Source organism: Pollachius pollachius (assembly GCF_949987615.1).
Source record: "Pollachius pollachius genome assembly, chromosome: 8".
Taxonomy (NCBI): domain Eukaryota; kingdom Metazoa; phylum Chordata; class Actinopteri; order Gadiformes; family Gadidae; genus Pollachius; species Pollachius pollachius.
In genome coordinates, this window is record NC_136941.1 from 19,698,915 (window position 1) to 19,813,914 (window position 115,000).

The 115,000-nt window shown below is 45.7% G+C and overlaps 8 protein-coding genes across 15 annotated transcripts; 4 read left to right on the forward strand and 4 right to left on the reverse strand.

Annotated features, from left to right (window-relative positions):
* Window positions 1-7,961: 7,961 nt before the first annotated feature.
* Window positions 7,962-45,007, forward strand: LOC307079508 (neuron navigator 1-like). Of its 4 annotated transcripts, none has more exons than XM_079741879.1 (26): window positions 7,962-8,212; window positions 22,304-22,442; window positions 24,724-25,039; window positions 29,139-29,967; window positions 30,108-30,620; window positions 31,379-31,423; window positions 31,825-31,973; window positions 32,167-32,358; window positions 32,464-32,516; window positions 33,102-33,179; window positions 34,911-34,997; window positions 35,921-36,026; window positions 36,391-36,512; window positions 37,143-37,321; window positions 37,839-38,007; window positions 38,119-38,317; window positions 38,439-38,524; window positions 38,738-38,833; window positions 39,054-39,225; window positions 39,672-39,943; window positions 40,109-40,260; window positions 40,370-40,441; window positions 40,548-40,756; window positions 41,325-41,443; window positions 41,646-41,834; window positions 42,121-45,007. In XM_079741879.1, exons 1-26 carry the CDS (start codon window positions 8,130-8,132, stop codon window positions 42,214-42,216), a joined length of 4,722 nt encoding a protein of 1,573 aa, XP_079598005.1. In that variant the 5' UTR covers window positions 7,962-8,129; the 3' UTR covers window positions 42,217-45,007. The 4 variants fall into 4 exon arrangements, with proteins under 4 accessions (XP_079598005.1, XP_079598006.1, XP_079598007.1 ...); XM_079741880.1 differs by having other exon boundaries at window positions 34,914-34,997; XM_079741881.1 differs by having other exon boundaries at window positions 33,105-33,179.
* A 305-nt stretch (window positions 45,008-45,312) lies between these two features.
* Window positions 45,313-61,129, forward strand: LOC307079958 (myosin-binding protein H-like; the record flags this gene model as incomplete). Its single annotated transcript, XM_079742496.1, has 14 exons — window positions 45,313-45,538; window positions 47,319-47,450; window positions 47,794-47,901; window positions 48,109-48,243; window positions 48,830-48,997; window positions 52,282-52,370; window positions 52,769-52,964; window positions 53,337-53,476; window positions 53,895-54,054; window positions 54,973-55,109; window positions 58,830-59,016; window positions 59,651-59,710; window positions 60,848-60,887; window positions 61,032-61,129. 12 exons carry the CDS (start codon window positions 45,313-45,315, stop codon window positions 59,686-59,688), a joined length of 1,716 nt encoding a protein of 571 aa, XP_079598622.1. The 3' UTR covers window positions 59,689-59,710; window positions 60,848-60,887; window positions 61,032-61,129.
* A 2,957-nt stretch (window positions 61,130-64,086) lies between these two features.
* Window positions 64,087-92,726, forward strand: LOC307078820 (hemicentin-1-like). Of its 3 annotated transcripts, none has more exons than XM_079740813.1 (18): window positions 64,087-64,198; window positions 76,985-77,020; window positions 79,726-80,013; window positions 80,336-80,632; window positions 81,444-81,737; window positions 82,549-82,842; window positions 83,654-83,950; window positions 84,762-85,055; window positions 85,867-86,160; window positions 88,074-88,373; window positions 89,868-90,140; window positions 90,224-90,338; window positions 90,777-90,931; window positions 91,200-91,301; window positions 91,511-91,579; window positions 91,739-91,798; window positions 92,018-92,083; window positions 92,191-92,726. In XM_079740813.1, the coding sequence occupies exons 1-18, from the start codon at window positions 64,168-64,170 to the stop codon at window positions 92,235-92,237; spliced, it is 3,312 nt and encodes a 1,103-aa protein (XP_079596939.1). In that variant the 5' UTR covers window positions 64,087-64,167; the 3' UTR covers window positions 92,238-92,726. The 3 variants fall into 3 exon arrangements, with proteins under 3 accessions (XP_079596939.1, XP_079596941.1, XP_079596940.1); XM_079740814.1 differs by lacking the exon at window positions 64,087-64,198 and adding an exon at window positions 74,675-76,897; XM_079740815.1 differs by lacking the exon at window positions 80,336-80,632.
* Window positions 92,727-93,047: 321 nt separating this feature from the next.
* On the reverse strand, window positions 93,048-94,907 carry apobec2b (apolipoprotein B mRNA editing enzyme, catalytic polypeptide-like 2b; the record flags this gene model as incomplete). The annotated part of the gene is made up of 3 exons (XM_079741016.1): window positions 93,048-93,400; window positions 93,648-93,828; window positions 94,609-94,907. 3 exons carry the CDS (start codon window positions 94,905-94,907, stop codon window positions 93,053-93,055), a joined length of 828 nt encoding a protein of 275 aa, XP_079597142.1. The 3' UTR covers window positions 93,048-93,052.
* A 2,220-nt stretch (window positions 94,908-97,127) lies between these two features.
* Window positions 97,128-102,023, reverse strand: LOC307079085 (zinc finger BED domain-containing protein 4). The gene is made up of 5 exons (XM_079741178.1): window positions 101,503-102,023; window positions 101,002-101,226; window positions 100,633-100,892; window positions 98,787-99,378; window positions 97,128-98,437 (listed from the first exon to the last, which is right to left on the reverse strand). The coding sequence occupies exons 1-5, from the start codon at window positions 101,650-101,652 to the stop codon at window positions 97,604-97,606; spliced, it is 2,061 nt and encodes a 686-aa protein (XP_079597304.1). The 5' UTR covers window positions 101,653-102,023; the 3' UTR covers window positions 97,128-97,603.
* A 606-nt stretch (window positions 102,024-102,629) lies between these two features.
* vma22 (vacuolar ATPase assembly factor VMA22) lies at window positions 102,630-107,018 on the reverse strand. Its single transcript, XM_079742574.1, has 5 exons — window positions 106,790-107,018; window positions 106,090-106,193; window positions 103,767-103,879; window positions 103,453-103,665; window positions 102,630-103,011 (listed from the first exon to the last, which is right to left on the reverse strand). Exons 1-5 carry the CDS (start codon window positions 106,907-106,909, stop codon window positions 102,920-102,922), a joined length of 642 nt encoding a protein of 213 aa, XP_079598700.1. The 5' UTR covers window positions 106,910-107,018; the 3' UTR covers window positions 102,630-102,919.
* A 1,286-nt stretch (window positions 107,019-108,304) lies between these two features.
* On the forward strand, window positions 108,305-109,968 carry ebp (EBP cholestenol delta-isomerase). Of its 2 annotated transcripts, none has more exons than XM_079740771.1 (5): window positions 108,305-108,459; window positions 108,547-108,862; window positions 108,959-108,995; window positions 109,170-109,300; window positions 109,466-109,968. In XM_079740771.1, the coding sequence occupies exons 2-5, from the start codon at window positions 108,553-108,555 to the stop codon at window positions 109,684-109,686; spliced, it is 699 nt and encodes a 232-aa protein (XP_079596897.1). In that variant the 5' UTR covers window positions 108,305-108,459; window positions 108,547-108,552; the 3' UTR covers window positions 109,687-109,968. The 2 variants fall into 2 exon arrangements, with proteins under 2 accessions (XP_079596897.1, XP_079596898.1); XM_079740772.1 differs by having other exon boundaries at window positions 108,550-108,862.
* Window positions 109,969-112,013: 2,045 nt separating this feature from the next.
* fkbpl (FKBP prolyl isomerase like) lies at window positions 112,014-114,553 on the reverse strand. Of its 2 annotated transcripts, none has more exons than XM_079742452.1 (4): window positions 114,417-114,553; window positions 113,863-114,030; window positions 113,360-113,619; window positions 112,014-113,034 (listed from the first exon to the last, which is right to left on the reverse strand). In XM_079742452.1, the coding sequence occupies exons 2-4, from the start codon at window positions 114,026-114,028 to the stop codon at window positions 112,369-112,371; spliced, it is 1,092 nt and encodes a 363-aa protein (XP_079598578.1). In that variant the 5' UTR covers window positions 114,029-114,030; window positions 114,417-114,553; the 3' UTR covers window positions 112,014-112,368. The 2 variants fall into 2 exon arrangements, with proteins under 2 accessions (XP_079598578.1, XP_079598577.1); XM_079742451.1 differs by having other exon boundaries at window positions 113,360-113,622.
* Between the last annotated feature and the right edge of the window lie 447 nt (window positions 114,554-115,000).

Consider the following 115,000-nt stretch of genomic DNA (forward strand, 5'->3'; position numbering starts at 1 on the left):
CCCCCCCCCCCCACCCCCACCCCTCTCTCATCCTGGAGACCGTTGGCAGAGGTCAATGACGGCCCACAATGATGACCTCACAAACAGGAAGGGCAGGCGGGTGGAAGGAGGGAAGATGAGATAAGGAGTGAAGACAGTGCTCCTTTCCTGTGACACAGAGACACACAAACGCACACAGCGATAGACAGACACATAGACACACGCGCACACACCGACACACACACACACAGACACACAGACAGACATGCATATGTGCGTACACCCCCGCCAATGCTATGCTGACACTGACACACACTCGATGAAACTATCTCTGCAACACCTGGGAATACCGACAGGCCCTATTAAAAGTTGACAAGGGGGAGTTAGATTGAGCCATACATCCATGTGACAAGGCCTATATTGCTCCTGTCATCTCCCTCCTGCCCCTCTCTCTCTCTCTCTCTCTCTCTCTCTGTCTCTCTCTCTCACTCTCTCTCGCTCCTCTTTGCCTCAGTCTGCTCATCACTGCGTGAAATCAATTACTTTTCCTGTCGTTTGAGGCGACGTCCCAGTACGGAGGGCAGCGTGTTGTCCTTTGTTTTTTACGGCGCGTGCAGAACACAAAGGGGAACCCCCACAGAGAGCTCACTGCCTGTGCTAGGCCAGGCACCCTATTGGCTGGAGGGGACATAACACTGCAACGCCCGAGGAAACAAAAATTGCAGCATTGCTAGTTGCTGTTACTCTTCCTTTCTTCATCAATAGACCTCGTCCCCGTTCAGTCCTTAAGGAAAGCCCTCTGACACCTAATGGAAGATTAGTATTAGACTCTGCAGCGACATAAGCTGTATACATTGATTATTCATCATCGTGATGTAACTCATTTAATCTGTAACAGCCGGAGGGGCAACAATAACACACACATACATAGACACACACACACACACACACACACACACACACACACAAACACATATTGGAAGACTTAGCATGAGCTGAACATATGGGGGATTCTGGGGGATTTGCACCCCCCGAGAACCCCAGGCCCCCCCTGCTTAGTCAACTACAATGGTTCCTAAAGTACACATTAGCTTATATTAATGTGGACAGTAATCGTCTGTCAAACTGTTCCTAAAGTATGTATACATAAATATCAATCTGTACGGTAATGGTCTATTGAAGTGTTCCTAAAGTACTTATTAACTAATGTTGATGAATACGGTTATAGTCTGTTGAACCGCATTCATTTTGACCTACTTAATGTGAGGTGTATACAAAAGGGAAATTACCTGGACTTAATGCAATGAACCTTACAGTAATTGTTTGTTTATTTAACGATAAAAGATCATTTTTAACAATTATGCTGGCACACAGAGCAACACACGTTTCATTCCAAGTTCATTTGTTATTGTAGAATTTTTCCCATTGCTCCATCGGGTCGTTTAAGTTTGAGGAGGTCATTTCCGCATTGTGAAATTCAGCAACAAACACATGTTCTGGATTGGAGATTGGGAAATATCATTTTGTGGAAGATTTTCCCACACTTTTCGACTGCTTCGAAGTGAGTTTGTGAGTGGTTGCCCTGTGCTCACGATATGGGAACATGCTGCATTTTTTACACCCTTTCTATAAATCGCACCATCACATGACAAACAGACATATGAATAAGGCTATTTTGAGTTTTTCATAAACTTCTCTTGACACTTTCTCTCATTTTATTACTATTGCAATCTGAGCTGTATTTAGAGTTCTTTCAATAAATAATAAATATATATATATATATAATATTTGTTTTTGAGGGGCGCTGAGCATGAGCGTCGCTAGCAATTGAAAACATTCAGGGCTAAAGCCCAGAAGTTAGAGTCCTTTTAAAAGGAGGATTCGGGGGTTTCTCCCCCGAGAAAATTTGATGATGAAATATGATGAAATATGCAATTGTAACGTAGTTTGAGAAGGAAAGGAAAGACCAATCGTCATGTTTGACTCACGTCGGGGCAGGCCTACCTACCACCTACTTACCAGGCAACCTAGGTTACTAATATTCATACTGGTTTGAATAATAAATTTGATAGTATTTCCCATCTTTGCTGAGCAAGAATTTTGTTCGAAAGTTCAGTGATTCAAAACAAATAAAAGCCCCGGCTATTGAAGTTTACGGTACCACTGTCATGCACCTACCCGATGTCAAGTGTGGACCGGGTTGAATTCTCTGCGGGTCTCTCTTCTTATATCCATCCTACAAAAGGTATTTTATTGATGTCCTTCTCAACACTCTGATCTCACTAAAAGGCTAGCAGCACGAAACAGCATTATCCACGAGATGCGCTATGCATAGAGTAGAAAGAATACCTACGTTAAATTTGCATCATTTTGCATCAAATTATTCTAAATCTGCCCATATATGGACACGTCAGAATTTTTGCGGTTTTCACTGGCTACAATGTTGCATCTATGGCTGCTGGTTATGCAACCACAAAGAAGTATACTCTACGGGGCTATTTTCATCATTATTATCCAGGGCTATTCCCAAAAGATCCGGGGCTATAGCCTCGAATGCCCAGGTCTAACGACGCGCCTGGGGATGAGGATTGAGGTCTGCCAACAAGTGGAGAGTACACTTTAGATAGAGTGAGATCAGAGATGGTTCAGAGAGTTTTTGGGGACCGGCGGTCATTTGGATAATCAGAACCAAGATATCTTTTTGGCCTGATTTTGAGGAATAACTCATTTACTGTTGACACAATATCACGGTTAATTAACTTAATGTTAGGTTACTAGTTGCTAGAGTAAGTTGAAGTGTGTCGTGATAAATCCTTGCTAACAATACCCCACACAATCTTTCCCAACCTTAATTGGAAGCCTCCTCGCTTGTAAGCAGGTCAGGTTAACTAGCTGGCTAACATTAATTACAGTGAATTAGAACATTAGAGTTCAGAATCAGAATAATTTCTATATACTTGTTTTTTGCCGGATGTTAATGCCTTTCCCTCTATTTGCTTCTCAGAGTGAACCAGGATGCTTTAGTCACATGTTAATATCTCCCAAAAATACTTCATACCCTCCCTTTCAAGGGTTTTGGTTTGCAAAAAAGTATTTTTACATCCCTTACCAGTTTGCAAGTCTTAATAAAAATACTATCAATATATCCCCCCCCCCCATCAAAATGAGGGCCGAATGCGTTGTCATGGAGGCTGTTCTTAGATGTCCCCCTGCAGCGAGGTAGAGGGTCTCTATGGAGATGCTGGCCGTAATCTCTGCTAATCCCTGGCTTCCTCTTATGGCGAGCATCGAAAAAGGAAGGGGAGGACTTGGGTGAAACGGTCAGCAGACAAGGAGATGTGGGGTGGTTGGGTTGATGGTGGCTGTACGTGTGTGTGTGTGTGTGTGTGTGTGTGTGTGTGTGCGCACACAGGACTCCCACATAGTTCAGAGAGATGTGTTACCATGTCAACAACAGGGAGTGCGTTGGTAAAATAAACTCTGTTTGTTTGTGTGTGTGTGTGTGTGTGTGTGTGTGTGTGTGTGTGTGTGTGTGTGTGTGTGTGTGTGTGTGTGTGTGTATGTGTGCCTGTGAGGGAATTTGCCTTCCTCTCTCTACAGAGGTCAAGATGCAATGGCTTTTGCCCGATTTCCAATTTCACCTCATTTCCTTGAAGGAAATCGAGAGATCCCACTCTTCCTGAATTCCATTTTCTCTATTTTCTTTTTCTTATGACATAATCTCATCCTGAAGAGAACGAACAGATGAAACAATGGAATGGTTTAAATTGAATAACTGATGAACTTAATGAATTGAATAACTGATGAACGTGATACTGACCTTAGAAAAATAGAACATATACCATACACAAACACAAACACATTCCAGTCCACTGACACTTAAATCAATATATATATAATTTTATGTTTATGTCTTGAGGTATTATTTGAGTTTATATTATATTTTTGAAATTTACTGCATGTAACTGTTTTGTGTGTGTGTGTTTGAACCTTGTCCTTAAAGTAAGGAGTAGGGAAATGTCCAGGTACATTCCTTAGAAGATTGGTTCCCACAGAAGAGGAAGACACACACACACACACACACACACACACACACACACACACACACACACACACACACACACACACACACACAGACACGCACACACACACACACTCACGTTCCCCCTCACTAGTACCTTACTATATAGTCCCCCTTCACTATACAGCCTCTTAAGAGTGCTCAGCTACTCTTTAGGGGGTAAATTAATTTGCAGGCTTAAGAGCAAAATACTTGGAGGCTCTCGTGAGCATTTAATGCGCTGCCTCCAAATCTTTACTTCAAAACACACACACACACACACACACACATACACACACACACACACACACACACATATGCACACACACACACTCACACACACACACACACACACACACACACATATGCACACACACACACACACACACACACACCCCCACACACACACAGACACTGACCCACCAAGATTGAGCTATGGGAGTTTCACAGCAGGGTGCGATGGTGGGTTTGTAATGCGCATAAGAATGAACCGTGCCCTCCCCCCCCATCCACTGACCCCTACGGAGGCTTTCTCCACTGCGCTGCTTCAGCGTTAGTCACACACTTTGTCCGGCCCTCCCTCCAACCTCCTCCTTTCTCTCTGCCTCTCCTGATCCCAGAGCCTCTTATTCTGATCCCTTCCTCCCTGGAGCCCCTGCTTCCTGCCCCTTCCACACGTCCAAAACCCCCGCCCCCCGCCCCCCGCCCCCAAACCCCGGAACACAACCCCAATGAGCCAGGTTGTGAGTTTGAATCGCCCTGCGTTGCATGCAGAGCCCTCGAGCACAGAGTCCTGCCAAGGGCAAATGCCTAATTGGGTTCCTTTGATGGCGGAGGGTCCCTGAACTTAAAGCACGAGAGCGACTTCCCTGTCTGGGTCCTACGCTCTAATCTACAGGTCTCACAACCCAACTGGGAGGTTTTGTCCGCGGCCTGCCTTATTGTTGGGACTCAAACTGTTGTTCCTGTGCCTGCGGGCCGAGCCTGTGTACTTTCCTTAGAGCGTTTACAAACCTCTGCTAACCCTGTAAACTACTTTGGTGTGTATTTCTTTGTGTGTGTGTGTGTTTGTGTGTGAGTACCTGTGTGTGTGTGTGTGTGTGTGTGGTTAGTGTAAAGATTAAGGTGTGTCTCTCTGTGCTCTGTGGACCACAGTGGATTTGGCGGTTGGAAGTATGTAGACATTTAAATACTACTACCACCCTGTCCTTCCAGTTCTCAGGTTTACCCAACTTGTTCAGTAGTTTAACTATCAGTTACTTATAATAATACATAACACATGGGTTATATGTGTATATATGTATGCATGTGTTGTATGTGTTATACTTGCTCATGTTTTTTTGACATTGAAAACTCTAGCAAGATATATTTGAACACGTTTTAGACCTTGTACTTATAGGGATAGTTTATATGTACTATTTGAAATATAAGATTATGTTGAGTAAGGGTTTATGTTTTTCCGGGTGTGTGCGTTTCAGTGTGCGTGGGTGGGTGGTTGAAGTTCCATACAGTCTTCTTGTGAAGTACGAAGGCTGTTAGAGCAATGACAGAAACGGGGAGGTTGATGATAGACCCCACAGAAAAAGATATGTTTGTGTATGTGCGAGCGTGCTTGTGTGTGATAGTGTCGGTATGTTTTTTGCATGCGTGTGTGTGTGTCGATGTATGTGTGTGTGTGTGTGTGTGTGTGTGTGTTTTCGTGTGTGTGTGTGTGCTTGTGTGCATGCATGCCTGTGAGTAGCGAGTGTGTGCGTGCGTGTGAGTTCTCTGAGAAGGGGGCGGTGAGTTTTCCCAGGTCTGTTGTCTCTTTCATCAGTACGGGAGCGACAGGTTCCCAGGGTCACAGGGACGACCCTGCCTCCACATAGGCAGGGTCGTTAAACTGTTACCTCACTGTGTGACTGCACTGATCACAGACACACACACACTGGAAACACACCTAGTGTTTCCAGTGTGTGCAAATGCAGGGGAGGGAAGTTTCCTGACATACAATACAAACAAATGGATGAAAAGCGAAAAGCTAGAGGTTGTGTTGGTCTGGATTGAGTGGATAAACAACATGCAGGGAGAGCAGAAGGAGGGTGGGGGGCTGTCTGGACATGAGTCACTGGTCAGTCTGAAGCAGACCAGACACAGTGAGGGGCCAACTATCTGGGGGCCGACTATCTGACCAGGGGCCAACCATCTGATCCGAGAACTTGGATGAGTGTGGACTTAAATAAAAGCAACGTCGCCCTCTGACTTACACAGGATTTTGTGAGTAATTTTGTGTGTCTGTGTGTGTGTGTGTGTGTGTGTGTGTGTGTGTGTGTGTGTTATGTGTGTGTGTGTGCCTGCTTGCCCGTCAAAACACTGTCTTTTTATTTAGTAACTCTGGGCAACAGTGGTGGCAGCAGCTCTGAGCACCTGCAAATCACCATGCCAAGGTGTCAATCAGGCCAATACACACACACACACACACACACACACACACACACACACACACACACACACACACACACACACACACATGCACACGCACGTGCACACACTCAGAAACAGTGGTTCCACCTGGGTGTTTTGCATGGTACGGTTGAGCAACAGCCTGAAGAATCCTCTCTTTGTTCCTTCTTCACTTGAGAAGAGAGTGTTAAGACCCCTTCCTGTCCCTCTACCTCTCTCTCTCTCTCTTTATTATTTCTCTTTCACCCACTCCCTCTCCTCGTTCATCTATGTCACTCTGTGTTACTCTCTTTTTCTCTCCTTGTCGCACCTCTCTGTCTCTATGTCTCTCTCTCTTTGTCTCTCTTTTTTAAAGACGTATTCAACAATTCATTTCTGAAACTGCTGGTCACACTGCTCTCCATCGAAGCATCTCTACTCTCCCCCTTCTCTCTCCCTTCTTGCTCTCGCTCTCCCTCTCTTTATCTCTCTACTCTCCCCCTTCTCTTTCCCTTTCTATCTCTCTCTCTCACTGACTCTCTCCCTGTATGTATGTATGTATGAATGTATGGTGGCCACAACAGACGGACAGAGCTGTTCACTAGGCCACTTTGTGTTGAACAGGACTAAATGGTGTACAGAGCTCTGAGATGGTGGACACTTGATACTCACTCTGATCCACTGCCTCCCTGTTAGCCAACACACACTCGTTTACTAAAGAAACACTAGGAGCGTTAAGTAAGTGAAATAATAACCCAGCAATTACAGCCACAGCGCCGATGTAGTTTCTGGTGTAAGTTGACCATTTACACCCTACCCTATTATCGTCAATGTGTAAGACTATTCAATAGTATGTGTTTAACTAATCAACATCATATAGAATATATGTACAGGGTGCGATTTGTGAAAAAACCAGAGGGGGGGATAATTTTGAGAAACATTTTAAAATGTTTCAAAATGAAGACGGACCCAGTGTATTTTGGTTGTTAATTATTACGATGTAATGGTGAAAATACTTTGGGTGGGGGGGATAATTTTTATCCCCACCAAGGATAAAAATAGTTCAGCAGAGGGTAGGACGTGTAAACCAGAGGGGGGGATAATCCCCACCATCCCCACCGGCAAATCGCACCCTGTATATATATATATATAGGCCAATAGTCCTACGCTATTGTTTAAAAATAAATGGAATATACCCCGCTCTGGCGATTAGAAATAAGATATTGAAATTGATAATGTACTTGACGTCTCCTAATCAAATGGGATGAGCGTTGTTCTGGGGGTCGGCGCAGCTGGTTACGATCAGTGAACGGGGAGCCGAGGAGGAGGAGGAGGAGGAGGAGGAGGAGGAGGAAGAGGAATTTGGGGGTGTTGCCCTTTTTTTAATGCTTCCATGCTTCCCTCCTAGTGTACTCCCCTCCCGCAGCCCCTCCCTCCCGCCCTGTGAAGTGTTTGAGAGTGGAGGAGGCACTGCGGGAGTGTGTCAGTTCCGCTGCTGACTCGTACAGGCGGTTCCCCCCCGTTACCCGGCGGAGGATAGCACCCGGTGGTGGATTCTTTCGGGCAGCGCCGTAACGTTTTAGCTGAAGCAGTATCCGCAGCAGCAGTAGTAGTAGGATTAGTAGTATGCCCGAGTAGAACAAAGCGGCGTGAAACGGACGTAAACACGATGAGCGGCCGAGTGCTGAACGGCAAAATGCTGCAGCTGCCGGCGTCGCAGCGCACCGGGAGGACCATGCACTTTGTGTCAAGGTAAACCGGCCACACTGGAGGAAGCACGGTTTATGGACGCATCGGGAGCGTTTCATTGATCTGAGTTAGCATGACACACAGCTCAGCGTTGTTACGATTTAAACTTGAAGCGTAGACCCTGCGTAAAATGTAGCAAAGCAGCGTGTCTCATTTATGTATATATCTTAAAAACACCGCAGTTGTCTGGTGACATTGTTCACTTTGCAAGGGACTTCCTTTGATATCATAAGATGTTGAATGGATTTCCATGCGGCTGTATGGGAGATGGACGTTACAGTCGCTATTGTCCTAAATGCGCAGAACCACGTTGAGGCGGCACTTGCAGTGATGCATGGATGAGATGGAGCCGGCGGATCACCGGCATTGTTGTTAAAATGAGGAGGACATGATTCAGAGGAGATCCGGTTCGAGGTCATTAAATGCACGGACTGATGAGTGACGAATCTAATAGTTAAGCCAATGAATGTTCACAGTTTGTGAGAAACGCGCGTACTCCAACACATTCCTCCTTGAGCTGAAGCATTTTATATGGTCGACTGACGTCTCCATTGTCTTGGGGAAACGCAACAGTGACAACTGTTGGCTGATGTCCGGTGGGCTTTGAGCGGCAGGTATGCGGTGGGCGTGTGCGCATTGATCCGCTGCGGGGAGCTGCCGCGTCCGCGTCCTCCTGCGCGTGACCTACATTGTGAACGTCTTTCCTCCCGTTCGTCTGCAGCGATTGGATGAAAAGAGCAAGCCTTCTCGGTTTGCATTCACCCACGCCGCGTAGGCGAAGCGTTGTTTAAGATAACGTGTAAAAATACCTTGCAGTTACAACCCAAGGCTCCCTGGGAACGCGGAGGCTAATATGCAATTATGCAATTATAGTCGTTCTCACATGTGTGCACACCCCGCCGCATTTGCATTTTCCAACAGCACACGGAAAGGATGAGGTGCATTAAAATCTGACACACACACACACACACACACACACACACACACACACACACACACACACACACACACACACACACACTCGTCATTCATATGGGTTACTAAGTGCCGGTTGGTGGGGGTTGCTCCAACTCTTTTGGAGAGCTGACCTGCACCACCTATCGACCCTTTATGTAAACCCATTAGAGCAGAGGAGCCAGATCAGGCCATTATTCTCTCCCTCTCTCTATCTGTCTGTGTCTCTCGCTCTTTCTCTACCTGCCACCCACACACACACACACATACACATTGACATACACGTACACACAAATCATTTTAACTTCAGGCCTCGGGCTGCTTGGCAACATAGGTTTGTGTTGCTGTATGTTAGTGTTGGAAATGCTTGCCGTTTTCTGTCAAAATAATTGTCCACACACACACACACACACACACACACACACACACACACACACACACACACACACACAGTGAGGTATAGAGTTAAAAATAATCAAACGTATGATTGATGCCAGTGGTGTTGGTATCGTTGAGTGTGTGGATATCTATACGCAGTCCTGAGGTGTTTGTGCGTGTGTGTGTGTGTGTGTGAGTGTGTGTAATCAAACTGAAAACACACTTCACACAGAGGGGCCGCCAACCCAATGAAGACTCGATGTACTGTGACCTCATAGCTGTTGGTGCAGAGAGCCAACATCAACCCGTGTGGGGGCCTAGCGTGGCCCTGGGTGAGGGCCCCGGGGAGGATGGGAGGAGGTGGAACCCAACCGGACACAGCGCGGGGGCAAGAGCCTGCATGCAGAGAGCTGGCCTGGTATGCACCAGGACAACAGAGAGACAGATACCTTACGCATGAGACCCTTTCTCAGCCAGTGTTGTTCACCTCTCAGTTATTTCCATGTAGGAATTGATTGATTCCCTTATGTGTCTTTCGGGTGTATGCAACATATTTGCTTTACCGCATCCCCATAGCAACTGTTTCAACAGAGACCCACAGCTGTCAATAAAGCAGGTTTCACCACACACACACACGCATGCACGCACGCACGCACGCACGCACACACACACACACAGGGCATGCTCCACTGACCAGAACGGTGACCATAACATGTAGGGCTTAGGTCAAAACGGCCAGGGCTGATTAGAAGGATGATTTGGTTGTTTTGGCAACAGGCGACGGTGCTGACTCTGAAGAGTGAAGCAGTTAACAGCCACCTCCTGTGTGAAGCCTAATCAAAGGGAAAAGCTTGTTAGAGTTAACTGGACACAATGGCTTCTTTGGTCGTTCTGTGGAGTCGCTGTTATTTAAATAGTAATAGAGGAAAGCTGTATACACTTTGTAACTAGAAAATTCTCTATTTCAAAACAGCCAGTCCCGTCAAAAGGTTACATAGAAAATGCAACACGTATGGAAACAGTGTGTTCCTTTGGAGGCATGCAACCATTGGTCCTTCATGCTAATGAGAGTTACATGGCCAACTTTGGGCATACATTGCCCTGGAAGCGGAATGTCTGTGGAAATGACGTACCGAGCGGGTCCGATAGCGCTGGTCCTGCAGGCCGTCAGCGTCAGACAGGGTGTTAAGCCCGCCATGATAAAATAGAAACCTTATCATCACCGCAATGCCAACACCTCCAACTCCTCTGTATCCTGACACTCTCCATAACCGAGTCCTTCCAAACATCTATCCACAGCTTTTATCGGTGGACATGGATAACGCTTGGGCTCAGTGTGGCTAATTAGCACCCTAGGTTGCATCGAGGCAAGTGGAAGCCACCCTCTGAGAGGCTGAACCAGAGAAGTGCGCTCTGGTTAATTGAGTCAGACTCCGGTTGTTTCACACCGAAGTGAACAAGTTGACCCTCGAGGGGTCAACCGAGTGACTGAAGCAACCAGAGAACAGATGCTCGTAATCTGCACTTGTAAGACGCGTGCACACCTGCGCACTCGCGCACACAGGCAGGCACGCAGGCATACTCACACACACTCACAGACCCACAAAAGCACCCACACACATCCACTAGGTTTTTATTGTACACCCAGGAGCGAGTGTTCACAAGCAGGGCTCATATTTTCAGGAGGTGGTACCGCCTGTGGTTTAGTGAGTTCCTCTGTTACATCAAAGTCTGAGAGTGACCCACAGCCAGACTGTACCCCTTAACAGCCAGACGACTCTGAACCTCATAATAACCAGACAACCCTTTACCAGAACAACAACACCACCGGGTACCTGCAATGCTGGGTTGTTTGTGCGATGGTGTAAAATAGTTCAGTCTAGACTCCCATGTTAATAATCGGTTGGAGATAGCTTTTAGGGGCAACAAGTCCTTGATTTGGTTTTGCTGATGTGAACCGTCAGCACTTGAGAAAAGAAAGGCTTCTCTTCACAATGGTGAAAAGTGTTTCTAGGAGTAAGGTATTACCATTGAGATATTAGTGATAGAAGTGATTTTGGCTTGATGAAAAACACATGGGCTGTCGCCAGGTACAAAAGACCGGAACCCTGACTTGTGTTGAATCTCTCAGTGCTTTCTCTGTCTGGGCAGATTGCAGAGACAAGTGTTCCTCTCCAGAGAGTGAAGAGGGACTGCTCATTCAGCTTGTGTTGGAACCAGGAAGTTCATGCTGAGGACTTGTCTTTGAACATTTGTGGGCGGGGTGGTGGGTGTACATTTGAACGTCTGTCAAAAATGCTTTCATCCATGTGTCACGCATATACATCCCCGATATGTCTGTACTTGCGTATTTTTAAACGTACAATGCCAACAATTCCGACCATGCCCGGGTATGTGTGTGCATGTGTCGGGGGTGCGTTCAGGGAGTGGGTCCCTGGGAACTGTTTGCTCGGAATGCAACGTGCAGGGTTCTGCGCAGCCCTGGGGGGGGGGGGGGGGGGGGGGGGCGGGGCGGTTGGGAATGTGTACTAAACACACGATGAGAGCTTAAAGTGGCATGACCGCAAGCAGTGTTGAGTGACAGCAGGTGAGGTGCACTCGCACGCCTCATAACCCGCGCCGCAGGCCTGTCCTTCTCCGAGTCTCTGGTGCGTGTGCACACGCATGCAGCCCTCCACCTATGCGTTTCCTCACAGGGGGAGCGATTGCGTGTCTTTGTGTGAAAGCTCTCAACGTGTCGGCCTCATCTAAAAAATGCTGAAGGAACTGCGCTCAATGGTCCTTTTTGTTCAGGCAATGTTTGGACAACCCTTAGCAGGTGATCAGTGGTGCTCTAGTAGGCTCTAAGGTCCCTTTGTTCAAGCGGGTTCATACGGGAAATACCTGTACGGTCACATTTAGCTTCCTCCTTGGCTCAATTGTCTGGACTTGATTGGTTCTTTGGCTCTGTCTCTGGTTGTTTTTTTCCGTCTCTGATTCGATTTTGCTCTCTCTATTCTAACACTCTCTCTCTCGCCCTCTTTCACTGTCATGTTGGGCTGTCTCTCTTTGCATCATCTCCATCACCTTCACACAGTTTGAACAGCATAATAAGGTAATTGTACCTGTTCAGAATCTCACATTTGGAGCCTGGTGCTTGTGATCAGCACCAGTCTCTTAACAACAATGCTGGCTCTTTTAGTCTTTATCGTTCATCGCGGAGCTTCTTCCCTCCTTCACACAGAGAGGGAGATGGTGTCCTGGAGATTGTTGGTGCGCCAGTTTAACAGTTGAGCGGTTGTTCTGCCGGAGGTACGGCGGCAATGCCAAGCTCCTGCCCTTTCACCCATGGACCACAGCTAGCGTCATAAGGACACAGAGGCTGCCCCATCTGCCTGTTGGTTTACCGTCTGCGGGTCTCTTTGTCTGTCTGTTTGTCCGCCTGTCCATGTAAATACGTGTTGTGTTGAGTGTGTGTGTATGCGCCGGTGTGTGTGTGTGTGTGTGTGTGGCTGATGTTCTCCTGTGTGTGCAGCTGTTTGCAGATACTGATAATGCATTCTAACGAGTGGTCGCCACACGTCAGCGACCTTTCAGGGAACCGACTTGGCAGTCAGTCAACCGTTATTCTTGCACTCGCTCAAGCAGACAGAATAGTCTGGTATTATGGTATGCTTCTAATAGGGTGGGTGTTAGACAGCTAGTTCCTTGTTTCCAGAGTCGTACTTCTCAGTTCTCAGATCAGTACTTCTCAGTTCTCTGCTTTGTTGCCCTTTTTTTATATGTGATACACAGCTGAGCAACACACAGCTTAACAGTCACCACTGTGTGTGTCGTTAGTGTGTGTCAGATCGTATGTGTATGTGTGTGTGTGTGTCAGTGTGTGTTTGTGTGTGTGTGTGTGTGTGTGGGTGTTTGTGTGCCGCGTGCGGTACCTTCTCTTTCACAGCTGCTTCAAGTTAACAGCGACCTGGTCGGAGCGTGCATTATTTAAAAGTAGCACCTCCTTTTCTCTCTCTCTCTCCGCCTCCCTCTTCCGTTCCTCCACTCCCTCCCTTCGCTCTCGTATTTTTTTCTCCCTTTCAAACCAAAACATCCCCAGTGCGCCGTCTATTCTCCCAGCCGTTGAGTCAGCTGACAGTCCCGGCTTGGCCGGGGTCCAGAGGGGGAAACTCTATCCCAGGTCTTAGCCCCAGTCCGGGCCTCTCCTCTCTCCGGGGTTCCCCCCTCGTCCGTCCCTCCCCTGGTCCCTCAGACTCGTGTTTTCTCCATATTTCACACCAGGCAGACCTACCAATAGTGTAGTGGGGACGTCCATTCCGTCTCTTTCTCCCCCTATCTCCTGGTGCTAGTGTGTTCTGTGGAGGGCCGCGGGGTGGGACTATCACTGCAGTGCTTTATCAAGGTCAAGGGTGACTGGGTGACATGGCTGTGTCTCTAGGGTTAGGGTTAACCATGTGGAAGTCGAGAAAGAAATCCCCAAAGGTTTTAATTGTTATGAAGGAATGACATTTTTAAAATGATCAGAATAGGAGCGATTGGATAAGATCTGAACGATTGAGACTATTAAACTATTAAAACTGGTGTTCCTAGCCTTTTATCACAAACCAAGAGCTCAGAAGTTCAAACTAAATAATTGTTTGTGGTTTCACCCTATTCTCAGATCTGGATTATTCAGATCCTCTTACCCTCATGAGTGAACTTTAACCCCACCTGGACTAGAGAAAAAGATTATTAATCCATGACTGTCTTCTCAAAGTTCTCTCTCTCTCTCTCTCTCTCTCTCTCTCTCTCTCTCTCTCTCTCTCTCAGTCTCAGTTGTTCTCTATGGGGAGGTGTCTCTCTCACTCTAAGGGAATCTGGAACCTATCTGAAGCATGTCTCTTTTCTTTGTCTCTACCTCTCTCTCCTTCAGTCCCCCTGATTCCCCTTGTAGGGGCTACGGTATGAGAGGAGTTGGAGGTGGACTTCTCCCAGTGTCACCGTGCCCTGCACAGCGTCCTGCACTGTTCCTACCATAGTCCTCCACACGGTTCCATATAAGAACCTTGTGGTGTTTGAATTCCCCTCAGCCTGTCTCAGCTCACGTAGTGGAGTTGCTTGATGGCCAACCTGGCCCTCTGATATGGCGTGGTGAACTCCACTTCAACTTCATCCTTCCCGCCAGGAGCCGGCAGGAGAGGAGATCATTAGAGATAAAATGTCCCTGTGTTTAAGAAGAACTGTTGCAAGACTTACTCTACTACCACCGCCTGATCTTTAACCATTTACTTGCTTTGTGTGTGTGTGTGTGTGTGTGTGTGTGTGTGTGTGAGAGAGTGTGTTTGAGGTGGGGAACCTACGTGTTTGAATTACTTTATGGCTTTTTTACCTTCATTCACAACTCGAGAATCATTACCTAGAACGTGTCAATGTGAAATGTGGAGTGATGGGGAATTGCACACAGACAAACCCCCAACCCCCCCCACACACACACACACACACACACACACACACACACACACACACACACACACGCACACGCACACGCACACACACACACAGTGTGAACATGTTTGTCTTGTCTGTGTGTGTGTCTGTGTGCTAAACCCTGAGGTTTTTGCTGTCATGGTTATGCCTATCATAAATGCAATTGGGTTACTAAACTAAGATGGCCATTTAGGGCTGTGACCCCAACACCGCTTTTTCTCTATACACACACACACACACACACACACACACACACACACACACACACACACACACACACACACACACACACACACACACACACACACACACACACACACGCTCGCTCGCTCGCTCGGACCCCTTGCATCCTTTAATCCTGGCGACAGATGGAATTAGTTGTAATTATGTGCTCATTAACCCCCGCCTATCCTGTAATCCCCCTTAAAGCAAACATACGGCTGCGTTAAGAGTCCATACATCATTGTCTCCTTTGTGCGTGTAACTGTTTACCGTATGGCTGCACGGTGCCATGTGTCGCCACGGAGCAGGAAGTAAGACTTAATATCCTGACAAACGGTAGCTGAGGAAGTGAACAGCTCCTAGTATATGGTTAACCCGCTGAGCCGAGGCGGTTGGAGGGACATTGTTGCCTGTCAATGTTTCACTCCTGTGTGTTACTAAGTCTCTTTCAACACCAACGGGAGAATCCCCCCCCCCCCCCCCAACACTGACAGTAGCTCACCCAACAGTGACGTGAAAAAATGGGGAGAAAGATAGCAGAGCAGCACTATCTTAATTACAACCATTCTCATAGCCATGTTCCATACATTGACAAAATATGCTCTCAAAATTAATAATAATAATTATTAATTTCTACCCGATACGCATGCTGTTAAAACAGGGAGGCGTTTACTGTCGGTGGTGTCTCAGCAATGTCATCATTGGGGATGGACTCTGGTTGGATATGCATTATCTTATCACTTCACAAAAGGTATTTTAATATATGACAATTTGACATGAACCCTTTTAAACATTTATGCATTTATAACATTGTGCATTGGTAATGTAACTTACATTACAAATACAAAAAATTCTAAGCCATCCAGTTATCCAGACAGTAAGCAAATACTTAACTAACCTGTAGTTTACTCATCCAATACAATATCTTATTTGAAACAGATTGTTTTAGTAGCAATCTGATATGCTCTTAGAAGACCACTCTAAGACAAAGTGTGTGTGTGTGTGTCTGTGTGTCTGTGTGTGTGTGTGTGTGTGTGTGTGTGTGTGTGTGTGTGTGTGTGTGTGTGTGTGTGTGTGTGTGTGTGTGTGTGTGTGTGTCCTGCTGCCAGGGAAGGGTTCCAGGTACCCGTATTGTTGACCATCTGTGCTTTCACCAACCACATGTCGCCCCCCTTTTTAACCCTTCGAAATTTCTTACAGATTGGCACATTAAACCTTGAATCCTCTATTTTATTTGATGATAATTGAATCGTAAACATATCAGGTGTTACTCCGGGGACATTTAGACGGGACTGTGTGTGTGTTGTGTATGGCCGGTCCGCAGAAGAGGTCTCTGCCAGGTCAGACCTTGGCTGTGCTCGGGAGCGTGAAAGCCTTGGGTTTCCAACAGGCCCGCGGGTGTGGTTGCTCGTGCTGCTCTCCATGGAAACCCGGTCGTTACGTGTGTGTGCGAACGTACTCCTGCGCGTGGTTGGCGGGGTGACTTGTCGTGCATGTCAGAAACTGGACGTTAATCTATTTAAGACAGGGCCCATTCCTCATTCCTTTTCTTTTTATTGGCCGAAGATGACCATAGGATGGGTTCCTAATTATATGGGAAGGCAGCTTTGCAGGGCTTTTGGTGAGGTTATAAACCTTTTATTTTTAATGTAGTTGTGGTGGATAAGTAAAGAAACTTAACTTGACTGTAAGGTCACCAGGCATTAATGGATTGTGGCTCTTGGCTAGCTCTCCTTCCAAGCACGGCTTTCCTCTTATCTCAATCTGGATCCTATCTACCGGACTTGATTGATGTCGCACCGAGATTGCATTTGCGTAACCCCAGTCCTGATTCTTGGACTGAATCCGTTGCTGGGTCTTCTTGGCAGAACGTGGCAGATCGAGCTTTAGATAACATCCCCCATCCTGGAGCGCTGAAGCGGCGCTGGCTGCTGCTCCTGGCTGACCTTGACCTTTCGGGGGGTCACACTCCATTTACATTGAGGGGATTTTGCTGACACTTTTATCCAAAGTGACTTACAACCATTGATTCACCGATCACACACCTACAGCGGAGTCAACCTCGCAGAGCGACAGCCAGCTCGTCAGGCACAGTCAGGGTGAGGTGTCTCGCTCAGGGACACCTCCACACTAAGCTTGGAGGAGCCGGAGATCGAACTAGCAACCTTCCGGTTAACAGTCAACCCGCTCTACTTCCTGGGCTAATGCCGCTCCCTGACTTCCACTTCCCTCAGCCGGCCCGCTGAGCTGGACGCGCCCGCAGCAAGGCACGCTGAGCCTCTCTTAACTCGTCATTTTGTCCGACGCAGCCTCACTTATGTTGTATCCCTTGGTGTATAATCAAGGGGATTTATGATCCTCTTTTGCCCCCCTGGTTTCTCTGAGCCAGACGGGCACTGCCCTGTTTTCCATTCTCCTGAATGTCATCAGCCGACGCACGCATCAGCGGACACCATCTGATTTAGCCATTCCGGATCCTACCATGCGATGGGGTGGATTTTAATAGGAATGGAAATTTCCTGTCCACTCGTGGCAGCAGAAACACTTTCCATCCACATTGGGTCGTAGTCATGTGAAAATAGAACTCTCCCCCCCGACCACGTATGTGGCGACACGTGGTAGATTGAGCCTCATGCTTAGAAGGATTCCTTTGCTCTGTTTTTATATTTTTATTATTTTTATCAAACTGTTCATCCGTTGACACATGACTTGTGCCCCTCACAAACCCCTCAATCAGTCGTCTCTGCAAGAGACACGGTACTCCTGGTTTTGTTTCCTGCGAGCTCCTCATTAGTGAGAATGCATTGTTCACCGGCACGAGGTCCCCACACGATGCTCCGATCCCCCCACAGCCTAGAGGGGAATTCATTTAGTTGCTAATTATGCATCTACTTAGTTGAAATGGGATATCTCCATTGATTGCGTGGTTGATTGTCATTGTATCGTCTCTCTGATTGAGTGATTGGCAGCTTATGCCACCTCCTTCTCTCTGCATAAGTGCATTGCCTCCTCAGTGGTCTCCTGGGACTATGGATCAGGTGATTAGTTAATTGGTTATCCAGCCTTTATGTCACTCCGGTGAGAAGGAAACAGTAAACATGCCCTCTTCTTTCACCAGCCATCACCTTGTTGTAAATCCTCAACCAAGGTCATGTTGTCAACCGAAGGCTATCAGCGTAAAGCTCATTCAGGAAGTCCCGACTGGCTTCCCCTCCCCCCCCTCTTTTCCTCCCCACTGTAGCAAAAAGCATGGTTTATTGTTTTGGCCTCCGCACTGTTTGCTGATGTTAGCTCAGGGAATAGGTTATCAACCAATCAAAGTCTGTTTTCTAGAGCTGGCAGGACTCCAGCTCCCAGCAAGCTCTGCCACAATGCAGCCCACAGGCTCAGCTCCTCTGTCTCCTGGGTGGCTTTCTCTGACCTTTTTGTGATGTGACCACATCATCACTCACACCCCTCCCAGAGGCAGCAAACACACTGCAGGTGAACACAGAAGAAACACGAAACCCTGAGAGGAATCGGAAGATGCGTTTATGGCTGCCGAAATATAACCGAGGTTCAGAACTGAAAAAAGGAAGAGAGAGAGAGGAACTGAGATAAGAGCAGAAACAATAAGAAGGAGGAACTCTTTATATCATGTGAGAAAATACAACAACTGTGGGCAAGAAAACAGAAATAAGTGTGTGCAAGTAGAATAGATGGAGACCTCCCTACAAGAGCGCTCTGTGCGCAGCAGAGAGGAGCATTCATGGAGATATCAGAGCAATTAGAGCCGTGGTCTGAATAGCAGGGGAGACAGAGGGCCATTAACCACACTGGGCTACTTAGCTCACTGGGCGCTATTGAACCACTCTCTGACTAGCTTATTAGGCTGTGTGTGTGTGTGTGTGGGTGTGTGTGTGTGTGTGTGTGTGTGTGTGTGTGTGTGTGTGTGTGTGTGTGTGTGTGTGTGTGTGTGTGTGTGTGTGTGTGTGTGTGTGTTGTGGATGTTCCCCTTTCCTGCACATCAGACAAAGAGATGACATCTCTGTGTGTTTCCTGTGTTTCTGTTCATGCCTCTGGTATCTCTTGAAGACTGGATACTCAGCTGCTTTGTTTCAATGCCATTCTTCTCCCCTGGCACATGTGTGGTTTTATGAGGGATGACAGTGGGGGGGGATTTTTCTTAAATTAACCATAACCAACGTGGAACTTCAATCCACCGTGACTTCAGAGTCTACGTTGCATTTGGTTGGTTGGCAAGGAGGAAATGAAGTCTGTTTTGAACAATGAGTTTAATCAAACACACCTCAACCCAACCGACATTAAGTGCCGCCCAAAATCAAATCATCATTGATTTTCATTTTACTGATTAAGTTAGTGCGACAGGAGAGCGTTTTTCAATGTCAAGATTGTACCCTACGGCTGTTTGCGTTCACTTGGTAGCCATTTGCCAAATGCTGATGGGGTTAACATTCATGGGAATATTCAGCAGCTGTTTGTTTGACCCCTTATAATAGCTTTACTACACAGACATTATATACATTTTATTTTGCTAATACATTTTAGATTTCTAATTTCAGATAATAACTATTTTGAAATGGAATTTGAAGTGTGTCTGTGTGTGTGTGTGTGTGTGTGTGTGTGTGTGTGTGTGTGTGTGTGTGTGTGTGTGTGTGTGTGTGTGTGTGTGTGGGAGCGAAGATAGGCCAGAGCAAATTAAGGTGAATCAAGACGTGACGTGTAAGCTGTGTGATTGAGATTCATTAACGCCCTGGGAGTCGGACACTAGCTAATCTGAGCCAACGTGAGACAAATGGACTCGCTAATATTAGCCTCCAGTTTCTGCAGCTGCTGAGAGAGAGAGAGAGAGAGAGAGAGAGAGAGAGAGAGAGAGAGAGAGAGAGAGAGAGAGAGAGAGAGAGAGAGAGAGAGAGAGAGAGAGAGAGAGAGAGAGAGAGAGAGAGAGAGAGAGAGAGAGAGATGTCTGCAGCTGGTGTCGAAGGAAGGAAGGAAGGAGGGGAGACGAGGAGAAAGGATGGGAGAAGGGTTGGGTTGTCGGGCTGCAGGAACAGCACAGGAAAGAACCAGAGATGGATCTTCTGGAGGGCTGATGAATCACGTCAGCAGAACGCTTCTTCATGTGTCATCCTCTCTTAAGCTCTCCTCCATCCTTTCCCTTCCTCTCTCTCTTCCCTCCCTCTCTTTTCCCCCCTTTCCCCCCTTTCTCTCTTTCTTCCCTTCCTCTCTCTCTTCCCTCCCTCTCTCTTTTCCCTCCCTCTCCCTCTCTACCTTACCTCCCTCTCTCTTCCCTTACAATTGCTTGTTTTCCTTTGTTCCCGGTTCTTCCTCACAAAACTCTTCCTACTTGACATACAGAGTCTTGGCCCTCTTTCTCACTAACAGGCTGTATTAGTCCTCTGCAGTGTCAATGGGGAAACCATCAAACAAAGAGCTGTGGAGAGGTGTGGAACGCTGTGTAGCCGTGCTACACAGTGGTTGTTCTATCCAGCTCAGATCAGACTCATCGAATCAGATGTTGTTGTTTTGGCTGTTCCATAGGGCTAACTGGGGCCACTCAATTGTCTTGGTAATATTGGTTATGAAATGACCGTGGTGATTTTGCTTTTAAAGGGCTGATTATTATCGTCCGTTCCAGGGGATGCTGGGATAAACAGCAGGTCACATCAGCTGATCTAGACAAGGCTATCGAGCTGTTGAATGTGAACTCTGACCTGTAGAACTCCTTTTGTTTCTGTCTGTTGTCTGTGTGTGGTAACAGTCACCAGGGCGATACAGTGGTTTCATTAATGTTGTTTTCTTTCCGGTCGTGTGAATAATTCAGGAGAGAGAGAGAATTATCGTTCACAAAGGCGCGGATGGGCGGGCAGACAGCGCCAGGCACGCTGAATAGCAGCAGGTTGTGAGACAAAGAGGATTCTGGAGAGAGCGGGACGTTATTAGTGACGCACAATCCAACTGCAACATTAAGTCAATTCTTCTAATACCGATAATTAGGAATGAAGCATGAAGGATCAGAATTAATGATCTCTAATCGTTGTTTGGCCGCATCTTTTATGGACAATATAATAAAGATAGAAACCCAAAGCCCGATGCAGCCGGACTGGGATCCGGGGCACTGGAACCTGACCGACCAGGTCCGGTGGGGCGTCTGGGCATGTCCGCCCTGCCACCGGGACTTAACCTTAATCTTATTTTGACATACAGGCGCGGCAGCTTGACAGTCAGCCATTACAAACAATCTCATCATATCTAGTGTTTCAAAAACCCACGGGCTACGGGGGAGGTGGGGAGGGGGGCTATCGTGCTCCCCTCTCCCTCCCCCATCCAGTGTCAACCCCAGGGCACAATGTGACCCATAGATGCGCCCATCCGGAAGGAAGGGCACCCCCCACCCCCCCAAACACGCCCTGAATCCCCCCACCCCATCCCCCTCTAGTCCTAAACAGCATCAGTCCTCGCTTCCTTTATGGACTGATATACCTATATGACCCTAATGAGGATCAGAGCCTAACCTTTACTTCCTTACCATGACCTACATAGTGTACACACACACATGGACGTGCCCCCACACACATTTCCACAGCACATACACGTACACACACAAACACACAGACCGTGTTACACATTGCTGATGACACTCCCCCTCTTTGTTCTACTTTATTTTCCGATATCAGACGACAGATGTGTTCCACTTACTTTGTATTAATTGAACTTAATATGTCGAGGCGTTTCATGTCGGCTGGAACCCAGACAGCAACTGGTTCCAACGAGATGTTCACCAGCACACACTTTTGGGTTTCTAAGTTTGGCAGCTTATTACGAACTAAACAATGAATCATAACTGGATATGTTTTTCCGCTTTTTAAGAACACTTTTACATTGGTTGTCATGTACATCTCTTTGCCCATCAGTTCATAAATCAGTTAAAACAGGAAGAGATGTATTGCATTGTTGTGTTTTGTTGATATATTGCAGTGTTTATTGCAGTCTGAATAAAGTGTCTGTTCACCTTTCCGTACTTGTTACTGATGGTTGATTGTTGCTTATGATCAGGAGGATTGATGTGTATATTCTCGTTTGTCTTTACAGTTGGGACGAGAGCAGCTCCATCAGCAGTGGTTTGAGTGACGGCTCGGACAACCTCAGCTCAGAGGAGTTCAACACGAGCCCTGTCCTCAACTCCCTCCCAACGACTCCTATTGGCTCCCGCAGGAACTCAGGTGTTGTGGTAAGTAACTTCAACCTATCCTATAGATACTGCCTGCTGCATGAAGTCATATTGGAAGCGTGTACTGGGAAACAAACCGATTCTGAGAACCGAAATGAGGAACTGGAAACTATATGAACATGGACAAAAAATGAAATCCAAGCTTCTCTGAGAATTATATTATTGCATTCCACTTCCAGGTTGAAATCTATTTCAGAACGTTTATTTGGGTACATCAATTATGGAGAAAACATCACCAACGAAATCAGAGCAGAATCAGCCCTTCCCTCACACCAGAGCTACATCAGAGTTGCTTGTGTAGCTTGTAGCTTTGTGCACTGCAGCACACCCAGTGTAGCCTCGACGTACACACCAGACAGTATGAGACAGCGTGGGATGGAGTGGGATACTGTGTGTGGTGGGTGGGTTGGAGGGGGGGGGGGGGGGGGGCTTTCCTAGAGTGTGTGATGTAGGTCACACCTCCGCGCTATGGCTTATCTGACTGGTGTGGTGGGAGTGAAGGCAGACGGTATAATAGGAAGAGGAAGAGAAGAGATGGAGCAAATCGACGTAACCATGGCAACCCTAGCACAGAGAAGGCGAGAGTGCGCCACAAACCTTTGTCTGTATCAGTTGTCGCACAGACAGATCCAGGACTCAAAAAGCTGCACAAAGACACACACATGTGTATGCATGTGCGAGTATACACATGCACACACACACACACACACACACACACAAGCACACACACAAACACACACTGCACATTCACACACACAGACAACTATCGTCTCAGACACAGAATAAGATCACCTACATAGAGCTACTGACACACACATGAAAACACACACACACACACAGATACTCATGCACACACACACACACACACACACACACACAAAGCCATCTGCAGTCCTGTATCCCGGCCAACCAGCCGGAAGACCCTCAGCACCATCCTCCACGCCTTGATGCAGTACCCATAGCAACCATTACCCCGCAATGGCATCATTGCCATGATAACCAACCCTCTTCCCTTCCTGTCCATGCTAGCACATGTATGTGTGTGTGTGTTTTTGGACCTTAAGTGTATATCTCTATGTCTGTGTCGTTATTAATGTTTGCGTCAGATCTAGCAGAGCATGCATGTGTGACGCATTCTACCTTTTACAGCGTGTGTCTGACAAAACAGCAGTGTTTTATCAACATCGGGTGTACGGACAGCACCCACGCACACACTTAAACACACACACACTCTCCTATGCATTCCTGGTGGGATGCAAACCTGTCCAAGGGGTCTGTTGGTTTTAATAAAAGAGGAATCCATGGTGACATGAGCCTTGAGGAGCAGCTGCTGGGTGCAGCGACCTGTCCCGCGCCGACGCAGCTCAACGTTCACACGCTCTTTGACTCGCTGCCGGACCTGGGAGGAGGAGAACACCTGCCTCAACTCACACATACAGCCTACCGCTCCCTACGACTCACACACTCTGAAGCACCAATCAGAACAGGAACAATTACATTCCTACTTGTTTTTGAGTGTTGGACATTGGATTCATTTTTTATTTAATAAATGACGGTAAATGAAATGCATTTGTACAGCGCTTTTCTAACCAGCGGCCACTAAAAGCGCTTTACAATATTGCCAACATTCACCCATTCATGCACATTCACACGCACTGTGTCAACACGATGTCAACCATGCAACGTGACAGCCAGCTCATCAGGAGCAGCTAGGGTTAGGCGTCTCGCTCAGGGACACCGCGACACTCAGCTAGGAGGAGCTGGGCATGAACGAGCAACCTTCAGGTGACTAGCTGACCTGCTCTACCTCCTGAGCCACATGCCGCCCAGTACTTTTACTTAACTTTATTTTACTTTCGTCCATGAACCGGTAATGAGGACGCACCGGTTCATCCTGAGTGGGTGTGTGTCCTGGGACGTCTCTGAGCTGCTGTCTGTGCTCAGCGTCTCGTCGTGTTGAGTAGAGGAGCAGATAGGATGTAGAGCGGGGAGGCGAGGCAGACAGGAAGGCCAGACAGGGATGGTCTGAGTGCTCTCAGGCTCCAGAGGAACCAGTCAGACGAGACAGTCCCATGTGTCTGTTTTACTTATTTCATTTGAACATTTCAACCTGGTCCTGGAAAGAGTTTTTGAAAACAATTCTATGATTCACTGGATCTGTATCCAATGAAACAAGTATCCATGTGTTATTGGATGGAGAATTGTATCCGACGCATCGGCCTCTTAACAGGAGCCTCTCTCTCTGTATCCCCCTGTGTCGTCGTGTTCTCCTCCCCTCCAGCTCCGTACAGACGCAGAGAAGAGGTCCCTGCTGGTGGAGAGCGAGCTGTCCTGGGACGGCGAGGACCCCAAGCAGGGCCAGCGCCAGAGTCTGGGGGGCGGGGGGCTCTACGACACGGGCAGCCTCAAGTCTGAGTCGGCCAACAAGTGGAAGAAGGCGCGGCCAGCGGGGGAGGGCCCCGAGGTGGGGCGGGGAGAGCTGCGCAAGCCCCAGACCCTGGGCCAGTCCAACATGCTGAAGAGGCCCGGGCGCAACCCCCCGGTGGGGGTCACCGCCCCCATCACGCACACCGCGCCGAGCGGCCTCAAGGGGGCAGGTGAGCGGCGGGACACACAGACGCATGGACATCCGGCTGGGAGGGAGAGCAGGGATGACCTGCATAGAAACACACAGACTGCAGAGCAAGACGCCTTTATGTAGAATCTTAGCCCACAAACACGTTTGCTAGGTTTTCACACTGGTTTTTCCTCTCTATTAGCTTCCTTCTTCTCCCTCTCTCAACGTCTCTCTCTTCCTTCCATTAGCTCTCACTCTCTCCCTCTCATTCTCTTGTTCTCTTGCTCTCTCTCTTCCTTCCTTTTCTCTCACTTTCTCTCTCTTTCTCAACGTCTCTCTTTCTCTCTACGTCTCTAAATGACTCTCCCTTTCTATCTCTCTCCCTCTCTCTCTCTTTTTCTCTCTACACCGCTCTCTCTCCATCCATCTCTGTACATCACTTTTATCTCTGCCCCTTTCTCTCTCTCTCTCACTCTCTCTCTCTCTGTCCCTCCTTCTCTCTCTTGATTTTCCTCACCCTCTTTCCTGCCTTTGTCCCCAACACACAGTCACACAGTCAGCTCTCTGGCTCTTTGTGGCTCTCACACACACATTCATCCCCAGCTGCAGCTCTCCCTCCTGGGGCTTTACAGAGTGCTGCCATGTATCAAACGCCCATCGCCTCCACCCACACTCCCTTCCTGCCAACCCCAACTGACACACTCACCCCCACACACACACACACACCCACACACACATGTTATTTTTACCATTGAGCCCCGGCCCATCAAAGCTCTGGGAGAGAGGGGGAGAGTTTCTAGTCCTTGAATAAAGGACTTGTACCCAAAACAACTGGACAAGAGACACTGTGTAGAGTCTCTGTCTGTGTTTCAATGGTGTAGAGAGAGAGTGTTTCTAGGAAAGAACATAAAGCACACATTTCTTTATTTGTGGCAGCCAAAATGGCTGCCACCCATCCCACTAGGTGTTAAGTAAACACACACGCACGCGTGCACCCAACCACACACACATCCACACATATACTGTACACACACACACACACACACACACACACACACACACACACACACACACACACACACACACACACACACACACACACACACACACACACACACACACACAGTCAATAAAAGCACAATGATGGTGATAATATGCTTTGTGTGCATTTTGAGCTCACTATTTGTTAGGTTGATACAATCCAAAAACACGTTCACCCACTCACACACATTAATTCACACACACTGGTATTGACAGGAACTGAAACAGGCAGATAGTGGTCGTGATGTTTTGAGGTGTTGGTAGGCGCCGCCCGCGGCTGGGTAAACAGGTTCTCTCTGTCAGGCCAGCTGTTGAAATGACAGATAAGTGAACACATTCAGGTTGAGGTGAGAGCCTGTTTTAACACGCACTGTGTCTCTGTTATTAATGACAGTTGAATCGACACTATGCCGGTCTGGTCGTTGATCTGTCTCTCTTGTATCATATTTAGTTGTATACCATTTATAGACCAGTGGAAAGATGATTTAATAGAGTTGGAGCCACTGTGGACTCGACACACACTCCATAGTGTTGGTGGCCCCATAAAACCACGTCTCAAATCTGTGGGTCTTTCCTGTGGCGTGGGTGTGGGTGGGGGTGGGGGTGTGGGTGTGTGTCTGTGTCTGTGTGTTTGTGTGCTTGTGTGCTTGTGCGTGTGTAATAGGGGCTTTGGCAGTGTTGAGACAGAGAGTGTGAGACCCATGAGGAGTAATATTTTCCTGACAGGGCAAGGTGTTCATCATTCTGTCCCCACAGCGCAGCTCCCTTTTTTGGGCTTTTTACTGCGGTTCTGGTCATCAGCCTACATGTCTCTGCATGGACATGTAGGATATGTATACAGTACTTACACAGACATGCGTACCGTGCTACGATACACAGGGACAGTGTTAGGCTCCGGTCAATGGAGAAGAGGCTGTAAGCAGAATTCTGGAGTCTGAGGTGCAGACTCTAAGGGAGAACTACTGTTGTGAATTTACTGGAAATGACCGCATATGAGGCTGTGTGTGTGTGTTTGTTTATACAAAGACAAAGTAGTTGTGAAGGCATAATATTTGTATTCAGATTGAAAGCAGAACTGGGGGAAGCTTGTCTGGGAATATTTCTGATTCATCAATGTGTTTACTTGTAACTAAAACGGAATGATACTCTCAGAAGTCCACCTCTCTCTAGAGTACAGAACGGATATATGAATATGCCTCCTGACCTTGCAGAATCTTTATCTTAATAATATGATACGTTATTTGGTTTTAGGTTCATTCCTTACGCATGTGTATATGTATGGGTAGGTGTATGTGTGAGTGCATGCCCATAAGTTAATGCATTGGGAAATGCGTGGAAAACTATGTAAGAGGATTCCCATCCCATGCTCTTTCCATGTCCTCCATCCAGCACAGAAATCTGCCTTAGATGTGAAAACCCTTCCCAGACGATCCACTCTTACCTGACACCAACGGCGTCCCTCAGGGGAATCTGCTCTCCTTATGTCTGTCTGCTGATCTTTACCTCTGATTGTAGAACAGGGTACAAAGGGCCCACATAGTTGCACTGTTTCTAGCTTCTCGTAGTGTTACATTCACACCACCTGTTTCCAGGTCAGTGGTGGATAAGCTTTAAGATGTTGTCACATATCTTCTTGAGTCACCAGAACTGTGAGTCTAAAGTACTACCGATGTGCTTCAGAGTCCGGAGTCAACTGCCCTCTGAGTGCAGTACCACACATAGTACAGGTCTGTCCTTGTGGATACAACTGTTTATCTATGCGTCTCAAAGCCCTGTCAGATGTGGTTTAGACATGAGTGAAGGGATCACAGTCACTTTCTGTCTCTGTTTTTCTTCCTGTGGTCTCATTACTATCAGCGCATGGTAATATAAGTGTGATTTAACACTCTTTAAAAACCCTCTCAACTAGCCCTCCCCTCTGCCAGCACATCGGTTGTGTGTGTGGGTGTGTGTGTATGTTTATGTGTGATATCTCCCAGTGCCAAAGCATGGCTAAGTACCACCAATAATAAGATTGGGTTTTATGATTCGACATGTAAAAACAATTTTCAAATTTACATAGGCTTTCCAAGTGTATGGTGTCGCTGGCAAACTTTTTAAGAACCAGATAATGCTGGTTGTGTGTGTGTGTGTATGTGCGTGTGTGTGTGTGTGTGTGTGTGTGTGTTTGGTACATCTAACTGGGTGTGTTAGCATGCATGCACATGCGCGTGCGTGTGTGTGTGTGTGTGTGTGTGTTGGTTAGGCATGTGCACGTGTGTATATTTGCCATTCGTGGCTTTATAAATACCCTTTAAGTGGCTCCAGATGTATTAGGCTGGTGGGTCTCTTTTACTGCAGCAGTTGTACAACTGTGTTAATGCCTTGTATATAAACCTTGTATAACGACCCCCTTCACATACACTTTAAGGCGGGCTGCCCGCGTGCGAGCGCTCACAGTAACTGCCCTGTAATGACTCATTTCCAAACTAGCGTAATGCCTTTCAGGTGGGCTTCCCATCGTCGCCTGTCGACGCTCAACGCACAAGGTGGCTCCGGTCGGAGTCTGAACAGCCCTGCGATTCAGAGGGCAGAATCTGGGTCTCATTGTGCGTGGCATGCAATTGTGAGCCCGCAGACACACTACGGGACTTTGAACGTGTCTTTTCCAGACCGCCTCTGCCCGAGTTAATCTCAGCCACGACACACAGACACACAGAATTACTTGGAATAAAAAAACGAGTGCTATTTCAGCTCATGGGGATGGAAAAGAAGAGTAAGCGAAAGATAACAGTGAGGGTACGACTCTGTGCTGCTGTCTGTGTGATGTCTGCTCACTGACTCCGCAGCTGTTTGTGTGATGTCAAGGAAAGATATATTATCAGCCCTTCCTCATATTGTCGCGTTGGTTTCATGTCGGTCAACAGAGAGCCACCTGTGTGTGTGTGTGTGTGTGTGTGTGTGTGTGTGTGTGTGAGAGAGATGATGAAATAACATGTGTTCCTTCTTCCCTTTCTTTGTTTCTCTCCTTCTTTCCATCCACCGAATTCTCTCTCTCTCTCTCTCTTTCTCTTTCCCCTCTCCCTCTCTCTCCCTCTCCCTCTCTCCGGTCCCTCCAGGCACGGTGAAGTCAGAGGGGAAGCCGGTGGATAAGTCTCGGTTAGCGGTGAAGACGGCGGGGCTCCAGCGCTCCTCCTCAGACGCTGGAAAAGACCAAAGGACCCATCACCCTGGCAACGGCGAGCAGAGGAAACCCCCGTCGGGCCTGGTCCGGCCCTCCACCGGTGGAAACTTCGGCTTCAAGAAGCCCGCCGCCGCCGCCGCCGCCCACAACGGCGCACATCATCCCGCAGGAACCAACGGGACGAGCACAGGTGGGGGCCCCGCGGCCGGGCCTTGCGTGGCGAAGACCCCCAAGACGTCTGGTATTCCCGTCAAGCCGGTGACCGGCAGCAGCCGGAAGACCAGCCTGGACGTCCTGAGCGGAGACCCGAGCGGCTTCCTGTCCCCCAGCGCCCGGGGCTCCCTTCAGTACCGCTCCCTGCCCCGCCCCGCCAAGACCGGCACCCTCACCCTCACGCGGCCCAGCTCCGCCCGGCCCATCAGCACCACCGTGGACCCCGGCTCGGGGCTGGTGAAGCCGTCCCCTGGGGCCCCCCAGGGCTCCCGGCTCAAAGAGCCCGCCTCGGGCATCGGCTCCGGGGGGACGGGGCTAGGGAGGCCCGGGGCACGGGGGACCCACAGCCCGGTCAACCAGACGGACCGAGAGAAGGAGAAGGAGAGGGCCAAGGCCAAGGCGGTGGTGTCGGACACAGAGTGCGGAGGAGGGGGGTCCCTGAAGGGCAGCCCCGCTCAGACCCCCTTAGAGAACGGGGGAGGGAAGCTGCAGGGTCTGAGGCCCCCCAGCAGCAAAACGAGTGCCGACCTGCCCTCGCCGAACACACACAGGTACGGTGACCGAGAGAGCCCTTAGACACAGGCAACGCTTTCCACACACAAAGACCCCCTAGCTCCACCATAACCCAGCGGTCCCCGCTCCGTGCGTGTGCATGTGAATGAGCCGCTGTGTGTCCCCCTCCTGTCCTCAGACCACCCGGCGCCCGCAGCCTGGGGAAGCCGCCCTCCACGGACAAGCTGAGCGGCAGCAGCGTGGAGGTAGGGATGGGCATCCAGGACCAGCTGCCCCCGAAAATTCCCCCCTACTCCAAGCTCCAGGATCTGGTCAGCTCCGCGGGGGCCCTCCCCAGCCCCTGCCTGACCCCGAGTCCGGCCCCCGTGCTCAACGTCAACTCCTCCGCCTGCTTCTCCAGCTCGGGCATCGGCCTGGGCCCCCGGCAGCTCTCCTCCCTCGGGGCGGGGGGCAGCAGCACCGCCTCCTCCACCCTGGTCTACCCACGCATCTCCGGCCTTCACCGCAGCATGGAGTCCCTGTCCCTCCAGATGAGCCTGGCCCCGGAGCCCCACAAGCGGGAGAAGGAGAGGGACCACGTGCCGGAAGGCTACCCGCCGATGGAGCTTATGGTCAGGGATAGACAGACAGACACGGCCCCACCGGCTAGCTGGAGCTCCGGGAGCACGGTCTCCCTGACGCTCACAGAATGGTGAGGACACAAATCGAACCCTGAATAGGTCCATACCTCTGTGACACACACACACACACACACACACACACACACACACACACACACACACACACACACACACACACACATATGTTTATGTGTGTTTTAAGGGATTGTTTTGCGTTGGTTTTAAGGGAAAGTAAACAATAGATTTTATAATCACGCCTTATTCTGTAAACTGATATACAGTGCCATCTAGTGGGCAGTTATGGTTTGAGCCTGTTGACCTCTTTAGTTCAGAGGAATGGTGGCAGACTGTTCTTTATTCCCTTTGTTCTCCATTTATATGGTTTCATGTAACACCAAAGCTTTCTTAAACCAATGGTGAGCATGGGGCTGTGATGCCAGTAGCCGCTTTCATTCTGGCAAGCGCTCTACAGAATTAGAACCAAATGATTAGGATTGTTACTTAACCAAATTCAGACACACACACACATACACACACACACACACACACACACACACACACACACACACACACAAAAACGTACACATGCGCACACACACACAACAAGGAGCAGCGAGGGCATCATTACCTAAGCTCTATTATCGGCGCTGTAAGAGTCCTAGTGACTGAAGTCATAATTGCGGGTTGGCATCAGTTGACGGTGGTACTCAGTAGGCCCTATTGTTTCCTCAACTCCTTCCCTGAGGGCTTAATAAACCCCCTAGATTAACGTTTAAGTAAACCTTTTGTTTCCCCCCCTCTCTCTCTCCCTCTCTCTCCCCATTCCCAGCTCTTCCCAGAGAGACAGAAACACACTTCCAAAGAAAGGCCTGAGGTACGTTACCATAACATCCACATAATAACGTTCCCACACTCACACCCTCCCTCAGGCCGGGAAGGCTTTGACGGGTTACCCTGCACCCCCCGTGTTCACTGACCCCACCCTGCAAGCCTTCGATTGACAGACTGACAGACAGGCTGTGCAACTTCTGCCTTATGAAGCGTCTCATTTACACAAGATGGATGGCCTTGTCTTGTCTGGTTATGAATATCAACTACCATACTATCATTGAGGCTGTACCATATTCAAATGTCTTGATTAATATTTTTAAGTATAATTATTATTGCAAAAAGGATTTTAAGAAGTTCACAGTACATACATAGATGTATTATGTTATTTCACTGTGAGACAAAGTAACGTATAAACGTTGACAGAGTACCTCCTTCCCTTTTCAGTTTCCACGACGCCCCTCTGGGTGAGGAGGAGGGGAAGGAGAGGGGGGAGAGGAGGCACTCCCACGTGGTCATGAGCATGACGGACTCCCTCACCCCTCCCATGCTGTCTTCACCCACCTCCCTCCCCCGCACGTCCAGGACTACCATGGGTGGGTTGACACACACAAACGCACTCACGCACGCACGCACGCACGCACGCATGCACGCAAGCACACACACACGCACGCACGCATGCACGCAAGCACACACACATACACATACACACACACAGTTCAGCTCACTGACTCCCTCAAAAACACACCAAAGGTCTCACTAAATATGTTGTACTGTTTTCCCTCTCAGTGGCCCAGAGTCCCATCGGCAGCGGAGGCCCCCTGCGGATGACGCGCTCCAACAGCATCCCAGCGCAGGACGCCTCCGTGGAGCTGTACGGGGTGTCCCCGCTCGGCAGCACCCTGTCTCTGGCCGAACGCCCCCGCAGCATGGGAATGGTCCGGTCCGGCTCCTTCAGGGACAGAGAGTACAACGACGAAGGTGAGACCACAATGCACAATGTGCAATGAAGAGGGGGGAACAAAGAATAGATTGGAAAATAAAGGAGAGCAGTGTTCACTCCTTTTTTCCTCTCCCCATCTCCAGTCCATGGCTCTGTCCTCTCCCTGGCCTCCAACGCCTCGTCAAGCTACTCCTCGGTGAGTGTGGGCACCATACACACAAAGGTAGTTCACTAGTGCTGTGTTTGTGTGGCGTGTGCACGTGTGTGTGTGTGTGTGTGGTTGTGTTTGCGTGTTAGTAGGCTTTCCTCTGTGTCTTTTAACTCTATGGAGTTGGGTTGTTTACATAATCCCCTCTGTCTTGCTCTGCCTGCCGGGTACCTTATTATCTACCTCTCCTCTCCTGTCCTGTCCTCTCCTCTCCTCTCCTCTCCTCCTCACACCGTCTCTCCTTCTTTATCTTCCTCCCCTTCCCGCTCCCTGTGAAGGCTGAGGAAAGAATTCAAGGAGAGGTAAGCATCTCTGCTCTTCTTCTGTTCCTCTCCTCTCATTTTACAACCCCCCCCTCCTTTCGATCCCCCCGCCATAGGTCCATCCGTCTAGTTTCAGCCCCTTCCTCGTGACAACAAGCATGCCGTTCGCCTCATGACCTCTGCACCTCCTCCTCCAATTCCTCCTCCTCCCTCCTCCTCTCTCATCGCTCCTCATGCTGCGCCGGCTTCATGTTCTCCTCTGCCGTGCTGCTCATGTACGCTGACAGGATTTCCTGCACTTCCTTCACAGCAGATCCGTAAGCTGCGTCGAGAGCTGGAGTCGTCCCAGGAGAAGGTGGCCAACCTGACGACGCAGTTGACTGCAAATGTATGTGTCCCTAGTGAGCTCACTTCCTGCCCTGCGGGAAGTTAAGGTTGACCTGTGTTTCAACACGCTATCGGCTTGCTATTCATACTCCCAGGGGGGAACACTGTAGCTAAGAATGTATGCATTGCACTCGCACGCTTTGGAGAAAGACGTCAACCAAACGTCCTATTTACTTTTGTATATGTATTATTCATTATACTTAAAAAATGCATTGCTACATGTAAACTTTAAATTGTTCTTTATGTTTGCATGGGTGTAGTATATGGCTTATTATGTTAGCCTGCTCTCAGTCCATCCATCCACTCTCTTACACACACACAGAGAGAGAGAGAGAGAGAGAGAGAGAGAGAGAGAGAGAGAGAGAGAGAGAGAGAGAGAGAGAGAGAGAGAGAGAGAGAGAGAGAGAGAGAGAGAGAGAGAGAGAGAGAGAGAGAGAGAGAGAGAGAGAGAGAGAGAGAGAGAGAGAGAGAGAGAGAGATTATCCTAACTGTTTCGTTGGCCATAGATCATCTCTGTGCAGTCTCAGCGTTCTCTTTATCCAACCAGAGACTAAATAATGCTTACCGCTGTCCAACCCATTCTCCACGCTGTTAAACTGCACACACACACACATAAACAATAACTCACACACACCCCTTTAGTTCTATCCGGTACTCCACCCAGTCTCTCTCGCTCTCCTTGACAAGGTTGTTTAGGTTCTGCTTTTCATTGGGTCAGCTCTTCAAGTGCTGAGATATTCTGTGGAATTTGTGTTTGTGTGTGTGTGTGTGTGTGTGTGTGTGTGTGTGTGTGTGTTTTTGTGTCTGTGTGTGAGAGTTTGTGTGCAAGGGGGTTCTTGGGATTGTTGAACAATGTTTGACCTTGTTTAGAATCAGAGCAGATGCACCCAACATACCATAATGATTAGGCCGGGTTGTATCAATTATCATCATTATTAATGACCGGGCTGAATCAATTATCACACAGTATTAATGTCCAGGCTGAATCAATTATCACACAGTATTAATGACCGGGCTGTATAAATGATCACAAAGTATCAATGACCGGGTTGTATAAATTATCACACAGTATTAATGACTGGGTTGTATCAATTATAACACAGTATTAATGACTGGGCTGAATCAATTATAACACAGTATTAATGACTGGGCTGGATCAATTATCATACAGTATTAATGACCAGGCTCTATCCTTTATCACACAGTATAAAGCCAATCACCGAAGGACGATTGGGCCAAAGTGACTCAGAGGTCTACTGTAGCCCCTTGCTTGGGGCTATAGTAGACCTCTGTGCCTGAGGGAGAGGGGGATCAAAACAAAGGAGGGAGAGTGTGTGTGTGTGTTTGTTTTGTGTGTGTGTGTGTGTGTGTGTGTGTGTGTGTGTGTGTGCGTATTTCTTAAAGTGGAGGCAGGGGGCTTGGCGAATCAAAAGAGAAGATATGTTTATTAAATCATTTGATGAGGTTATATATAGGCTTAGGTGAACAATGGAAAACTATGAAGTGATATTAAATCGAGGTTCAACCTTTCATGCCATCGCTACCCGTTCATTAAGTCGCAAATTAATTCCATTATATTTGATTAAATATTAAAATCATAAAGTAGAAGAATTTAACAAAACTACACTAGCTGTGGCACTAGGCGAGTACTAGTGTATTGTATTGTATCTGAATCTGAAAGCTTTTTATTGAAATGATGTTTAGAATATTGTTGTGTGTTTGTGTTTCTGAGCAGGCAAATCTGGTGGCAGCCTTCGAGCAGAGCTTGGCGCTGATGACCACTCGGCTCCAGAGTCTATCAGTCAGCCACGAGCAAAAGGTGCACACACACAACACTCACACACGGCCACTCTCACTCTCTCACTCTCTCTCTCACACTCACACACATAAACATATGTACGCATGCACACACGCGGCCGCATTCCAGCGTTGTGTCCACACGCTGGTCGGCACGCCGGCAGCTGAGCTCTGAGATTAAACAGAGTGAGGGGCTCTGATCACAAAGGGAGCTGTGGAGCCGCATGTTGGCTCAGGGGGGGGCACCACACTGGGTTGTTTTAGGAGATGGACGGGGATCAGGGGTAACCTGCCTACCATAACTGTCCTAACCCAGGGAGCAACCCATTAAAGCCAGGAGCTAAACACACACAAACACACACATGAACAAAGACACACACGTCTGTGCTTCTACATTTGTCTGATGGGACATATGTAATGCAGATGTGTGTGTGTGCATATTTGCACATCCTTGCACACATGCCTTGCCATGAGGCGTGTGCACACGCATGAGGGCTTCGTAACAAGGTCTGTCTAGACCGCCCCGGGGGCCGAGGGCCCGTGTGTTGGGGCCCGTGCACTGACCTGTGCAGCACTGCCTTGGGCACGACTCCCTGACCCTGAGGTGAAGGGGCGGGGCTATCGGCGTCTACACAATAAGAGCCACAGAAAGGCTCTCAGCTTTCACGTCCCTTTTTCTTTGTCCTTTTCGCTGCTGGCTGGTTCCTGTGTGCTCACATGAGTACCATGGTTCCCCCACTCTGTGAATACAAAAGCCGTTGAAATGAAGTTATAATGTCATATCATGTCATTAAATCATGTCATCAAAACATATAGGATAATGCCTGTTTTAGTGTTAGTGTATACTACATGGAGAGGTAGATAATAAGGTACCCACACACACACACACATGTGTGTGTGTGGGGGGTGCTGCTCCTCTGACCGCTGGTGTGTTTGGGGTCACAGGACACGGAGCTGCTGGACCTGAGGGAGACCATCGAGTCTCTGAAGTCCAAGAACGACGAGGCGCAGGCCGTCATGCACGGAGCGCTGAACCACCCCGACAACCACGGTCAGTCCGCCTGTCTGTCTGCCTGTCTGCCTGTCTGTCTGTCTGTCTGTCTGCCTGTCTGTCTGCCTGTCTGCCTGTCTGTCTGTCTGTCTGCCTGTCTGTCTGTCTGTCTGTTGTCAGTAGGTCTGCCTCTCTGTCTGTCTGTCTGCCTGTCTGTCTGTCTGTCTGTCTGCCTGCCCACCTGGATGCTGCATATGTCCGTCTGTCTGTGTACCTGACTGTCCGTCTGTCTTACTGCCTGTCTGTCCAGCCTCTACTCCCCAGTATATATATTTTATGGTCTACATAACATGTATCACTTAATGGAACAGGTGTGTGTGTGTGTGTGTGTGTGTGTGTGTGTGTGTGTGTGTGTGTGTGCCAGATGTGCGCATGCACCGTCAGAACTCTTGTGAGAGCATCTCCAGCCTCAACAGCCTCAGCAGCCTCTCGAGCCTCGGCAGCCTGAAGGAGCAGGAGGCCAAGAAGAAGAAGAAGAAGAGCTGGGTAATTATCCTGCTAAATGCTCCCCGCTCTACTGTTACTCTGTCTGTTCAACTTGTTATATCCATTATTTACTTTATTTAACCAGGGACGTCCCTTGTCAGGCAGGTCTGGCATCAGCAGTAGAGCCAAATAGAGCCAAGAGTCAACATACACTCAAAAACATAGCCATACGCACACAAACACACACATACACAGACACACACAGTAAGCCCTGATCTGTGGCTTCTCAGCCTCAGTTATGTATTTAAAATCAACCAATCATCAGCATAAACAAACGTGAATCCCCCATGTCTGACCATAGTCACATAGCTATTCCTAAAGCTCACAGCAATTATACCAGTTCTGCACTCATCTCCTAAGCATCAGTGCATTCGACCTTCCTTCCCACGCCCTTCCTCTCTATCTTCATCCATCCCTCTATTTCATTACCATTCAAAAAAGCTTCATGAGCACTTTAGCACTTCTTTCCACTCTAACGCTTTGGGGTAAGTGACTGGGCGGGGTTCTGGGAGGGTCAATAGTACGATCGGCCTTGTCCGCAGATATATCCAGGTTATACTTTAAGCTACGAGTCCAGTTGAAGACAATGAGCTGATGTTCTCTCTGTCTCACCTCCGCTCTGCGGAGCAGCTGAGGAGCTCCTTCGGCAAGGCGTTCAGCATCAAGAAGGGAGGCAAGACATACTCGGACATCGAGGAAATCGCCACCCCGGACTCCTCGGCGCCCAACTCCCCCAAGATGGGGCACGAGGGGAGTGAGGGGGCTGACAGCCCGTCCCTGAGGAACTCCATCTCCGCCACCTCCTCTGTGTGAGTAGGAACCCCCCCCTTAGACACTGATCACTGGTTGACCCTGGTCGTGTGGTCTCCGGTCCCGCCCGTCATGCGGTTGAACCTATCAGAGTGCACACTGCTGACACTGTCAACAGTGGGAATTTGTTACATTTTTTAGTTTATTGTCAGTTAAAGGGCCAATATTTGGCACTTTATTAGTTTCGTTCTCTTTGGCGGTAAGCGGTACTTGCTCCCAACTGTGTCGCCGCCCACACACAGTTCATAACGTTAATAACATTCATAGTACTGCAAAGGCAAGGGCTTTGATCATTAGGCTCAAGCACCATTGTGTTCCCTCGTTACCTCATACCTCAGTCATTTATTTACATCAACATTTCCAGAATTCCACTTTCAACAATGTATATCTAGATATTTTACCTGGCAATGTGTTCTTCTGTTACTGGTGAATAGTCTTCCTCCATTGGAAGACTTTGGTTTCAGTTAGGGTACGTGAGTCGGTACTAATGGTTGTGTTGTGTTGTCGTTCCTCCAGCATCATGGAGAACCCAGAGGAGGGGGAGGGTGAGGGCGAGGAGAGGGTCGTGTCGGAACTCCGCTCAGAACTCTGGGAGAAAGAGAGGAAGTTGACGGACATCCGACTAGAGGCACTGAGCTCCGCCCACCAGCTGGAGCAGCTGCGGGACGCCATGAACAACATGCAGGTGTGTGTGTGTGAGTGTGTGTGTGTGTGTGTGTGTTATGCTTGATTATATATGTTTTTAATGGTACTCCTGAATCCCGATATTTAAGAACTCCCTGTCCCTGTTTCACAGTCCACAGTGGAGAACTTGAAGGCAGAGAATGACCAGTTGAAAACAGGAAGCGTCCTCCAACTTCCTGGCTCTGGACCCACCACCTCCACCTCCCAGCCCTCGGGATTGGCCTCTCTCCTGGGGCCCTCGTCAAGGCAGCCAATGAGCTTGTCTCTTACTAAGTCCTTCAGCCTCAGTCTGAATGATTGTAAAGATCCAGGTAGGAGACCCTGGAAGGCCCTCACATCCTCCTCGCCGACACACTACACCCAGTACAAGACATCAGCTCTCACACAGACGCCTCTCCCTCACTCCTGTTCCTCCTTCCCCCCTGGTTTTAGTGTCTTCAGTGGAGGTGACCAGTGAGTCTTTCCATCGGGATGAGACCAGTGTTCAGGTGCTGGTGCACATCAGCGATCAGGTTGAGGTGTGTATCAAAACATGAACTGCTACTAGCCATACAGCTTTATATTATGCAGGGGTTTACTTCCCCCCTTTATCTAGCTTTATCTTTAATATTTTGCTAGATAATATTAACTAAGATAATGAGTCGTTTCTATAAATAATAATATAGTACAATAAGTATGATGTTTAATAGCTCAGATGATCACACTGTTTCCCCACTCTTCCTCCCCTCCAGGATAGCAAACAGCAGGACTACTACCTGGGCTCAGTGACCGTGGACGGACGGACAGACTGGACCAGTCTGGATGAGCTCATAGCCAAGACCTTCCGGGTACGTCAGCGCTCCCCATCAGTAGATACTCGTGTGTCTTTGAATCCACTTGCTGTTTTTATAGATTATATCAACTTTTTATATGACCATTATACATCACGCAATACTGCGTCATTGTCAAGACATGTATAATAGAACACAAAAAACAGTTTGTTTAATTTAGTATCATTTCCATTTATATTTACCAGTTCTGTGTGTGATGCTCCGTGCGTCCCCTCAGGACTATCTGATGCAAGTGGATCCAACTGCCAGCCTGGGTCTGTCCTGTGATTCGCTACACAGCTACCAGTTGACCGAGGATGGGCAGCGTGTGATTGGTGGAGACAAGCCTGCGCTCTCCCCCTCACGTTGCCTAGGGAATAGTCAATCTAGTATCCTGGTAACCTTGAAAGGTTAGTATTATCACAAAGTGGAAGAATGCAAACACTATCTACTACTATCACTGACTTAGAATTTGGACCAATGTCAAAATAGAATACATTCATATAGTGTATAATATTTAAATTCCTGCTCTCGACTACACTTGGAGTTGTTATCTAATTCCTTGCTGGACTCTGTCGTTCTCTCTACACACTGCTGCATAGATATCTCTTCTTTAGTAGTGATTGTTGTCGCAGACAAGCTGATTATTTACAGTGTTTACATTAGTCGATGCTCTGTACAAAAAGAGAAGGAATGCTTTATAAAGAATTGCATAAGGGAAACACAAATTAACAAACACATATGAACTCTTATAAACTCTTATAAAACTCTTGTAACTCTTACTCTTACTTTTTACTCTTATAAAACCGTAATATCCTGTGATTTAAAAACAAAACCTTCCTAACTCACTGCCTAGGTCTGAGGGAGAAGTGTGTGGACTCCCTGGTGTTCGAGACGATGATCCCCAAGCCCATGATGCAGCACTACATCAGCCTGCTGCTGAAGCACCGCCGCCTCGTGATGTCCGGGCCCAGCGGCACAGGGAAGACCTACCTGGCCCAGCGCCTGGCCCAGTACGCGCTGCAGCGCAGCCGGCCCGGGGCCCCTGACGCCGACGCCGACCCCGGGACCCCGGGGCCCGGACACAGCCCCACAGTCACGTTCAACATGCACCGCCAGTCCAACAAGGTGAGCCGTCCGCACCTTCAGCCGTCATACAATTTATTTTTAAATCTTTTGTGGTGACATTAATTACAAAATCAGGTTATTTAATTTTAAGTCTGTTTAAATTATATATCTTTATCTTTGCCTCTGTAGAAGCCAAAGCCTAACCTTAAGTCTTTGCTCTGACAGGAGCTGCAATTGTATCTGTCCGACCTGGCCAATCAGATTGACCGAGAGAGCGGCGGAGAGATGCCATTGGCCATTGTCATCGATGACATCAGCGACGCAACAACCATTAGTGAGCTAATCAACGGAGCGCTGACCTGCAAGTATCACAAATGGTGAGTCAAACGGAGTACATTGTCGTATAGTTACAATGCATTAAACAGTCCAGCAACAATCACAGTTGCACATTTGTTAATGTCTTCTATTTGTATCCTCATATGTCAGTCCATACATCATTGGAACAACCAATCAGCCAGTAAAGATGGGCTCCAACCACGGACTCCATCTCAGCTTCAGGTAGGTCCACTCGACATCACAGCCACACATCCTCAGGCTACGAGCTCAGACTCAGTGCACCCGTCACCTGGAGGTCCTCATCGTCCACCTCTCTGTGTGTCTCCAGGATGGTGACCTTCTCCAACAACGTGGAGCCCGCCAATGGCTTCCTGGTCAGGTACCTGCACAGAAAGGCGGTGGAGGCCAAGCAGAAGGAGAAGGTCCACGACCCGGCGGGCCACCAGGCCCTCCTCAGCGTGCTGGACTGGGTCCCCCAGCTGTGGTACCACCTGCACACCTTCCTCGAGAAACACAGCACTTCAGACTTCCTCATAGGTGAGAGAGTGACCGAGGGGAGAGAATGGTGGGAGTCAAAAATGACAAAAAAGGAAAAAAGAATAATGATAGTGGTTGGGGTGATGATGATGATGATGATGGTGGTAGTGATGATGTGGTTTTGATGGTGATAACAATGATGATGATGATGATGTTGACAAAATGTGGCGTTGTAAATGTTGATGATGTGGTGGTGATGATGATGGTGGTGGTGGAGGTGGTGGTTATGAAAACTGTGGTGGTGGTGGTGATGTTTGTGATGGTGGTGATGTTGGTGTAAGGATTACGATGGTTGTAATGAAGGGGATGGTGAGGATGGCAGTGATCACGGTGACTGGTATTATCATGGTGGTGTTGCTGATGATGATGATGATGGTGGTGGTGGTAGTGACGATGATGGTGGTGGTGGTAGTGATGATGATGGTGGTGGTAGTGATGATGATGGTGGTGGTGGTAGTGATGATGATGGTGGTGGTGGTAGTGATGATGAGGGTGGTGGTGATGGTGGTGGGATATGAATCAGTAGACAATCTTGGTGTTACTTACGGTGTATTGTTCCCTTGCCCAGGTCCTTGCTTCTTCCTCTCGTGCCCAGTGACGGTCGCAGAGTTCAGGCCGTGGTTCATCGACCTCTGGAACCAGTCCATCATACCGTACCTGCAGGAGGGGGCTAGGGACGGCAGCAAGGTGCACACACGCACGCACGCACGCACACACACACACACACACACAAAAACGCACACAAGCACAAACAAAAGACTAACATAGACCCACTCATAAAAGGTCCTTAACGCAGTCATTCCGCTTCAGACTGATGAACAGTGCTGATATTGTGTTCATAAGTTTTGTTGCTCTAACATGTACATTCCCCTCCGTTGTCTCCCTCCAGGTTCATGGTCAGAAGGCTGTGTGGGAGGACCCTGTGGACTGGGTGAGAGGGACTCTGCCCTGGCCCAACGCCCAGCAGGACCAGTCTAGACTCTTCCATCTACCTCCCCCTACCGTGGGCCCATCCACAGAGGAGAAGAGGCCCCCAAAGGAAACACCTCCCCCCAGCACGCTAGAGTCCGACCCATTGGTGAGACTGGCTTCATATGGGGTCGAGATGGGAGGGCGAGAATCAGGTTTAGCATCAGGCTTCAGGTTCTGATATGTTTGTGCCCATTTAACCTTTAAAAGTTAACCATTAAACCTAAATCGATAGTTAATAAATACACCATTAAACATCTAGCCATATTTGTCTTTAAACATAAAAGCTGAAAAGTAAAATAGACGCTAGAATAATGTGCAAAATATTTAAGCTTGAGTTTGTCCTTGGCTATGACTGAATTTGTTCTTGCTCTCTGTCTCCCCCTGCTTACCAGATGGCCATGCTGCTGAAGCTCCAGGAGTCAGCCAACTTCATTGAGTCTCCAGAACGGGACTGCACCCTGGACCCCAGCTTCCAGACCACACTGTGAAGTAGTGTGGTCACTACTTCACACTGTGAAGTATTGTCAGTCTGGGACCACAGTGTGGTCCCAGACTTTCCTTAGATATACGGCAAAAACTCTTGAGCGAAGCAACACAGGGTGCAATCCAAATATGAACTTTGAGAAAGCCTTGACGAGGAACTCGCTGTTGGTTCATGAACACGTGTGAACTCGCAGTACTACGCTTAAATGACCTAAGAAGCAAACGATTATCTGCAACAGTTATGGGCTGCCATTCTATAACAACATCGGAGAAAAACTATAAAATTGCTCTCTAGTATCTCTATCGTATGTCGGGAAATGTATTGACGTGTCTGGTTTTTGTCTTGGGTCCTTTAAAGTATATCCCTGCATAGTAGCCAGAGTAATATGACACCCAATTTAGTTTATCTGATGCATTCTAGATCTATTCTTACTGCCCAAACAAATTGGCACTGGCTTAATTGTACTCAAGTCAAACAAATTAGACCAAGCAATTAACCATAAAAATTGTAATAAGTATATAATTGTGACAACATTCAAAAACCCTTAACAAAGACTTATTTGGTTGACAGCCAAAATGCACTTTATTTTCTATTCAATTTGACCTAGCTGTGCTAGTGACTGTGACTCAATTGGGACTATCAGAATGGCCAAACTTTGTAGTACCTCTTCTATCCTTTAGAGGGCAGTGTTTACCAAGTGCTCCCTCAGTGCTCTGGCGCATTTCCTTCTTATTAAAGGTGCCTATAAAACACCACACACACACACCCTCACATGACTTTAATATAGCCTTGAGACGATTCGATTATTTTTATTGTGCCAATGTGCCAATTAATTATAGTTGCATAATTTGTGCATTGGATATCGAGGTTTGAATTTGCAAGTACTTATAGGAATGAACATGCATGAGTGAAACTGAACACAATTTTTAAGGTTAAGATGACATCATTCATCAGTCGACTCAGTAGGTCAGTGATAGTGTGGTCCAAGAGTATAATATGATATGAACAGGCACATATTCATCACTTCCAGCGAAACTGCCAAGGTTATACTGGTGGTAGTAAACATTCCTATTGAGACGATCTACGGCTCTGGAAGCATTTTAATGTCTTGGACTCAACGCTGCACAGCAGCATAATGTTAACACACACACACACCAACGGCTAAGCTCATATACATCCTATACCTTATGTCAGATTTTTAGATAAATCTTTGCCTGATAAATAGCGAGGGTAGAGCCCTTAATTCTTGAGTTCTTTTTTAAAAGGTTTTATACTGCATCCCCCTCACTGATTTGTATACACTTACTATCATCCCTCCTCCACACATCGGTTTTAAGGTTGTTTCTGAAAATGATCAGACAATATTGTTTCTTTGCTACTTCACTTTATGGTCATTTTACATAATGTTTTACACTCTCAACTCCTGTAATATGTTTCTTCCTTTGTGTTTTTGAGCATCAAACTAGAGTGAATGGCTTAATCTCACTCCCCGGTGGGTGACTGTCTGCCTGCACGGCACTCTATGCACACACTTTGTTTTAGTCTCCCCTGTGGACGGCGTGGTAGGCTGACATGTGAACGTACTGTTACAGATCGCTCCACACTGGGACAACAGTATAGGAATCACCCTGTCAAAATAAAAGAGGTTGATTCTTACGTCCAGCTGGTGACCCCTAAGCCCTGGCTGAGTACCTCAGAGAGCTATGTGCAGCTCTGGACAACCCCACATACCTTCTCATAACCTAACAGAAACAGGGTGCTAGCATTGGGTCGCCATCTGCTGCTATTGTTGCTGCCTCAGACTATCTGTGCCTATAATATGACTTCTTGTTCATCCGTCACTGGCTGCTTAGCTTTATTGCCGCAGGCCTCGTCTGAGAGGAAGTCACTCGACATGTCTTCCTCTGAAGCCCCCCCCCCCATCTCTCTTCTCTCTCTCTCTTGTCTCTCTTTCTCTCTCTCCCTGATGTCACTTTAAGGATGCCACACACACAGCCTCACATTAAGGTCTACAGAGAACCGGGGTGGACGTGAGGGATGTTTAAACATGTGGCTAGAAGTGATAGAGGTGGTGGTGGAGATGATGTTGGTCTCATGATAGACGATGTTGTGCAGAGAGAGAACCAAGTATTGTGTGTCACTGGACCCCTGTTGAAAAAAAACGTTTACCAGAATGTGTCATCTCATAACGTTGGACCGCAAAAGAAACAAGACAAACAACAAGCATGTTCTGAATATCAGTATGAAAGTGTGGTGTTTATCAGCCTACCTAGAAGAGGAAGTTTTGTAACCAGATCGGAAGCTATAAGTGAGATGTTGATGATGATGATGATGATGCATGTGTGTTCCCAAAGTGAATTGCTTAATTGGACCTACCTTTTTGACCCAAGGGTTAGGGAGGTTTTTTGTTTTTGTTTTTAAATCACAGAATATTACGGTTTCAATGTTGTTTTATAAGAGTTCTTATGTCTTTGTTAATTTGTGTTTCCCTTATGCAATTCTTTGTAAAGCATTCCTTCTCTTTTTGTACAGAGCATCGACTAATGTAAACACTGTAAATAATCAGCTTGTCTGCGACAACAATCACTACTAAAGAATAGAGATCTATGCCCCAGAGTGTCAAGAGAAAGACAGTCTACTTGTTGTTTTCTTGTTTTGGTTTTTCTTCCTCCTCTAATGAGAAGACGCACTTGGGTGGCTGGGGGCCCGGCGTGGCTTCACGGCATGTTTCTATAACCTCATGGATCCCATATGTCTAACATTGCTCCGTGGACACTCAATAAATTCATGCCAATTTTCACATCAATGTGCTTTGTGTTTTGATTATGTCAGACCTATTTAAAGTCCCCCAATAGGTGGCGCCAAATCTCATGCATTGTCGATGCAAATGTTCTCTCCATAACCTGTGTCGCTCAACTGTGAGGATATTTTAGATGATGGACCGGAGGGTACGGATTCGGGGACCAGAGGAGGTTCCCAAACGTCTGACTGTGTGGAAAAGGCGGAGCCTTGCCCGGCACGCTTCTTATATATAGAACATAACGTCCTTGCTGGGTCGTTATTCCAGTTGACTGGCCGTCCCCCCAGGGTACCAAGCACGATGCCAGCCAAGCCAGCACCAATCAAAAAGTCCCCGGAGAAGAAGGCTGCCGAGAAGGCGGCTGAACCGGCCGCGGAGCCCGCCCCAGAGGCCCCACCTGCTGATGCCCCGGTAGAGGCTGCGCCCGCGGAGGCTGAGGCTGTACCTGCCGAAGCTGCGCCCGCCGAGGCTGCACCGGCCGAGGCAGACGCCGCCGCTCCAGCTGAGGCTGCCCCCGCTGCGGAAGGTAGTTTTACTGGTTTATCACCAGTCCCTCGGTCTGAACTCGCAAGTTATTGTCCATGGAGGCACCTTACGAATGGAGATCAACCTTAAAAGCGCAGGAGGGATCTTTGAAAAATATGTTCTTGGATGTGGTCAATAGTTAATGCTGATTTGCTAAATAGGCCTCAGATAAATTAATTAGAGCTTCTTTGGGATGATTAAAGAATCAATCACAGTTCAATGTCAGGTTGGCATATGGGGTGGCTTTTAAATTGACACCTCCAGCTCAAATTACTCACTGCCAAAAGCCTGTTGTCAGCCAGTTGCTGAAGCCATACATTTGTAGTTAGAATACTTTCCCCTTCATTAATCTCTCTCTTTTCAGATATCTGGTAGACAATCTAATTGTTTATTTTGATTTAATACTTTTAGACTATTTACATATCAGAGCCTGACACCTTGTCAGCATTGTGTTCGTTGAACTAAATGGAAGAGCTATGTGAATATCATCTTTCACTGTATTGACTACCCTTTACAGCAGTTGCCTTGATTTAATGTTGACCCATTCAAGATAATGTGTATTAGACTTCTTTTGCATGCCATGCAGATGTACCCGAAAAAGACCAGACTTCATCAAATATTTGTAACGAACTATGACTGTTTTTAGAGTTAAAAAGGCACAATTTGGGAAGATAATTTCCTTGTTGTCCGCCTTGGAGAAATTGTGGTCATGTTCCCCCCCACGGTATAAAAGATAGTGTTAACGGTTTTTAACACCAGTTACCCCGTCAAGCTTGGAGGTGCCAATAGCATGGGTTCATGTCCCTGTTGCTAGGGCACCATCTCGCCTAGACACCATGAAGTCCGTGTTCAAAGGTAATTTCTTGCGACTGAAATATAACTTGGTTGAGAGATGGAAAACACACGTGTTGCTTTGGTGAGTTATTATGGCTACAGTTTGGATCAATTGCTGACTCTTAAAGTTTAATGAAACTACTGCAATACCGGTCATACGGTCCTCTCTTAATGTTCCTCTTGGCAGCCATCCCTCTGCTCTCGTCGTTCATCACAAGTCTATCAGTGGTTTCAGCGTTCGATGATCCACCATCCTTCACCTACATAGTTGTTGCTATTCTGCCTCTACGATGGGACCTTGTTAAACGCTGTTTGTGTCACTCACACACTCCTTGATTCACCGTGGGTGTCACTCAAGAGGCTCAACTAACCTCAATGTGTTTCTGTCTCCACAGACGGACACACATTGTGTATGAACCGTTACTGCTCGTATCACACACACACACACACACACACACACACACACACACACACACACACACACACACACACACACACACACACACACAGACACAGTAACACACAATGGCACACACAAACACACATACATACAAGCACACACACACACCCACACATGCAATATACTTAGACACACATCCTATAAAACACACACACACTCACAAAGACACACAAACACACACACACACCTATTTGTCTCCCACACAACTATTTATTTATTAGTGTTTCAACATGTTGCTTGGCATGTTGCTTGACATTCAGATGGGTGGTCTGGTGCCCAGCGGTCTATTTCTGACACCTGAATATGGCCAGGACTGCTCAGAAGATGAATAGATGTTGTAAACGGCCTCAACAAGCTGCTTGTCTGCTGCTTACGCTCCTGCAGCTGAGACCGTAGCGGCAGTGAATTCCTGACCTGCTTGCATGCTGCGATGTCACAATGTGACTTCAAGTCATGTGCATCTCTAACGGCCTCGACTCAACGCTAGCTGCTGCCGACGCACCCGCTGCTGAGGAAGCCGCCGCAGAACCCGCTGCTGCCACAGAACCCGGTGCTGAACCCGCTGCTGTTACAGACGCTCCGGCATCTGTCGCTCCGGCCGCTGACGCTCCAGCGGGCGGTAAAGGATTGAGCTGAAACCCCTCAGCCACCCCTCTTGAACCACAGACCAACTACTGAGCTAGGCTTAAGATAAAGGAGGCTCACATTGGCATGCTTGGCCCCCAATGTAATTCAAGCTTCAGAAAAAAGGGCTTCTATCGAAATTCTTTGGAGAAAATAACGTAAACGGTCTCTACGCCAATGGTGGTTTGGAATCAAAGCACTACAATATTTGAAATGAATCTGGTTTCTAACATTCTGGTACTAATATGGTTACAGTTGCGGTTGGCGACCTATATGCGATCCTGTAGATGTTGTGCGTGCGATTATGACAAAGCATGTATTGACTAGCTTGCTTCCAGGTGATGCCGCTCCAGCTGAGGCAGCTGCAGGTGAAGCAGCTCCAGTTGAAGCCGCTCCAGTTGAAGTTGAGGAACCCCCCAAGGCCCCTACACCTCCTCCTCCTGCAGGTAACACCCCTCCCCCTTAATGTCATAAGGGGGGTCTTATGTCATAATACCCCCATAATAATGTATATATGTATTTCATATTTCATATGTTCTTATTCGATCCTTTGCATAAGATCCATGATGCCCTGAATCTATTCAGAAGATGAATACATGTTTTTTGTCTTGTTTGTGAAGAACAACCTCTGATCATACTATATTCCTCACCAGTCCCTACCAGTGCCCCTCTGAGCCTAGCGGTGGAGGATGTGAACGACACCACCCTCACAGTCAAGTGGAGAGCCCCAGAAACCATCGGAGACTCCGGTCTGGACGGATACACCGTGGAGTACAGCAAGGAAGGAAGTAGGTGTTGGACGCAAGTCAGTGGTCACGATGTCTGTGTGTGTGTGTGTGTGTGTGTGTGTGTGTGTGTGTGTGCGTGTGTGTGTGTGTGTGTGTGTGTGTGTGTGTGTGTGTGTGTGTATGTGTGTGTGTGTGTGTGAGCAGGGCTGCACCTGTCCCCAGGGTGTCTAGAGGGCAGATTGACTTGTTGCCCGGCCCAGGCCGTATAGGGCCCACAGCGTTCTGCCCCCTGTCACCGTATCCCTTCGACGCTGCTTTTAGAACCCAACGCCTTCTCGGGTGACGGCAGCGCTTAGGTTTCCCCTCCGCTCGCCAGAACCCCTTATGGGCAATTCGGTTGTAAACTTATGTCATCAGGCAATAAAACACACCACGTGTTCTGATTAGTGTTTGTTTACGAGTGGGTTGAGGGAAAAAACGACTATAACAACGACTGTATCCCTGCTAACCAAAGATGCTTTTCTTCATATGTGGGAATCAGATTATAGACTTTGAATTTTCTTATGATGATTTTGTTAATGTTAAATGCTTTTAGCCCATATTGCTACACCAGCCATGCGTAACTGGTATGTTGTCCTCTGTACAGGTACTGACTGGGTTGTGGCTAACAGCGAGCTAACCACGGCCAACCGCTTGTGCATCAAGGACCTGACCCCCGGCGACCGGCTGAACGTGCGCGTGGTGGCTGTGAACGCCGGCGGCCCCAGCGAGGCCTGTGCCCTGGACGAGTCTGTGCCCATCCGGGAAGTGGTTGGTGAGTTTGCGCCACATTAAATACATTGAAATAAAATGAAAAATAGGTCTATGGATGGAGGTTCGGATAGCATACACGCTATGGGAAGGCTGGGTGATTATCAATAGTTTACGAAGAAATAACATAATCATAACAATGGTCGAACTTTGTATTCACTAAATCCACTCTCTCTATCGCGATATTTGTATGACATTACAATTTTGTATGATATAAGAAGAAATATATTAGGCAACCTCTTTGAGAACACATTGATTTTCAGCTGTTTGAAGTTCCAATGGATGCAGGGTAGGATTTAAATGCATACTGGTTCAGATATTAAAATAACTGCAGAAGGGGTTTCCTTGGCGGTTGTGTGTCATGGTCTCCTCAAAGGTTTCCTAACGTGGGACCTATCTTATGAATGCTCATGTTGCATCGTGGCTGTAAAGGTGGTTCTCTGTGCCAATGTCAGGGATGGACCCCACAGCTGTATGGGCATCAATCCTATCGGTGCTGACAAGCCCTCTCATTAGCTTTAATTTATATGTATTGCTGGGATGTGCCCAGCAAAACTGTTAAGTAGTCTTGGCTGTGCCTTCAACCACGTTGCATCTCCGCTTCAACCTCTTCTCAAATCTCCCACTTATTCAAATGTCTCGTGATTATCATCCATTTAAATGTAATCTACACAGCAGGACATAATACTAGTAGTAAATTACTAGAGTGGTTAAGTCTCAATGTAAAACAGGAGTTCATGGCCAAACCGTAGCAGGCAGATCATGAAATTGGGATTATGTGGCAACTGCAGTGTGAGGTAATCTCTGGTCTGCCAGTAGATTTATTGCCTGTCAGGCAAGTATTGCCCAACGTTAGCCTAATCAGTCAGCTGTTGTACTCCCTATAAAACCATAACCTTCACCCCACAAACGCACTTTCATTCATTTCATGGGTGCATGTTTGAAGGTCTTAAAAAGTTACAATCTTAAAAACCAATTATTAAGGATTCATTAATCATACTTGGGTGGTCCAGAAATGATTACATCATCATAATATTATGACAATTTACAAAAAATATATATTTGCCTTTGTCCTAGCAAAGTTTCCCCTTGTCCATACCTCCATTTTATGTGTCTCCATGCTAAGGAACTGTCAACACAGGTTGTTTTTGGCAGTGTTAATAGCGCACATAGGTCATTCTGATGCTTCCCATATCCTTTTATCACCTCAGCCCTCCCACAGATACTTTGTAGACAGCTTCACAACACTCATTTCCTAATGTCAAGAGGGTAGGCCTCAGCGACGGGACAACAGAGCGTCGTCCCTTCGTTGCGTACAACGCTGGTCGAGGCTGTTCTTACAAGGTGTGAGTATGAGGAGCTGGTCTACGATTGCCCATCTCTTCGTACTCACACCTTATCACATTCATGCTGCCATACAGCTGAGCCAAGGGCCACTGCGTCCCATTCCAGTCCTGGCACTGTGGCTTCTGCGTGTGTGTCCTAGTGGTCCACCTTTGGCAGGGCCGCACACCACCTTCGACTGTCCATCCACAGGGACGGCAAATGTTTGGGGTTGAGAGATCAAGCCCCCGGGAACAAATAACCTCCACTTGTGTAACCAGAAGCAGCGGTTCAATCTAGGGGAGCGAAACATGAGCCTAATGAATGGATTAGAAATGGCCTACAGAGATTATACTCAGCTGCGTGTCATTCACATCCTGCAGAAACCAGGCAGACACGATTTCACGCATGCGCGCATGCACACGCACACACACACGTGCACACACACACACTCCAAGAACATGAACCAACCCTGCCAACCCCTTAAAAAATAAGACGCCAGTCCAAAGTCAACAGTACACACATGGGGGAGGGTGTTGTGGCCATAGCAGAGAAACACACTGATTAGCAGGGATTAGGGGGGGGGGGGGGGGGGGGGGGGGGGGGGGGGGGAGAGAGAGAGAGTTCCAGACCACATCCCGGACTGAGTGATGCCTTAACGACGGCCTGTTGCCCCCGCGGAGTGGCGTGATTAGAGGGTTTATAAATGGCGTGAGAGGATAAGGAGGATACACTGACAGAGAGACTAAACAGAAAGGTTAGGAATGAGGGCGGGCGGGAGAGAGAAGACACCGTGACGGACAGGATAGATATGGAGCAGCAACAGGGAGAGAAAGTGACGGGATGAGTGGGAAATCCCACGATCCAGATGAAGGAAAGTCACCTGTTTGTAACGGAAAATAGCTTCACGGTAGATTTACTGCTGCTGCAGCGACAGGGTTAGGGGATCCCAGCGGCATATAACCTGCAAAGTGATTGGCTCTCCTGCACTTGGGGGTCTATGTATGTATGTAAAGTGCTCGGGGGTGGTTATCCTCCTTAATTTGTACTCGACGCGAGGGGAGCGGAGAACATGTGACATCATGCGTCCAAGATGTTCTTATCCTCTGCGCTATTTTGGAGGGCTCTTCACTGTGTTGGGTTTCTGCTGCCTTGCTTCATATGGAATGGCCTCACGCCAGACGCTCCGCCTCAGTCTGTTATCCCCACACACCTCTATCCCCTTCACCTCTGATCACCACATCATCTCACCTGTTTTCTACTTACCAACCCGATTGTTTGGGTAGCCAGTTGACGGGACGCATGTGGCTCAGCAGGTAGAGCGGGTTGACCTGACGGTTTTCTAGTTCGATCCCTGGATTGTCGAGGTGCCCCTGAGTTGAGACACCTCACCCTGACTGCCCCTGACGAGCTGAATGTCTCGTTGCATGGTGGACACCGTCGTCATGTGTGAATGAGGTATTAATGGGTGAAAGTTAGGCAATATTGTACATCGCTTTGAGCGGCCACGGGTTGGAAACGCGCTGTATAAGAACAGTCCATTTACCATATACGTAGTGTGGATAGTACCCGGGGTTGAAGGCTTCTTGCTGTCCGACAGGCACAAGTCACATTGAGCTTTGGCTCCGGCTGCACGGTCTATTTAGGAACTCATTGACCTGTCATTCTTAGCATGCATGGCCCAGCTCCAAATATATATGGGTTTGAAGTGTACATTACACAGACCTTAGCCCCGTTTCTGCTGCTACGCGAGGGCGCGCGTTATGAGGCTACCAGATGGGGCTCCTATATATGAAGTAATAGGATGAGTATGGTTTAAATGTTAGTTGGTGTAAATTAGTTCAGGTGATGTCATCTACCATAATCATTTGGTGTCTAAATGTAATAACACATTGGCATGCCGATGGGAAGGTTTTTTCCCCCCCAAGTCTAAAGTGTAACGGGGTCGGTCTCGTGTGTTCCCAGACCGCCCCAAGATCCGCCTGCCCCGCAGCCTCAGGACTCGCCACGTGAGGACCGTCGGATCACAGATCAACCTGGTCATTCCCTTCAACGTAAGCACACATGCACACTAACACACACACACACACACACACACACACACACACACGCACACACACATGCACACGTGCATACACTTACACACACACACAACCACGAAATCTCTCACACACACACACACTCACACATGCCCATGTGCATGCACATGCACGCAGACACACACACACACACACACACATTCACTCACATACATACACACACACACACACACATACACACATATTCCTACATCCACAAAACCCACGGATGACCAAATAATGATATGATAACATTCAGTGCCATTCTGCTGCATGATTTATGCTGCATTAGTGTAACTGTATACTAACAATAACAATAGTCCTTAGCTATCATAAATAACAGTGGCATATAAAGATGTGTGGTGTGCCCCCAGGGTAAGCCCAAGCCGGTGGTCACCTGGCTGAAGGACGGTGAGCCTTTGGACTCCAAGAGGGCCAACATCAGGAACAGCGACAAGGACAGCATCTTGTTCATACGCACCAGCAACCGGGGCGACTCCGGCGTCTACGAGATGACCGTCAAGGTGGACAGCTTCGAGGACAAGGCCTCCCTCATCCTCCAGATCGTGGGTAAGCTACGTGTGTGTGAGGTAAAAAAAATAAAAAAAATCTCAAAGGTACCAAAAATTGGTACCTTTGAGATTTAAAGGTGAATAGGCAATAATGCTAAGAAAGCCATATCGATGGAATCCCAGTAACATCACACCCTCATGATGTCAGTAGCAGGAGTTTCAAATTCTTTACAATAACACTTTGTACAGCCTCTATGTATCGTGCACCCATCCTCTCTCTTTCTTGACCAGAGCAGCAGAGTTAACATCATAATTCTTCGACAACAAAAGTTCAGAGTTGCCATCACCCAACAGACAGAATAATGAATTAGAAGGGTGCATACTGGAAATGTGGACTGCTGCTAAATGTGTATGTGTGTGTTTCCTCCAGAGAAACCCGGCCCTCCGGCAAGTGTGAAGCTGGTGGACACCTGGGGCTTCAACGCCGCGGTGGAGTGGACGGCGCCCAAGGACAACGGCAACACGGAAATCACCGGCTACACCATCCAGAAGGCCGACAAGAAGACCGGGGTGAGGCCGCTCAGACACGGCCACACATTCAACCAATGTTTACAAACCTCTTGTCTGTACTTCTTCATTTAGGCCGTTTGCCTGAATGTGCATAAGTAGTTCAGTCTCAAGCTAAAACATTGTAAAAGGATGAGCTAGAACATTTAGCATTATAGCTAGTTATGCTAAGATTTCCGTTACAACATGTCCTGCACACATTTTTATTGGGTTCGACGTACACCCTCACAACCTCGCCTACCTCACGCAATAACATGCTTAATAAAAGAGAGACACCACCAAATGTCTCTAACTGATCTGTCACCGTGACAGCAGTCAGTCTCCTCAATGGTTGTGATGCAGCATGACATGTCCTTCTATGCTATCTTGCTATGCTAATCTAACACCGTTCCCCACCGTTTGCTTGCCTGTCCCTGCTCAGGATTGGTTCACAGTAATGGAGCACTACCACAGGCTAAATGCCACCATCTCGGACCTCATCATGGGCAACTCTTACACCTTCAGAGTGTACTCTGAGAACAAAGTAGGCATCAGCGAGGAGTGCGTTGAGACGGCCGACATCGCAACCATCCAGAAAATAGGTAACCCGGTTGTCATCAGTTGTGAATTGACCCGAATGTATTGGATGGATATATTGTTCTTGGTCGAGTCACTGCGTGAATTAGCTTGGGTTATCTGTTGGTGAGGCTACGAAGACCCAAAGCAGGACAGACCAGAAGCAATGTTTTCGATTTTTCGCCTCACATGTCGTCCTATCCGAAGATATCAAACAAATACAGCCCTGCTATATTCATGATCTGTGTGTTGTGCTCTGTTTAAAACATTATGATTCTGTTTCTATTTTGGTCCGCGCAACAAATATTATGCGAAATTAGCGCTCCTTGTGCTACAAAGTGTAAGTGAACCAAAGTCAGCTCAAATATAAACACTTTGAGATTTAAAAATTTCTAGGAAGGAGGGGGGTATGTTTGGCTATGGCCAAACCCAACTTTGTGATAAATCTATAGTACAGTCATTGTGTAGGAGTGTATAATGGATGATGATGTATATGAAATGCGCCAAACACAGGATCCCACACGTCCACACACACCTCGCCACTAGTGGCCCTTGGTGGTGACGTCCTATTGCCTCAGAAAAAAGGCACTGGGATGTCATGAAAAGAACGCAAACAGCTAACGGATAATGCTAACCCTGCGTTCGGAGCAGAGCAGAACGTTCGCAAGCTGGTTTGCAGAGACTTAAAAAAACAAAGGATTAGACTCACGTTCTCTATTAATTACGGTCTTATTTTAGTCACAGGAACAAAAGGGCGTAGACTACTATGCTGATGATCAAACAAGACTACAAGGGTTAGTTAGGGAAAACTACAACGTTTAAAACCAAAGAAGCCGGTTTTGGGTTCCCCACCACTGTAACAGAAGTATTGTTGCAGGTGTGTCTGCAGTGGGCCGGTCCCATCCTGTCCGTCCTCATTCTCTCCTGTTGACTTTGTGTGGCAGGTATCGTGTACCGGCCCCCGGAGTTCAAAGAGCACGACTTCAACGAAGCCCCCAAGTTCACGGCGCCTCTCAATGACCGCGCCGCCACCGTGGGCTACTCCACCAAGCTGCTGTGTGCCGTGCGCGGATCACCAAAGGTAGGCCCACATATAATGAAGGTGTCATTATACGGTACAAACAGTGAAGTGTGTGTGTGTGTGTTTTTGTTGGTGTCTGTTAACCTATCCCTTTTACGTTCAAGTCAATGTAGTTTTTTAACATTTTACGTCAATTCCATTTTCATTTGCTTTGGGCACAAAGTTAATGACCTTGTTCGGATCACCAAAGGTAGCCCACATATAATGACGTGTCATAATACGGTACAAATGGTAAAATGCGTGTGTATCCATTTGAGTTGTACGTTCAAATTGACCAACAATTTTTTCATTTTCGGTGAATTAGCTTGTTTGGATTCTCAAAAAACACAAAGGGAAGCAAATTACCTTTACATCAACAACGCTGATGTTAACTTATTAAAATACAGCCCAGCATTCTGTTTTTAACAGCTACAGTCAACTGTGTACGCCAATACTTGAAGGTTTATGCAACAAGCTAACACTGGACTCTGTGATTAAACGTCTGGGATGACAATGGTCTTTTCACCATAGGATACTCTGTCAAGTAGCTGCTGACAGACACGCTGCACACATGGGGTGGCATTCAGGAGTGAGATTGTAGAGACATGGTGCTGTTAGCCTACCGTAAGTGGTTGGAACACGGTCCAACAATGCACAGCTTAGCATAGCATAGCTCTGGGAGTCGAGGGAAAGCTCTAATGAAATGCTAGCTGTATGCTGGTCTCTGTGATGCCAACTCTGCTACGAAACTTCAGATCAATCTTATTAATTGCTTTTTAAACAATTATCGTTGACGTAATGTTTTAAATATAGATACAATTTGGTATTCAAAAATATGGCCATGGACTAAAGAACGATTGATTATTAACATACCATACACAAGTATTCAACACAATTATCACACAAATATAAAATATATTTTAATGAATTGCATTTATATGTACCAATGAGATCATACTAAAATAATAATGCAAATATGAAACATCCAAGCAATTTATTTAGTTTGCCAAGAGTGTAATGTATCAATAAAAGTTTATTTATTACCATCCTAAATGAGGTATTAATGTCACCGCCGTTAAGAACTGCTTCAGGACAGAAGGGTCTTGTCCTGGTATTTCCATGTGGCTCTTCGCTCTTGACCACTGATTCTTTGGGTCATCCCCTCCTTAACACCCCCTTGTTGGCGCGGTATGGTTGGGAGGGCAGGGTGGAGGGTGGAAACACAGTATTCAGAAGAGCAGGGAGTGTATGTGTGAGTATGTGTGTCTGTTGGTGCGTGTAACACAGCTGATGAATCTCAATGTGGAGATGATGAGGACGACCCTCAAGCATTCCTCAATGTGACTCTTAATAAACCCTGAGAAGTCCTAACAGTATTGGGGTGTGTTGTGGTATGTTAATGTGTGTGTGTGTGTGTGTGTGTGTGTGTGTGTGTGTGTGTGTGTGTGTCTATGGGGGAGCTGGAGGGTTGCGTTCTAACTGTAAATTGTAAGCCTACCAGGATTCAGATTACGAGGGCAGCTGTGGCGCTCCTCAAAATTTGTGTGTGGCTGGTGAATATATGATGAGTGCTGTAGCACACCACTTTTCAAATGAATCAGTCACCTGTTTCCGGCCCGTGGAGGCTTGAGTCCCTCTCATGCTTTTTGGATCATCTAGGGGTGAATCTTATTTTGTAGCAGAGGCTTAATATATACAATGTTAGTACGTCCACTCTGCATATCGTGTGTGTGTGTGTGTGTGTGTGTGTGTGTGTGTGTGTGTGTATCTGTCTGTCTGTCTGTCTGTGTCTGTGTATGAGAGAGAGAATGTAAGTGTTTGTGTGTGTGTGTGTGTGTGTGTGTGTGTGTGTGTGTGTGTGTGTGTCTGTGTGTGTGTGTGTGTGTGTGGGTGCCCACAGGACCACAGCTGCATTCACACATAACACATTTGTACATTCAGCTGCATTTAGAAGATGTCCTAGTGAGGCTGCATCCCTTATCTATTTCAGTATTTTCTTTCTGAAACAACTTGAAACTCCTTCGCTCTGTTGCACTTCCTGAGAACAGAGAAGCAGTGAACAGGTGTAGATTGGCAACAAAAATGAGAAATATGTAGGAGATTTCATAGCGTCAATGGAGTGTTGAAGAAAGCTATAGGGAGATAAGAATAGAGTGCTCTGGTGGTAGGTGGTGATGTACGCATGAGACAGTGTGAGCTATTTCCAGATAGATGTATGTGTGTAGCTGTCAGTGTGAAGGCCGGCGTGATGCCACATGGCCTCAAGAAGACTGAATGCGCACGGGGCCGACATATTTACTACTTAGTTATTACTACTTTAAATACACTATCACACTGAGATATGCACTAATCATTTAGGTCTTTACTTTCTTATTCAGATTTTTATATTTTTATTACTATTTTTTATTGTTATTATTATTATCATTATTATTTTTAATAATAAACATTTTATAAGGCTGTTGGCTGCTGGTAAGCTTAATTGAGGCTAAAATAAAGTTACATTGGCAGAGAGGGCAAGAGAAGCAAATTAATGTAAGCATTCAGGGGTATTTTCAGACATCTCTGCGAGGTTTTATAGTATAGATCGTTTAAATGATGGCCAAGTGACGATGTTTCAGTGTTAAATAGCAGTGCTCCCTTATAGCCGCCAGTCACCCACAACCTCTATATTAAGAATAAAGAGAAACTACCACCTGAACCAACTCACATTCCTTCAACGTGTTTTCCTCCAGAAATGATTATGGCTAGAATTCGAATGACGAATCGGTAACAAAGCCTTTATGTTGGAGTAAATAAGCATTGAATAAATAAACAAATAATGGCAAAATAAAAATCCAGACCTGGAATCTGACTGGTGAAGCGGCTAGCGTCGAAGAAAGTAATCAAGCTGAATAAATATATTGGTTGACCCATTGCATCGGTGTCCCTTATTGAACGATTGAACCATTGATGGTGATTTATAATATAAGCTGTATAGCAGCTTAGCACTTCAGTCTTTCTCCACGTCTACTGATCCAGTTGACCTTATTTAGCGCTGCTTTACGTTTTATTAACTACATACGAGTGGCTGAGGGAGTGTGTTCTACAGATTTGTGCTCATTGGGAACTGGTAAGTGGCCTCCCAGCAAGCTGAATCCTGCCGTCCATCAGGGTCAGCAGATCCATCTGGAGATACTGAAAACACAGCGGAGCGTCACCAGAAAAGGCAATGCGTGGAAGAGAGAATGTCCCCGGCACCGAGAGACGGGCATTCCTCAGGTCTGGAGGAGGGCTTGGGTTTCTCCGTGTCGACCTGTGGTTCAGAACAGTCAGCACTGAGCCTCTGGAAGACGAGCCGGTGGGGCCGGGAGATGATATGAACGGCAGCCATACTGACATCACGCGGCTAACAGGCAGGGCCGCGCTGCCTTCCGCAGCGAGGTCCGGGACTTATTCGCCGATAACTCGCTGGATCTTTCTATCGACCAGTAGGGGGAAAAAAGCCAAATTCACAACGTAGCTGCTATGGGTTTCATATTCACCAATAAGTACAAGATGGGTGATGAATAAATGAATGAATAGGAGCCACCAGCCACCAGGAGCCAAAGAAACCCACACTCATCCACCACATCCTCTTGTTTCCTCTTGACCCCACCTCCCTCTCCCTCTCCCATCCCTCTCACTCCCTTCCCCCTCTCCCTCCCCCATCAATCTCACCCCCTTCCCCCTCTCCCTCCCCACCCTGCATTTCCCCTCCCCCAGCCTAAGGTGGAGTGGCTGAAGAACCAGATGGTGATCGGCGACGACCCCAAGTACCGACAGATCTCCAACCAGGGCGTGTGTTCCCTGGAGATCCGCAAGCCCTGCACCTACGACGGGGGCGTGTACACCTGCAGAGCCAAGAACGAGCAGGGAACGGCCACGGTCAGCTGCAAGCTGGAGGTCAAACGTACGTATCTGCATGCAGAGGAGGAGACCATGGTGGGGCGGCATGTGGCTCAGGAGTTAGAGTGGGTTGGCTGGTAACTGGAAGGTTGCTGGTTCGATCCCCAGCTCCTCCTAGTTGAGTGTCAAGGTGTCTCTGACACCTCACCCTAACTGCTACCGACGGGCCGGCTGTTGCCTTGCGTGGCTGACACCGCCGTCGGTGTGTGTATGTGTGCATGATTGGGTGAATGTTAGGCAACATTGTAAAGCGCTTTGAGTGGCTACTGGTTGGAAAAGCACTGTATAAATAGTCCATTTGTAGTCCATTGTCTTCAGTAGATGAGGATCTCCGGGGCAAACCTGAGAGCAAACATAGCATAGCTTCAAATAAGGCATGAAAATAATTGTTTGGAAAATTTATCATAGAGAAAGTTGTAAATATTAGATAATAGGAATCCATATCTTAAGATATTAAGATATGTTCTTTAAAATTGCCAATGTAGCATATGACACCATTGAATATAGAATATATCTATACATGTACAGACCGGTGATGTAAGCGGTGCATAGTTGCATAAAGCACCCCGCAGTTGCAGAGATCTTGGGTATATCTCAAATAGCTACTGTTGTTAAACGGTTATATTTGTCTCCAACAGAGGTCATTGTTGCGGAGGCTGACAAGGAGAAAGAATAAACTGACACCCACATCCCCAGAGGTAAGGAACAGAGGAACTGCTTCTTTGTCAAGACTAGAAGTTATTTACTGATTAGTTATTCAATGAATCCCAGGCTGTAGCTTCAACCTTTATTTTTCTGGGGGCTTTTTGGGGGTCTCGCCATAATAATTATTCATGAGCTGAGGTTTGAGTCACAAGAACAACGTATGTTAATTTAGGTGGAGGGAAGGTTGAGAAGTGCAACGTGTGTTGGGGACTGTGTGACAAAGATTTGCATAGGAAGCCAAACCAGGTTGTTCACATAAAACACTGTGGTTAGCTTGACATGCGTAGATCAGATAACATGTCTTATATTATAAATATACTCTCAGAGACAGAGAGTAAGAGAGAGAGAGCGAGAGAGCGAGAGAGAGAGAGAGAGAGAGAGAGAGAGAGAGGGGGGGGAAGGTTATAGAGTGATTCCAAGCCCACTTTAATTTTGTTGATATTTTTAAATGATAAAGAAATTACGGGAAATAAAGCCTTTCCGTATTGCTTTTTATTGTATTGCTCTCTGCTGAACCTCCTTCTTGGCAAACTTCCCTCCTGGTCCCTTCATACCTGCAGCCTCCTGTCCTTCTCTAGAGTTGGTTGCACAGGAACAAGGTGACGTCATCACTTTACAGACCTGACCTGATGTTCCTCCCTGTCAGTGTCAGACCCAGGAACACAGTGTGAACGAGTGTGTGTGTGTTTGGGAGTGTTTGTGCATGTTTGTGTGTTAGGAAGGTGGGGTCGCAGGGTATGTCAAGGTCCTATAGAACTCAGCCCTATATGGGACGCAAAAGGCATGGGACCAGTGTGTGTGGGGGGGAAGTGGGGAGGGCTAGGGAGTGATGTCAGCCTTAGTTTCTATAAATGACTCCATACCATTCACATGCAGTCGGCCAGACTCTTCACATTACCATGAGTCGGCAGGCACAGCACATGCATCCCGGACGCAAGGGAGCGAGTGGGCGGAAAGTGTGACATGCACACACACACACACACACACACACGAGACCCTCCACTGCTGCGAGACACCGCAAGAGCAGTTCCCGTAATCACAACGATGCACACCTTTCAGAAAACCTTTAAAAAGGATCTTGATGATTATGATGCGTGAAAAACATGTGTTGACTTTGTCTGTCCCTGCAGTGCCCTCAACAAACCAGCCGGGGTCAAGTTGTTTTTTAAGGTGAGCATGACTGTGTGTTTTCTCTGGCAAAGTGCATTTGAGAATAAATAAATGGGTCTTCTCCCATTATGATAACTTCATCCAAATGATTGAATGAAATCAACACTGTGTTTCTTTCAACGTTGACTTTCCTCCCTCCTCCAGCCACGATCCCTGTCGCCTCCGTCCTGAAGGATGTGTTCCCTGAAGCTGCACCTTTTAAAGCATATACATTGAAAGCACAATATTTTGTATGCATTGTTTTAAATAGGCTCTGGTGTTTCAGGGGTCTGTATTGACAGTTTGTTCATGTGTCCCAGCTCTGGCCGTTCTCTGTTCATAATGTTTATGTATTCTACTTAATAAAAACCTGGACTGTCCCCATGGACTGCTGCCAAGAGTTGATTCAATATTCAAAGTTATTAAAGCTGTGCTTTGTTCTCACTCACATTTCCCATCTGTTCTTTTCTATGTTCCTGTTATCGGTTGGTACAATCAAACAAATCTTTATTTCAACACCTACAATATGATATTATGTAACGTATTGTACTGTACTCCTATTCACAGAAATATTAAAAAACAGCAGAAGAAATGGTACTGGAGACCAACGTGGGTTTTCAGATACCTATAACACTCGCTTTCTCTGTTCAGGCACTGCTGGCACTCTGACATCAGTATAAAGTATTGACCAGTCCCTCCAGAAAAACTCGATTATGCGATCGCATAATTCAAAGCATAATCAGCCAAAGTCCGCATATTCATGCGAGGGGCGCATTTTTTCAAATATGCCGCACTTTCACCGCATAAATTGCCGATTTCCGCGCAAAATATGTGGGGCTTGCATGATTTCATAATCCCCGCATTTTGTTTTAAAAAAATCACATATATCTTAGCAGAACGTTGAAAAATGTTGCGTTTACTTCACACAAGAGCAGCCATTTCCCCCTGTTGCCATGGGAACGTTATGAAGTGACGTAATTAGCGAAGTCAACGTCATCGAAAAGCTGCATTTTTCGCAAGTTCCCGCATTTTTCCGCAATTTTTGCAAGTTCCCGCAATTTCATCGCATAAAATTGCATAAATATGCCGCATATTTCATCGCATTTTTTAAGAAAAACGTGCCGCATAATCAAGGATTTTTGGCCGCAACAATCACAAAAAAATCAATCAAGTGAGTCCATCACACAGTGTTGTATTCATAGAGTCCAATGGTTGGTGCTGTGAATATCAAAAAACATTTCTGTCAGGAGTCTTAATCAGCTCCAGCAGTTTAGTTAGTTGAGTGAGTTTGAATCCAAAGTTCAGACCACATTTATGTGGTTTGAACGTCTTTCTCTTTGCTTTTCTTACATGTGTTGGTCTCTCACTTTAACATTTACATCTATAAATGTATTGCCTCATTTGTAAAGTTAATCTTCATGCTGAATATTACAACTAGGCTGTGTATATCCTGGCTGTGGACGTTGAAATCCTTTATCACAGCTCCATGATGTGGTCCACATTCACACCACACGTCCTTTTTAATGCATATTATAACGCTTTCATGCATATGAGGGTACAGACAAGACAAAACCACCAACAAAGAGCTAAAGAAGGATCCATCTCGTGAATGGTGTATAGCTGCAACACACATATTCTGAGGGGTTCCTCATTTTGTGGTTGAGGTATGCGTGACGGTTTACCATGGCAGTGTTCTGCTTTGTCATTTTAATGTGCAAGCCATTTTAGGACAGATTTTTCCAATGGTATGCTGTCATACCATTACCCTCCCATGGCATGCCACAGTTTAGCCAAAGAGGCAGATCAGAGTCAGGCGATACATTTTCTAGTTGTGTTTAGAAGGAGGGAATTGTCTGATATGGATGCTCTTTCTGTGGTTCAATTAGACGTAGGAGTCGGGAGTGTAGCAAATACGCTCAACAAAAAAAACTGTTGATTCACAAAATAAAGACATATGTACATATAGTGAATTGATCTGCATTTGAGAGGTTTTTGTGTCACTTGTTCAGAGTACCAAACCAAATGTAACCTGCTTGATTTAAAGGCTATTGTGAACAATCTATTAAGCGCCAACATTTTGGTTCCTCTCCAGTTTGGACCGCTTTTTCAAGGTTATAGACAAGAACCGATACCGGCCTGGGGGTCATTTATAATGAAAATCATCTGCAAAATTTTAATACAAACAGATAGTATTACACAATCTAAGGAGGTCAATGTGTTATATGTAGTGTCAGCATGGGGGATGTTTGTTTGTCCTTAGCATCTTCCTGTGTTGGTTCTTTCTCGTGGTTTGTGGTGGCTTGTTCTTCATTTCTTCATCTGACCATCACTTTCATATGGTTTATTACAAAGAGTATGATTGCTAGTTTGTGTGTGTGATTGTGACATTGGGACGTTATAGATCCTTTAAAATGTTTTTGTCATTAAGTCTCAAACGAATACCTAATGTGAACAAATGAAGCACCTGTAGTTCCAGCAGAGGTAGGCATACAGAGGGACCCAGCAGACGAGGAGGTTTACAGAGGGACCCAACAGACGAGGAGGTCTACAGAGGGACCCAGCAGACGAGGAGGTCTACAGAGGGACCCAACAGACGAGGAGGTCTACAGAGGGACCCAGCAGACGAGGAGGTCTACAGAGGGACCCAACAGACGAGGAGGTCTACAGAGGGACCCAGCAGACGAGGAGGTGTACAGAGGGACCCAACAGACAAGGAGGTCTACAGAGGGACCCAGCAGACGAGGAGGTCTACAGAGGGAGCCAGCAGATGAGGAGGTCAGACTCTGTTCCTATGATGTTTAGCCAAGTATGATGGCTGATTATCTGATTTTGAGAGAGATATTTCTATTGCTTGTGAACTTGTTCCTACTGTACAGATTTTATTTTTTATAATAACTCCAAAGACAACCCAAGTACACTTTACAGTTTACCCCACTTCAAAGAGATCTTAGGCTACTCTTAAAAGGTAGAGTTCAATCTGAATTGAAAGTATATCTGAATCTTTACTTTAAGGCAAATTGTTTCCATAGACCCTCAGGAATGGGCTTCATTGTATTACTCAAATATTCATGCACAAACACTTCTGCTGCTTCAGGCAAAATTACTCATAACAAGAAGACAGGAAGAGGTTCTGTGGTGTATTCAGAAATGAAACTCATACTGTGCTTCATGGTTTGTTCATTTCCTTTAGCGGAAAGAGACACTAAAATTATGCACATTTGACATTCATACCTGTCTGTGCACAGTAGGCCTATCTGTATGGTAACCTCAACCCAAACCTAACGGCTGGCTAAAACAAGAAATGGAGCTGATTGAACTCTTCTGCATTATATGTGAGTTATTATATGGTTTTATTCACATACAAAACTGAAACTTTCTACTTTTTCACTCCAACTTACTTTTATTACTTGCCATAACAAATCAGTTGGTACACAATTGAAGGATGTGGTTTTTGTTTCATATATTTTGCGCATATATCTATTCATGTAGTGGTTGCAATGCACATTTCTTGAATAATGACAGAAATTAGTTTATATCTTGCAATATTGGAGAAACAAGTTTACTAGCGATTCAGAAGAGTCTCTCTCAACTCACGTGTCCCTTTTACGATACAATACAATGCAATACAACTTTATTAATCCCACTACGGGCAATTTGTTTGAGCAGCTTGTTGTACATACAGTAACATACAAACAGCATGAGCATTTAGCATTTAGTAGTCGAATTGCAGAGGGGATGAACGACTTGGAATGGCGGTTAGATCTACAAGCAGGTGAAGCGTAGCAACGCCCTGATGGTGACACAGAAAATTCACTTGTAAGAACATGTCCAGAAGAAGCCACAATACCTGCTTTCTTGATGATTCCCCCCCACCCCCACCCACACACTTGTGTTATATTGCTTAAAGGTGTCATTGCATCGTTTTGCATTGATTTTAACTTGATTCTAATAGCAATGAATGCCCTCTGAGTCGGTTTTGGTGAAAAAAATATAAATATTCATGAATATTCATGACATGCACTGTCCATCACTGTAATAAACCCAATTAAACTTTCAGAGAGGAGAGAGAGAGAGAGAGAGAGAGAGAGAGAGAGAGAGAGAGAGAGAGAGAGAGAGAGAGAGAGAGAGAGAGAATTGAACATTCATTCACCATGACCGCGGCCCGGACTCCCGCCGTGCCCCGTGAATGAATGAATGGTCCGGGAACTGCGGGCACCGTGACAGCGGCCCGAGCGACGCGGGCAAGGCACTCCCGCGTCTCCCGCACCTCCCGTGCCCCGTCAATGTATGAATGGCCCGGGAACCGCGGGCACCGTGACAGCGGCCCGGGAAACGCAGGCACCGCAGCCCGGGAACCACGGGCACCGTGGCCCGGGCAACGCGGGAACCGCGAAAACAGATCGCGCCCAGAGGCCTAATTAGGATATATTTTGTATTTGAAATGCAAGTCTTTTCGAGGAGACTACGCTCAGAGCAGCTGGAACTGAACAACAGCAAGAGGAAGGAGGAAAATGGGCTGAAACAAAATTTGTTGTTTTTTTCTTGCTATCGGCCATGTTTGATTGTGTTGTGTTGGTTATTGAACTGTTAACCAGCGAAATCGGGTTATGTTTATCAGAGGTACTATAGAGATCATGACGATAGCTGATGTAACGGAGTCCGGGCGTGTGCAGGACCGAACCGCCTGCCTGCCTGCTATGACCACTGTTAGTAGCTGAGACGATAGAGGGGTTAGAAACCAATAAATGAAAAAAGGCTATTTATTTTAGGTAGCCTATTTTTTCACCCAAAAAAATTGAAAACCATGAAAGTTTAAAATCCCCCCTAAAAAATGAAAAAAATAATCACGTTCCCAGCGCCGCCCTAGGTTGTGCGAACGCCCCCGTTGTGAAACCATGCCCTAGAGCAGGGGTCTCAAACTCATCTTACCTGGGGGCCGCCGAAGGTAGAGTCTGGGTCAGGCTGGGCCGCATCAATTATTCCACAGAAAAAAGGAGCACAACTGACCCAATCTAAGATAATGATCAGGCTATCATTAGATCACGTTGGCTATGTAATCGCTGACAACAGGGGACATTTCATAGTGGTTGGTGGTAACTGGGACATTTTAGCGTCCTTTGGCTTTTGTCGGGACTCAGGACACGCAACTCAAAATTGGGATTGTCTGGTCACCCTATCACAAGTGACAAAAAAGCGTGGCAAGCCACTTAGCAAAAATGTACGTTTGACAACAATGCACGGGCCGCACTAACACTAAACTTTGATGTCAAGTAGGGGGCCACAAAATATTATCCCGCCGGCCCCAATTGGCCCCTGGGCCACGAGTTTGAGGCCCCTGCCCTAGAGTATCTGTGGTATAAAGGCTGGGACGAATTTCGAATTATAAATATGTACAATCCATAACGTTATCTCTCTGGCTCATTGCTCAGTGGAATACCTCCCGTTGCCAAGTCGTAGCTACGGTCCGTCCTATTTATGTGAAAAACTTTATATTTGGATTGTAAAATGCATGAAAATATAAATGAATGATCTTAAAGGGATACTTCACCCATTCAGAACCGGCGTTCTATCATTATAAAATCGCTATTGTAATATAAAAAAAAAATTTTTTTCCGTCAGTCTAACCCAGTCTTTCCTTGTCCCAGCTTTCCTGATCTAATTTTCTCCCGAGATGACATCAAATTACGCGTTTGACGTCATCTCGGGAGAACTTTGCTTGCCTGCTAGAAGGGCTGAGGACTACAAACCACTGGTACCACAAATTTGGGAGCCCACCAATAAGGAATGAGGGGGGGCGGGAGCTTGCGTATGAGATGTAAACACAATGTCCGCCATGTTTCTTCACCGCTTAGCTAGAGGACAAATTTGCAATGTGAAACAGCCAAAGTGGATTTTGAAAATCTATTGTTGGATTTTTGACATTCAGGGCTATTAGTACAAGCCAGAATACAGCCAGGAAGAATTGATACAAATAGAGGAGGAGGCTGCTGCGACTGCAGCTGAACAAGCCTTGCCTGTTGCCGAGGATGAGGAGCCGGAGCGCTCCGGAGTGAACTGGTTTGCTGTGTGCTCTGTTCGCCTATGGACACTAACACAGAGTCCCTGTGCTGCAGCGAATCTCAGCGATGCCAGTTTCTTCTAGAATAAATGGCTGAATCTGGCGAGGATGAGGCCATGTGTGTAACCTCTCACCCAGGCTTTACGCCTCATCTGAACAGTTGGGTATTGGATACATATTTCCGGACCCAGAAAGTGAACTGGAAACGCCAGCCAAAGCCCGCCGGGAGAAACAGTCTGAGCATAGAGTGAGTGTTTTTTTTTTTGCTAACACATTTGCTACAATAGTTTCGAGTCCCGGGGAACGTGACAATGTAGTTATCCGAAAGTAGCCGATCTTATTGGCAGAGCATAGGCTACATTACGTTAGCTTGAAGTCTGTGTAATGCTGTATAGGCTACTCAAGGCATAATTTATCTTGCTTTGCTAATGTTCTCTTTCTTTCTTAGACAGTATCGGCTTCCTGTGTTGTCCAGGCCATCAGAGCTAATTACCCAGCACAAGATGGGCAGTACCGTGGCTACCAGGAGACAGTAGATGCTCAAGATGAGCTGTGACTATTTTGACTCAAGCAAACGCACCCTACACGTTTCATTTTTGTAAATAGTTCATATTTTTTCATGAATGAAACTTCAAATTCATGTTGGTTGTTGTGATTTGTTTACTAACCCAAGTGCTGTTATACTAAAGTAGGCCTACTGTATAAGATAAACACTTATTTCAAGGGCAGAAGTCTAAACTAGTCAACGTATCACAGGGATGTTTACTAGGGGTGTAACGGTACACGTATTTGTACCGAAGCGTCACGGTACAGGCACTTCGGTGCGGTTACAGAGGTGTACGTTCCAATGATATCACTCTCATCACTCTACGACGAAAACTCAGTGAAATAGCAGCCGAGGAAGAGCAAAATAAATAAACAAATAAAAAACGTTATACAGTGTGATACTTTTGATTGGCGAATGGTGTTTTTTTACATGGATTTGGTACAGTTCGTAAATGTGGCGTACATGGTGTTAATATGGCGAATGTAAAGGCTTGTTTTGCGATGCGGAATTTAAAACTTGAAGTCGGAGTTCCACCCGGACCGTTTAGCCAAAGTATACTACTCCGACCTCGTAATCCGACTCCGTAACTACGGAGAGCCCTCAGCAGCTCTCCGTCAGGATGTCGGATACGCAATGCAATTCGCCGCCCGATCTATCTTATATGTTGACTACAAACCATGTAAGCAGTATTGTAAATAAACTTCCAAAGCTTTTCAAAACTTATTTAGTGTTTTATTGGTCCTTAAGGTGCATAGTAAACAATGTACAAAGTAATTAAGGTGCAAAGTCAACCCGGAGAAGTGATTCAGGAAATGATTTTGTTAGAGGACCAATCACAGCCCTTGCCGTCTCCGTTGCGTCGACCAAAAGGTCCATGGCGTCAACGGATAGTTAAAAAATATTGGATGCGCACGTAAGCTACGGAGAGGGTTTCCGACAGGCTCTCTGGCTATGGAGAGGGCTCTCCGTTTCTACGTACAGCACTTTAACATGCACACACATTTGAAAAGGCACCATCCAGGTGTTACTCTCACCGTTGTGAAAAAAAAACGAGCTGTGCAAACCCAGCTCACGACACTATTTCAACAACCCCTGTCTGGGAATTCAGAAATGCAAATGCCATAACCAAGTTTATTGGTGTTTTAATTGCTGCTGATCTACGGCCATTCTCCGTTGTTGAGAAACAAACAAGTTTTTTTTAATTTTCCCCTTAACTATGAACCGTATCGTACCGTGACTCAAAAACGAGGTACGTACCGAACCGTGACTTTTGTGTACGTTACACCCCTAAGGTTAACACAAAGTTTGCTTGCGCTACCACTCGCGCTAGGACCATGGGTCCTTCCCCCTCCAAACGAAAACAGGCGGGCGGTGCAGCGAGCGCAATGCACTGTGGTAGTTGGAGGATTTCTTACTTTTGAGCCAGAGAGACACTTTTCTGCCTTTTCTCAGGCTAGGATGAACCGATTTCAATTTTTTTTGCACATTCATAATACATAGAATTATTAACTTCATATAACCTTCATGTCTCCACCGGTGAAGTATCTCTTTAATTTATATTCTTTGGCAAGTGATCATGGTATAAGCGGGATAATGCCCTTCAAGGTGTCAAAAACATGTTTGATCGATCGTAATTAAAGGTGACTACTTTTTGAGGGAGATGAACTCAAACAGTATACATTTAATAAGCATGCAATACGAATAAGAAAAAGCTTAATTATTAAAGTATTTGAATTGTGTTATTATGTTGGCAAGCAAGAAGTAGAATAAATGGGATAATCAGTCTTAGGCCCCGTTTACACGAGGACGCTTGCGGGTAAAAACGACAAAATATTTTAGCGGAAGTGCCTTTCGTTTGGACGGTGACAGCTTTTTTGGGGCTTAAAAACGCAAAAATCTGAAACCACCCTCCATAGTGGAAAACTTGAATACGCTCCGCCGTAGCGTTTCCGTCTACACTGCCAAGACGCAAAACTCTGCTCAGATCTGCTCACATCGCGTACACGTTTACGTCACATACATGCCCCAGTACAGGGAGATAAACAAACATGTTGGATTATTTCCATGCGTCGGACCGTCAAGCTGCTCTGGCAGCTCTAATAAACTTACAGGAGTCTTTCCACGAAATGTACAGGATATGTACAGATAGTATTACAGAACAGAGAAGGATCTGTAATTATGTTTTGGTTTTCGCGGCGCAGATAAGAGAAGAAGGAAGATTCTACGCATGCGCTCAGACATGGCGGTGTTGTGTGATAGTTTTGTTATGTTCTAATAATGTTATGTTCTAATAACATGGTCACACTGTGATACATGGGTTTGCTGTATGTTGCTAAATAGTGGTTACGGTTCCTTTAAGAGACTGTGGGATTATTGTGGGATGCGACGTGACGTGTAATGCGCGCGCATTGTAAAACAAGGAAGTGTTGATCGACACACGAGTCTGAAGTAAACAAATGCAGTGTACGTTCTGAAGCAACACGTGTGCGTGTCAGTCTTTCACACACAACATTTGGCGACAAGGATGGCTGGATTTAGCCTTCCCCCACCCGAAGTGTTTCTCGCGGTACCCGGGGAACCCGCAGTGCCATGGACACGGTGGCTGACAGGTTTTAATGCCTATGTTGATGCGCTCGGATTCTCCGACGACGAGCTTCCCGACAAGCGAAAGACCGCTATCCTCGTCCACTGCCTCGGTACCGAGGGCCAGCGTGTTCTTGGAGCGCTCGGCTCAGCAACAGCTTTCGAGGATACAGTCAAGCTGCTGACGGACCATTTCTCTGGGAAACAACGTGTCCTGATACGGCGGTACAGACTCAGGAAGCGCCACCAACGACCCGGCGAGTCCATACAGACTTTTGTAGCTGACCTACGTGAGCTGGCACGAGCCTGTGAGTATGGAGCATTGCATGACCAAATGATCAGAGACCAGCTGATAGAAGGCACGTCATGTGACAAGACACGGGAAAAACTGCTTATGGAACCTGATGATTTGTCACTGACTGATGCAATCAAAATAGCGTTGCAAGTGGAATGTGCTCTAGAATGCTCTACTCTGCTGACCAGCCCTGCTCACCACACAGCGTTAGCGCAACAGCTGCAGCGCACAGAAACGTCACAGTTTTTCCCGCCCACTGATAGCGGTGACAGCCTGCCTGTGCAACAAATTAATAGACAGCGCCCCACTGTGGGCTCCAGACGCAATTGCGGCAACTGTGGATCCAGTTCTCATGCTACAAGAGCATCACAGTGCCCTGCCCGTGGACAGGTTTGCAGAAACTGTTCTAGATTAAACCACTTTGCTAAAGTCTGTCGTTCAGCTCCAACCAATGAAGCACGGCAGCACAGGCTTCCTCAGTCCACTTCCGGATACACAGAAATTAGTAATATCCGTTCTACACGAGTGTCATTCAAAACTTGCACAGTGCGGCTGGGGGAGGTAAGCGTGCCACTCATCCTGGACACTGCGGCTGCAGCGTCGCTCCTCAATTTGGCCACATACAGGAAATTCTTTTCCCGCATGCCACTGGGACCCCCATCCACAAGCCTGCGGGGATATGCAAATTCTGCCATCGATCTTGTGGGCACAATTGACCTGCCTGTCCGCTATGGTACGATACATCTTCCCTCCTTCCCTTTTCATGTGGCACAGCGGGGAACCAACCTTCTTGGCCTCGATCTCTTCATTGCACTGGGCTTCTCTCTGATGGACAATAGTGGAAGAGCTATAATGCAGGTCTTCCCAACGATGCACCAGCAGTGGCCAGCGCTGTTCGACGGCCTGGGCCGCTTGACAGCATTCACTCATCGGCCCCTGGTTGACCCTGCCGTGACACCAGTTATGCAGCCCCTCAGGCGCCTGCCACTCACCTTCCGGGAGGGCGTCACTGCAGAGCTCACCTCCCTGCTAGAAGAGGGCATCATCGAGCCAATAAATGCAGCACCTTGGATCTCAAACCTGGTGGTCGCACAGAAAAAGTCAGGGGGCCTCCGGGTCTGTGTGGATCTGCGACAGGTCAACAAAGCTGTCATTCCAGACAAATATCCTTTACCTACAGCTGAGGAGCTCACCTCTCTTTTCCATGGATCAACGGTCTTCACAAAGTTGGATTTACGCCAGGGCTACCTGCAAGTTCCCCTTCACCCGGCCAGCCGGGACCTGACAGCATTTGTGACACACGCTGGGGTGTTCAGGTACACACGCATGCCGTTTGGTCTTAGCTCTGCCCCCAGCTGCTTCCAAAAGGTCATGTCTACAATTCTCGCTGGGGTCCCGGGGACAGCAGTTTACCTGGACGACATTGTGGTGCATGGGCCAGACCAAGCCACCCACGATGCCCGCTTACACAGAGTGTTTGTGGCCCTCACCAAACATCACCTGACACTGAACGGGGAGAAATGTCTCTTCTCAGTACCGACTGTGGACTTTATTGGATTCCGCCTCTCAGCTGATGGCATTGCACCTCTCTCCTCCAACGTTGACGCAATACAACGCATCCCTGAACCAACCTCCATCACACAGGTTGCATCGTTCCTAGGAATGACGGCTTATTATTTGCGTTTCCTGCCCAACTACTCACAAACGACAGCACCCCTCCGGCAGCTCCTGAAGAAGGAGGAGCCGTGGGCTTGGTCACCACAGTGCTCTGAGTCATTTTTCATGCTGAAAAAACAATTAACCTCACCTCCAGTCCTCGCCCATTTCAGCCTCTCGAGCCCAACCTTCATCACCTGCGACGCCTCCACTGCTGCAGTTGGAGCTGTCCTGTCGCAGCTTCATGACGGCACGGAGAGGCCAATCGCCTTCGCATCTCGGGCCCTGACACCCACTGAGCAGCGGTACTCCGTGGGTGAACGTGAAGCATTGGCCTGTGTGTGGGCGTGCGAGAGGTGGCACATGTATGTCTATGGCCGTCATTTCACCATCAGGACGGACCACCAGGCCCTCACAACGGTGCTCTCCACGTCAGGTTCGGGACACAAGCCTCTCCGACTCCATCGCTGGGCGGAACGCCTCCGCCAGTACCACTATGACCTCATCTTCACGCCGGGCAGGGAAAACGTGGTGGCAGATCTCCTTTCTCGCTCCATCGCAGCCCCAAACCCTTCTGTACCATCACACGATGAAGAACCAGCTCTCATCCAAGCGCTCTATGCACCATTGCAGCCAGTAGTCACACTGGAGGAACTGAACACTGAATCAGGACGAGACCCGATACTATCCAAGCTGTGCACCTACATCAGAAACGGCTGGCCGTCCCACATCCCGGAAGAGTTGAAACCGTTTGCTCGGTTGAAAGATGAGCTCTCCTGCTGGGCAGACACGTGTGTCTCAAGGGGGCTCTGCACCGTCGTCCCAAACACTTTGCGTGCACGTGTCCTGTCAATGGCACATGAGGGTCACCTGGGAATCGTGAAACTCAAGCAGCGGTGCCGTGAGTTGGTGTGGTGGCCAGCCATCGACCGCGATATTGAACATCTGGTCCAGGACTGCTCAGCATGCCTCCTCAGTGGGAAAACCGGACCCCCTTCAACCCCTCCCCTGCAACCGCTCCCCTGGCCTTCACGTCCCTGGGAACATGTACAGCTGGACATCTGTGGGGAGATCCATGGCCGTGGTGTTCCCCACCACCAGCGCTTCCTGGTGGTCGTTTACGACCTCCACTCTAAGTGGCCGGAGGTTGTGCCAGTGGGGACGGTGACGTCGCACGTCATGGTTCGGATACTGGATGGCCTCTTTGCCCGCTGGGGTGTGCCTCGGGCCATAACAACAGATAATGGCCCGCAGATGACGTCTGCAGAGTTCTCTGACTTTCTTGCCAGCAGGAGTGTCAAGCACATCCGAACCGCTTTTTACCACCCACAGGCCAACGGTGGAGTAGAGCGTTTTAATGCAACACTGAAGAACGGGATTCGTGCACACCTGGCCCAAGGCTGTGCATTCGAGGAGGCACTCAACCAGACCTTGCTGCACTACAGAGCAAGCCATCACTCCACCACGCTTGTGTCACCAGCGTTTCTGATGCTCGGACGAGAATTGGGACTGCCATTACACAGGCTCCGAGCACCAAATAGTGATTTTCCCATGCCCTCCCTGGCCCGAATCCGAGAGACTGTTGCTGCACGGCAGCAGGAGACGAGGGAAAGGGTGGACAAGAAGTGCAGGGCGAGGCCACCGTCCCTTCAGGTCTCAGACTGGGTCAGGGCTCGACGGCCGCAGCGACACAACAAGTTGGCCTCGTTCTGGTCCCAACCCAGACAGATCAGTCGCCTTCTTGGCCCCGCCACATTTCTGCTCGACGACGGATCACGGTGGCATGCTAGTAGGCTGAGGAAAGTCCCGGCACCCCTCTCTGAGCACTTGGCCACGGCACGAGCCCAGTCACCATTCCCCATCAACATGGCCACTGATCCGGGCCCACCCCCGGCCCTGGTTGCACCCCCCGCAGCTCCACGCCAGGAGGTTGTGGTGCCGGACCCGAGGCCGGTGCGGGCCAGGGCTCGGCCTGTTGCCTTGCAGGACTATGTCACGAATTACCATGTTTAGTCTAGCGGTTGTCTTCACAGATTCTTGCCTAGTACATTTTCATATCTTGATTAGATGTTCAGTTTTCTTGACAAATGTTTGGGTTGGTTGTTAGTTGGGGTGGTATGCTGTTTGCTTTTTCGTGGGGGGAGGAAAATGTTATGTTCTAATAATGTTATGTTCTAATAACATGGTCACACTGTGATACATGGGTTTGCTGTATGTTGCTAAATAGTGGTTACGGTTCCTTTAAGAGACTGTGGGATTATTGTGGGATGCGACGTGACGTGTAATGCGCGCGCATTGTAAAACAAGGAAGTGTTGATCGACACACGAGTCTGAAGTAAACAAATGCAGTGTACGTTCTGAAGCAACACGTGTGCGTGTCAGTCTTTCACACACAACAAGTTTATCACAGCACCACCTAGCCGCCTGACATGCATACCCAATCGAATTACACACTTTTGCGTCACCGTATGCATGCAGATTTCCTCCCAAAAACGCTTGTCTAAACGTGGAATAAAAAGTGAAGACGCGACGCCACTTTTGCGTCTTCTGTTCAGACCGTCATCATGTAAACGTAGCCTTATTAACCCATTTGTGCCGGCTGCTGCGCGGCGCAACATTGTATCTAGGAGATACAATGTTGCGCCGCGCAGCAGCCGGCCCAAATGGGTTAAAAGGGTTTGTTCAACCAACAACAACAAGACCAACAACACAACAAGACATGATTGCGGCTCTTGTCGCTCTCGTCTCTTTCTGCAAACGACATGCGCCGAGAGCGGGGAATGACGTAGAGTGACGTAGACTGATAATCCCTCTATACATGTCGATTATAGTGGACAACACCACCTCTTCTAGTCCGCGTAGAATTCTATTCCGATCAGAGAATTGTGTTCCGATTGAGCCGTATATGATTTTTTTCTATTCCGATGAGCTGTTCTTCCACTTCTAATCGGATCAGATGTGTCCATATACCCAGATATTAGTATGATGTAACTATTTTCACGCATTCATTATGTATGATAAACTCGTTGGCTGCATTTCTGTCTAAAATCAATAATCAGTCACTTGGTTTTAGATTAATTTAAGTCCAAGAAGTTATCATCAAAACAAAAAATGAAATCAGTGAGAGCATTCCCGTGTTCTGATTCTGAGCATTGGAGAAGGGACAGCAACGCAGTATCGTCAGAAAATTTGACCAAAGAGCTGCTACCCTCCTGACTGCTCCTGCATCCATCAGTATACATAATAAAGAGTAAGGGCGAAAGGACGCACCCTTGTGGCGAGCCTGTGGACATAATTGAGAACATGAGAAACTGCCATTTACAGAAACTCTCTGCACTCTGTCAGTCAAAAAGTCCAAAATCCATAATACAAGTTGGCAAATTAAAATCACATAGCAACCTATAAAAAGATGCAGCTGCATCGTGTTGAATGCCGATGAAAAGTCTGCAAACAAAATCCTGACATGGGCTTGCAGCTTTTCTAAATGTTTGTATAAGCTATTGAGTATTAAAAGCTTTGTGTCCTCAACACCTCTCCCTGAAATTGAAGTGGATCAAGTTTTTAATCCACAATTGCTAAAAAGTTATATAATAAAAAATTCTCAAAGATTTTCATTATTAATGATGTTAGCGCAACTGGTCTAACATCATTAAGTTGCCTAGGATTGGTGATCTTTGGGACAGGTATCACAATGGAGGATTTCCAGATAGCAGGGATTCAATTAGAATCAAGTGATATCAGGAAGATATGGTGAAGGAAACCGCCAAGCTGGTCAGCACAGTAATGCAACGTGCGCCCACAAATGTGATCTTGACCAGGGGCATTCCTGATGAAGATCTCTAACACATTCCTGGCTAATGACAATATTACAGATGAGAGGGACTCTCTAAGGAGAGAGATATTTCTAGAAAAAATGTTTTTCAAAACGGGAATAAAAATCGTTAAAGGTATTTGGGAAATCTGCATCATTTATTCCGAAAATGTTAGGAAGTTGCTGCCCGAATATCACCTCTACAGTACTTATGTTACACCTTATCCTTATCCATTCTTTTAGCTTTTCTTATCTCATTTCTTACTTCCCTGGTAATTTCTTTCTTTTCCTGGCTATTCTCTGTATAAAAAGTGCTTTTCTTCTTGTTTGTGATATTTTTTAGTTCTTTAGTAACCCATGGTTTGTTATTGTGGAAGACTGTAATATTTTTACAGGGAATATTGGTGTCCACAAAGAAGGATATGTAAGAAGAAACAGTTTGAGCCAGTTCATTTAAGTCAGAGCATGAGCTATAGAATACATCCCAATCTGTACAATCAGAGCAAGCTTGTAAACTGGCAATGCTGTTTTCCGTCCAGCATTTCACTGATTTACTGTATTTTATAAAGTATACTGTTTGATATCATAGGGATCAATGATATCCGTGTTTCATAGTGAAGTTAACATAACTGGCCAGTGATAATTGGCCAGTGATGAATCCGGATCCTCCTGAATACCTGTAGGTATTCTCTGCAGCCTACTTCCTAATTTGGGCCATTTACAATGATTTAATTCAAAACGTTATGACTATAAACTATCAATTGGAAAAAACGATTAACCATTACATCAAGCATTAAAGCATATTATGCTGAGATTTCCATTAGGCCTATATGACCCTTGATGTCTAATACACCTGTTGTAGTATTTTCTATTCAACTAAATATAAAATTGGGATTTTGCGCAGTAGCTCAGGAGGTAAAGCGGGTTGACTTGTTACCAGACGGTTGCTGGTTTGATCCCCGGCTCCTTCTAGATGAGTGTCGAGGTGTCCTTGAGCAAGGCACCTCACCCTGACTGCTCCCGACGAGCTGGCTGTCGCCCTGCGTGTTTGACTCCACCGTCGGTGTGTGAATGAATGATTGTAAGTCGCTTTGGATAAAAACGTCAGCAAAATCCAAATTTAAATATCCTCGGCTAATCTGAATCCTGCTCCTTGTCTTTCCAACAGGTTTCACCGCCCTGTGTACTGCTATAGATGAATCCGGTAAGAATGTTAAGAATTTATTATTGCCGTGTCCTAATGTCCGGAAAATTACGATGCAAAGACGAAGTGTAGTGTGTAACTCTGCGCCATCTCTGTTTAATGGCGTGTTCCTCAATCCTCGGACGCCAGACTTCCGAGTCGAAAATCTCCCAGCCTCTTGCAGCATTTCTTGGAGTAAAAATCGCGGAGGCACGCCCCCTTTTTGTCTTCAACTTTCGGAAATCTGAAAGTAGATCGAGAGCAGTGATGACGCTCTCAACAAAATGGCTGCGCCCGGCAAGAGATTTATTTTCTTTGTATTTGTACCACGTTGGTCATTTTAATATCGATTTGAAATGCTCTCACACACTTGATTACATTGTTACTTTGTTCCGTTCACCAATTTATACATTGCAAGGTCTTGATGTGCTTGCAATACAATGTAAAGTTGTGTTGTTTGTTTTCGGGCTGGTTTGCTAAAGAGGCTAATGTAGCTAACAATAAACAACGACTAGCCAATTTCATGACACAATCACAAAGACGAACAGGAACACTATAAATGCTCCAAGACCGGAAATTACGGCAAAGGTGCAACTCGGAAGGCTGGCGTCCGAGGATTCAGGAACACACCACATGTGGTCTGTTTACTATCGTCATTTCCGCCCTTCCAACACACCGCGCTGATTCGCTAGCACACAACCAATCAGAGTTTCCAATGACTCCAATCCTCAGGCCGCCAACGCTCTCAGACTATGCAAGTTGATTTGGACGAGACACCGTCCGCGCGGTTCCAAAAGAATCCAACACAGCTGAACACAACGAACAGATTTGTTCCCGAACTACAGGGTAGCCCAAACATAGGCTACGGTATTGTAGCCTATGAAGGCGTAGCTCATACAACTATTTATTTATCTAGCTGACAACATCTCAAACAACGCCATCAAGGGGGCCTCTCTGGACCCCCATTTTTAACACATTTTAACACATGTTAAATGTGGCCCCAGGCGCCACTAGTGATGGGTTGTTTGCAACCGAATCAGTTTGAATGAACGAATCTTTAACAAGAACGAACCAATTGATACCGCGCTGTCGTTCTTCTCAGACTCGACTCGTCCCAGACCCACTAGTCGCTGACTCGCTGTTCGTTCGACTGTGAATGGTGGTGGTGGGGGGGGGGGGGCGAAGAGGCTTAGCGAGCGAGGGTACAATAAGCAGTTAGGGTTACCTGTTAGCAGTTAGGGCTGACCCGAGCTGATTCAATATCAGTTAAATGTCTAATGCATGCTGTCTTTTTATTTTTTGTGTCATGCCAGATTAATCAAATATTTGAATGTCTCGTCAATCTGTCTCGTTCTTTCGTGGTTCGTTCTCCAGCCGGGACCCCTACCATCATTGCTAAATCAAGTCTATTATCTTGCTGATATGTTAAACATCCAATAATCAACTACCCCCCATCCCGCTGCGTTTGGTTAAAGTTGTGATGTTGATTGATGACCGACTTCCACGATCGTTTGAGAATTAGAACGAGAGAGGAGCTGAGTCTGACTGACTCAGCTGAGAACCGTGCATTCCATGATTCGATTCACCGCTACCGGAAACTCGACTATACGAACTAACGAACGATTCTGAACGACTCTTCCTGGCGAACTGACCGACGCGAACTGAATCAAGGAAAATAATCATTGAATCCATCACTAGCAGCCACCGCCCACCACATATCCAGCATTACTCCTACCGTACATCTGGCGCTCCCTGCTGGCCACATCTATACCACAGAAACAGTCCGCCTCGAGTGCCATGCTGAAGGCAGCTCCCCTGAATGGACGTACCAGTTGTTCCATGATGGACAGTCAAGTCCTTCGGTCACTGATCCCAATCACTCTATTGCTTCTGCCAGCCTGGCCGACGCCGGGCAGTACTGGTGTCAAATCCGGCAGGGAGAAGCTATGAGCACCCCAAGTAGCCGTGTTTCATTAAAAGTCACTGGTGACAGTTGAGCAACCCCCAGGGATGTATTGGCTATCAAATCCTGCAACTTTTACAACTTTTACATGGATTTATCTAACTAGATCCAACAGATGCCATTCAATTAATTATATTGCATTTATTAAACAAAATGTAATTTTATTCATTCAATTTAATGTATTCAATTAATTAACATTTGTTAAACTGCCCAACTTTGGGCAACATACCTAGGCTTACCTTACGAAGGATTGACGTTTTGAGTTTGTTGGGGAGTCTGTGTCCCTTAGCTGCCAAGTGAATGTTTTCTCTAGATGGGAATATCGTTGGTACAGAGATGGAGGTCAACTCCCTACTGCTGCCTAGCAGTTTTCCAAGGCCTTTGTTAAATTGTCCCATTTGGACAACAGACCCAGCCCCACCTTAAAGACGGAACCTTGTTTTGGGCCGTTGTATGTTGGGCCAATGGTAGAAACGTTGTGTTAAGATACGTTATAAGTATTTGTAAAAACAACAAATATAAGGTTGCCCAATATTTGCCTTCTCAATTTTTTTTAATTACTAGTAGAAATAAATGACATCAGCGTTTTAATAAAGGTAAGGTCATATCGATGAAAAATAACTGAAACGCAAAGCACATCAAGAGAGCTGCCCAGTGTTTACGTCGATACAAAAGGTGTTGCTTTTGTCTTTGTTTGCCACTGTTCTCTGTACGGATGTGGATTTTCCTTCTCTAAAAGACCACTGTTGTTTGTCTCTCTAAGATATTCCCAAACCAGCCATAAAGCTCAACACAGCTTGGCCCCAGGTGTTCTACGCTGAGAAGGTGGAGCTGAGCTGCACAGTGGAGGGTAGCTCTGAATGGAAGTTCACATGGTTCAGAGATAGCAAGGAGATCCAGGCTGCCCACGTGGTTCTGTCCACTAACGGAACCACCCTGTCCATCCCCGCCGCTTCAATTGTAGACTCTGGAAATTACACGTGTAAAGGACAACATAAGAACAGGACTCTGACAACTCACAACAGTAATGAACTTACTCTCAAAGTCAACGGTGAGTCCACAGTTTGTTTAGGTGTTTCAAAGACAAAAGAGGAATCCCTTGTACACCATGTCATCACGCCACTTCATGACATGAAAATGTTCTATTAAATTCAAGTAACTGAAATTAATGTTTTCTCTTTCAGACAACAGACACAGTTGTATGGGCCAATAGTATAAATAGGAAAACTTTAAACGACTATCTGAAATCAATAATGTCAAAGTAATAATAAGGGGGGGGGGGGGGGGTCATCATATCTATGAACCCTAACTTCAAAGCCGATCAACAGAGCTTCCCGATGTATAGATTTATACTTATGTTGGCTTGTGTGCAGAGATTCCTGTTCCATCAGTGGCTCTCCAGACACCATGGTCTCCTGTCTTCACCTCTGAGTCAGTGGAGCTGAAGTGTAGTATGCAGGACAGCCCAGACCACTGGATCTATACTTGGTACAGAGGAGGGCAAGCGGTGGTGGTGCAGGAACCAGGTGTCTCTTTTGGGTCAGATGGATCTGATCTCAAGATTAGCCCGGTTAGTCTAGAGCATGCGGGACAGTACACCTGTACTGGACAACTCAAGGGCAGACCTGTTAAGTCTGAACACAGCAACACACTCTCCTTAGAGGTCAAAGGTGAGTTATTGCTTATGCTCATTATAGATACAGAATCTAATCATAGTGGTAAGGTGTTACAGCAGCAACATTTACAGGACTGTTAAAATAATTATAAGAATTACATAATACAAAAAAAACAAATACATCTAAATTAAATGTATGACTACTAATGAAAAGTGTAGTAACAGCGATATATATGCATCTATGTACAAAATATGTGGTGCAATAATATCATTTTTTAATTTTATTTAAATCAAATCAGATTACATTACATTTATTTTATTGCATTTAATCTATTAAAATGTAATTGAATTGATTCAATTGAATGCATTCAATTGATTAAAATGTATTAAAATGTCCAATTTCGGGCAACATACCAAGGCTTACCTTACTGAAGGCTTCATGTTTTGAGTATGTTGGGGAGTCTGTGTCCCTTAGCTGCCAAGTGAATGTTTCCTCTAGATGGGAATATCGTTGGTAAAGAGATGGAGGTCAACTCCCTTCTGCTGCCTAGCAGTGTCCTAAGGCCTTTGTTATATTGTCCCTTTTGGACAACAGACCCAGCCCTACCTTAAAGAAGGAACCTTGTTTTGGGCCTTTGTATGTTGGACCTATGGTATAAACATTGTGTTAATATAGAAATATTCATAAAAAAACATATAGCCTATTGGTTGCACAATATTAGCATTAGGAAAATGTTAAATGGATATTGGAAATTAATGACGTTTTGAAAAAGGGAAGGTCGTATAGATGAATAATAACTTAAAGGAAACGCGATCAACAGATCTTTTCAATGTTTACTTTTATACTTATGTTGGCTTGTCTGCAGAGATTCCTGTTCCATCGGTGGCTCTCCAGACACCATGGTCTGCTGTCTTCACCTCTGAGTCAGTGGAGCTGAATTGTAGTATGCAGGACAGCCCAGACCTCTGGACCTTTACTTGGTACAGAGGAGGGCAAGAGGTGGTGCAAGAGCCAGGTGTCTCTTTTGGGTCAGACGGATCTGATCTCAAGATTAGCCCGATTAGTCTGGAGTATGCGGGACAGTACACCTGTACTGGACAACTGAAGGGCAGACCTGTTAAGTCTGAACACAGCAACACACTCTCCTTAGAGGTCAAAGGTGAGTTATTGCTTATGCTCATTATGAATACAGAATCCAATCATAGTGGTAAGGTGTTACAGCAGCAACATTTACAGGACTGTTAAAATAATTATAAGAATTACATAATACAGAAAAAACAAATACATCTAAATTAAATGTATGACTACTAATGAAAAGTGTAGTAACAGTGATATATATGCATCTATGTACAAAATATGTGGTGCAATAATATCATTTTTTTATTTTATTTAAATCAAATCAGATTACATTACATTTATTATATTGCATTTAATCTATTAAAATGTAATTGAATTGATTCAATTGAATGCATTCAATTGATTCAAATGTATTAAAATGTCCAATTTCGGGCAACATACCAAGGCTTTCCTTACTGAAGGATTCATGTTTTGAGTATGTTGGGGAGTCTGTGTCCCTTAGCTGCCAAGTGAATGTTTCCTCTAGATGGGAATATCGTTGGTAAAGAGATGGAGGTCAACTCCCTTCTGCTGCCTAGCAGTGTCCTAAGGCCTTTGTTATATTGTCCCTTTTGGACAACAGACCCAGCCCTACCTTAAAGAAGGAACCTTGTTTTGGGCCTTTGTATGTTGGACCTATGGTATAAACATTGTGTTAATATAGAAATATTCATAAAAAAACATATAGCCTATTGGTTGCACAATATAAGCATTAGGAAAATGTTAAATGGATATTGGAAATTAATGACGTTTAGAAAAAGGGAATGTCGTAGAGATGAATAATAACTTAAAGGAAACGCGATCAACAGATCTTTTCAATGTTTACTTTTATACTTATGTTGGCTTGTCTGCAGAGATTCCTGTTCCATCGGTGGCTCTCCAGACACCATGGTCTGCTGTCTTCACCTCTGAGTCAGTGGAGCTGAATTGTAGTATGCAGGACAGCCCAGACCTCTGGACCTTTACTTGGTACAGAGGAGGGCAAGAGGTGGTGCAAGAGCCAGGTGTCTCTTTTGGGTCAGACGGATCTGATCTCAAGATTAGCCCGATTAGTCTGGAGTATGCGGGACAGTACACCTGTACTGCACAACTGAAGGGCAGACCTGTTAAGTCTGAACACAGCAACACACTCTCCTTAGAGGTCAAAGGTGAGTTATTGCTTATGCTCATTATGAATACAGAATCTAATCATAGTGGTAAGGTGTTACAGCAGCAACATTTACAGGACTGTTAAAATAATTATAAGAATTACATAATACAAAAAAAACAAATACATCTAAATTAAATGTATGACTACTAATGAAAAGTGTAGTAACAGTGATATATATGCATCTATGTACAAAATATGTGGTGCAATAATATCATTTTTTTATTTTATTTAAATCAAATCAGATTACATTACATTTATTATATTGCATTTAATCTATTAAAATGTAATTGAATTGATTCAATTGAATGCATTCAATTGATTCAAATGTATTAAAATGTTCAATTTCGGGCAACATACCAAGGCTTTCCTTACTGAAGGATTCATGTTTTGAGTATGTTGGGGAGTCTGTGTCCCTTAGCTGCCAAGTGAATGTTTCCTCTAGATGGGAATATCGTTGGTAAAGAGATGGAGGTCAACTCCCTTCTGCTGCCTAGCAGTGTCCTAAGGCCTTTGTTATATTGTCCCTTTTGGACAACAGACCCAGCCCTACCTTAAAGAAGGAACCTTGTTTTGGGCCTTTGTATGTTGGACCTATGGTATAAACATTGTGTTAATATAGAAATATTCATAAAAAAACATATAGCCTATTGGTTGCACAATATTAGCATTAGGAAAATGTTAAATGGATATTGGAAATTAATGACGTTTTGAAAAAGGGAATGTCGTAGAGATGAATAATAACTTAAAGGAAACGCGATCAACAGATCTTTTCAATGTTTACTTTTATACTTATGTTGGCTTGTCTGCAGAGATTCCTGTTCCATGGGTGGCTCTCCAGACACCATGGTCTGCTGTCTTCACCTCTGAGTCAGTGGAGCTGAATTGTAGTATGCAGGACAGCCCAGACCCCTGGACCTTTACTTGGTACAGAGGAGGGCAAGCGGTGGTGGTGCAGGAACCAGGTGTCTCTTTTGGGTCAGATGGATCTGATCTCAAGATTAGCCCGGTTAGTCTAGAGCATGCGGGACAGTACACCTGTACTGGACAACTGAAGGGCAGACCTGTTAAGTCTGAACACAGCAACACACTCTCCTTAGAGGTCAAAGGTGAGTTATTGCTTATGCTCATTATGAATACAGAATCTAATCATAGTGGTAAGGTGTTACAGCAGCAACATTTACAGGACTGTTAAAATAATTATAAGAATTACATAATACAAAAAAAACAAATACATCTAAATTAAATGTATGACTACTAATGAAAAGTGTAGTAACAGTGATATATATGCATCTATGTACAAAATATGTGGTGCAATAATATCATTTTTTTATTTTATTTAAATCAAATCAGATTACATTACATTTATTATATTGCATTTAATCTATTAAAATGTAATTGAATTGATTCAATTGAATGCATTCAATTGATTCAAATGTATTAAAATGTCCAATTTCGGGCAACATACCAAGGCTTTCCTTACTGAAGGATTCATGTTTTGAGTATGTTGGGGAGTCTGTGTCCCTTAGCTGCCAAGTGAATGTTTCCTCTAGATGGGAATATCGTTGGTAAAGAGATGGAGGTCAACTCCCTTCTGCTGCCTAGCAGTGTCCTAAGGCCTTTGTTATATTGTCCCTTTTGGACAACAGACCCAGCCCTACCTTAAAGAAGGAACCTTGTTTTGGGCCTTTGTATGTTGGACCTATGGTATAAACATTGTGTTAATATAGAAATATTCATAAAAAAACATATAGCCTATTGGTTGCACAATATTAGCATTAGGAAAATGTTAAATGGATATTGGAAATTAATGACGTTTTGAAAAAGGGAAGGTCGTATAGATGAATAATAACTTAAAGGAAACGCGATCAGCAGATCTTTTCAATGTTTACTTTTATACTTATGTTGGCTTGTCTGCAGAGATTCCTGTTCCATCGGTGGCTCTCCAGACACCATGGTCTGCTGTCTTCACCTCTGAGTCAGTGGAGCTGAATTGTAGTATGCAGGACAGCCCAGACCTCTGGACCTTTACTTGGTACAGAGGAGGGCAAGAGGTGGTGCAAGAGCCAGGTGTCTCTTTTGGGTCAGACGGATTTGATCTCAAGATTAGCCCGATTAGTCTGGAGTATGCGGGACAGTACACCTGTACTGGACAACTGAAGGGCAGACCTGTTAAGTCTGAACACAGCAACACACTCTCCTTAGAGGTCAAAGGTGAGTTATTGCTTATGCTCATTATGAATACAGAATCCAATCATAGTGGTAAGGTGTTACAGCAGCAACATTTACAGGACTGTTAAAATAATTATAAGAATTACATAATACAGAAAAAACAAATACATCTAAATTAAATGTATGACTACTAATGAAAAGTGTAGTAACAGTGATATATATGCATCTATGTACAAAATATGTGGTGCAATAATATCATTTTTTTATTTTATTTAAATCAAATCAGATTACATTACATTTATTATATTGCATTTAATCTATTAAAATGTAATTGAATTGATTCAATTGAATGCATTCAATTGATTCAAATGTATTAAAATGTCCAATTTCGGGCAACATACCAAGGCTTTCCTTACTGAAGGATTCATGTTTTGAGTATGTTGGGGAGTCTGTGTCCCTTAGCTGCCAAGTGAATGTTTCCTCTAGATGGGAATATCGTTGGTAAAGAGATGGAGGTCAACTCCCTTCTGCTGCCTAGCAGTGTCCTAAGGCCTTTGTTATATTGTCCCTTTTGGACAACAGACCCAGCCCTACCTTAAAGAAGGAACCTTGTTTTGGGCCTTTGTATGTTGGACCTATGGTATAAACATTGTGTTAATATAGAAATATTCATAAAAAAACATATAGCCTATTGGTTGCACAATATTAGCATTAGGAAAATGTTAAATGGATATTGGAAATTAATGACGTTTTGAAAAAGGGAATGTCGTAGAGATGAATAATAACTTAAAGGAAACGCGATCAACAGATCTTTTCAATGTTTACTTTTATACTTATGTTGGCTTGTCTGCAGAGATTCCTGTTCCATGGGTGGCTCTCCAGACACCATGGTCTGCTGTCTTCACCTCTGAGTCAGTGGAGCTGAATTGTAGTATGCAGGACAGCCCAGACCTCTGGACCTTTACTTGGTACAGAGGAGGGCAAGAGGTGGTGCAAGAGCCAGGTGTCTCTTTTGGGTCAGACGGATCTGATCTCAAGATTAGCCCGATTAGTCTGGAGTATGCGGGACAGTACACCTGTACTGGACAACTGAAGGGCAGACCTGTTAAGTCTGAACACAGCAACACACTCTCCTTAGAGGTCAAAGGTGAGTTATTGCTTATGCTCATTATGAATACAGAATCTAATCATAGTGGTAAGGTGTTACAGCAGCAACATTTACAGGACTGTTAAAATAATTATAAGAATTACATAATACAAAAAAAACAAATACATCTAAATTAAATGTATGACTACTAATGAAAAGTGTAGTAACAGTGATATATATGCATCTATGTACAAAATATGTGGTGCAATAATATCATTTTTTTATTTTATTTAAATCAAATCAGATTACATTACATTTATTATATTGCATTTAATCTATTAAAATGTAATTGAATTGATTCAATTGAATGCATTCAATTGATTCAAATGTATTAAAATGTCCAATTTCGGGCAACATACCAAGCAACACACTCTCCTTAGAGGTCAAAGGTGAGTTATTGCTAATTCTCATTATGAACACAAAATCGAATCATAGTTTTTAGTTGCAAGCAATGACGGATTACCGCATGGGCATATGTCCAGGGCCCTGGCAATGATGATATATTTGTATATATTTGTATACCTTGATATATATATATATATATATATATATAATTTTTTTATTTAAAAAATTCAAAATTCATTCTTTGGTCATGAAAGGATTTGAATGTTTTTGATTTGCAAAATAAATACATCACATTTAATTTTTTTTTTAACGTGACGGAACGTTTATGTCGTAGTGCTTGGTCAACGGTCAATTTCACAGTGAAAAAAAAGAGAAACGTGTGCTAAGCGGGTCGGCATAGCGTAAAAGAAAGAAAGAAAAAGACCCTAAAGTACTGCCCTGGTACAACAAATACCGTCCATCTCAACATTTTGACTCGTAAATTCGTTAGAGGAAGTCAGTAGCTGCTTTTAAAGTCATGAAATTAACCTGACAGATTCCATGTTCTGCCAGTAAGACGAGCGGCTGGCACTATGCTCTCTCTCTCTCTCTCTCTCTCTCTCTCTCTCTCTCTCTCTCTCTCTCTCTCTCCTCTCTCTCTCTTTCCTGGCTGCGCGCTGCATTATAATGTGTGTGATTGTGGATTGCATGAGTTATATGTGACCAAATTCGGTGTGCTAGTGCGTGTATTTGCGTGTTGGTAGGGGTCCATGGCTGGTTTGTGTCCAGGGCCCGTGGTCATGTTAATTCGTCCTTGGTTGCAAGCAGTCTCAGAGGTATTCACAATCATCCACGAACAACCTATGCCAGCGGATTCCCTTTTCAAGCAAATCATGGGTTTTGCACATTAAACATTATTTTATTTCATGACATGACCCACTAAATGTTTAGTCAAGGTTGGAATTGACAGGCGTCCCATGTCCATGTGGCAGATGCTTTACAACTACACTACATTCAACACACAATCTCACACTATTTTAAAGGTTGTTCGAATTAAAAAAAATGCTTCGGAAAGGTGCCTTGATGCAACCTTTAACCCACCTTTAGCATAGGATACTCCTGACCAACCTTTACAAAAGGAAAGGAGATATATGTGACCCATAATCGTTTACGGCGGCAATATTTAAAGCAACAGGCCACTAACGAAGTTTACCGACTCTACGCAAAGATGCATGAGAGACATGGTAAAGCAGAAGAAGAGAAGAAAAGAAAATTGTTAAGACAACGGTTAACCAAACATTATGGAGAAGAGGCGAAGAATCTAAAGAACTCATAAAAGACCAATATCATACCAACAGTTATTCTCGTAGCCCATAATTTACACAAGATTTATACAAGAGAATAAAATGCCAACTTGCCATTTAAGAAAGACTATTGGGGGCAGTTAATTTCAACATCAACATAAATTTAGCCTCATTCTTTCACATGTTAATTGGTATTCAAGTGGATATTCCTGTTGGCCAAGTCCGACCTAAGTGATTCTCACTGCTGGCGACAACGGAAACATACAAATGTTGCCTTTTCTGCAGAGATTCCCGTTCCATTGGTGGCTCTCCAGACACAATGGCCTGATGTCTTCCCCTCTGAGAAAGTGGAGATGAACTGTAAGATGCAGGACAGCCCAGACCCCTGGACCTATACTTGGTACAGAGGAGGACAAGAGGTGGCGGTGCAAGGGCCAGGTGTCTCTTTTGGGTCAGACGGATCCCAGCTTGTGATTAGCTCTGCTAGACTGGAGCATGCGGGAGAGTACAACTGTACTGGACAACTCAAAGGCAGACCACCTGTTAAGTCTGAACACAGCAACCCAGTCTCCTTATTTGTCTATGGTGAGTATCCTGCAAAATGTCATTATTAGTTGTGTATGAAATGTTTGACACATCAGTCTTTTCTTATCTCAGCGGTTCCAGGAGATGTACACTAAGGAGGTTGGGTCATTTGGCTGTTAATATGTATTTAATTCAAGTAAATTAATTATAAATGTCAATTAGTACATTAATTAAACTAAAATTTAATTTGTTAAATTGTCCCTTTAAGACAACAGACCCACTACTACCTTAAAGAAGGAACCCTGTGTTGAGCATGTATGTTTGGGCGTCTGGGCCTATAGTAGTTATACTGCATTATTATGATCGCGAAGCAAACAAATATTAGGTTTTAGGATATTTATTATAGCAGAAACCGAAAATGACTATGGGAAATGAATGATGTCAATGTATTAATAAGGGAAATGTCATATCTGTCCATCTATTCAACAATGGCGAAAGACTAGGGGCCCTATTTTAACGGTCTGAAACGGAAGCCGTAGGTGTGGTTTGGGCGTAACGTGCAATAAACCAATGAGAGTGCCAGCTCCCATCCCATTTAAGAGCCATGAGTGCATTTGAATCTGACAAGTTGATATTTTGACAGCGCATCTGCAGTCTCCGATGAGAGAGATGCACATGAATTTCAAACTTCAAATGGCTCAGTTTATGGCCAAATAATATGGCCTAATTCACACATGGAATAAGGTTTTCTTCCACACATATGATATGCGGTAAATGTGGTTCTATTTAATGATATACGCAATACATTATAAACATTGTTTCTTATCAGTATTGTATGCATTATCGTTATCGACTTGTGTTCCTAATATGCATGTGTCCCCCCGTTAATATACATTGCCATGGACTGTATTATGCGGTACGTGTTTAGTTTGCGTGTGTATAAACAGATAGACGCACACACGAGCGCCCGCATTCATTAATTATTTTACACCTACACACACGCACGCCCGCATTCATTCATTCTTCTTAACACTCATTTGCGGTAAAACAATGTTTTCTCACGATCAAATACTCATTAATCCAAATAGTTATGGGCATGTTCACGATGTCTGTGTCAAGAAAATATGTGTGATGCATTGATTTAAAAGTACAACTTATTACCGCTGTATCAGCTATTCTTTCCCAAATAATTTACCAAGAATGTGTGGCTAGGTAGATGAGAGAAGCAAAGTGTATGCGCCCTTAAAATAGCATCTGAACAACGCGCCACTGACTTTAAACCAGGTATTTCCTGGTTTGTGGCGCAAGTGGTTTCTGAAACTGCAAAATAGCACCAGGGAACGTTTGCCCCAGGACACGCAAGATCATTCCCTAATTTACCGACGCGTGGCGCAGGAGGGAAAAGAACGCTCTGCACCGGTTGCAAACTAGCAACGACACATGCGCCAGTGAGAAAGTCAATTGCGCCGGATGCAAGATAGGGCCCTAGGTGTTTTTCCCTCTGGCCACAACATCTGAACATTGTTGATTATGATTATGCCTACATACCTCCAGATAAGAAACCTACACCAGAGCTAATACAAGATCTCGGGTATCCGAAGATGTATGCCAAGGAACCATTCAATTTCAGCTGTAAGGTTAACACTTCATCTGGATGGGAGTTCCATTGGTTCAAGGACTCAGCAAGACTCCCAAATCAAGGTGAGACCTACACCATCCCATCGGCCTCCTCTGATAACGCCGGAGCGCATCAATGCCGTGCAACAAGAGGACAGGAACCACACTTTTCCACAGAGGACAGTAATACGATAAGCATCAACGTTGGAGGTTGGTGTGTTTTCTTTTTTTATGAACCATCTTTGTACACAACAACATCTCCAGCATTATACGATTCGTTTCCATCCGGACAGTACGCCCCTGGGCCACGGTGACTCTTCTAACGGGATGGTCTGAGGTGTTCTCCGCCGATCGGCTGGATCTGAAATGCGAGGTGCACGGGAGCGAAGACACATGGAACTACACATGGTAGGTACTGAACTCTTAAGTGTGTACTCTGTGCCATTCTGTCACGCATCCATCTCCTCCCGGATTCATCCATTTGGGCCCGATTCATCCTGGAGTCGGTGCCCACGCAGCCGTTCCGATGCAACGACTGGATGCCTGGACTCTCTTTATGGTTAACCGGCTAGCACCCCATCACAGATTAAAATGTTTTGCCTTTATATATGCATGTATGTACAGTATGTCAATGATGGCACCCATTGCACTCCTGATCATCCCTGGAAGGAGGGATCCCCCACTCTGCGTTCCATTTTTTCTTGCCCTCTGGGTGGCTAGGGTCAGGGGGGTGTCATAAATATATTGCCTGTTAAATCCTTTGTGACTGTACCGGTGATTAAGGGCTATACAAATAAAATTGAATTGAGGTGACTTGAACTAATTGAAAATGCTAATAACATCAAGGTTTGGAGGAAGTGAGAAGTCCCCATTGTCTTTTAACGCCAAACACCCAGTCATGAGTAAAGACGTGAACCAGAGCCATTACAGCTGCATGGGCAACCGCTCTTCACGGCCTTTCTATTCCCAGCGAAGTGAACCCTTCAAGACCACCAATCTCCGTGAGTAGTAGCGGGGGTTTTGATAGCTCTTAGTAGCTAGAGTGACCTCAGACCCTAAGTTTGTTCTTCATAGGCTCAGGTCTTACTAATGTAAGATCTGGTTAGAAATAGCTGTTTGGACAGGTTGGGCAACATGTTATGGATTTAATTGTATTTGTCATCTTATTCCTATTATATTATTCATAATATTATCATTATTATTATTATTATTATTATTACTTATATCCGTAATCAATGTATTTATGGTTTTCCTCCATCTTGTTTGTAGTTCTTAAGAGAAGAGTTCTGCTCTCCATATCTGGATGTCTGTTCTTCGGCATCATCGCTGTCTTTATCGGATGCATTGTGATGAGAATAACGCGCAAACCAGGTCTTACATCTTTGTTTCAACATTCTTGGTGCCATGGCATTTGATTTGTATATATGACCCAAAGTGATCTCAGTATTATCGAACCAAGCAATCTAAATGAAGACTGCATGTATTCAATGACCATGTCTCTGGCCTGATAAATGCTGTACACAAGGGCCAGTTCTCATCAGCATACTTCTGGGTAATACATTATTTCTGTTTTCCCACAGTCACGAGCAAAGACGAACCCAAAGAGGTCAATCTCTTTCTCACCAGGGCGGAGCTGCAAGCCAGTGATGGTATGTGGTTGGGTAACTGTTGAAGTGTGACTTTCATGCATGTGCTGTGAAATTACAATCTGTTCTTTGGTTGTGCTCCACGTTTTCATGGAAATTGGGCTTTGGTTTTCTTTGCATGCACTTTAATCAATTCCAAATCCCCTCCCGTTCTTCACTCAGTTGCACCTTGTCCACTGGCGGAGTATGTCAGTGATGAAGAAAAGCCGGCTTTAACTAAAGGTAAAGCTTGACCTCACAAACAGGTTACGCCGTTTGAAAAACACATGTTTGCTAGTCAATAAAAAATGGTTGGCCAATAGCAGGACACTATTTAAATCTGATTTAAGAAATACAGCTTTACCCTGCTTGGATGCATAAGAGTTGGTGCTGTGTATCCGTGCTTTAGTCATGGTCTGTTCACATGCCTCATGTGGTTGACTTTTATTGTTTTTCCTGTAGATGCAGAAGACATAGCCGTTTGCTATGAAACAACACCTCTTCCATTAAGTTTCTCTGAGGTCGAAGGTACAATCACAATAATATAAATACATTTCAGAATGATCTGCAAATACTTATTTTTGGCACAATAGTAAACTATTTGTCTGTGTGTTCCCATGTGCTTCTCCCTCTAGCTGAGACGTCCGAGACCAATGGTGGACTAAAGTCCTTTAAATATTGACCTGGTTGAACCGTGATGACTCGAACCATTGTTCTGACCTGACTTGGTTAAACAGTTGCAAATTATTCTTTTGTCATTGATGTTTATGGTTTATTGTTGCATTGTACATGTTTTAATGGGAACCTACTGATGTAGGATTGTTTGATATGAAATTATTGGAGCAAACACCAGATGGCAGCATACATACTTCTGCCTCTAACATCAAACTGACTATCCAGCATCTCTCTTATCTGTATGAAGATGTAGGCATATGTCAGAAGTTTATATTGGTCCTAGACAACTTACCATTGAAGTATTCTGTTGTCTTACTAGTGTTATCATAATTACATTGTGAGAGCGTGTGGATAATGGCAGGTTTAAGCAGCCTCACCTGGCCAAGTCTGATTCTGGGGCTGGCTGATGCTCCACGCACACTCTGGAAGATCTCCTGCATAGCATTGGAGCACCCTTGCCATGTTCATTACCTGCAAAACTTACATTAAACTGGCTTCAACATTACCAGCCTATGTCCTTTGTTTGGAGGAGCCTAGAAAAGCCGCCTAGTTGGTGTGGTGCATTGTCGCTTCGTACAGACATATACCCTAACTATATCATTCAAGGGAATATGTCCCTTTACTGGGGAGACATGTCATTTAGGCCCTGTAAGGCCTTATGGCCCTTCACTAACCAACCAATAAAACAGCAATGAAACACCTACAAACCAACACCAAAGTATCAAACCGTTCCACCGGAAGCATTTATTGACCTCCGGCCCAAGGTCGTGGCGGTGGTCTACTATATACACGGGTTGCCACGCTCGCTGGCGTGGGCGCCGTCTACTTGAGGATCCCGGCCAGCCTCTCTGTGTAGTAGTTGTAGTTGTCCTGGCAGTCCTCCCACGGCGTGAAGCTCTCCTCCTCCCTCTCCACGTACGTCTCCCACACGTGCTGGAAGTCGGTGGGCTTCATCATCCTCAGCTTGCAGCCCGCGCCGGCCAGAGCCTTCAGGCCCTCGCAGGTCTCGGGCTCCTCCCACTGGAAGAGGCGGGAGCATAGGAGGGTGAGGCGCACCGTCTGCCGCTGGCGCAGCACGCTCGTCACCTTGGCGACGCAGGCCGTGCACGGGCTGGACGACACGTACCACGTGATGTCGTAGCCCTGTGAGGCGTTATTTTTAGGGAGCACCTGGGAGGTGGGGGAGGATGGAAGGGGGAGGGGAGAGGATGGAGGGGGGAGGTTGGGTGAGTTTGTGGAAAAATAAGAAGAAATTGTATCATTACTGATCAGTGGTCGGTAGTCTCAAATGCACGTCATATGTGCGTGTCATGGTAATGCGCGCACGCACACAAAGACGCACGCACACACACAATCACACACACACGCGCACACACACACAGTGTCGAGCACAGGTCGGTGCAGGAGCTGCACTGACCTGATCGAAGAAGGCTTCCTCGGCGTGTGCGGTGGCGTGCTCGTCCTCCATGTAGCCCATGAGGGGGTCCACGGCGGCCCCCGGGACGTCCACCCGGAAACACAGCAGGGTCTTGTTCCGGCCTGACGAGTACTCCACATTCCTGAACTGGAACCTGAAGTAGAACGGGCTCATCTGTTGCCTGAGTGGGGGAGGAGAGAAGGGTTTAAGTGAGAGAGAGGGAGAGACCTTTAAGCACTCATGACTTTCGTAAATGTATTGCCAGTTTTTGGGATCATGGCTCTTGCTCCGACCATTTCAGAAAATACTTTAAAACTCCAGTTTGTTAGACAATAGCTTGGCTGGAGTTCAGATAAATGAATGACCATCTGCGAAGGGACACCAATCCATTTATTTAAATGAATAAATAGGAGCCCATTTAAACATTCTAACTTTCTGAAATGTTCCCAAATGAAATGCTGACTTATTTGTTATGGACTGGGCTCCGGAAAAATCATCTTCATAAAATACTTCAATAGTCACACTTAGCCTGCTGTTGATACAACTTCGCCATATACCGTAGGGTTAATTTCCTAGCTAGCCAGTTGCGATTCCACAAATAGATCACACAGTTCATCTCTCATAGCTCGGGCTACACAGATATAACAAACAGGCCTTTGAAAAACAGCACAGGGAAAAGGGCTTCAGTGAGCTCTGTGACTCATATTGCTATTTCTGCAGCATTACAAATGACGGCAGGTGCAAGAAATTAGCATCTCCCATTACTGATACTGTTTATATTCCATAACAACATGACTCATGAACGACGGATAAGTCCATCGCATCTCCGAAGCACACTGATCAAAAGAGGAACCAACATTTAAAAGAGGTAAGAAAGCCATGACAACAGCAACAGAGAAGAGAAAGTCAGCAGGGCAGAGGAAGGTGGGGTTCACCCGGACCCCGGCTGACGTCTACTCACCCAGTGACGATCTCAAACGGCGGCAGCTCAATGGGCTGGAAGTCGCCATTGTCTCCTGGGTCTTTAGCCTCTGCTCCCCCCACTGCTTCTCCATCTCCAGCCTTCTTCTTCTCCTCCAGCCCTCCTTCCTCCACCTTGGCCGGCTGTTTGGGGCTCTTCTCAGCCTTCTTGGCCGGTTTCTCCTGTGTCTTTTTCACAGCCTTCTCCTTGGTCTTGTCTTTCTCCTTCTCTTCTAGCGGTTTGCTGGTCGTCTTCTCCTTCTTCTTGGCGCTTGAGCGTCCTGTGTTCCTGTCGGCCATGCTGCCTCTGTTCCTGAGTGACTACTATGAGTCTGGGAGAGAAAGACAGGGAGAGGGGGGGATAGAGAGTCTGTCTAAAGAAGACTGATAACATGAGTGGACGGACCAAAATAGATGCTATTGTATGCCGTGCTGGGTGTTTGTCCACCGGGCCGGGCCAATGGTAGTCGGATCAGTAATCCCACCAACCCCCCACCAACCATTTTCCATTCCCTGACCGTTACCAGGGCCAACTAACACAACCCTGGTTTGTGTGTTTGCCTTTTTATGTAATGCTGTGAGTTCAAGACGAGGACCAATTTTCTGCCAAAACTACAAATGAGATTGTTGAACATTTCATGTCTCAAATACACTGTGCTTCCCCCGGGGCGCTGGGACTGTCAACAAGCCAACAACAGGCAGGTTATAAATAAAAGTGTTTGGCTGTCTGTTCCGAATGTGTATGGGTAACCAGGCCCTGGCCACTACTGGGGCTCTGTAAGCTGCTGGGCTTTAGAGACCCAGCCAAGCCCGTTTAAAGGACATTCCTGGAATGGAGGAGTGGGCTTTATTTTTCTGTTTAATTGCAGTCAGTATTTGCTGCATATGGGTCCAAGAACAATCCATCTCTAACAAATCACCCCACATCTATATGGTTTTATGCTCAGGCCAGTCGGTGGGGGAAGGGATTGTTTGTGTGTGTGTGTGTGTGTGTCCGTTTGTGTGTGTGTCTGAGTCTGTGTGCAAAGTGGCTTTTCTGCACTGCAGATGTAATAACTTGAGGCATCGGGGGAGAGTGGGAGGGAGGGGGCAGTTCAATTACAATGCCCTCCCCTCCCTCCCTCCCTTAGTCTCATTCTCTGCCAAGTAATTCATTTTAGAGGCAATTACCAATAGGACCAGGGCCCAGGCTGCTGGTCTAACTGAAATGGATGAGCTGTCACGGCAGGGGAGGGGGGGGGGGGGGGGGGCAGGGAAAGAGGGAGGGAGAGAGAGAGAGAGAGAGAGAGAGAGAGACACACACACACACACACACATTCACAAACAACACAGTTACGGTTGAGAGACATTGTTTAGAGGACACACAAGATAAAAGACTGTGACACAATCCCAGAGATATCTTGGGCGAGCTCCTCTGACTCTAGGGGCATTCTGTGGTGATAATCGGTGAGATTAGGCCTGTCGGCGTTAATTATGATCTATGGAGATAATCGCATTGAATATCGAGCAGAATTAGCAGCTCTATCTCTGGAGAGGGGAAATGAGAATGTCACGCTTGCCACGATAGTTGATCTGGAAACTAACCAGAGGAAGCTGGGAGTGGGGCAGGCTGGGGGAGGGGGTAGTACTGTTACCATTGGTAACATAGATGGAATCATCACAACAGATGTTTTGCCCATAGCACTTAGCATTAGCCAATGAGACTGGTGATGGATGTATGTTGGGGCGGGACGGGAGGATGTATCAGTTTCTATAGCATCCTCCATAGTTTAGGGAAGGAATCCACTTTCAATTCCATTTTGGATGTAATGCTGATTTCCTCTCAACGACGCACTCAGGTGTTCAGGTTCTGAGGGGAAGCACCATGCTGTCTGCGGTAAAGGACAATGACAGATGGCACCACGGCTGCTGATTGCTGAATCCAACTCAAGTGGAACGGACTGGCCTACAGTCCCCCAGCTACTGGCCTGGGCCCAGTAGCAAAAGCTTCAGGAAAAAATAAGAGTAACACAATGTCCGAAAGTCCAACTTTCTCACACACACACACACACGCACACACACACACACACACACACACACACACACGTTGGGTAACAGGACGGAGGGTCCAGCCCTCCTTCCTGATGTTTTGATGGCACATCATTTGTTCTTTAAAAGTGAGTACATTTTAAGAACGGAGGAGGAAACCGTCCTCTGTACAGAACAGTCATTGACTCCCACGCTTTAAAACAATGTGGGATGATCAAGCACCGGCAGGCGAGGAAATAATTGCATACATTTCAATTGTATATAGAGCCTAGAACCAGACAGGACACTGTTTCCTTCAGCTTCTCCCCCTCTACAGGAACACGAAGCACAGAGAGATTCATAGAATTTAAAAGGGATTTATTACGATGTCCTTGGAAGGTAAAGCAGATACACAGAGAGAGGGTGGGCCTGATGTCATGGTGGCTATTGTTGGACATCTTCCATCCCTCAAAGCCACCATTCACCCTAGAGGGCTCCGAGGCTCTGATGTAGATAAACTGCATTGTATGCATTGAAACGACCGTTTGGTTATTATCCGCATTCTCTGTTTGGCGTACAGGCTCAAGCTTTGTTTGTGAAGGAGAGGGTGACAGAGGGGTATTAGCAGGCTTGTGTTTGTATCTGGAGACTGTGTTCAGTCGCTGATGTCAAAGTAAATGCTTTACTATTGATTAATGTCTTGTCTCCTTCATCCGCAGCATGTAGTGGGGTATAGTCGATATGCAGGCTATATAGTCAAAAGACCAGACAACAGCATACCTGTTTAACAAAGCCTATGGATGACCTCACTCAACAATGGAAACAGATGCGTCCATGCTCACTGTTTGCTTCAATCCACTGATATATAGATCACTGAGTATTGTCATAGTGTTTGTTGGGTGTGTCCCAAGTGCAGTGGAAAACCAGTTAGTATCCTCAGTGTAGGTTCAGGTTCGTAACACGAGAAAATAGTGTCACACAGTGCAAGTCTAAGTCCATAACAATCTGTAATTTGCTTTGAGGTAGATGAGCGTCTCCAAGTGTTTCGGTAGCACACAACCCCTCTCCAGCTGTAGATTCTGCCTGGCAGTGGTGAAAATGCTGGACACTACAGTGCTACTGGCCGGTATGGTGAAGGTCCTCTTGGCCACTTGGGCCAACAGGGGAAAGTCAATGGCCTTCCGTCTCCAGTAGTGCAAGGGGTCCTCGTCGGTGGGCTCCTCGCGCAGGTAGCCTGCCAGCTCCTGCTCCAGGCTCTTGGCCTGCATGGTGGGTCTCTGCTTGATGAAGGAGAACAGCTTGCACGGCCGGGACAGTGAGGAGATGGGCGACGAAGCCGGGGACGACCTGGGCGCCTGGGAGTGGATCTCGGTGGCGGCAGGGGGGTTGACGGACAGGGAGGGCGGGGCATGCTTGCTCAGCTCCTCCAGGAGGACCTGCCTGTGCCAGTCCGGGTTGCTGCTCCAGGTGAGCTTGAACTGGGGGTCCAGCGTGGTGACGCTGATGTAGAGGGGATCCTCCAGGATGGGGGCGAGGCGCCGCTCCACGGCCTGCGCCAAGCCCGCCAGGAGAGAGGGGCAGTGGGGGGTGGAGGTCTCGGAGAGGTGCTTGCGCAGGCCCAGGACGCAGGGCAGGGCCAGGCTGATGGAGACGTGTCTGTCCGTCTGCCTGTCCCAGTGGATCATGTCCCAGGCCTCGGTGAAGGGCTCCAACGTGTCGATGAGCTCCCTCAGCTGAGCCCTCTCCTGGTCGCACAGCGCCAACTCCCCTCGCCCGCTCAGCTCCTCCAGGAACTCCACCGAGTCCAGTAGCTGACGAAGGACCTGTAGGCGGTTTGAATACAGTCATCAATGGAGTATGAAGTTGAGGACCGTGAGTTGAGGACCGTGTGTGTGTGAATCACAGTGTTTGGTTGTGATAGCTACGTGGACGGGCTTAAAGGACGATGGCTATCCCAACCTCGTTTTTGAAAGACGTTGGACATTGGATGACATTGGATGACATTGGACTAAGGCAGTAAATCAACAAATAATTATTTTTCTAATTCAATTTGATTCCTTATTTGATTGTTAGAATTTAACATTGACAAACACCGGAGTAAAGGGTGAGACTATGACACCGTAACCCTAATCCAGAGTCCAATACTAACATCAACGATACAGAACCACACACCTTAAGCTGAGACGCCCAGTCCTTGATATCGGGCAGGAAGCTGCCAGGTTTCCCGGACACGCCCCCTGGCCCGTCCAGCACCTGCCTGAGTTTCTCCGGCGGCACGGCGGAGGTGATGTAGTTGTAGAAGCAGGCGGCCTTGGCCAGGGTGGAGCGCAGCTGGGGGCAGGAGTGCAGCCCCTCCCCCACGCAGCGGTCCAGCGAGTCGGAGAAGCAGTCCACCCGGGACGCCCCCAGGCCCTGCTCCCACTCCCCGTCCCCCCGCCCCTCGCCGTGCCCGTTCCTGCCGCCCACCTCCTCCGGGTCGTCGCCACCGCTGGGCACCGCGTCGTCCGCCTCCTGCTCCGGCCCCCCGCCGGCGATGTTAAACCCGGGAAGGCAGGAGGTCCTGGCCGGGGGCGTTAGGGCGGGAAAGGGTTCGGCCACCACGCGGAACGCCTTACCGGACACCCCGTGCGCGTGACACACCTCCTCAAATTCAGCCAGCACGTGACCACCCCCGGACCCCCCCCTGCCGAGGGGAAGGCACGCCAGGAGGGCTGATCGCATCTGCCATTCACAGGTGAGGAAATGGCAGGTGATCCCCAGGTACCTACAAGGAGATAACCATCGAATCATCAGTGGGGGCCAAACGGAGGCGTAGGGTCATGATATTTGATACATATATATCATATAATAACATGATAGCGCATGTTATTATTTCACTTTGGTCAACTTCCGCCATGAGCCCCATCAATTCATTGTTGATTTGATCTGATGTTGTCCTTGAATTAAGGTCATGTATGTCATGTACCTTAATGCACATCCTCTGACCATTTGAAAAATAAAATGCAAAAGCCATTTCACTTTCAATGACTCTTACTCTCTCATACTGCTTAATGGTAGAAAATATTCAAATGTCAATTCCAATGGGTAAATGGTGAAAGGTTTACGGTAAAACCAGATGGGCGGCACCGTAGCTCTCAGGTTTGTTTAAAGGAAAACTTTGGTATTCTTCATTCTTCTCTATATCAAGATTATTTGGGGTTTAAGGGAATCCTTTTTTGATTGGACCAGTATTAAGCAAGAACACTGCAGCCGTAATCCACGAAAAAAAGGGCTGCGATGTTATGCTTTGGGGCACTTACGGCCATCATGTAGGTCCTCTCCAGGTGCTTGTTCTGACACTGACGGGCTCAGATTATATTTGCACAATGAATTGCCAAATGAAGAAAATGCTTTTCCATTTGAATAAAGACACCAAAAAAACATTGCAATTTGGCATGCAATCAATTGAGCTTTCATTTGAATTTTTTATAAATTATAATTACGGAAGGATCCCTACTGAGAAATACAGATTTTGAATATTGTCAATTTGCTTAAATGTGTGTCTCAAAAAGCTAAATTAAGTTATACTATTTATGGTGCATTTTAATTTAAAAAAATTGAAATAACATTTGAATATTGTCAACGACAAAGCAGAGTTGGTCTTTAAAAATGAAATGCAAATTTGTTACCGTTTCCTATTTTCAAATTTTCAGAGAACGTGTATGAAAGGTACCTGAAAATGACAAATGAAATGAAACATTCAATTGAAATTTCCGTTGTGACTTCGGTCTTTGATAATGTACGCATTTTCATTAAATGTTTTCCCATGCTAGTAGCAAAAAGCTAAATGCTATTGTGGAGGGCATAATGTTTAAACTGAGTCTGCCATATGTTAACAGGTTAAGAATGAGCAGCAGGTCAAATCTGTGTTCGATAGCTATACTACAAAGCATCAAGTGTATAGTATCGCCTCCCGTTACTGAAGTATCCCTAGATACCTGGTGTACCCAATGGACTGTAGACATAAATAGCCCCTCACCCTGATTTCCCACCAGAGAGGCTGCTCCAGAGGTCCAGGCTGAGGCTCAGGGCCAGTGCCGAGGCCAGGGCTTGTCGCGTGGCCAGCTGGGCCTGGTAGGCATAGGCAGGCAGCAGCTGGTTCTGGAAGTATTGCTGGGGCTCAGGGGTGTAGCGCGGCTCCAGCAGCTGCAAGAGTTCCCTGAAACCCGGGTTCTCCGCCGTGTACGCTGGCTGCAGGTCACGCACCATCATCTTAGCGATGGCCTCCGAGATGAGCACCTCATGGGGGGGGGGGGGAATAAACAAGATAAAAGGGGGTTCCGGTTCCTTACAGTGCTGTATGTGTGCTGCATGAAACATAGTGGTTCCTGTGGTCGTAAACACACACCTGGCGTGGATCATGTCTGTCAAACTTGGACACCCCTCCACCTGCTCCCTCTAAGGTCCCTACTCCTCCAACTATCGGTGCTCCGCCTCCTCCAGTGCTGGCAGGGTGGCTGTAGCGAGGGGTCCCACCGTTGGCATTGAAGCTGTGTAGCGACCCAGAGGAGTAAGCCTCTCTCTTCATGTCTTTCCTTTTGACAAACTCATCATACATAGCCTGGTGTTTACGCTGGCAGAGAGTGAGCGAGAGAGAGAGAGCGAGAGAAAGAGAGAGAGAAGGGATAAAAGGTTGATAAACATTGTGTTGGGAACAATGTAAAGATGGAATGTGAAAAAAACTTCTTTATATATCCCATGAAGTGTGCAAAAATGGGGGTACCATTACAATGCATTGCGTGTTTACTTACGCATCGATGCTTAACGACAGGACATGGTCGTGCATATGTCTAATAGAACATTGGGGTTGTCTTTCAAGTTCAGGGGTGGAGGGATTTAGCATCATTACCTTGAGATGCGTTACGAAGTTGGACGTGACACTTCGCTTCGCCTGAATTCTCGTGCCACAAGCCTTGCAGTTGGACTCGATCTTGCCATTTTCGCCTTCGAAGACTATATTAAAGTAATCCAAAATTGATACCTTTGACACTGACGCCATTGGAGCGTTATCTTAGTGGTCACGGGTAAAATAATATATAACTTGATCGCATGGAGAATCCAGACTCTGCAAATAAGAGTCTCTAACCCAGAGCGAAAGGCGACCCGTTTTCTTCTCCCATTAATCGCACATCAAAAAAAAAAAAAACAGCCCGTCGGGTGCACAAAAGAAAATGTAATTCCAAGCAGGAGTTGCGTCGCATTCGTGCCTACTATCGGACGGAATGGCCCTAGCTCCTGCAGACAATGACAAAACATTGATGAAAAACAACGTTGGCTGCATTCCACGTCTCGTATTCTCGCGTCTCTCGCACAATCGGACGCATCCGAGACGGAGGCTGAGCGGTGATGGGCTTTATGGAGGCGGACGGAACAGACTATCTGTAATAATTGGACCAGGAAGTAGGCTACACGCACAATAAACGGGAGTTTGGCTTCCTATCGTTTCGACAGTTCCCGGCCATGTTCGGCTCTGGTCCACCGCAGCCGAACAGCTGCTCAGGGGAGAGCTGCTCTGGCGCTCCATCTTTTCATTATGGCACTTATTACATGATAAATATGTGACATCATGACAATATTCTGCACCTGGTGTCGGCGTTGATTGAAGATAGTTTAGGTTGAATATGTTGCTCACCAATAGAATCATGAATGGGATATCATATTAAGTTATTACTTATTAAATACATTGTTACTTTAACTACAAATACATACATTCATAACTAATATATCATAGGTTAGCAATTTATGTAACCTTTAACACTAAATGTAATACAGTACATTTTATAATAAATAATACATTATATATAATACCTATTTTATAATTAGGTATTGGTAAAAAATGGCTGTCTATTTTATTTGTAGCTAGGCGATTTCGACAGGCCAATAATCTTGGCCAAGCCCAACCATAGGCCTATTTCTTCTTCGACCAAATTAACGTTATCATTAAGTCAACACAAAATAAAGTGCCCATCTGTACAGAACATTTTATTTCAAAGATTTAAATTAAACATTGTTTCACAAAAAACAAACATAAGCATAATAGCCCTTTATACAAAACGCTACCAATACAATTTGAAAACACAGATATATAACTTAATCTTTAAATAACACTAACCAACATTTGTCCCATATAGTGACATCAAAGGTCTTTATACAACCTAATAAAATTCACCAGAGCGTTTGGTTCCACTTGTGTGACTCCAGTCGACTTTCCTAATCATCTGCCAATATGTATAAAGATTACTGGTCAGACTTTAATCTCAATGGTTTCAACAGCTCAGTTTTAAGCCAAGCTTAAACTCCTCTCTGGTCTTGAGAACTGCAGCCTGTAGAGTAGCGATCTCCGCGGACAGCTCTATAACTAGAACACAAAAGAAAAAACAGCTATGTTGATACCAATACGAGTTTAAATACGTACATGATTAGATAGTCAGATAGTTTATTTCCTTCCATGGAAATTTATCCCCATTTCAAAAAGTCCCCACAAAATGTATACCATGAAAGAACATGTAGGGCTTAGAATCACACAATGATTTCTGGAGGGAAATGTAAATGTAACAAAACACTGTAAATTAACCATCACCTTAGATGTGCACACAAACCCCAAGCCTGGTACCCTAGTTATCTTGCTTATTTTTGTTCATTTGTTTTCACATTTCGTATTTTCTTTGACTGTTCAATTGTTTTATGAATGTAATTGTACAGCGTGATCATCTGCACTTTTGAAAACAAACACTTTGACGTTGAACGGGAAACAAAATAGTTAGCGGAACAAGCATTTTGCTGAGCTGCAACCCCCTACCTTGCCTAAATGATGACTGTGCTTGCTTCAGGGTCTGTGGCACCAGGATCCCGAACCATTTCAACGGGTCCGCTTGAGGATTCTGATCCCTATTGTTACTGTGAGACTCGCTGGGAGGCGTTGTGGTTGTGGGCGAAGGATTCTCAGTGGAAGCACCCACAAGCTGCTCTGGTTCAGCAATGTCCTTACTTGACTTGATCCTTCTCCTCACGCCTGCGGAATACAACGCATCTCAGTTTGAATCATTCCTCCACAAGGGGGTGGTCGTGGTGCTGCCCATGGGAATGACGTCGTGACATGCCCGGCGGACTCACCCTCCTCTTTCGGCCCGATGTCCTCCACAGACGCGGTGTTCTTGACGCGCTCGGCAGGACTTTGGATTGTTATTCTTTCCGTGCAGAACTCAAGTGCATCATTCTCCACTGCTCTGTACCAACCAAATTACAAAGTTAACCTATTAATACAATTTAAGAAAAAAACATACTTGGAAATCAGCATCAGGATAATTTTTATGCAAAGTATATTTACACATACAAGGACAGAGTCTTATTGAGTAAGGTGCATTATGGAAGCTTTTTGGCCTCTTAATTTGGGGTCCGAGCAGCGAAGCTGCTTGGCCCCTATTGTTTCTGTAACGTTTTTTTTCCACCACAAATTCTGTAAAAGTCATACTGCAGCCTATACCGTAAGTCGAAAACTCTTGCCTATACCGTAAGTCGAAAACTAACCCCCACTACCCATAAACCCACATTTAAAGGTGGCACTATTGTAAAGAATCATGAATTAGGCTTATTTCTCATCACCAGATTGACCTGGACTCAAAATTCATTCAGAATATTAATCTCTAAAATCAGATGCATTTATAAAACCCTTACCCTAATTTAGGGCATGATTTTTCAGGTCTTATGCCCAGAAATGTTTACTTTTCCCACAATTTCATATTAAAGCTAAACATGATAAATTCACAGGCTACAAAAATAATCAAAAATTCACCAAAATCGCCACCTAAAATCTTTAGACCAAGCCTCACAAAAAACATTGAACATAATTTGTTTTATGTAGTTCCATTTGAGAAGGCCAATAAAGTTGGAGCAGTTAGCCCATTTTTCTTATTTGACCATTTTGTTATTGTATAAAAAAAAACATACGACTATTATTAGGTGGATACTAATACCCCCCACTACCCATAAACCCAAATTGTGATACTGCACCCAAAGGGGGCGCTTTTTTAAAAAAATATGAACTAGCCTTATTTCTCCTTACCAGATTGACCTGGACTCAAAATTATTTCATCATATAAATCTCTAAAATCAGATGCATCTTTTTCACCCTAGTCTTCTGCACAATTTCATAGAAAAGCCAAACGCCCACAGTCCCAACCCATTTTGCCTATATGACCATTTTGTTATTGTATAAATACCATTAATAGTGCACATTTTCAGATCTGTGCTCTTTTAAGAAAGCCCTTAATGCTCTTGTGAAATGTGTGCTTGGAGTTGTCTTGATAATGTGTGCTTATCAAAAGACATTTTCACCATGTGAATGAGGCTTCATGCAGTTCAAGAATGTCAGTAGCTCAACAGGATAAGTCCTTGTACTGGTGATCCTTAGGTTGAGTTCAAATCCTGATTAGAGCATTATGAACCAGCTGAACATGCCATTCTGTCATTGCCACTCATTTAAGAAACACAACATTGAACAGCACCTGAAATTCATCAGGCAATCAACATTCTGACTCATTCGTTTCCAAGAATCTGACTGCTAAGACACAGTATGGCATTAGGGGAACTTCTTCGTTAACCATTTTTCCTTCATAATAAACTGTTATATTTATATTTCTTCCGTTAGTGTTCTTGACTACAAACGTTTAATTTCCCAAGAATTTCAAAGATTCAGGTATATGCTTTTAAGAAAGCCCTTAATTCACTTGAGAAATGTATGCTTGGAGGTTTCTGGATGTTGTATGCTTATCAATAGACATACTGACCATGTGAATGAGGATGCAGTTCAGGTTTATCAGTGGCTCAATTGGATAATGCATTGTACACATGATCCTTATGTTTAGAGTTCAAATCCCGCTTGCAGTTATATTTCAAATTATATTCGGCAATTGGCAATTCAATGTAAATCTCTGGGCGCTGCTTCAATGTTACATTGAATTGCAATATGAATTGAATTTTTGTTCAAAATTGAAATAAGAATTATTCAAACTAATTCAGGATTGCATGGCTACTTTGCATATTAAATTGGCTAATCCATAATGCATTTTCAAATTGCATGTCCAAGTTACACATTGAATTGCCAATTGCAAAATGCATTTTCAAATTGCTGAAGGAATTGCGAATTGGAAAAAAAGCTTTGCCATTTAAATAAAGACACCAAAAAAAACAGTGCAATGTGGCATGCAATCAATTGAGCTTTCATTCAATTTTTTTTTATAAATTATTATTAACTAAATAGAGAATTGCATTGCCACTTTGCATATTAAATTGGCAAATCCATAATGTTTTTTCAAATTGCATGACCGAGTTGCACATTGAATTTCCAATTGCAAACTGCATTTCCATATGAATAAAGAGCCCCCCCCCCCAAAAAAAGCAATAAGCAATAAAATTGTTTCATGACGTGAAGACTCACCTGGCTTGCACGAAGATCTGTGGCTCCATCTCACTGGCATACTGAAGAGAGGACACCTGCTTGTTGCCCATGGAGTACCGTGCCTTGGACAATGAAAACCATCCCTGTCGATAACGGGAAACTACTGTTGAATAATAACCTGGACATATATTTGCATGTCAATGAAAACGTGTGTGATTGGAATGGTAATAGTCAGTATGACACTTGTCAGAGCCACAATTAACCGACTCAGTAAGTAAAAGGTATCCAGAAAAAAGGACCTGTCATTCAAGGACTTGAATCCGATAGGGGTTTATCTTGGGCTATTTGTAGCGCAACAGGGAACGATTAAACTATCAATTCAGCCAGTTTCACAAACCACAGTGTTAACAGACAAATAGGCCTGGGCCGAGAGCAAGCTCTATTTTTCATTACGCCCTGAATGCAACATACAAATAAAAACAGAAATACAAATATACAATAGAGTTAACCGTAGGTCAAACAACCAAAACATTTCAATACATATAAATAATACAATACAATGGGACTATTAAGAAATCTATGTAAAACACAAGCAATCCTTATTTAATGCGACTTCAGTAATCCCCTTGAACGTCTCAATTTAGACGAATCGCTCTAGTTTTAGTGAGTCCTGAAGTCTGTTGCATCTGGGGGGAATAATTTTCATGTTTAATTTATAATGTTTAATGATAGATCCAACCTGCTCTATGAGAGTGTTGAGAGCTGAACGTTTCTCCTGCAGTGACTCCAGCTGGTCCATGTATTGAAGTAGCTGTCCGTCGAGCAGGAGAGATGTCTCCTCTGTCTTTGAGAGCCCCATGATAATTGTATTTACGGTGTGTGTATTTGATTTGACGACCCTTTAGAAATATAATAAAAACCTCACGTTAGGAAATGTACCCAAAGAGGAATGTAATGACTGGCTAGTTCCTTTTTTGGTCAGCTGACCTTGCTGAGTGTCAGCTGACCAAAAAAACGTCATCAACGAGAGACAAAAACAACGTTTGTAAACACAGCGCCGCCCATCTGTAGAATATATGGCGAAATTTGTGGACGCTGCAAATCGGTTTATTTTAACACAATAATTAATCCTACGTCTGACGATATTCAAACAGCTTCCGCTGATTATATAACCGTTTTTGCCAAAGAGTATATGACACTGAAAGAAAAAGTTTAGTTCCCATACCGGGAGTCGAACCCGGGCCGCCTGGGTGAAAACCAGGAATCCTAACCGCTAGACCATATGGGACCCGTACCCTATATTTGACAACAACCATATACTATAAAATGAATTGCCTATAATATGACAGGCGTGACGATCTACTGCCGATCAATTCATCTACAGTTCGCCCTACGGACCATGCACGTGTTACAATCATTCTGTGTGACAGTTAGAAGGAGTTAACAGAAAACGACCCTCAAGGTGACACGCAGACCATGTCAGACTATTTGATCACAATGTTAAATAAGGTGCAAGCATTTACGACTGTGTCCAACACTTAACAGCAACACATATAATACTATACATGTTATTTTTTAGCGTAATTTTTTTTTCATTATTGCGCATCAAACGGACTGAATACAGGTCAAATACTTTTATGGTTCAGATATTGTATTTTATTTAGTATCCATAAAACACCATCATATGTCAAATTAATTCATCCTATGCATGGATCTTTTTTTTTTTCCGTGCAACGTGTGTTATGGTATAGTCACTGGTTAGTGCTCTACAACCTCGGGTCAGGGCAGGTAAAGGTGTCCCTGGCTCGGGTCGGGGCAGGGGAAGGTGTCCCTTGCTCGGGTCGGGGCAGGGGAAGGTGTCCCTTGCTCGGGTCAGGGCAGGTGTCCCTGGCTCGGCTCGGATCAGGGCAGGGGAAGGTGTCCCTGGCCTGGGACTCTTTCTTCACAATGTGTTCAACTACAGTTAACTGATAAAAATCTTCATACAGAGGCTACGCGCTATACTTACTATTATTTAAGTCATTGTTTTTTATATCACCGTTCCCATAATGTTGCACCATTCAGACTACCTTCACCACCCGAAAAGGAAGCGACTGGAGATTGTGGATGTTAAATGATTGGTGATTTACGCTTACCCTCGCGAATGATCCGACATGAGGAACCAATCAGAAAGCAACCGGATCACATGTGCTGCTAGGTCCACCCTTCACCGTTTTCTGATTGGATGTTTTCACTCGGATGTAGCGCACTGTCACCCACATTCGTTTACTGTAATTGGGAACATGCTTCAAATGTAGTAGGTATGTGTATACTATTGGGTGAGTAAGATAAATAGCACTGGATATCAGAGGATTGTACGGAGCAATCTTGTATCCTATCGCTGATCCGCCATTCTTCAGCACATTATTGGTAATATTTAAACACGCATTGATAACAATATTCAACCCAATGTATGTATTTTTACAACGTGCTAATACATGACATCCTTTCTTTTAGCAGGCGATGGAGACCGCTTCAAAGCACCACGTCGCCCACCCCTTTTGGCCGCGGGACTTGTCCATCCCCAACTATGTGCCAAACGACCGGTCCATGTCGGAGATCCTAACCTTCCTGTTCTCCGTCTCCGGCGTCTTCCTCCTGGCAACCTGGGCGATCTCTGGTCGTGAGAACGCCTCCGGCACACTGGGAGTTTGGAGGCGCCTGGCGGTGTGTTGGTTCGCGGTGTGCGGCTTCATACACGGGGTCATAGAGGGATGGTTCTCCCTCTATTACGAAGTGATCCCAGCCGACCAGAGCTTCCTATCACAGCTCTGTGAGTAGACAAGTCAAGCATAGATAATTGCTCTGGTGCTAAAAGTTTTGAACGTGGTGGTGTGGCTGTGTTTCACTCTTTTGATTTTATCCACAGGGAAAGAATACTCCAAGGGTGACAGCCGATATGCTATGTAAGCTATTATCGCACACACACACACACACACACACACACACACACACACACACACACACACACACACACACACACACACACACACACACACACACAATTCATAATGAATCCTAAAAAAAGCCACAATACAGTAACACAATGTCGTTATTAATTATCTTTATTTCCTGTGTAGAGCTGATAACTTCACCGTGTGTATGGAGACCATAACAGCCTGGCTGTGGGGACCCTTCAGCTTCTGGGCAGTGTACGCTTTCCTGACCAACAAGCCCTACAGATTTGTCCTGCAACTGATCATTTCATTAGGTAAGATTATCAAATATGGATCTTTGTGAAACTGCAATACAGGGCTAATAATCATATATAATCATAAAGTATCTCAGAACCTGCCGCTAAGTGATGAGGCAGGTGAGGACATCACAGATGCAAATAAATGGAAAGTAATGTTCAATATGTTATTGATCATTGCAGGCCAGCTGTATGGAGCTGTGCTGTACTTCTACACTGAGCACAGGGATGGATATGCGCACAGTGAGATGGGACACCCCATCTACTTCTGGTTCTACTTTGTGTTCTTGAACGCGCTGTGGGTCATCATCCCCCTGGTACTCATTGTGGACGCTTGGGGACAGCTTTCAGGGGCCCAGGCTCTCACAGACAACGCTCGGAGCCACAAGTCTAAGAGGACCTAAACTCTCTGATCTTCTAGGGACTTTTATTGAGTGTGGGGTGTGTGCGGATTAGCGGATATTGACGCAGGGAATATTTAAACAAAGAGATGGACAAGATGGAATAGTATGTGTGAATGGACGATACAACGCACACGTAATTGTTTCTATGTTTTTCAGTGCAATTTGGTCTATGGGGTTTGTTTAAAATGACAATATATGTGTTTCAATTAAACATTGTAATTTGTATTTTGCCGAGTGTCATCTTTTGAGAGCATAGGCCTTCTTGCTTCAGGGTGTAATGATTATCCTAAGCAATAATATGCTGGAATTACACTGCACCTAATATGTTTCATAGATGCATGTCAAACAATCTATCTTTTATGACACGCTTATTCAATTTTTTGATTCTGACCAAGATATATTATATGTATTCAATCATATTTCAGAATAATTAATATACTGATAATATACAAATATGAACAATAAATGTGAGTTTACCTGGAACTATGACTATCAATCACAACTATGATTGAACCATGTGACAAATCTGTAGATATGCATAATTATTATGCATACTCAGGGCTGGACTGGGACAAAAAAAATGGCTCTTGACTTGGCTTGGTTTTTTTTTGTGCAGTATAAGCAGAGCTTTCACAGCCAAGATGTACGACAATGTATTAATCTCACTTACCTTATAGCACTTCTTATGGTTATGCACTCTTTTCCCCGGTTCTGGATCGTCTCTGCAAGCAAAGCAGCGAGCTCTGGAATCAATTGACACACAAGGCTGTGTCACTCATTTCAGATTCAAAGTGGATCACAGATACAATGTGTAACATACATGCTATCCAAGGGAATATCCCCTTTTATCTTCAGGGCCGGCATTCAGTATATGCAGTGATGAAGAGTTGACGCATATGACGCATACGCACGGTGTTGATGTTGATGTCCGAACAAAGACCTTGATACATGATGAGTGCAGATCCAAACATCTTATAAGTGCAGATCCAAACATCTTATCTGGCTTCTTACAAGGAGAAAAAACAAAAGCCTATTTAACCTTTCAGTTACCATCCTATTCACACAAATGTCAATAGTGTAACAAAGCTGTTTTGGCCGATATACCTGTTGTATGGGCCGGTCAGACAAATATGTACTACTATACTAAACTAGACTGTTGTGTCAGAGGCCAGTCCAGCCCTGGACCAATAGGTGAAGTACTGAAGTGTGATCTTTAGCCTATATCCAAGCCTGTGTCTTGTTACTGCTTGTGTGAGCAGCCTGCAGGTATTTTGCAAGAGTAGATGTTCAAGTTGCATATTTAGCAATCTGACTTAGTTAAATGTAATTATGTTACTAGTAGTTCGTGAACAACTACGCAGCCGAAATAGCTCAGTTGGGAGAGCGTTAGACTGAAGATCTAAATGTCCCTGGTTCGATCCCGGGTTTCGGCAGATGCATTTTGCTACATCAGCTCTTAAATTATATACTGATAGATTCTTACTTTCGCTACATTAAATTAAACCATATTGTAATAAGAAGATGAGAAGAAGTTGATATACATAACACGCATATATAGGCTATTAATCAATGTGTGACCGCTTTGCATGTAGTCACAAGATAAAGGTCCCCTGAACATGTTCTTCATCAAACAACTGCATAAACAAAGGAAAAACACACTACCGTCAAAAACGCAAAATGACTCGTAATTAGAAAAGCGACACAGTACGGGCCCATACAAATAAATAAAAATATCCTGCCGGATTAGGCTCTTCTTCCTCGTTTGATAAAACCACGGTCGTGCACCACCAGAGGGCGCATGTCTCATTATTGGGCGGCATGTGGCTCAGGTTGAGCGGGTTGGCTAATTACCGGAAGGTTGCTAGTTCGAACCCCTGCTCCCCCTAGCTGAGTGTCGAGATGTTCCTGAGCGAGAAACCTCACCTTGGCTGTCGCTTTGCATGGTTGACACCGCCGTCGGTGTGTGAATGGGTGCATGAATGGGTGAATGTTAGGCAATATTGTAAAGCGCATTGAGTGGCCACTGGTTAGAAAACCGCGGCATAAATGCCATTTACTATTATGGAGCTACGCAATTGAGATAGTTACCTGCATGGAAAAAAGCCATAATATTTGTCAGCGCAGATAAATTGGCTCTTCAGAGACCTATAATTAACTAAGTAATAAGGAAGTACTACCACTTCATGTTAGAATATACATTCAACATTGTGTTTATTAACAAAGGCCTTACAAATAAATAAGAAACTGCACAAAACTACCAGAATAAGCACAATGAGATGCCTTATAAGACTTTTTTTTTAAGTTTAATAAACAAATTATATGCAGGTCTTAGCACAAAAGGGTAAGCAACAAATATAAAATTGTATTTTCCATGCAATCAGTTACAACTGAGTCCGACCACATGTAGCATAGTAGAAAACATTAACATAACAATTTTATTTTACTATATACAGATAAATTAAAGATTTGTTGCAAATGAAGGACTACAAGTGGGTAATGATCTACATTCTAGTGTGCGTACAATTCTCTTTATTTAAGTCACATTCTGTACATTGACTACAGAAGATCCATGTTAAGACTTTGAGGGAACCCGACAAAAGCAGTATGCAGCTTTTTTGGCGACATGAAAAAAAAAACACTTGAGATTCTTTGTAGGCTTATCAAATGTCTCTTTCCCAAACTTCAGCTAAACATCTTGCTCAGTCTCTGTGCCAACTGTGTGTTAGTCTCCTTCTCCCTGCTCGCCAACTCTTTCAGAGCTTTGAGGGCCGCTGGAGACTCTGGCTGTAGCTCCAGCAGTCTCCTGAAGGCCTGTCTGGCTTCCCCCAACTCATTCACCTGTTGGCAGGCCTGGCCCAGTCGGTACCAGGCCTTAGGACCGCTGGGCTCCAGCTTTGTGGCCTTGGCAGCATTGGCTCTGGCCTTCTCCGGTTGGCCCAGCTTGAGCTGGCACAAGGACAGGTTGGAGTGGAGCTCCGCCTTGAGGGTCATATATTCACTGGCTGATAACAAAAGTGGAGAGTCATCATCGGGCGGCGTCTGTGGACAATCGCAGTCCTCAGCGTCCATCTTCTTTCTCCCCAGAGCGTAAAGGGTGATGAGCAGTTTCAGGCCGCGGCTGTAGCTGTCCGCTGCTCCCCAAAGGTCCTCGCCGCTCCTGAATCTGGCTCCTCCTCTCTCCTTATGGAACCGCACCCAGTCCAGCTTCTCGCCGGTGGACATCTCCCAGGTCTCCTTCCCAGGCGTGAAAGAGTGCAGTTCAACAGAGACTGTGGACATCTCTTGATCCTCTGAGGGGGGTTGGATTGAGGAGGCTCCCGGGACATCTCCCATCGGCGACAGTAGTATCTGAGGGATAAATGTGTTTTATCTTGTTGATATCAGTGTACAAAATGAAATAAAACCTTATAAAACAGCTTATGTTCTGTATAGGGTAATACAGACCATATATATACCCTAACCCTACAATTATCAACAACCTAAGGGCTGCTGGAAATGTAACTCTTGCCATGTGAAAAAGAAAAAACATAAAGATGTAAGTTGAGTTTAAGGAGTATTAGTATTAGTTAGTTGTAAGTTGAGTTTCAAGTTAATTTTGTGTGTGTGTTAGGGTTAGTTGGTACTTGAGTTAAGAGAGTATGTGTTGCCTGGTTGATGGTTAGTGGTCGCCTACCTCACATGTCTCCTGAGCTCTCATCCTCTCGATACATGCCTCTGTGACATCGCATTGCCCTTCCCCTAGTCTCAGTGTGGTCCAATCACCGAGCGGGACCTGCAGCGCTGAGCTGTTGGAGCGCGGGTAGGAGATGGATTCCTCCTGGGTCGGCTCAGCAATCAGAACGTCAGATTCAGAGGAAAGCCCCTCAGGGTCTTCTTTAAAGCTCACTCGAACTTTACACAATGAACCCATCTTCGGGAAGTCATCAAAGGACCCTGCTACAAAAAGAGAGGTTAGAACAGGTCAGCAAGACATGTAACATCAACAGAGAAAACAGGCTATATAGAGATATAGCAACATTGCCACGCAGGCAAAAGTAGATACGTCATAGCCAAAATATCAAATTCACAACATTAGATTGAAAAATCCTTATTGCAGTGTAGTTATTCCTCCTTATTGTGGAGGACTAATATGGACTACATTTCTTCAGTGACAGAGAGAGAATTGAGAGAACATACAGGCATTGTTGACACTGTAAGTGTGTGGATCCTGTCTTGTTTTGCGCATCAAGGTTTGTTGAACACCCCAGAGGCCACTTGGACACACTGATACAAACGAAGTGACGTCACGACCCTGGTTGCCGCTGCAGACATCCTGTATCTCAGCTGAGGTGTTTGGGTCCATCACTGTAACACAGAGAGAGATTCATGCGGAAAAAGTAATCACAGGTTTTTGGTAATTAACTGATAAGACGTGTGGCTGTATGACACTTGTCTATGAGAATGTATACATTAATCGGTAGGCTTAGAAGATCTCAACGTGGGAAAACATGAAAGTTAATTAATAAAAGCAGGCATCCTAAATAATTACGAATCAAAAAGCAAGAACAGCTGGGTAGGTTGTTTAAGATACAGATCGCAGCGAATAACCATTTGTTGAGATATTTTCCCCAATAACTGCGTTTTCACCTAGTTCTCTTGTGGTACCATGAGTTAGACTCGTTAATTTACAGCAAGAAAACGAAGGCAATATTTATAAAAGAGAGCAACTTGTATATACAATTATAGCTTACCTTAAAATTATAATGTTTCCAAAATCAAGCTTGAATTAAACTACAACAAGGTACACTACAGTTCGGGAACGTAAACAAAAGCCATGTGATCTCTTCAGGTTCCGGCGTACAGCGGAAGTGACGTAGTGAGGAATTTTGAGTCTTTGCAAGATGAGCAGCAGGGGGCGACAAAGTGTAGCGTTGTCTTTCCAATTTTCTTTCACAACACTCGGTTAGCATGAAGAATGCAATGAGCTTGACTCCGAAAATGACTTGTCTCTCGAGTTAGTTTGATCTTTTACTTGTAAAAAGGGAACAATAAAAACAAAGGCATGAAATCGATATACGGGTAAAAAACCTGTGTTGCTACTTCCTTGTTTTTCAACACACGATGTCACTAATTCTGACGTCATGTCTCTACGGAAGCCGTATGGGTCCATTCTAATATGCAATCTTAAAAATAATCTTATTTGATTTTAAAAAACTTCAAAATGTGCAACCTAGACTTCGACTAACTCTGGCTCTTACATCAGGTGGAGGAATAACGTCGGATACATTCATCCTGTGGCGAAAAAAAACAACACAATCCATTTCATTTTTTGACA

Excerpts from the sequence above, each read along its gene's own strand:
- LOC307079508 (XM_079741879.1), top strand. The coding sequence starts at position 8,130 with ATGAGCGGCCGAGTGCTGAACGGCAAAATGCTGCAGCTGCCGGCGTCG. Across the intron at positions 25,040-29,138 it reads GAGCGGCCTCAAGGGGGCAG|GCACGGTGAAGTCAGAGGGG; the intron begins GTGAGCGGCGGG and ends CGGTCCCTCCAG. Across the intron at positions 38,318-38,438 it reads GAATGATTGTAAAGATCCAG|TGTCTTCAGTGGAGGTGACC; the intron begins GTAGGAGACCCT and ends CCCTGGTTTTAG.
- LOC307078820 (XM_079740813.1), top strand. The coding sequence starts at position 64,168 with ATGGAGCTGATTGAACTCTTCTGCATTATAT. Across the intron at positions 90,339-90,776 it reads GACACATGGAACTACACATG|GTTTGGAGGAAGTGAGAAGT; the intron begins GTAGGTACTGAA and ends AATAACATCAAG. Across the intron at positions 91,799-92,017 it reads AAAGCCGGCTTTAACTAAAG|ATGCAGAAGACATAGCCGTT; the intron begins GTAAAGCTTGAC and ends TTTTTCCTGTAG.
- LOC307079085 (XM_079741178.1), bottom strand. The coding sequence starts at position 101,652 with ATGGCGTCAGTGTCAAAGGTATCAATTTTGGATTACTTTAATATAGTC. Across the intron at positions 101,227-101,502 it reads ACTTCGTAACGCATCTCAAG|CGTAAACACCAGGCTATGTA; the intron begins GTAATGATGCTA and ends ACTCTCTGCCAG. Across the intron at positions 98,438-98,786 it reads ACTGGGCGTCTCAGCTTAAG|GTCCTTCGTCAGCTACTGGA; the intron begins GTGTGTGGTTCT and ends AACCGCCTACAG.
- vma22 (XM_079742574.1), bottom strand. The coding sequence starts at position 106,909 with ATGGGGCTCTCAAAGACAGAGGAGACATCTCTCCTGCTCGACGGACAG. Across the intron at positions 103,880-106,089 it reads CAGATCTTCGTGCAAGCCAG|AGCAGTGGAGAATGATGCAC; the intron begins GTGAGTCTTCAC and ends TGGTTGGTACAG. Across the intron at positions 103,012-103,452 it reads ACAGTCATCATTTAGGCAAG|TTATAGAGCTGTCCGCGGAG; the intron begins GTAGGGGGTTGC and ends TTTGTGTTCTAG.
- ebp (XM_079740771.1), top strand. The coding sequence starts at position 108,553 with ATGGAGACCGCTTCAAAGCACCACGTCGCCCACCCCTTTTGGCCGCGG. Across the intron at positions 108,863-108,958 it reads GAGCTTCCTATCACAGCTCT|GGAAAGAATACTCCAAGGGT; the intron begins GTGAGTAGACAA and ends TTTTATCCACAG. Across the intron at positions 109,301-109,465 it reads GCAACTGATCATTTCATTAG|GCCAGCTGTATGGAGCTGTG; the intron begins GTAAGATTATCA and ends TGATCATTGCAG.
- fkbpl (XM_079742451.1), bottom strand. The coding sequence starts at position 114,028 with ATGGACCCAAACACCTCAGCTGAGATACAGGATGTCTGCAGCGGCAAC. Across the intron at positions 113,623-113,862 it reads TTACAGTGTCAACAATGCCT|CAGGGTCCTTTGATGACTTC; the intron begins GTATGTTCTCTC and ends CTCTTTTTGTAG. Across the intron at positions 113,035-113,359 it reads GAGCTCAGGAGACATGTGAG|ATACTACTGTCGCCGATGGG; the intron begins GTAGGCGACCAC and ends TTTATCCCTCAG.